Source organism: Haemaphysalis longicornis, unplaced genomic scaffold (assembly GCF_048455015.1).
Source record: "Haemaphysalis longicornis isolate Haplotype H1 unplaced genomic scaffold, Haemaphysalis longicornis Haplotype H1 scaffold_8, whole genome shotgun sequence".
NCBI classification, from domain to species: domain Eukaryota; kingdom Metazoa; phylum Arthropoda; class Arachnida; order Ixodida; family Ixodidae; genus Haemaphysalis; species Haemaphysalis longicornis.
This window is the reverse complement of record NW_027526445.1, coordinates 181,658,913-181,803,091: the sequence shown is the minus strand read 5'-3', so window position 1 is coordinate 181,803,091 and position 144,179 is coordinate 181,658,913. Positions and strand designations below refer to the sequence as shown.

Genomic DNA, 144,179 nt, shown 5'->3' with positions numbered 1-144,179 from the left:
TATCGCGCCAACCTCCTTTAAAAATAGGGACTATTTTCGCTTTTTTCCAGTCATCAGGCAAGGTTTCTGTGTAGTTGAAGAAAGTGGTTATCGCCGACCAAAGGTTTAGTTAAAAAGGCTAAAAAGACGTTTCGGCTTCCATACGGAGGGCTTGTTCACTGCGCGGAAAAGCGCGAAGCTCGAAGCTTTTAAAAAGTGCGTCGAAGTAATCGCCCCAGGCATTTTGCAAATGTAGGCGGGAGATTGCCTGTATTGTGGTTCAGTGTTTTTTGCGTTGTTTGAATCATCAGGGACTCGCGATATCGGCGTGACAGCCATTTCCTTCCTCTGGCGATAACTGACGCTTCGTCCAAACCTGTTTTGTGTGTCGTGGCTTCCACGTGTTCTGCCAGCGCATTCGACGCACTCTTCTTGTTTTTCACGTCATTCTTGTGTTCACGCAATCTTCTTTCGAAGTTGTCGCTCTCGCCAATGTAGCAGTAGTAGCAGTCGGCGCAGATAATTTTGTACACCACCCCAGGAAACTTCTCTTTCTTGATTCCATCCTTGACAGCCACAGCTCGTGCCTCAGCTTGCGCGCGGGGACGTGAGCGACGTGTACATCGTACGAGCGCAGAACCCTAGCCAAAGACTTGCTCACACCCGGCACGTAAGGGATCGCCGCTCGGCTTCGGAAAAGAGGACCAGCGGGTTCTGATGGGCGTGATGACTGTCGTAGCACGGAGTCCACGAAATGCTTGGGGTAGCCGCAATTTCTGAGTTCTCTGCGCACTTGGCGTAGATCAGCTGCCTCATCTCCTGGCCGTGAGGAGAGGCGCTTGGCGCGTTGGGTGAGGGCAGCCACGACAGAGCGCTTAAGACAGGCGGGATGAACAGAATTAAAATGGAGGTAACGTCCAGCGTGGATTTCTTTTTGGTAAACCTTGAACGAAGGCGATCGTGAATACGTTCAACCAACACGTCCAGGAAAGGAAGACGGCCTCCAGCCTCCTCCTCGACAGTGAATTGAATGGATTCCTCCATGCCGTTCATGTGTTCCGTAAAGGCAGTTAGCGAGTCCCTTTTGATGATGCAGAAACAATCGTCGATGTACCGCAGAAAGACCTTGAATCGTGGTTCGAATGAATACAGTGCGCGCGTTTCCAATGCTTCCATGGTAAGGTTGGCGGTTGTCACTGAGATCGATGCGCCCATGGCTGTGCCATGAGCCTGCTTGTAGATCGCCCCCCGGAAAAGAAAGTAAGTGTTCTCGAGGCAGAACTGCAACAGCTTCAGGAGATCTGTTTCTTCGATGGCGGTTGTTTCACCCGAACCATCGTCATGTTGCAGGGCAGTCCGACAAACCTCCACCGCCAAATCCACGGGTATGCTGGTAAACAGTGACTTCACATCAAAGTACACCCTTATCTCGTCGGCGTCCACCGTGACGTCGTGCACCTTTTCAATAAAATCTGAGGAGTTGCGTATGAAGGTAGAACATTTTCCAACGAGTGGTGCAAAAACTTTGTGCAAATAGCCCGACAGGCGGTATAAGGGTGCTTCGCGCTTTTCCGCGCAGTGAACAAGGCCTCCGTATGGAAGACGAAACATCTTTTTAGCCTTTTTAACTAAACCTTTGGTCGGCGATAACCACTTTCTTCAACTATGTATCTTTCACCAGACCAGACGAGTTTTTTGTGAAACCTTAGATTTCAAGGTTCCTGTGCTTAAGGATTGTTTGAATATAAGGTACAGAAATTTACTAGAGATATGAATAGTAACTTTAGGTAATTTTGCATTGATGTCGTCGCAGCCTGCTGATGACGATATTTTAAGAGAGAGGATTAAGTTGGTTATGCCATCCAGGGTTATATGTATTTCAGGCATTGTTTTGGAAGAGAAGTTGGGCAAAGGTTCTATAGGCAAGAATTAGAATCATGGAAGACCGATGTTAAGATTTCATTTAGGGCTGCTGCGGAATCGTTGACGCCTATGGGTTCCTCACTTGCGTCGACAAGGTTTATATGGTTAGTTTGTGGTTTGGTGGTAATGGTGAGCCAAAATTTTTTTGGGTTTGTGCGGAGTATTAAAATCAAGTCAACTTGGAAATACTTATCATTGGCGTCGTTTAATGTTTTGATATATTCAGCCTCACAGAGACGGTGTCGCTCCCATGCTTCTGGACTGCTTTTGCTTATTGCGGTTCTATACAGGCGCTTTTTCGTGTTTAGCAGTGATTTTAAGTGTTTTTGAACCATGGGTTATTTGAGTAGGATTTTACAGTGATTGTAGGTATATATTTCTTTTTAGGCTGAGCAACATGTTTTTATAGACTTCCCAGTTTGGGTTCACTGAACGATCTTCGTACGACTTTGCAAAAATTTTATAGTAGTGAGTAAGTTCTTTATTGATGAATTCAAAAATTCTTCTATTATAGTCGTTGATTAATTTCTTCGTAGATGACCGTCTTTTTAGTGGCATAGAGAGGGCTACAGGAAGAAGGTTGTGGTCGCTAAGTCCGGGCAGTACTATTACACTTGGTATATCATCAAGCAGTTGGTGAGCAAAAGATCAAGTATGTTGTCAGCTCTAGTAGGCGGCGTTGTTGATTGGTGAAGGTTATAGTCTAGCACCAAGTCTAGAAATTGTTTGTGTTCATTCGAGGGCGACTATTAGCTAGAGAGAGAAGGGACCAATTGATGTAAGGGTAGTTAAGGTGGTCACAAAAAGGCGGATTACTCTGGTGGTCGATAACAAATGTCGAACACTGATTTAACCGAGGAATTATGCACACACACCCATATTAGCTCAGGGTTGTCATCGTGGCTGACGAGTGAGGATGACAGGCTACTTTTAACTGCTACGAGAACGCCACCTCCTCTCTTGTTATTTCTATCATGGCGGTATAGTGTATAATTCAGGTTCAAAGGCAAAACTTCACAATCTTTAATGTTGTCCTTCAGCCATGTTTCCATGAGAACAATTACGTCGGCGTTAATGTCTGTGATAAAACTGTGTAACTGATCTCGTTTCGGAACTACGATTCTGACGTTGGTGAAAGCAATGTTGAAATTTACAGAAGAGGATGGACGGTTGTTTGAATCACCTTGGTTATTTGTTCTGCATCAGTTGGCACATGCTTCGGCACTGAAATGCAGCTGAGGGGGGCAAATGCAGGGACGTTTTTGCACTCTAAAATAGCATCGGTAGTCACGTCATAAAAATAGGATTTACTTCCTACGCGCAGTTTGTCTACGGAGAGTTTAAAGGCACACTTTTGAGGTCGTATGAACTGTATTAATTTGGAGCGCGCGTATCGAGTAGCGAAAGCGAAATCTTCTCGGATGGCGTAATCAGTTCCCTTCAGTTGGCGGCCGCAAGCAAGGATATTTTCTTTAGTGTGGAAGTGTTTTAACTTTCCAAATATTGGTCTTCTTTTGTTGTTACCAAATTTGCCTAAGCGGTGGGCACGTTCGATAGCGTTATCATGCAACTGCAGCTTCAAGGTGGCAGAAGAAAATGCTACTATTTTTTTTCCAGACTCCTGCCAAGTCTCTTTTTCTGTGTCATCGATACCCAGAAACAGAAGATTGTTCCTGCGCATTCGGTTGTTAGTATCTGTGTTAGCCGCTTGAAGGACCGCAATTTCATGTTTGATTGCATTTGCATCGTGCACAACTGTGTCGGGATTATTTGTCGGTTGCATGATTTCCACTGCAGCAAGCATGTTAGTGATATCTGTGAGCATTTTTTCTTGTGATAACTGTGTGGTTTTTAGATCTTTTATCTCAGTTTGAATACCATGTTGACATTTTTGAAGCTTACGTATGGCAGCCACAATTTCTTTGGTAGGACCGGGGTTTAGTTCAACGTCACCGGACAGAATCAGCAACAAGTGACACAGTAAGGCAAATGCAACGGCACCTGTACACACGCGCATAGCACGGCGCCAGTTTTGGTCGTAGGGGCACGACACCGCAACAAGAAAGGGGTCATCACTTCGGTACTGAGTTGAATAGCGGAGGTAAGTAACCTGCGTCAAAAGATGGAAAGGCATGACTGTTTGTCTCGCGGTGTCGTGCCCCGTCTGGGTCCGGTGCGTGGGCTTCTTAAGTAGGCATGGATGGCCAGGGCCGGTAATTGCTCGGGGAAGCAGCAAGGGGCATGGAGGAAGAAAAAGTTAGGAGACGGCGCTACCGGAGAAACGTGAAGCCTATACATAAAAAGTAAAATCGAAGTCGGCCCAGGCGTCACTGCACCACGTGACCCCACCGTGCTGCCGCCGCGAGCTCTTCAATTTCGTCTGCTCGAAACTCGAGCCTGCTATATGTTGGTTTTTTTCCCACGGCTTTTGTCTTTCGCACATACGCGGCACTCCTGCCCGCACGCGGGCATGAGATCACCGAGCAAACAAATGCAGGAAGGACGGGGAAAAGCTACCGCCAACCAAACACGAAACACGAGAGATGCGCCGGAGTCCGGTGACCGCCGCCGTCGCCGGCCCACCCGACCATGGAGGTCACGTGCTGGGCCGACTTCGGCGGCTTGAGAAAGAGAAACGGCGGAGGGAGCGGCTTCAACGGAGCTGGGCTTGCGAAGGCTAGCTGCGTGACGTCATGCCGTCTCCTAACTTTTTCTTCCTCCATGGCAAGGGGGGACCGGTTGCGGCGGGGAGAAGCTGTTGTTGGGAAGGGCGCGCGCCAGGGTGTGGAAGGTTGCCTCGTTGCAGCCGGTAAGGTCCAGGCGACCGTCTCGGGGAAACGGGAAGAATCCGAGCAGTACGAATTGCGTAAAAAGATGCAAAGGCATGACTGCCTGTCTCGTGGTGTCGTGCCTCGCTAGACAGGCAGTCGATGCACAATAAACATTCAACTGCTTCTGTGAAGGCACATTTCACTTTCGTGTTTTACCGGTTCCTCTGGAAGGGGGATCAACCACATTTTTTACTGAATGGTGACAAGTACCCCCACTTTTATCGGGACAGTTTCCAAACATGCAGTGGTGAATAGGGCGCATATCACTGAACATCTACGTTATGAGTATACGCCTGTGGCGTGCATGGGATTTCTTTACGCGTCTCCGGGCGCATACAGCGAACATTGTCGTCATGTGTACGCACCAGTTCTACGCACTGAATTTTTTTCCGGGTTTCCGGACGAAGAGGGTGCCCACGAAATGCGAAAAGATATAGGGAGCAAACGTAACAATTTATATAAAAATTAATTTTATATAAATTGATTTGATGAGTTGATAAACAATTTTTATATAAATTGATAAACAATTTATAAAAAAATCAATCTCAGGGACCAATGGCGTTCGCGATCATAGGTTTTACCAACTCACGCGTACATGTAAACTACAGAGAGGTAACGAATCATTCGCAGCGCTCTGAGGGCTGGGGAAGTTCAACCTCTGTCTGTTTGGTGGTCAGGTAACAGCGGTGTCGGACCACAAACACCTGTTCTCCTTCCTCTCAATTAACACACCACCGGGAGCGAGGTTGGTTCACGGGGCCCTCGCCTATCGTAGGTACAATAGGGTGGTTCATCGCGGAAAAATAGCGCTCACGATATTGCCAAGGTCGTCTGGATTATGCAAACAATAACTGGGAAACAGACAGCGGTGGTCATGGCAAAGGACGGGGGAGGGGAGATTACCCTCTCCCCTAACGGCAAGTGCAGTGTCGCTTGCGTGTGGTGCAACTGCACACTGGGACAGTGGTAAACTGAAGAGGTGTGCGCTGCTCGTTGGAGTGCACCAGTGTTGGTTGCTTGCAGTTGCACAATGGATCTCACAGTGTTTACGTGCGGTGCATGTGCGTGCATTCACGACTATTGTGCGCGTGCGAGTGTAGAATCATCCCAGCAAGCGGACTTGAGGTGAAAAAGGTACAGACACCTTGGTGCTATTGCGGGCGTACACGTAGTCGGTTTTGTTATCTCCGTACGACTGCTGTTTTCAGCGTAGCAGACGGCAAGAATGTGTAAATTTACATGTAGCATGATGAATTCGAGTGTACGCACTCAGTTTCTTTAGTTCTCGCGACGTGAGAGTTTTTCAGTGTCCACAGACAGCAAATAAGGTGTCGAGGGTGCATATAGCAGTGTGTATTCGCATGTGGACGTTTAGTCTTCTCAACGTAATACGCAACCTGAAAGTAACAAGTGCTGGCCTCGATGGTTTACATTCCACGCATATAAAAATGGTAGCCCATCTCATATCAAATGTACTCGCTTTTATTGTTAATTTGATGTTTAAATCAGGCGTGTTTCCGCAAGAGCTCAAACAGGGTAAAATAATTTCAGTACATATAAAAGGAGATACCTTACTGCTTAACAACTAGCGTGCCATTTGTATATTACCATTTTTGAGCGAAGTCATTGAAAAATTGGTATCATTACGCCGAACTAATTATCTAAATAAATTTAACATTCTATATCCCTGTAAGTTCGGCTTCCGTACGGGGTACTGTAGTGACCTTGCGCTTATTTTACTCACTGACCAACTTAAACAGTCTATAGAGCGCGGTTGTTTTGCTGGCGGCGTTTTTATCAACTTAACAAAAGCATTTGACGCAATCAATAATAACATTCTTTTTTAAAAACTAGAAGCTATTGGGATAACTGGACCACCATTACTGCTACTGCAGAGCTACCTCTGTAGCCGTAAACAAAAGGTATTAGTTTCTAATGTATATTCCATATCAGAAACAACTAACATTGGTGTTCCTCGAGGTTCGATTCTGGAGCCACTCCTGTTCCTCCTAAACATCAATGATTTACCTACTTGCCTTTCTTCTTCTACATGCATACTATATGCAGATGACACCACAATGTTTAACTCCGCCAATAGCCTTACATCTTCAAATGAGAAATTAAATTTGTTATGGCCAGGTTGGTGTTTTTGTTTAATTGATTGATTGATTGTGGGGTTTACCGCGCCGACGCAACGCAGGCGATGAGGCGCGCCGTAGTGGAGGGCTCCGGATTAATTTTGACCACCTGGGGATCTTTAACGTGCGCCGAAATCTCGTACACACGGGCGTTTTTGCTTTTCGCCTCCATCAGAAAAGCGGCCGCCGCGGCCGGGAATCGAACCCGCGACCTCGTGCCCAGCAGCGCAACGCCTTAGCCACTGAGCCACCGCGGCGGGTGTTTTTGTTTACTAAAAATATGTTACAGATAAACGCATCTAAAACAAAATTTGTGGTCTTCACTTCACCCCATAAATCTTTAACTTCCACTCCCCCCATCCAAATTGCTGAGAATAACATCCCTGTAAGTGATTCCTCTCGGTTTCTTGGAGTCGAATTTGACTGTAACCTAAAGTACCATCAACACATTGCACTCATCAGAAAAAAAAATGACCTACGGCATAAGAATAATAATTAAAGCTCGCCCTTATTTCGATCAGGCAACATCAAGGTCATTATATTTTTCCTTCGCTCATTCGTACATTTCTTACTGCATTGTTTCATGGGGTAGCACATACAGCACTCACCTCACGTCAATTCAGACAATCCAAAACCAAGCAATAAGAATGGTCACATCTAGCCCATTTCGCAGTAACGCTAAGTCATTGCTTCATGAGGATAACATATTAACGGTTAAGGAACTTGTGAAATTTAATATCGGTGTATATATGTATAAGGCAATAAACAACCAACTTCCACACTTATCCCCTTCAATATCTTTGCTTACAAATACTAATGTCACGAGGTTTGCCCACAACAATAATTTCATCTTACCCAAAGTTCGTACTAACTACGGCAAGCAGACCATTTATTTTTCTGGAATCACATTTTGGTGTACCTTATCCCTAGATAATAAAACATCACGTACACTGAATGAAATGAAAAACAAGCTAAAAAATATACAATGTTCAATGACTAGCCAGTTTTTGTCCTTCCATCCATTTTGTGTCTTGCTGTTATGCACTTATTTATTGTTTTATGTTTTCATAAAGTGTATTACCTTGATAACTTTTCAATGATATGTCATACGTGTATCCCTGTGTTATTTGCTTGTACCCACTGTTATTGATGTTTTCTTTTTTGCTCTGTCTATCTGCTGCGTTTATCAAACTTTTTTTCACTTTGACATTGCACAGGAGGTCCCCTTACAGTCCTCGACTATGGGACCTCCTTCTGTATATTCTGCCCGTGTTATGTATTTTTTGTAATAATAAACTGATTGATTGATTGATTGATTGATAGTGTGTTCTAGCCACACGAGTGTTTTTCTGCGTGCTGCAGCATGTGCTGGTATTACGTGGGCTTCGAAAAACTCTCTTCGGCGCTATTCTAGTCAGCGCCTAGTCTTGTCCCTTCTCCTGTCCCATTTAGGCGCTGTTGTTTCCTTCAGTACGTACCAACCAGGGTGTCGAACCGGAATTTTTTCGGGTTCGGTTCGGGTTCGGGTTCAAGCCTTTCAGGTTCGGTTCGGGTTCAGTTCCGGCGCACCATTCCGTTCCGTTTCGAACCGGTTCGAACCGGTTCAAACGGGCTCGAACGGGTTCGGAGAAAAAAAAAAAAAGCAAGCGTGTTTTTTTCTGTTAATTTTTTGTGCTCGGTTTTCGTTTCCTTGTCAGGTTTCCTTGTCAAAAACGAAGCCATAATGTAGGTTTTTTTGTGCAAATGTTTTGTTTTGGCCAAAAATAAGCAACCCTGCAACACTTTTTTCAACTTTGTTCGAAATCTTGAATGCTTGCAGAAAGTAGTCAACCAACACATCCAGTACTTAGATCAGGGAGTCGGAAAGTCCCTCAGACAAAAAGTACTGCTCTGTCCCCATCAGATAACTTACAAACTTGCTTGAACTATTTTTCTTTCTTTCCCAGTCTTGGCGTTCTTCTACCGCTGGAATGACGTCATTACAGCGATGTAGCGGCTATTTGCCTGCTTTCTTCAAGTTGCGACATTAAAATGAAACCACAGCAGCGAAGCAGAAACGGAAGGCGTATCTGCTGGGACGAGCAAATCCCGCAGTGTTCCTATGTGCTGGCAATAGCTGTAACTTTTGCAGTGCTTCCAGATGCGAAGATATGAGTGAAAGCGTTGATATAAAATGTCAAAGAGTTCCTTTAACTGTAAAATGTACTAGAAAATATTTTCTATAGTAGGTCCACGATTACAACTATAACTGAAGCGAAATGAAAAATTCGCTCGGACACATAAGACTGCGTATTTGTATGAATTTGAAAGCCCTGCTCTAATGGCCGCAAGTTTATTTTTATTGATTTAGTTTCTTTCATTTTTATAATTTAATTTAATTTATTCTTGGATCATAACACTGCAGTTTTATACCCCGCAGTTGTTTTCTTGAGGAAAAAAATGACGGACGATTACGACACTCGCTAATGCGAAATTTGAGTGCAGCGCGAACTGTTGTAGTCTTCTCGGCGACGGCGCATAGATGCTGTGCCTCAGGAAGTGATCGCGTCATCAGCTAATTCAAGACGGCGCGCGGCATACTCTGTCGTTATCTAGTAAGGGGTCGCCACTGTGAAGCACGTCTCGCATGGTCACGGAATTACGCCCTCCCCCTTACACTTTCGTCATACTTGCAACCTCCGTTTTCCTACCAGCTCCATCTTCGGTGGCGTCTTCGTTCTCTCGGTTACAACGAGTCCAACGCTGAGGGACTACGCGAAACCACCGGAGCGGGTGCTTAAGGGCTGCGCTCTAACGCATGGCTCTACGTAGCCGCTGTGCAGCCATGTGATCCACTCCTTTCGCCGACAATTGACGGGCCGCACATCGTCTCCAAATAATGCGTTCTCGCCACAGTCTTCTGGAAGGCAAACAGGTAGCCTCCTGACCAGTGGGCAGCACACTGGTGCCTCCGACGCCTCCCCCTCAATGCATCTTCGCCAGAATCTTCTGGTAATGGGCAGCCTCCCTGCAGACTGCCTATTGCCCCGTCCTACTAAGCAGACGACCCGTCCGTCCGCAATCGTTTTAACGCGTACCATTCTTTGCCCACAGCAAGGACCGTGTAACCCCCTTCATTTCCACGAAAATACCGATTCCGCGGGAGTTCCACCTGTAATCGCTGTAATAGCGTAAATGGAGATAACTGGTCGCACCAAATTTCTGAAAAACTAAAAAATAAAAAAAAAGTAATCACCGAAACTGGAAAACTGTGTGACACCCTGCATTTCCACAATAATGAGAATTTCGGGAAATTTCCACCTGTAATCGTTATATAGGGTAAATGGAGATAATTAGTCGAACAAAATTTATAAACCTAAAAAATAAAAACAAATGTAAAATAATTGCGGAAACTGGTGAACCGTGTAACACCCTGCATTTCCACAATAAGGCAGATTTCGCGAGTCACAAATGTAATCGTTATAATAGCGCAAATGGAAATAATTGGTCGAACAAAATTTTGAAAAACTATAAAATAAGAAAATATTAAGCAATTAAGGAAAATGGGAAACCGTATAACTGCCTGCATTTCTACAATAATGGAGATTTCGCGAATATTCCATTTGTAATTATAGCAGCGTCAATTGAGATAATTGGTCGGACAGGATTTATAAAAACCAAAAAATTGGCTGTAGAAACTCACACTGAGGACAAGCGGCATAGGAATGTTACGCATTAGTAGATAATTGTTTGAATTTCTGCAGAAATGTTTTAGTACCCTGGAGTGTCGCCATGGTACAGTATTTTGCGTCTCCGCCGCCTCCCCCCTCCGCCCGGGCGTCTCGTGGCGCGCCGCCCCTCGTCCCGAAATCACGCATCCTCGCAGGAATCGCCTGCCTGGCAGGCAGCCAGGCAGGCAGGTAGTTTACTGGCGAGCGGGAAGTCTTTTGGCGCGCAGGAGAGCCTGAGCGCCCAACATCTTTTTTGGTTCCACCAACTGTCTAGGCACGCACGCGCGCATGCACCCCTGTTTTCGCACAATGAGGCAAATAATTTTGCATTTAAATAAATTGATTGGTTTGCTACGCTTTTCATGTACCCCTTGTTTCAACGGCGCTTTAGCTTTAACACGAAATCATTAGCACTGCTAGAAGTCCAAAACAGTCCCGCGTCGGCGTCAACCTCCAACTGTCAAGCGTGGCTGGTGGCGTTTAAAGCGATTTCCTTCTGCTCATCTTTCATATGCTAACGTACCAGTTGGAAAGAAAGTACGGCTTTAATGACTCATTGGACGCCGTGTACAGGACGGCATTAGATGCGGAACCACCGGAGATAGGAACTTGCTAAATGGCACTTTAGCGACAGGTGAGAGCGGTTGGGCTCTACGAAAGATAATAACTGCGTGAAGTCACAAGCAGCAGTAATTATCCCTCGCAGAGAGAGGGAAAATGAACTTTAAATAAATCGAGGAAAAGTTTGAGAGAGGCGTCCTCATTCAAGGGGTAGAGTCGACAGTCGTTTCCATCAAGAGAAACTGATCTTCCAGGCCGGAGCTGGCCAAGGCTTTCTCCGATTTGTGCGGGAAGGAATACGTTCTGCGGGAGAGCCTATAGTGCTAATTAATTTCCTGGTATGTATACTGGATGCATGCGCACGGGCTCGGCTTCATCAGCGCTGGCTAAGCGGGTCAAATGTCTAGCCACGAGGTTGGTGATCTTGTCTGCCGGCGATGCCAGTATGAGCTGATGCCCATACAATCCTGGCTGGTCTCGTTGGTGGTCTCTGCTTGTTCATTCGAAGTGTTGTAACATGCAATAGACTGTTGGCAAAGTTGCGCCAGGCCTGATAAGAGTCTGTTATTAGACATTTGACGGCCCTTTGGCTAAGCGCACGTGCTATCGCCTCTTCCTCAGCTTGGAAGGGGCTGTGTTCGGGGGTTGAGATGCTACACCTGCGGAAGGCTACAGAACGGTAGCACGAAGAAAGAGAAGGCATCGGAGAATGCTATCGGGCGTCTTTCGCATCAAACCAGTTGATCGTTCCTCTTTTTTTCTTTCAGTTTAGTTGCTTCTTAGTCTTACCTCATATATATACACATTTTGAGAACCTTTTGGTGAATATAAGACATGCATTAGGCCATTAGTTTTTAACTTCATTGCGAGATGTAAATCTTACGCGAGAAATAACATAAGTGCGTAATACGTGCATAAAAAAGGCCTTTTATAGCATTCAGGTTGTCGACACATAACTTTCCGGCTATTTTGTGCGTAACTAAATTTCCTGATTGGGCGAGAGAGAGAACGCTGCAAAATTTGCAAATGCCAAGGACCCCAAATCTATCATGTTTGGTCCAACCCTCTAATCCTCATAACTGACCCGCTAATTCCTCTAATCCATATTAATCAACACCGCAGTCCCACTAATTCGCATTAGTTCATTCACTCATCTCACTAAACTACCCTAGTCTACCCACTAATCCGCGTTAATCGACTTAAATCCATGCATCGAAATGCTATCGCATTTACTTAAAAGTGAAAATGAGAAGGCCCCAATTTTTTTTAGACGTGTTCCACGTCAGCTCTGTCTTTCCACGGCTCTTGTGGCGTAATTTCCTACAATTCCTCGGAAATAACCACGGCATCGAGTGTCCAACGAACCTCTGTTTCGGTTGACACCTCTTTTTCGAAGTCTGGACCCTCGCCCGGCCCGCAGCGGACGAGAACCCCATCACAGGCGGGGCCGCCGTGGCCTAGGCCTAACCATTCGAACGCGGACCTCGGCACTCCTTGCGGCTCTCGGCGCCTTCCCCCTTCGCCCGGAGCAGCAAAATGGAGCGCATCGAGGTGGACGGTGAGTCTATCTCGCCCGAAGACCTAAGTGAAGCGGCTGGGTGGCTTACCAGTCACCGGCGACGGAGCGCCCGCGCTCTAGCCAAGCTAGGCTTCGCCTCGGGCGGCTGCTCCAGCAAGCCCGTCACTGCCTCCCAACCAAGCAGCAACACGTCCCGTCTAAACACGCAAGCCTATCGGTCGCAGCGCCTGTCCCGCCAGCCGCCGCTACCAAGCGAGGGCATTAAAATCGTGCTGCGGCCCCGAGAAGGGCTGGACATCACCAAGATAAGCCAAGCCGGCTTGCGTGACGGAGTGTTGCGCTCGGCCGGAATAAGTTATGACGAGGCAGCGGACGATATACTTCGCACCAACGTCGTAAAAAACGTCATTGTCGCCAGTACTCCAAGCATGGGACGGGCCAAAAAATACACGGCCATACAAGAGCTCCGCTTCGGGGACATCACCTACAAAGTAAGCGCTTACGCGGCGCCACCGGAGGACACTGTCAAGGGTGTCATCCACAACATCCCCGAATATGACAGTGCCGATGACATCACGCGCAGCCTCCTATACAAGAAGAATCCTACGATTCTCCAGGCGAGACGCATGGGCCGTACTAACTCTGTCCTCATCGTCTTCGAAGGACCTAAGGTACCACAATATGTGTACTACAGAGGTGCGGAATACCGTACCGTTGCTTCATTCACAAGAAGAAGCACGAACTGTGCGACAGCTGTGGCCGTCTAGGACATCGCTCGGACGTTTGCCCAGCGCCCGACAACAAAGTGTGCAAGATCTGCGGCACCGAGGCTCCGGCGGGCCAACACGATGGTGAACCCGAGTGTGCACTGTGTGGCCGCGACCATCCTTCGGGAGATAAGAAGTGCCGCCAGCGGTTCCAAACCCCATACCTTCTGAAGAAGCGGAAATGGGAGAAAAGACTACAACAGCGACTGCAGCAAGAGCAAGAACCCTGTCATCGCCGAGGACAGCAGTGCCTCTCCGATGGCATTGCGTCGTCCCTGCTCAAGAACAACGGGACCGCAGCGGATCAACGCGGACGAGACGACTCGTTCCCGGAACTCTCGCAACGTGAGCATCAGAGCCGACGGGATGGGAGCCACGGGGCAGGATCCCATGACGTCTCCTTCAGTAGTCGACACCGCTCCCGATCCACATCGCGGAGGAGGACCCTCAGCAACCCGGGGCCCAACAACCAAGGACGGCAGTCGCGATCCACGTCGCGAAACAGACGTCAAGCAGCCGGCCATTCTCAATTAAACAATGTGAGCTGGGCGGATACGGTCTCCCAATGCAAACAAACTCAGAAAAATAATGCTTCCACAACCAACGCCTTAAAATCCCATCAATCAGATCATTCTTCCGAGACAACCAAAATCAAGCAGATGCTCGAAGAGCTAATAGCTGAAAATGCTATGCTCAAAGCGAAAATCGCCAAATTGGAAGAAACAAAAACCCCTTTCGCAAGCCCCGGTAGCGCATGCCCAGGTACCCAATCGACAGACCCGGTCAGCCCGGCAGCGCAGCTCGTTACTGTCAATTCACAAACCGCGCATACGCGTGCCTCTGTCGTAGAGATGGACACTGCGGACTCCCCTCCCTCAAAACGTAAAGCCCAAGCGATAACCTCTGAGAGCTCTAGTGAGGCCGCAGGCGCGAGCCCGAATAAAAACGTTGACGACGGCATCCGTCAGTTTGGAGAAACCCTCACCGAAACTTTTACTGCAACTCTCAGCGCCAGATTCGGAGCGATGCTGAATAAGTTCGGCGAAAACGTTGATGCCCAGATTGCCAGCCTGAAAGCTCGAATAATAGCGCTAGAGAATGGAATCCCACGAGCCGGACGGAAAGTGGGACCGGGTCCCATCAAGTCCACTAAACCCTATTCCCGCCCCCCGCCGGCGGACATCCCCCAAATTGCAAATGATCATGTCCAATAGCTCGTCCAACAGAAAAAGCAAAGCCAACACCTTGATGGTGTGGCAATGGAATTGTCGAGGATTCAAAAGAAAACGTGCTCCTTTAGAACTATTCATCAAAAGCAAGAATTCGGATGAAATACCTGATGTGGTCTGTCTCCAAGAGACAGGCGTTTTTGCCCGAATGTCAAACTACAAATCTTTCAATGACCTAGAAGCTGATGCCTCTGGTGTAACAGACAAGCAAAAACCCGCAGTTAGCACCCTTGTTAGGCGAAACCTCCCAGCCCTGCGGCGCAAGACCGGGGTGGACGCAGCGTCCATGCCTCACATCCTTGTAGAAATTATCACAGACCAGAAACACTATGCCCAGAGCACGTTTATCCTTAATGTGTATAGCTCCCCAAAAAATAGTCATAAATTTAGTAAACTCGTCCGGAGAGCTGTCGAAATAGCAAGAGGGAACACACTGTTGATTGTCGGTGACTTTAATGCACACCATACGGAATGGGGCTACAAGCGGGACACAATAAAGGGGCGCAGTCTATGGCTTGATGCCCAGAGAGAGGGTCTCAGCTTGCTCAACGATCCGCGGCATCCCACCCGTATTGGAAACAGTGTTAGTGGGGACACTACCCCTGACTTGACCTTTGCCAAAAACACGCGTACGGAAGCAACCTGGCTAAACACCCAGGAAAACCTCGGCAGCGACCACTATCTCGTCACTATCGGGGTAAATTCTGGGGCAGCGAAAGGAAAGTCCGGTAAAAAACTACAGCTCATCGACTGGGATGCTTTCCGCGCGCTTAGAGCCGAAGCACGAGGCCCTCTGGCCGCTGGAGACGGTACTTCTGAAGTCGAAATAACAAATATTCAGAGCTGGGCAGAACAACTTATAGCGGACACAAAACGTGTCACTAAGGTTATACCGGAAGAGGCAGAGCTACAACAGGCCGACGCAAAGTTGCTGCATATGTGGGAAGCTAAACACAGCTTACACACACGACTCCAGAAGCAAAAAATTCCCCCGCATTTCCCCGAGGGGGAGAATGTGAAAGTGCGAATGCACGGTTGTCGGCCCGCTTGCGGCGCTTGCGCTCGGCCCCCGCAGCCCACCGCCTCGCCGCCTTCTCTTCCATCTCTTCCATCGGGTTTGTAGTATCACGTGTACACCACGCAGTTATCAAGCCGCTATAACGCCGCTGAGTCGCCAACGCACGCCGCTGACGACGTAGTTTGAATGCGTTAAAGATATAAGGCGCGTTCTGACACCGATATCAGCGTCGCGTCCGTGGCTTATTCGGCAGAGCGTCGGGCTGCGGCCCGAAAGTCCTCGGATCGAAACCTGGCACCGGATGCTGTTTCTTTATTAAATATAGAGGAGCACTGCGGACGCCGACGCCGCCGGCGGTGGATGGTTTGGGGTCGCTTATAAGCACTTAAAACTTAACCGAACCCTGCGGCGACGACTGGCGGCCCTGAACCGTGATATTGAAACGTACCCGCAGCAACTAACTCGGCAAAATTGGCATAGCACATGCGTTCGCATGGACTGCGACATAGGCCTTCGCAAAACCTGGAACATCTTACGCTGTCTGATTGACCCCGAAAATAGTAAAACTACTCAAAGAAACAACATCAGCATACTTCTCCATAAATATCAGGGAACAAAAACGGAATTGCTCAAAGCCATTCAGGACAGATACATTGGCGACTGCACCCGCGAGAGGCTTCCTCCGTACGTGGGCAACGAAAATGCTCTTCTTGACCGGCCCATAACTAAGTTAGGGGAGCTATCTTGGCATTGCGCACTCGCTCTGCTCCTGGCCCGGAAGGAATTACAGATAAAATGCTCAGAAATCTAGATGACGAGTCCGTTGCAGCCCTCACACGCTATATGAACGTATGCTGGGAGACTGGGCGACTACCACCTCAGTGGAAAACGGCCAAGGTCGTTATGATACCTAAACCGGGCAAAAAAATCCAGATTGAAAACCTTAGACCTATTTCCCTCACTTCCTGCGTAGGTAAACTATTGGAACACGTTGTTCTATATCGAATCACCAACTATATGGAAGACAATAGACCTTTCCCGCACTCTATGATCGGGTTCCGTCCAAAACTCTCTACGCAGGATATCATGCTCCGTCTTAAACATGACGTCATCGACGGGGAAAGCTGCTCCCCTCTAGATACCAGAGCTATAATGGGATTAGATTTAACGAAGGCGTTCGACAACGTTAAACACTCGGCAATTCTTGACAACCTCGGCCGACTGGGCCTTGGGCAACGGGTATACAACTACGTAAGTAACTTCCTATGCGACCGCACAGCTACTCTAGCTGTAGGGGGACTCCAATCATGTGATCAAGCTTGGGAGCAGGGGGACTCCACAGGGTTCAGTCCTTTCCCCGTTTCTTTTCAACGTAGCCATGATGGGGCTTCCCGAAATACTGGAAAAGATCGATGGTCTCCAACACAGCCTCTATGCAGACGATGTCACGCTTTGGGTCAGCGGAGGCAGTGACGGGCAAATTCAGGACATCTTGCAACAAGGCATTGAGGCGGTGGAGCGGTACGTAAGTCCCAGGGGCCTCAGTTGCTCCTCGCAAAAGTCAGAATTGTTGCTCTACAGGCCCACTAGTAGGGGTAGACGTACAGACCCGAACCCCCCGGTTGTGAATATTTTCGCGAATGGAACGCAGCCCGTTCCCACAGTGTCCAGTATACGGGTTCTCGGTCTCCGAATACAGGCCAATGGACACAACTCGGAAACCGTCCTCGCGCTCCAAAAAAGCGTGCATCAGACTACCCGACTCATATCGCGAATCGCTAACCGGCATCACGGTATGAAGGAGCACAACCTTGTTCGATTAGTTGAAGCCTTCGTCCTCAGTAGGATAACCTACGTCACCCCTTTTCTACACCTCAGAAAGGACGAAGAACTCAAAATTGACGCCCTTATTAGACGGACCTACAAGCACGCCCTCGGCATCCCGATCACTGCTCCGACCGAACGTTTCGAGGCGCTGGGGCTTCACAATACCCTTAGCGAACTAATAGAGGCTCAACGGCTGGCTCAACGGGAACGGCTTAGCCACAGCCAGACGGGTCGGCATATTCTCTGCTTCCTGGGCATCAACCACCTGCGTACAGGCACTCACAAGATACCCTTGGCTCCCGAAGTGCGCGATCAAATTCACATCCCACCGTTCCCTAAAAATATGCACCCTGTTCACAATCAGGAACGCAGGCAGGCAAGGGCGAAAGCCCTGCACAAACGATTCGGAAATTCGGAGGACGTGCTGTACGTGGACGCGGCCGACTATCCGGGTCGCAATGCTATGGCAATTGCAATAGTAAATCACCAGGGCAATTCTATCAGCTCCGGGTCGGTCCGCACGAGCGAGCCGGAGGTGGGCGAAGAGGCGGCCATTGCCCTGGCAATGACGGCATCCGCAAAAATCAAATACGTGGTGAGCGACTCAAAGTCTGCTATTATAAATTACGCAAGGGGGCGCATCTCCCCAGAGGCATCTGCAATTCTAAGGATTGGGCTCAACAACATTCAGAGTTCGGGCAAGATATGTCTAATATGGGCACCTGCACACTCTGGCTTGGCTGGGAATGAATGCGCGCACGACGCCGCTCGAGGATTTTCTGACCGAGCTGGTGACGACAACAACGCTCATTCACTTCGCTGTTCGGGTAGGGATCGCCTTGTGTCCTACAGGGACATAACTAATCATTACAGGCTAGAGCGGACCCGCTTCCCCTCGGCTCATCCTACCCTCAGTAAATGGCAATCCGTGGCTTGGAGACTTCTACAGACCAACTCGTATCCCAACCCGGTTGCGTACAGTCACTGTTACCCTGGGCAATATTCTGAAAAGTGCCACCGGTGTAAGGACAGGGCAGACTTAGCCCACATGCTAAGGGCTTGTCCACAGGCGACAACGTTAGGTCGCAACATCGCTACTGTAGAGCAATGGGAGACCGTATTGCTCAGCTCCGACCCAGCTGATCAAGTCTGGGCCATTCAGCTGGCCGAAGACGCTGCTAGAGCCCAAGGGCTCTTGGCCGACGTCTAGGACTACTGGCTGTTATGCAATAAAGTTTTCACTCACTCACTCACTCTATTCTCATGTTCTCCTAGGGCAGTAACCAAAGGACACGAAGGCACTGTACAAGGAAAAGTGATGGTGACGTAGAGAACTGTGAGTGTTTGTGTCTCAGTGCTGTTTTTATATAAGTGCCCACTCAAACTAAAATAAGTGGAAGATACGGATTTATTGTTGATGGTGTCCCTGAAGGCCTTCACAAGCGGACACGGATGCATTCGAATTAACAACATGAAAACGTCACACGATTTTAAACACACTGCAGATAGAAACCATAAAGAATACCCCATGATATGTTGCCAAGGAATATGCTTCTAACTTAAGTTATTGGAAATGCAAAAAGATAATTTGGGGAGATGGGCAATACCTAAAGCAAACTAATAGTGTATACGGACTTTACATTAAATTTAGGGTAATAATAAGATGAGAACCTTATGGGCCTTGGGAACTGCAGACTATGCAAAATATTGCGTGGTGCCGTCTGGCGAATGGTAAAAATGTCTTCGGATGCAAGGTAGGGTACCGGGATGGAAAACTAGAAATCACAGTTTTGAGGCCCCGGAACCGGTTCGGAACGGTTCCTTCAATTCGTTCCGGTTCGGGTTCAGTTCCAAAATGGCGAAAAAATACGGTTCCGGTTCAGTTCCGGTTCCGGGCAAATATTCGGGTTCGGTTCCGGTTTTCGGTTCGGTTCCGGTTCCGGTTCGACACCCTGGTACCAACAAGCCCTAACTAGTATGCATTTTAAATTGACCAACAGTTGCTGCGAAACGAATCACGCCCAGAGCAAGCTACATTCAGCATAAGTACGACGCATATCGCGCAGCGCATTAGACAAAACTGAATAGGATACTCATTCAGCCATTCTTTTAAATTTAAGAAACCAGGATGCCTAGCACAACAAGTCTCCGACTTTTTAGTGCCATTTTAATACATTACGGTGCGTCAAGCAATACTGCATTTTTTCAGCATGGTCCACAGGGAGCATTTTATTCAGTGATGATCTTCCGTGAAACACTAATCTTCAGCTAACCTCCTGCATGCATTTTCATTGTTTCCTGAAACAAAACCGGGCAAAGAATGCTTGTATAATCCATAGAAACAGGCACGGGATTAAAGAACACACACGTGCACCAAGGGCGTGCAGTACCTATTAATAGATATTTCTTGCACGCCACTCTTGGAACTCATCTCGCTGGAAAAGCAAGCTGAAGAAGCACCAGCGTCATTAAAAGTGGCTTTTCCTGTTTCTCAGGGAGCGGAAATAGAGAATCAGACGTCAGAATGCTTGCGATTTCAAAAATTACGTCATGTCCCGTGCAATCCGAAAATTAGGCGTGTGCTTGTTAATAGTGTTAAAGGAGCACTGATACTAAATTTCTCGATTTCATTTTTTATGCTGCAAAGAATACCAAGTGGTCCAGTAATTACAAAAACCAAACCAAAAGCAGTCAGCCGCCAGCGTAGATTTAATTATAACGCATTTATTCCAATCAGTTTCAAATTCGGTCGTCGCGCGCCAAACGGCCGTTCAATTGGCACGACGGAGAATGTGACGTCATGATTACCGTGACGTCAGGGGCATCTGCCGCATCGTCTGCTACGATTTCACCTGGTCCGCACTCATCCGCGCAGTCGACTGATCGTCTGAATAGTCAGACTTGGATGAGTCCCTGCCACCCAACAGACAGACAGACAGTCAGACAGGCAGGCAGACAGACAGACAGACAGACAGACAGACAGACAGACAGACAGACAGACAGACAGACAGACAGACAGACAGACAGAACAACTTTATTTGGTCAGGCGATTAGGCCGGAGACGTCTTCGCCGTCGTCCGTTTTAAATGCAGAGCACTTTAGCTCGCCTTGTCGTCCGAGCTCACTCGCTCGACCCAAGTATATAGAGCAAAGGCGGCGTCTCGGGGTAATGGTGTTGTTCGCGGCGTACCCCAGTCGCCGCGAACATCAGCGTTAAGTAACCGTAATTGACCGGCAGCGCCCGCGTTCTTTTAGTTAAAGACGCCCGTTGCGTTGGTTTTTACGATAGTAAAGGCAAAATGTGGCAGTGCAACGCCGGCACGTGCGGAGAGAAAAGCACAAAGAGAACGGAACTTCCGCTGGCGCAGTTTCAGGCAGGGGGCGCGAGCCTTGCGAAGGCGGGAAATTTGAATTGCATGGGGTGGTAGCAGAAGCGGATAACTGCGGTATACCCTATTATGGCGAATCACTGCTCTGGACTTCCGAAAGCTTTCACATTGAGTAAAACGGCTTTAATTTTTTTATATCACTGTGGCTCGAACCGGTGCAGACCGTGATAGCAACAGCTTGTCGCCAGCCTTCCAACCAACCTGACCGCGGGAAAGAAGTTCCGAGAAAGTAGATGTTAGTGCGGGGAAAACTTTTGCTAGGTGTTGTTATCAGCGCTGAATTTAAAAGCGGCGATCAGATATTTGCTTAGGTTCGGCAACGGAGGTTCGGCGCTCCGACCCAGCATGGCCGGCACCGCGGTGCGGCGAGCGGCTGGAAGATGGCGCCACATGCGCGGTAGAATGAAAACAGGCAACGGCAGATGTTTTGGTCACCGATCGTTCAAACGGCAAATATCGCCAAAATGAAGTTCCACATGCGAAAAAGGGATGATAGTTTGGTGAAAAGCTGTGTAAAGAATGGTCATTCGCAGTTGTACAGATAGCGGCGATCAAATATTCACCACGATGCTAAGCCTAAACTTCCCAACACCCAAGCAGACCCGAGCAACGCCGAGCCCGCTGGCTTGGGCGACAGTTCTTGCGGCCACCGCCACGCACGAACTCAGTCCACGTTTCGCGCTGCATGTCGTCGCATGGAAAATATAGCATCTTGGCGTCGTCGTAGATTTACTCAGACAGGGTTCCACTAAGCATTACTTCGCATTCTGCGTGCTTGCCAAAGCGGAACTTTGGCGAGCTCGGGGACGCAGAGAGGCCGCTCAGATAAGACACCGCGCAGTTTTCGGCACCAGTGCAAGGGAAAACCATGCGCCGGCCACGAACTGAAGAGCAAAGACGTCGAACAAGCAAAGTGCGCAAACTATACAAGCATTGCTCACAAAGGTACACCCACGCCTCCTGCCAAAACAAAGACCACCGACAACAGCAGCGCAGGCTATCGTTTCCGGTTCCCAAAACGACTATATGATGTCACCATGAACCGGCCAGACACGCTGGACAATGTGTTGTCATGCCGATAGCGATTTCGCTAGTGCTGCTGATTTGGAGTAGTTCGCGGCCGGGACAATTAATATCGATTTTCGATGTGATTCTGGCATCGGATTGCTGCAAACATCTGTACAAGCTGTAAGCCATCTGTACAAACTGCTGAAGCCAATTATATCATTTTTAGGCGTCAAAATGTGGTGTCAGTACTCCTTTAAGCCTCAAAGATGACGAGAAATTGAAAGCCAAATATGGTTCTGCAATTTCGCTCAAATTATTTACATGCAGAGTACAAAATAAATAAATTTTAATAACACAGTAAATGTTCGCCTTACTTCCTTAGCCTAGCGGTATGACAATAAGAAACATGCTGGTGAACAGAGACTTTTGTTACATTACAGAACACCAATTTATACATGATTTTAACACAATTAAAAACAATGGCTTTTCAATGACAACCACAACAGTTGCAAATGTCCCGGTAATCACAAAAAACATAATTTGAAACCCCCGCTGTCTGGAACCCCCGCATGCCTTGCTATGACAACCGCAGATGACTAACACGAAGTACATTAAGGTGGCTGGATGCACGCGCTCTCCGCTCGGAGAGCGCGTCCATCTTAGGCACCCTAAACCACATAGGCAAACGCATGCCAACGCACTCATCAGTGCCAGGCCACCCGTAGAAAAAGGGTTGGACTTGAATTGATCGACGGTTGAGTTGGGGTTGGCAAAGGGTTAGACATTTGGCTTCACAGGGATTTCACCAAGGATTGGCTTACGGTCTAGCAGGGTTAAACAAGCTTATTCGCGTGCACCCCTAGTCCCGATAGGGGCGGGGTGGTTTTTTTCTCAATAATGTTCTGGAAATGTCTAATGTTGCTATTACGGATATAGGGTGATCTGGATTGTACATTTTGATTCGTAGCAGCTGTGGAGGTGGTTCAACGGTAGCGGTTCCTGTGTCCAGAGGGAGCATTAAATGGCGTAATTCTTCGTAGTAGCGCTTAAGGGGAGATGCTGTTCCCCATTGAAAGCTATATCTCGCAAGAGAAGCTGGTCACGTTGAAACACAACTGCTTGCTTATTGCATATTCGTGTTCCTTGAGGTTTCGAAAAAAAATTAAAATATTGTTTTTGGTGCCCTGTCACCAGTACAGGCTTCCAAGTTTATGTTTGTATTTTGAGAAACGGCTTTCTCCAGGAATGTCGTTGTTTTTCATACTTGCAAGTTCCGCTGTAAGCCTTTTTAGCCCGCAGCTTACAGACACTTACAGATAAGGAATTTCCCCGCTCCAATTCTGGCGCGCCAGGAGCTTGATGTGGGCGAGTTGGTGGAAGAAAGGAAGAGAAGAAGTAGAAAGAAGGGAGGAAAGTTAACCTGGCTAGAGCATAGTTTCCTATCCTGTACGGGGAAATGGAAAAGGGGGAAAAAACAGAAAGCAGATAATGGAGAAATGTCTGATAAAAAAGGTATGCCCAGCGCTGAAGAACTAAACGTTCAAGTTCAGTGATTATCACTGGAGTCTTTCACTCTATAGTCTGATGAGTAAGAACGTCTCCCCAAGGAAGCGTAGGAGTTCCTTAGTCGTCTTCTGAGCTTATGAAAGGGAAGGCGAGTGACATAGAATCTTCTCCTCCGAAAATGGTAGACGAGAGTCCGGGTTGCTTATTGCTTACGACAACATATTTCTTTGAAACGAGTGACGTGCATGGAACTTGCGTAAGACGTCATATATTTTCAGGAAGCCCGAGATGACGCAGTTTTCTTGAAGGAAAAACAAGTTTATTGGAGCGAACTTGTGCACCCCTAACAGCTCAAAGAATACAGAGGCAGCGAAGCAGCAGTCAACAAAATGACGTGCGCAGGCGAGTGTCGAACCTTCGAATACCGCGGCGTCTGCTGTGCGGACATTTATCTGTCGGCCCTAGTGTTTCTCGAAACGTCGAATTGCATCCAGAACACTGTAGATGAAAGCAGATTATTCTAGGCTGGTGACGTTATTTCGAAACACTCTCCCTATCAAAGGACATAACACGTGGGGCATGTAGAATGAAACACGCGGTTCACTTGGCCATGGATAACACAGATAACACAGCCTGCCGCAGCCGGTCAGCAAAATAAAACAAATAAATAAACCAAATGCAGGGTTCGCGGCATTACCCCCAACCCCTTTAAGAGTGCATCGATCTGATGCTAAAACAAACGGCAGTCCGAACAAACAAAAAAGTCCGTCATCTTGCGTAGTAAGGTTTCAGGTGAACCACGTGAACGACTTCGGGCCGCGGGCGTAGTCGTGATTCCCCAGAATCGCCGTCCGGGATCACCTCGTACGTATGTTGGCCAACACGTTGTAGAATCCGGTAGGGTCCGAAATACCGTCGCAAAAGCTTCTCACTGAGTCCGCGTCGTCGGATGGGAGTCCAAAACCCACACACGATCCCCTGGGCGGTACTCGGCGTCTCGGTGTCGGAGGTTGTAGCGTCTGGCATCCACCAGCTACTGGTCCGTTGTGCAAACCCGAGCGAGCTGGCGGGCCACCTCCGCACGCTGAAGGTATCCTTGGAGGTCGGCGTTGAGGTGGTCGTCTTTTATTCACGGAAGCATTGTATCAAGCATCGTAGTCGGCCGTCTTCCGTGGACAAGCTAAAACGGCGTCATCTGCGTTGTTCCCTGGATAGCTGTGTTGCGCCCAAATCTGGCATACGGAATGACTTCGTCTCAACTCTTATGTTCACCGCCGACGTACATAGACAGCATATCCGGGATCGTCTTGTTCAGACGTTCCGCTAGCCCACTGGTTTGAGGGGGAGGCCGGGGATTATCTTTGTTTATCTGTGTAGCTGTAGGGTGTCTCCTTCCTTGCAGAGGCTCCCCAGTAAAGGCGGTTCCGTGGTCCGTAATTAGGACTTCATGGGCTGACAAGCTCGCAGCGCAAGTTTGTTTAAGAAAAACTTCGCCACTTCTTCTGCAGTCCCCCTCGGAAGAGCGGTGGTTTCTGCGTAGTGTGTCGTGTAGCCGGTCGCTAAGAAACTCCAGTTGTTCTCGAATTGTAACGTAGGGAACGGGTCGAGGAGGTCCATTCGAATCTGCTGGAAGGGCCTCGATGGGAAGGCGATCGGCCGAAGAAGTCCGCCGCGTCTCATCGGCGGCGTTTTTTGTCGATGGCAGTCACGGCAGCTCCAGACGTAGTTGGTGACGTCGGAGGTAAGGCGTGACCAGTGCTACTTCGTCTTTATTTTATCGCACAGCTGTGCCGAGATGCAGGGAAGACGGGTCGCCAACGAATCTTCCAAAATTTTGTCACGAAGGTGTGGGGGATGACATAAAGATAAGTCTTTCTCGCTCCGGGGCTGAAATAATTCTTCGCGAGGACGGAGTTTTCCAGGCTAAATTCTGGTAAGTTCGGTTTGAACGCCCTAGGCACGGCAACGTTTCATCCTTCGAGGAAGTCGATCATTACGCGTACGTTGGGGTCGGCACGCTGCTGGGTGGCTAGTTCGCTCTCTGTCACGACTCCGAAGAACGCGTTGTCTTCATCAGAGTCTTGTGGTGGTGGGTCGAGGGGGGGGGGGGGGGCGCGGGACAGGCAGTCGGCGTCGGAGTGCTTCCTGCCGAATTTATAGACGACTGTGACGTCGAACTCTTGAAGTCACAAGCTCCACCTCCCAAGACGGCCAGAGGAGTTCTTCAAATTAGCGAGCCAGCGCAGGTGATGGTCTGTCACAACCTTGAACGGTCTACCTTACACGTATGGGCAAAATTTTGAAATTGCCCAGATAACAGCGAGACACTCTTTCTCGGAGGCAGAATAGTTTTTCTCCTCCTTTGAAAGACCACGGCTGGCATAGGCGATTACCTTTTCGCAACCGCTTTGCTTTTAGAGTAGGACGGCACTCCCGCCTATATCACTGGAATCCATGCGCGTTTCCGGTTTGGCGTTCGCGTCGGAATAAGCGACCACGGGCGGATTTTGCAGGCATTATTACAGATCGCAAAATGCTTCTTCTTTGCCGTTTTCCCATCTGAAGGGGGACTATCTTTCGTCAAACGCGTGAGTGGCTTTAAAATGCGTGGGAAGTTTGGTACGAAGCGCCGGTAGTATGCACACAGTCTGAGAAATCTTCGCATTTCCTTCTTGTCTTTGGGTCTTGGGAAGTTGGCTTTGGCTGAAGATTTCGCCGGGTCAGGCAGGACTCCCGTGGCGTCGATGACATGGCCCAATAACTTGAGTTTGTCATTATCATGGTTAACCCCGACGTGCGAATATCATAGACTACAAACTCCAACCTAGCAAGGGGTTCTTTGAAAGTTCTGTCGAAAACCACAACGTTGTAGAATTATACGAGACAGGTCTGCCACTTCAGGCCGGCTAGCACGGTGTCCATGACTCTTTGAAACGTGCTGATGCCGTGCACAGCCCGAACGGCATCACCTTGAACTCGTAAAGGCTGTCTGGGGTAATGAATGTAGTCTTCTCTAGGTCTCTCTCTTCCTTTTCTATTTGCCAGTAGCCGATCTTTAGATCCATCGATGAGAAGTACTTCGCTAGGCAGAGGTGGTCGAGGGCATCGTCGATTCGTGGCAAGGGGTACACGTCGAATTTAATGATTTTGTTCAGTCGCCGGTAGTAAACGCAAAACCTTGTTGTGCCTTCTTTTTTCTTCACCAGTACGACCTTCGCATTCCAGGGGCTTTTCGATGGCTGTATAATGTCGTCGCTGAGTGTCTTCCACTGCCGCGAACAATGCATTGGATTTATTGATGTTCGTGCTTTTACCGCCCTGCTGCGCCGAGCTGTGTTATCTGTGTCCCGATTGAGCGCATGTTCAGTTCTTTATTTCTTATGTTGTGCGGATTATCTCATTTGATAGGGGGAATATTTCGCGCTAACGCCACTAGCCTCAACTGGTGTTCTTTTATCTACAGTGTTCTCGATGTAAATCGACGGTTCGAGAAACACCTGCGCTCAAAGTTAGTCCGAAGAGCAGACGGCGCGGCATTCGATTCACCAATACTCGCCTGAGCACGTCACTTGGCTGACTACTGCTTCGCCGCTGTGTATTCTTTGATTTGTTAGGGGAGCACTAGTTCGCTCCAAACAACTTGTTTCGCCTTCAAGACAACTGCTTCGCGTTTGGCTACGTGACATCTGGTGAAGGTGCTGGGTACATGCACTCTAAGCCCTCTGCAAGCCGACAAGCAAGCCCAGCTCGTGTTAGCCGCCGGCAGTATGTTCTTTAGCCAGAGTTTGGAGTGCTTCCGTATAACACGCACGAAGAAAGAAGACGTCGTGAAAACCAACATGATCAACGCAGGCACCATGGTTAGCGCTTCCAATCGTGCCCTGTCAATCCAGGCAGACCCCATCATTCCATGGTTCGCGGCAATGTAAATCTAGAAAAAGGAAAACCTCACAAAGCATACAGTGTTACGATCGTTGTTCGGCGTTGTGAAGACCGTCTTAAATATTATCATGTTCAATCACCCAATACTTCTGTCATCCGGTTTTTTGCCGGTTTCCTCTCCACCCTCATCCACGGGGATTGAGCCGGCCTGGTACGCAATGGCGCGGTGGCGACTGACGCTGCTACTGGACACAAGCCGCTTTCAGTGGCATCACCGTAACGCAACCGCCCGCCGGTGAGGCTAGCCAAAATTTCAGAGAACGTTGCACGGGGTGACAAATGCGTTGCACGGCAAGCTAAGGGGCCCTGTCTCCTTCGGGTGCAATCTTCTCGCAACGGGGGATGTTTTGCGGCGCGTCAGGAACGCCGCGGTTCAACGAGCACCCGACGGCGGATTACCGACGGGGCCCAAGCGCCCTCCTGTCGCTTCAACTTCGTGTTTTCTTTGCTTCGACCTTAGGAAGATTGCACCACCGAAGTCAACGTGACGCTGACCTGTGCGAGAGGAAAAGGGTTTTCTCTCTGTGAGTGTGTGCATATCAATTTCAGTGCACGGATTTTCGTGATTGATGCGTTCTTGAAACAGCGGCATAAAGTGTGAAAGGGGGCGGACCCAACCTGGTCACTTAACCTCGCGCGCGCAGGAGCGCAGGACCCAGTTCACTCAGTCAAACGGCATGTATTTCTGTACACAAAGTTTTTTCTTCGTCCCACTCGGCCCCAATGTTTCCTCCAACTCTGGACCAACGGACGCCATCATCAGCCCCGCTACCAGATCCGCAACAACAGAAATAGTACAAGTAAACGGTCGGATAAAGAGCAAGAACAATAACAAAGAAGGTTTACTCACGTCGCGGCTGTGGGACTTCGTTCATCAGAGAACACTTACATGATGTTGCTGCCACAAATATATGCAACAGATTTCTGATATAGCTTTGGGGTCTACTTTGAGAAGGAGAGAAATATGTTTCGGAAGGGGAGAGTATGCCTACAGTCTGGCTGTGCCTGTGTCACAACAACAACCAGAACAAAAGAAGAAGAAACAAATGGGAAGGGGTTGCATTAACCAGGGAGTTCCCAAGACTTCCTGATGACATGGGAACGCAAATGATGCGGGTTAGAAGTTCGGGCCCCGCGGAAGCGCGGACAATTGCGGTTCCAAAACGAAGGTACAAATGCAGGTAGACGTGCTGGTACATAATAAGGTATTGAGTGAGTGGGAAACCGCTTCGGACGGATTTATACACGCGTAAAGGAAGGTTGTATTTTGCGTGTGCCTCCGCGGATGGAAAGAATAGATACGCGGACAAAAGAGCGTTGCACAACGAGCTAGCAACCGAACAGGATGTCGGGAAGCAGTGCATGTCGCCTGCACCAGCATGCACCAGGGAAGTGCGCGTACATCTCCCGACAATACGCTTTCAAAAGAAAAAAGGAATGTACACAAACAGGTAATCCCCGGAATGGGAGTCAGGTGTGGAGGGATATAAACAGGCAACAAAGGAAGATCGCAATTCGTGTGCGCTCTCCTTTGCGGACTGAACAAACACAGATACGGTGCACGCATCATAGAAGATTAAATACTGCATACTGGGGGGGTAGAGGCGGGTGGAACGCGGCATCCTTCCCAAAGAGAAACCGAATTCTCGAGCAGGATTAGGCTAATAAACCTGCTGTGCTTGGTGACAACGCCCGAAGGAGCTACTGGGCAACGAAAGAGTGAAACGGTTTTCTGGTAGAATAGAGTGTGTGCGAATTCTGATGGGAAACTCAAGATTAGGATTAATAAATACCGTAATAAAATATTCAGGTTGCCAATTTTAATTGAGTGGTAAGCCTGTTAGTTTTCCGCAAATTTTATTGATACCACGCATCGCCGACCTAAACTTATAAGTGAGATAAGATGCCCGAACCTCGCGGTCGTGGTGGGTTTTGAAAGCGAATCCCGGAATAGTTGCTTTAAGATGTTGGAATGCACGACCGGTACCGTTTACAGATTTGACAAAGGGAAATAAGAACAACCACCACAGCGGTGATTATTGAACCTTATTTGAAAGGGTGTTTCAGTTCGGCCGACATATTGTTGCCTACAAGTAGTGCAGTCTAGAAGGTATACGACATTAGCGGAGTCCCATTTAAAAGCACCTTTTATATTTACGTAATAGTCTGAAGCCGCGCTGGGGATTGTAGCCCGAAAACATCACAATACCGTAATTCAAAGTGAACGGTTAGAAAGCATATTCCCCGAAACACCACGCGTTGTATACGGGCGTAATAAGAAATTAGGCGACTTTCTCACTAACTCTTCTATAAAACGACCGGAAACTACTGGTTGCATGCCCTTTAATAAACCTCGATGTAAAGTATGCCCACACGTGACCACTACACAGCATGCCACCAGCATGGCTTCAGACTACTACGTAAATATAAAGGGTAGCTTTAACTGTGACTCCGCTAATGTCGTATACCTTCTAGAGTTCACGGTTTGTAGGCAACAATATATCGGCCAAACTGAAATGCCCTTCGGTATACGGTTCAATAATAAAGATTCAAAGATTCAAACATTTTTATTTCCTCAGAAGTACGAGGAGGCAGGCTGGGACTAAAGGCTACAAAGCCTGACAGAGGCCCCAGACCCCTTTGGTACAGTACATTGATGAGGCAAAATCAAACAAGCTAGAAATTCTAATGTGAGTTACAAATGTACAAGCAAAATATAGAGCACAAGACATTACAGAACAAAATGGGAAAGGTACAGTAACGTACGTTAGAGTACAAAGAAGTAAATGAAAACAAAATACAAGTGGACAATCAGAGTACAACTATGATTGAGTTTTAAAGATGGACACAATTACAAAGCCTGCGCATTTAACACGTCTAGACGACATCCACAGTTCTTGTCATTGAAGCAGATATTCTGATTTAACAGGTATTCTTTCGCCTGTGTTTTAAATATGTTTCTACTGCATTTGAAATCAATGTGGTCTCCAGTTTTGTTGAGCATGTCGGTGCGTTAAAACAGAGAAGACTGCCTGCTGTAGTTTGTTCGCAATTTCGGTGTATGTATTTTGGCACACCTAAGAGGGTATATACTGCTATTGTCGTTATGTTTACCATGGAGATTTACTTTGTGTATAGCTTGTAAAAGCTTCATATTATAAATTTGGCCAGCCCTAAGCATACTATACTGAACAAATAGTGGACCCGTTCTCAAGTCGGTATAGTGCCCGTGCAAATTGGCGAATAGACGGCGAACTCTATTCTGTAAGACGATCAGCCGTTTGTAATTTGTTTTGTTTGTTGTTCCCCACGCTAATATCCCGTAGAAAAGCCTAGAATAGACAAGAGTGTTATAAAGCTGTGTTTTCAACCAAAGCGGTATTAAGCCTCTCAATCTGTAGAGAACGCCAATATTTTTTGAAATTTCTTTGCCTAAGTGTTCTATATGAGGATGCCAAGATAATTCTTTATGAATCCATATTCCAAAAAAATTCTTTTCTTTGACTTGGTTGATCATATTGCCCCGATATTCAATATGTATGCCTTGATCTATCTTCTTATTATTTGGTATAAAAATGATATAGGTAGTCTTCGATGCGTTTAGCTGTAAGTTATTTTCGTGCATCCACTTTGACAACATTTTAAATATCTATTTACTTCATACTGGAGTTCTCTTATACTGCTACCGGAGAAAAATACGTTTGGGTCATCTGCATACATGGCTATCTTGGGTGTAAAAGGTATGTTTAGAATATCATTCACATATATTAAGAATAACAGCGGTCGGAATTTTGACCCTTCCGGAATACCCTGTTCTATTTCCAAGAACTCCGATGAAATACCGTTAATTCAACAAATTGCTCCCTATTACTTATTAGCTCCTTAATAGGTCAGCCGCTATTCCGCGTATTCCTAATTTTTTTAGTTTTCTTAGCAATATTTCATGATTGATAGAGTCAAATGCTTTTTGTGGTCCACGAATAACCCTTGTGTAAATTTCTTTCCCTCTAAATTTTCTATTATACTGTCCTTAATATTAGGCAGAGCTTCCCGCGTTGGCTTGTTTTTTTGAAAGCTGTACTGATACGGTGAAATGACCTTGTGTATGTGGAAAAATTTTGTTAGTCAATTATGTATTACATCATCAAATATTTTTGAAAAGACATTCAACACAGAGATTGGCCTTGAATTTCCCATTAGAATTCGCAGAAACTCTCCAAATACAGCAAATTTGGAAGGAGGCCGCGTTACCCGCACCACTAAGAAACATTTAACCGTTTGTGATCTATTGACCCTAACTATTTCCTCGTCCGTTGCTAGCTCACTCTGCAGTGCTCTTTTGCGCACTGTATCTATTCTTTGCATCCGCGGGGGCCACACCCAAAACACAATCTTCGGTCATGCCTTTATGGATCCACCCGAACCAGTCTCCCAACCCACTGAATATCTTATTGTATACTTTTCCCTTCTTTTTTAAACTGCGATTGTCTAGTCTTCCGCACTTGCAGCCCAGGCCACGTGCGTTGGCCCGTCGTGGTGCAATCTTGAGAGCTGCGCTGTTCATACAACCCCTTTCTCTCTCTCGCCCTCTCCCCTTTCTCTCTTTTTGTTGTTGTTGTAAAATAGGCATAGCCAGACTGCATGGATACTCTCCGTTTCAGAAACATCCTCCGCTCCTTCTCACAGTTTTCTGTAAATCTGTGTAAGAAATGTGTTCCAAATGTTTGTGACAGCAAAATCATACAACTGTACTCGGATGAAGGCAAGTCGGGTAGCCGCTACGTGAGCAAACCTTGTTTGTTATCGTTATTGCTGTGTATCTGATCCTTTACTTTTACCATTTCTACGAGCTTTGTGAGTGTTTTATATATATATAAATATATATATATATATATATATATATATATATATATATATATATATATATATATATATATATATATATATATATATATATATATATATATATATATATATATATATATGAGGGGATCGTAATGAAATACAGAAAGAAATGCTGGCACTCTACAACGCCAAAGAAGGCATAGGCTAATGGTTAGAATATTTTTTTACTGTTAGTGACGTAACATTATTTTTTTTTGTTAATTACGTGAGAAAGAAAGAAAGAAAAACACGCGGCTAGAGTGGGGACTGAACCCCCGCCTTTCGATTAGATCTCCAATGCCTTACCAATTCGGCTATCTGGGTGACTGTGCTCTCCTTCACTTTCTGGGGTATTTATATTTACTACAACTGTATCTGACGTTTGCGGGTGGTATCCAGCGCCCCTCAGACTACACGGGGAGAAGGAGACCTTCTTTTCAGCCCCCGGGGCGTGACGTGAACGTCTACAGCCTGTCAAAGGCGGGTAACTGGCGGGAAACCCTTTTATGCTACCTTTGAATCAAGGCTGCCAGAACACGGCCCTCGCTAAGCTTTCGCACGATAATAGGGTTTGCAAATGAGGGGCTCGTTAGGAAATACAGAAAGAAATGCTGGCAGTCTACAACACCAAAGAAGGCATAGGGGAATGGTTAGAATACTTTTTACTGTTAGCGACGTCACACTATTTTTTGTTTATTACGTGAGAAACAAAGGAAAGAAGAACACGCGCCTAGAGTGGGGACCGAACCCACGACTTTCGATTAGATCTCGAATGCCTTACCAATTCGGCTATTTGGGCGACTGTGTTATCCTTCACTTTCTGGGGTATTTATATTTACTACAACTGTATCTGATGTTTGAGGGTGGTAGCCAGCGCCACTCAGACTACACGGGGAGAAGGGGACCTTCTTTTCAACCCCCGGGGCGTGACGTGAGCGTCTACAGCCTGTCATAAGTGGGTAACTGGCGGGAAACCCTCTTATGCTACCTTGGCATCAAGGCTGCCACAACCAAGGCATTCGCTAAGCTTTCGCAGGATAATAGGGTTTGGAAATGAGGGGCTCGTTAGGAAATACAGAAAGAAATGCTGGCAGTATACAACGCCAAAGAAGGCATAGGGGAGTGGTTGGAATATTTTTTTACTATTAGTGACGTTTAATTATTTTTTGTTAATTACGCGAGAAAGAAAGAAAGAAAAAATTGCCCCACCTCCCCGAAGGGAATCGTGAGGAGTGCGAATGCATTTCTTGCGCCGAGAGTACACGGCGTAGTAATTCTGCCATCGCCTTGAGAGGCGCAGTACCGGCGAGGGGGAGCTGTCAGGCGAGGGGAGAGGTGCGCGCCGAGGGTGAGTGCAAACCTAACGGGCGGAGAGGCGCGCCAGCTGCAGAGCATGTGACGTCACGGCGCGAGGAGAGGGGGAGCAGACGCAAAGGCGCCAGCGCGTGGTCACGTGGGAGTGTGACGTCACGGCGCGGAGAGCGGTGCGGGGAGCGGCGCGCGCCCGCGCAAACCGCGGTGAGGCGGCGGAGCGCGCGCAGTCACGTGGGGTGTGACGTCGCTGCGCCGTTGCTACGGACGCTCCTCTCCGCTCCTCGCGCCGTTGCTAGGGGAGGGAAGGAGGAGCAATGCGGACGGCGGAAGGTTCGGGGTCGCTTATAAAGTGCATTCGCACTTAAAAACACGCGCCCAGAGTGGGGACCGAACCCACGCCTTTCGATTTGATCTCGAATGCCTTACCAATTCGGCTATTTGGGCGACTGTGTTCTCCTTCACTCTAAAGAAAGAAAAACACGCGCCCAGAGTGGGAACCGAACCCACGCCTTTCGATAAGATCTCGAATGCCTTACCAATTCGGCTATCTGGGCGACTGTGTTCTCCTTCACTCTAAAGAAAGAAAAACACGCGCCCAGAGTGGGGACCGAACCCACGCCTTTCGATTAGATCTCGAATGCCTTACCAATTCGGCTATCTGGGCGACTTTGTTCACCTTCACTCTAAAGAAAGAAAAACACGCGCCCAGAGTGGGGACCGAACCCTCGCCTTTCGATTATATCTCGAATGCCTTACCAATTCGGCTATCTGGGCCACTGTGTTCTCCTTCACTTTAAAGAAAGAAAAACACGTGCCCAGAGTGGCGACCGAACCCACGCCTTTCAATTAGATCTCGAATGCCTTACGAATTCGGCTGTCTGGGCAACTGTATTCTCCTTCACTTTAAAGAAAAAAAAAACACGAGCCCAGAGTGGGGACCGAACCCACGCCTTTCGATTTGATCTCAAATGCCTTACCAATTCGGCTATTTGGGCGACTGTGTTCTCCTTCACTCTAAAGAAAGAAAAACACGCGCCCAGAGTGGGAACCGAACCCACGCCTTTCGATTAGATCTCGAATGCCTTACCAATTCGGCTATCTGGGCGACTGTGTTCTGCTTCACTCTAAAGAAAGAAAAACACGCGCCCAGAGTGGGGACCGAACCCACGCCTTTTGATTAGATCTCGAATGCCTTACCAATTCGGCTATCTGGGCGACTGTGTTCTCCTTCACTCTAAAGAAAGAAAAACACGCGCCCAGAGTGGGGACCGAACCCTCGCCTTTCGATTATATCTCGAATGCCTTACCAATTCGGCTATCTGGGCCACTGTGTTCTCCTTCACTTTAAAGAAAGAAAAACACGTGCCCAGAGTGGCGACCGAACCCACGCCTTTCAATTAGATCTGGAATGCCTTACGAATTCGGCTGTCTGGGCAACTGTGTTCTCCTTCACTTTAAAGAAAAAAAAACACGCACCTAGAGTGGGGACCGAACCCACGCCTTTCGATTAGATCTCGAATGCCTTACGAATTCGGTCTGAGCGGCGCTGATTCTGAGTGGCGCTGGCTACCACCCTCAAACGTCAGATACAGTTGTAAATAAAAATACCCCAGCTTTCTCACGTAATTAACCAAAAAATAATTTAACGTCACGAACAGTAAACAAATATTCTAACCATTCCCCTATGCCTTCTTTGGCATTGTAGACTGCCAGCATTTCTTTCTGTATTTCCTAACGAGCCCCTCATTTCCAAACCCTATTATCGTGCGAAAGCTTAGCGAGGGCCTCGGTTCTGGCAGCCTTGATGCCAAGGTAGCACAAGAGGGTTTCCCGCGAGTTACCCGCTTATGACAGGCTGTAGACGTTCACGTCATGCCCGGGGGGTTGAAAAGAATGTCCCCTTCTCCCCGCGTAGTCTGTGTGGCGCTGGCTACCACACTCAAACGTCAGATACAGTTGTAGTAAATATAAATACCCTAGAAAGTGAAGGAGAACACAGTCGCCCAGATAACCGAAATGGTAAGGCATTCGAGATCTAATCGAAAGGAGCGGGTTGAGTCCCCACTCTGCTGCGCGTTTTTCTTTCTTTCTTTCTCACGTAATTAACAAAAAAATAATGTAACGTCACTAATTGTAAAAAAGTATTCTAACCATTCCCATTCCCTATCCATGTTTGGCGTTGTAGACTGCCAGCATTTCTATATATATATATATATATATATATATATATATAGTAAGGACATGAGGGGCTCGTTGAGGAAATACAGAAAGATAGGTCAGCAGTCTACGACGCCAAAGGGGGCATAGGGGTGTGGTTAGGCTCTTTTCTTTTTTACTACGGTTAATGAAGTGAACATTTTTTTTAAATATACAGAAGAAAGAAAGAAAAAAAATTCCCCCGCATTTCCCCGATGAGGAGAATGTGAAAGTGCGAATGCACGGTTGTCGGCCCGCTTGCGGCGCTTGCGCTCGGCCCCCGCAGCCCACCGCCTCGCCGCCTTCTCTTCCATCTCTTCCATCGGGTTTGTAGTATCACGTGTACACCACGCAGTTATCAAGCCGCTATAACGCCGCTGAGTCGCCAACGCACGCCGCTGAGGACGTAGTTTGAATGCGTTAAAGATATAAGGCGCGTCACTAACAGTGATATCAGCGTCGCGTCCGTGGCTTGGTCGGTAGAGCGTCGCGCTGCGGCCGCAAAGTCCTCGGATCGAAACCTGGCGCCGGATGCTGTTTCTTTTTTAAATATAGAGGAGCACTGCGGACGCCGCCGCCGCCGGTGGTGGATGGTTTGGGGTCGCTTATAAAGTGCATTCGCACTTAACACACGCGCCCAGAGTGGGGACCGAACCCACGCCTTTCGATTACATGTCGAATGCCTTACCAATTCGGCTATCTGGGCGATTGTGTTCTCCTTCACTTCCTACCACCCTCAAGTGTCAGATACACTCCTAGTAAATATAAATAGCCCAGAAAGTGAAGGAGAACACAGTCGCCCAGATAGCCGAATTGGTAAGGCATTCGACATGTAATCGAAAGGCGTGGGTTCGGTCCCCACTCTGGGCGCGTGTTTTTCTTTCTTTCTTCTGTATATTTTAAAAAAAATGTTCACTTCATTAACCGTAGTAAAAAAGAAAAGAGCCTAACCACACCCCTATGCCCCCTTTGGCGTCGTAGGCTGGTGACCTATCTTTCTGTATTTCCTCAACGAGCCCCTCATGTCCTTACTATATTATTCTGCGAAAGCCTAGCCAGGGTCTCGGTTCTGGCAGCCTTGATGCCTAGGTAGCATAAGAGGGCTTCCCGCCAGTTACCCGCTCATGACAGGCTGTAGACGTTGGAGTCACGCCCCGGGGGTTGAAAAGAAGGTCCTCTTCTCCCCGTTTAGTCGGAGTGGCGCTGGCTACCACCCTCAAGTGTCAGATACACTCCTAGTAAATATAAATAGCCCAGAAAGTGGAGGAGAACACAGTCGCCCAGATAGCCGAATTGGTAAGGCATTCGACATGTAATCGAAAGGCGTGGGTTCGGTCCCCACTCAGGGCGCGTGTTTTTCTTTCTTTCTTCTGTATATTAAAAAAAATGTTCACTTCATGAACCGTAGTAAAAAAGAAAAGAGCCTAACCACACCCCTATGCCCCCTTTGGCGTCGTAGACTGCTGACCTATCTTTCTGTATATATATATATATATATATATATATATATATATATATATATATATATATTGTGAGAGAGTCGATCGAGGACTCATGAAGGAGAGCCAGGGACCCAGGAAAACCCCGTCAGGAAGCGGTGATGATGATGCCAGAAGCCGAGATGATGAAGATGAAGTGATGACGATAGGGTATCCTATCGGAGCACGGCGATTGTCCCAGCACAGTAGATTGCCCCAGGACTGTATATTCTGCTGGCGCTCACACTTATCTCCCCCCTGTTGGAAAGCGGTCACCCGGCCGCTGTCGAGGTTGTGTCGGACCGCTGGATACAGGGCTTGAGCCGCGAGACGTCGACGATTTCTGTTCCACGGCAGCGATGATCGGTAACGGCACTGTTTGGAGCCACGTGATAATTTACAGGAGACGTTTGCTCGAGCACTGTGTAGGGTCCGATGTACCGAGAAAGCGACTTTTCTGAGAGGCCAGGTGGACGCACAGGAGTCCATAACAAGACCGCGTCCCCTGGGTGAAATGTGACGGCGCGATGACATTTGTCGTACCGAGACCAGCGGGCGTTTTGGCTGGGTTCTGTGTTCATTCGGGCAAGACGGCGGCAGTAAGCGACACGGGAAGCGAATTATTCAGGAACATTGACCGTGCAGTCAACGGGTGCCGATACGAAAGTTGAGTCCAGAAGGGAGGGAGGTGGCCGGCCATAGACAAGAAAATAGGGCGAGAAACCTGTGGTGCACTGAACTGCGGAAGTATATGCGTATGTCACGAACGGAAGAATTGAGTCCCAATTGCTGTGATCCGGTCGGATGTGCAAAGGGAGCATGTCGGATAGTGTTCGATGAAAACGTTCAGTCCAACCATCCGTTTGAGGATGATCACTGGACGCAGTTTTTTGAACGGTGTCGGCGGCATGAAGAACTTCCGCAAGAGTAGCCGACAGAAATGTTTTTCCGCGGTCGCTCAGAAGAACTCGGGGAGGTCCGTTGCGCAAAAATATGGAGCGCAAAAAGAACTCCGCGACTTCTACAGCGCAACCAGTGCGAAGACGGGCGGTTTCGGCATAGCGGGCTAGATGATCAACGGCGGTTACAACCCAACGATGACCAGCTGTGGAAATGGGCAAAGGACCGTACAGGTCTATGCCGATGACTTCGAATGGTGCTGACGGACAAGGTAGCGGTTGTAGCATTCCAACATGAGGTGACGTTGGCCGTTTACGGTGCTGGCATTGCACGCAGGAGGCTACGTATTTGGCGACACTGGTGGAAAGCCCAGGCTAAAAGAAACGACTTTTCACGCGGTGGTAGGTCTGGTGGAAACCTAAATGTCCGGCAGTAGCGTCGTCTTGAAAAACCCTCAGAATATGCTGCTGTAGAGATCGCGGAACGACGGCAACCCACTTGTCACAGGTAGTGTCGTAATTATAACGGTATAAAACACCGTCAAAAAGTCGACATTTTTGCAGTTGGTGCTGCAAGCGGTTGTTAAGTGGCTTCGTCGCACTAGTAAGTTGATCAATTAGATTTCTGCAGTACCGGTCTGCACGTTGAAGGGACGGTAGATCTTCGATGCGGTCGAATCTGATATCGCCCAAAGGTGCCATTGGTAAGAGGACTTGAGCTGCATTAGACGGTGAATCATCTTCTGGAGACACAGGGCAGCGGGAAAGGGCGTCCGCATCCATTTGCTGTTTGCCATACTTGTATGTCACAGTAAAGTCGTATTTCTGTAACTTCAAAATCCAGAGACCAAGCCGTCCATTTAGGTTTTTGAGCGACGAAAGCCAACAGAGTGCATGATGGTCAGTGACCACAGTGAAATGCCGTCCGTACAAGTATGTACGAAATTTCGTTACGGCCCAGACAACTGCAAGACATTCTTGCTCAGTAATTGAGTAGTTTCGTGCGGCAGGTCTTAATGCGCGACTTGCGCACCCCACAACGTTCTCCACACAGGAGGCGTTGCGTTGTAACAACACAGCACCAAGGCCATGTCCATTGGTGTCTGTGTGTAGTACAGTGGCGGCCGTTTCGTCAAAATAATGCAGCACTGGCGCAGATGTTAGGGCCTGCTCGAGCTTTTGAAAGGCGGCTTCGCAATCTTCAGACCACACAAATGGGCAGCGGATGCAAGAAGTCTGTGGAGGGGTTAAGCAAGGACTGCAAAGTTACGAATGAAACGCCGGAAATAGGAAGCTAAACCGAGGCAGCTGCGGAGTTCTTTTTGGCAGGCTGGGCGGGGAAAATTGCCTACAGAATTAATTTTGTCCGGGTCAGGGCGAATTCCGTCTTTGCTCACAACATGCCCGAGCACCTTGATGGACTTGCTCGCGAATCCTCATTTTTTGGTGTTTAGTTGAAGTCCGGCATTGGTAAGAGAGGTGAGGACTTCATCCAAGCGCTTCAGATGGTCGTCAAAAGTCCAGGAAAAAACGATGATATCGTCGAGATAGCAGAGGCAGGCACTCCATTTAAGGCCACGAAGGACTGTATCAATCATTCTGTCGAATGTGGCTGGAGCATTACACAGCCCGGATGGCATCACGTTAAATTTGTAAAGACCATCGGGTGTGGCAAAAGCTGTCTTTTCTTTGCCTCGTGCATTGCAACCTGCCAGTACCCAGAGCGGAGGTCCAGGCTCGAGAAGTATTCGACACCTTGTAAAGGGTCTAGGGCATCATCAATACGAGGCATTGGATAGACGTCATTGCGTGGTATTTTGTTCAGTGCCCTATAGTCCACGCAAAATCGTACAGAACCGTCTTTTTTCTGTACCAAAACGACAGGAGAAGACCAGGGACTTGATAAAGGGTGAACAATATTTCTCTTCAGCATGTCATCGACATTCTCCTGTATTATTTTTCGCTCAAACATAGACACACGGTATGGACGGCGACGAACAATACAAGATCCATCTGTGTCGATGCGGTGTACTGCGGCAGATGTCTTCCCTGGGACGGAACAGTACGCGTCAAAAGAACCCTGGTGTTAGGTCAGCAGAAGCAGCAATGCTTGCCTCTCCTCTGGCGGAAGGTGGGAACTTATGGCGGTGTCAAAAGCCGATGCTGGAGCGGGCGATGGGGAAACGTGTTCATCTGTCGAAATGGTTGACAGCGGAAGAACACAGGCTTCTTCATCACCGAAAACCGAAGCCATGGTGGCACCTTGCGGCAATAAAATTGCTTCGGTAGATGTATTCACCGCGGCAACAAATCCGACCCACATAAAAGAACCTCCGTCGCATGCCCCCGCGCGAGGGACACGAGTAAATGCAGAGCAATGGGGGTGGTCACGTGGCGTAGGTTGTGGTAGTTGGCGGTGGTAGTTGTAGTTGTTGTTGTCGTAGGGGTTGGGTAGTTAGGTTGCGAGACGAGAGAGAGAGAGAGAGACGAGAGACGTAAGTACGTAACGTCTTATTTATTGCCATCGTTAGCACCCCACCCTCTCTGCGGGGCAATCGGTTGGATCTTTATTATCATTCTTTTCTTTCTTGTCTTTAAAGGAGTACTGACACCAAATTTTTACGCCTAAAAAATGATATCATTGGCTTCAGTAGTTTGTAGAGATGCCTCTCAGAAATTTTTGCAGCGATCCGAGGCCGGAATCACATCTAAAATCGATTTTGATTGCCCAGGCCGCCAGCTTTCACAAATCGGCAGCACTAGCGAAATCGCTTTCGGCGTGACCATATATCGGCCTGCGTGTCTGGCCGGTTCAGGGTGACGTCATATAGTCGTTTTCGGAACCGGAAACGATATCCCTGCGCTGCTGGTGTCGGTGGTATTCGTTTGGGCAGGAGACGTGGGCGTAGCTGTGTGAGCAATGCTTGATAACGTTGCGTGTTCTACGTCTTTGCTCTTCAGTTCGTGGCCGGCGCACGGTATTCCCTTGCACTGGTGCCGAAAACTGCGCGATGTCGACGGGCACCGCGGCGACGCGGCGGTGCGCGCGTCGCCCAGCTCGCCCTGGTTGTGGTATGGCAAGCTCGCGGTATGCGAAGTACTGCTCGTGGAAGCCTGTCCGAGCAAATCGACGACGACGCCAAGATGCATTATTTTCAACGCGACGACATGCAGCGCTAAACCTGGACTGAGTTCGTGCGCCACGGCGGCCGCTAGAACTGTCGCCCAAGCCAGCGGGCTCGGGGTTGCACGGGTCACCTTGGGTGTTGGGAACTTTATGCTTGGTATCGTTGGTATCGTGGCGACTATTATGATCGCTGGTATCTGTACAACTGCGAATGACAATCCGTTACACATCTTTTCACCACACTATCATCCTCTTTTTCGCATATGGAGCTTTATTTTGGCAATAATCTCCGTTTCGGCGATCGGTGACCAAGACATCCGCCGTGGCCTGTTTTGATTCTAACGCGCAGGTGGCGCCATCTTCCGGCCGCTCGCCGCACCGCTGTGCCGGCAGTGCTGGGTCGGAGCGCCGAACCTCCGCTGCCGGTCAGCGTAGGCTTACCATCGCGGCAAATATCTGAACGCCGCTTTTAAATTCAGCGCTGATAACAACCCCCAGCGCAATTTTTCAACAGACTAACATCTACTTTCTCGCACGTGGAACTTCTTTTTCGCGATCAGGTTGATTAGAAGAGTGGCGACAAGCTGTTGCTGTCATGGTCTGCGCCGGTTCGAGCCGCAGTGATATTAAAAAACGGACGACGGCGAAGACATCGCCGGCCTAATCTCCTGGCCAAATAAAGTTGTTCTGTCTGTCGTGTGGCACCGACTCATCCGAGTCTGACGATTCAGACGACATGTCGACTGCGCGGGCGAGTGCGGACCATGTGCAATCGTAGCAGACGATGCGGCGAACGCATGGAGGAAAAAAAAAACGTCCCTGACGTCATGGATGAGACCGTGACGTAAGGCTGGCCCGCTTGCAGGCTGGCCTTCGAACGGCCATTTTCCCGCGCGGCGACCAAATTTGAAATTGGTTGCAATAAACGTGGTATAATTAATTCCGTGTTGGCGGCTGACGGCTTCCGGTTCGAGTTTCGTAATTACTGGGCCAATAGGTATTCTTTACAGCATAAAAACTGAAAGCGAGAAATTTCGTGTCAGTACTCCTTTAAGCAGAACAGAGCGCAGGAGTAGAATGGGGTGAGCCGCGCCGATACCCGCTTTATATTCGTAGCGCGCGCAGTGGAGGGAGAGGAGGTAGCACCTGCTGCTGCAACGCCTCTTTCAGCGCCGGAGCACGCGCATGCGCGCCCGCACCTGTTGTTGAGAGCGTGGAGGAGCGGGGGAGGGGCGCACGTGCTGGCTGGCTGCGGACGCCGATCGCCAACGGACGGGTGACATTGTGAGTTAAAGAAATGCTCTGCATTTAAAACGGACGAGACAGGTAGGTATAACGACTCCTTTGAGAATGAAATTGCCAGCTGGTGCAATCAATACATCGCCATCGGTGACTCTGTCGGACGACACGGAGAAAACTGTTTCTTCGCCGGGAGAGAGCACACAATAAGGGGTTGCGATCAGACGGTCCGTTCCATTTTCCGACAAACTGGCAAGGCAGGGGTCAGTGATGTGAATGGTGAGTTGATTACAGGTGATGATTGCCGATGCTGATGACAGAAAATCTGAACCCAAGATGACTTGATGTGCACATGGGGACAATACCGCGAACTGTATGTGGTAACGAGTCCCATTAATGAAAACACGCCCAGTGCATTGTCCAGATGGTCGAATCCTTCCACCGTTGGCACCACGTAGAGCAGAACCATCATATGGCGCTGTCACCTTGCGTATCCGAGAGCACAAATCTGCGTGAATGAGCGAAATGCTAGCCCCAGTGTCTAGTAAAGCTTCAACCCAAACGTTTTCAATGAAAACAGTTAATGTGTTCAATGGTGACTCAGGGGGACGCGGAGATTTTTCCTGTGATGCAGTTTCCCCCCAGAAAACTGCTGCTTTCAGTTTTCCGGGTGTCGGTCGAAAACTTGTGATGTGGGTCGGAGAGGGGATGAAGACTGGCGTAAAGGCGAAGGCGAACGGCGTGTGGGAGAACATGGAGTTCGGGGCCGGTCATCGGAATCAATTGGGGGCGTAGAGCGAGGCGGAGAAGGTGGGTACACACGCTGGCGAGGGGCGTAGTTGAAGCGGTTATCTCGCTCGTATGGGGCGTAGCCGCGGCGCTCGTCCAGCTGTCGTCGACGGAAAAAGCGAGAAATGTGCCCTCGGATGCCACAGTAGTAGCAGACAGGCCGGTAACTATAGGGCGCGGTGCTCGCCAAGTTGAATGGAAAGGCGACGCGGCCGGAGGTGCAGAAAGGGCGGTCAAGTGGCCGTGCGAGGGCGGGAACACGATATGCTCCATGGGCACAGGTGATCGGGATAAGGTCTCAGAGTAAGTCGGCATGAAATGAGGAGAACTATGACATGGCTGAGGAAGGGTTGTCATGGACACCAGCTCTTCTCTGATCATGTCACGCATACCAGGCGCGCGACCGTAGTTGTTCTAAGCGCAGGGTGTGCCACGCTGATGTAACTCTTCACGGATGATGTCGCGAATCAGAGTACGGAGCTGGGCACAGCCAGAGGGGCAGGCAGGCAAGGTGTCGTGTTGAATCCGGATGGACTGGAGATAGTCGAGCCGCTGGCAGATCGTTCGCACATCGGCAATGGTAGCGAGATTGTGATTCGCCATAGCATTAAAGGCAAAATGGTCCATACCTTTCAGTATGTGGCGTACCTTCTCCGTTTAAGGCATGTCCTTGTCGAAGCGGCGGCATAGCGCGAGGATATCTTCAATATATGAAGCGTAAGTCTCCTCCGGGCGTTGCACACGGGCATCAAGTTTTTTTGGCTTCATTCGAGTGAGCAGAGGACGTTCCAAAGATCTCACGTATGTCCTCCTTGAAGTTCTCCCAAATAGAGAAGCCGTCCTGGTTAAGGAAGCACGTCTTCGCCACTTCATTCAGGGAGCAGCAAACATTCTTCAGTTTGAATGCGTCGTCCCAACGGTTAAACGCGCTCACTCACTCAAACTGGTCAAGCCATTCCTCAACGTCTTCGCCCCGAAGGCCAGCGAAAAAGGGCGGTTCGCGGTGGGGGCTGGTGACAGTGAAGGTGCGCTGGACTGGAACTGCAGCTTTGCTGCCACCATTGCTGCTCTCGCGATCCATGGGGCTAGTTGGTAAGCGCCGACCTTATCGAAGCTCCAGCTGTGCGATCGGGAGAGGTAGACGGCAGGATCGAAGGAAGCCTCCACCACTTGAGAGAGTCGAGGACTCGTGAAGGAGAGCGGTTTATTCCGAGAGCAGAGGACCCAGGAAGTCCCCGTCAGGAAGCGGTGATGATGACGCCAGAAGCCGAGATGATGAAGTTGAAGCGATGACGATAGGGTATCCTATGGGAGCACGGCGGCTGTTCCAGCACAGTGGATTGTCCCAGGACTGTAGATTCTGCTGGGGCTCACTCTATATATATATATATATATATATATAGATATATATATATATATATATATATATATATATATATAAATATACATACATATATATATATATATATATATATATATATATATATATATATATAGGAGAAGAAAACTTTGAACAAGGTAAAAGCACGATTGTTGCCAACGTTTCAGCAAAAAACTCCCAAGCATTTCCCCGAGGGTGAACATGGTTAAGTGCGAATGCACGGGGTGATGCTATGAGGTAGAGTAAAGTTAAAATCCGTTGGCATTCGCTCGTGAGCGCGCGCGAGCCGACCCACGGAGGTCTGGCAGTTTATCGCTGCATATATTCGCCGCGCGCTCGACATGTAGGTGGCGACAGCGTCGCGCTGCTAGTGTGGATGCTCCGCTGAGCGGCCCGTAAGAATGCACACTGTGGGCGCGCTTCGTGCTTTTTTCTTGCAGTATGTGCGCACGAAAGGTGCAAACAAGAGTGGTATGCTGTAGTTCGGTTCCTCAACGTTCAATGTATAGCAGGGAAGCGGCAGTCAGTTTTAATTACTACGCCAAAAAAAGCGACGGCTCATCGGGAATCTCAGAATGGCCGTAATTGTGACAATGAACTGTACGCTGTGGCTCGTAGCAAGCTCGATCTTTCCAGACTATGGCTTTGAGCCTTCAATAAAAGCATAAATAGAAACGAAACAGGAAGCCTCGATCTTTGAAATTCAGTTTACAACGGCAATCTCAATCGCTTTCACTGGTAGCATGACGCATTCTTGCACTTGTGGGATGCCCTGAAATGGTAACACTACTTAACTGCCCCGAAATTCTTTCTAAGAGCTTACGATATTTTTTTGTGTGTTCAAAAGGCAACATAAAATTACTGAATTTTTATCAGCGCAGAGATATAAATGTAACCACTCAAACGGGTTCTTTTAAATGAAATTTTAGCGACTCTGAAGGAAGGTCTGATGAATAACGGTTTCAGATTACTTATTTACGGCTTTCGTCGCAAGTGAACTTACGAATTGAATTGTCAACGCACGCAGTACAATCAACATCTCATGTTTAGCTAGGTTTTCGCAAAGTGACAAGCAGGTTTACAGTGCGCAAACCAAGCTTCTGGGACATCACAGTGAGCACAAATTTTCTTTACGGCTGTTCTGTTGACCATTTGCGTTACTTTTAAAATCTAACAGGTGCCTGCAACAGCGAGATGTGTTTGCATTCTTGCGTATAAGGTCGCTGACGAACCCTAAAGATGGCAATAAATGAACTGGCGCTGTTGCAAAAACATTTCCTTTTTATGTCTCGTAGCGAATCAGCGCAACGGGTTCCCGGTAACTACTTTGTTTTGTAAACTGAATATCGCCTTTGTCTTGGCATTTAATTCTTGAGGATTGGTTAAAAAATGAAATTCTGTACATTTCTTTTTTTTTTCGGGAAGAGGGGGGGGGGTCCTGCCAACGTTGCAAGAGCAGAGAGAAGAGAACGCATGTAACGCGAAAAGCCAAACTATGGTTATCAGTATTACTTTTAATCGAAACTACACTAGGCGTTGTGTTCTGTAGCGGTGAAAAAGCAGTACTTTAACACGTATTTTCAAAATTAATTAACCCCCTTTGGTCTGAGATTGTCCAGGAATTGTGGCTCGCCTTTTTCAAAAATGTATTGAAAGCAAGCGTTGTGGGAAAAAAATTAAAAAAGATCAGCGAGTCAAGGCACACACCCCCCACACATGTGGGCAACAACGTGCATTATATTACGCGTTTTCTCCTCTTTCTTTAAACTTAGGTCCACCTTAAGAAGTTAAGACGTGACCATATTAGGCATTTGGTTATGCCGAGTGAGACACGCTTCTGGACAAGGTGATTCATGTCAGATTTGAAAATGATATATATGAAAATAACACACGAAATGCCAATGACAGACGCAAACTCACAACGCAAACTCACAACTGCGTATAAACAACGACTGTCCAAAAATTGTATTTATTTTAGAAATATACGGGAAGGACACGATCACACAGGCCCTTGCTGGTGTAAAATACGTGTCCGGTAATGTATGGGCGATATCTCAGGGGTAGTGTGCAGTGTAAATGTTTTTGTTTGTTTCTTCTTTCTATAAAGACACAGCGCAGTTTTACAAGGGTGTGGAATTTCCACGCGTATGCACAGGTCTTGTCGCTTCTTACCCGTTTCGCGTACTAAACTTTTATCCTTTAAATTATCACCACGCCACCTTCAAAAAGCACCCTTCGACGTTCCCGAAACGGAAGACGACTGCACTCAACAATAGGAAAAGTGCAATGTGTGGAAGCAATGTTCACACTCAAGCGGTGACCACGGCGAAGATGTTTCGTGGAATTAAACCAGCGCATTAACCCTCAACGGCCGCTGATTATTGCGTTTCTAGAAAAAATGCGCAAGCAGAGGTAACTATGTCATTGCTTACTGCCAAACGAGCACACATATTGGTTGTTTTGTCGTGTGCAGCACGCGTCTTGCGCCGCACGCAACGTGAAAAAGCAGACGACGCGAGAGCGCCATCCACACTAGGAGCGGTTCGTCCCGCCGCCGCCAGGGGCCGACTCTGTTCGCGCTCAGGGCGAATATAGGGGGGTACGCCGCGCAGAGCGCGCCGAGCCAGGTGGCTGAGAGAGGAGGCGAGCGCAAGGGGAGAGGGACAGCGGCGCACGGCAGCTGCAGCCGAGCAAGGGGGAGAGGAGAGAGTGTGACGTCACGGTGGAGAGAGAGGCGCGCGGCAGCTGCTGGGGAGAGGAGGCGCGCTGTGACGTCATACCATGACGTCATGGCGCGAGGAGCGGTGCGGGGAGCGGCGCGCACCCGCGCAGCTACGGCGAGGAGGCGGAGCGAGCGCGGTCACGTGGTGAAGTGACGTCACCGCACCGTTGCTACCGACGCTCCTCTCCGCTCCACGCCGTTGCTAGGGAAAGGAGGACTGCGGACGCCGCCGCCGCCGCCGCCGCCGGCGGTGGAAGGTTTGGGGTCGCTTATAAAGTGCATTCGCACTTAAAAAATTGGTCCCATCTCCCCACGAGGGGGGACTCGTATAAATGCGTCGCGTAGGGGGCGGGTGTATTGCGTTAACGTTAGTGTTTCGGGGTGGTGGTGGGGTGGTAGTGAATGTGTTAACTATTATTGCTTATTACTAATAATTATTATTATTTCTTTCATATATTAATTATTACTTTCGTGATTTTGCGACTCGAGCCCCCCCTCGAGGAGAGATGGGCCCAATTTTTCTTTTTTTTGTGACGCAAGAAGTGAAGGCAAGGAGTAGGTCGTTGTAAGTCGTTATTTATTTATTTATTGCTGTTGTCGTTGTATTGTATTGGACGCTGAGAACGGCGGCTTCGTGGTCGCTGAACTGTACTCTTAAGGGGTTTTTAAGCAGTGGTCGTGCGTTGCAGCAACTGGTGAAGACGAGATCGATGCAACTGCTGCCGTGTATCAGCAGCTTCTTGACGCAGTTTGAATGAGTCAAGGATATAAGGCGCGTTCGTACCTTTTGATTCTGTGTCGCTTTTGTGGCGCAGTGGGAAGAGCACCATGTACCTCGCGTTCCGCCCACAGGGTCGTGGGATCGATACCAGGCGCCGATAACTATTATTTTTTTTATATAGTGTAGGGGGAGGGGTGCGGACCTGTTGTTGAGAGCGATGAGGGTAGCGTGATGCGGGAGAAGAGGAGTGGGGGAGAGGGCGCACCTGCGCGCTGGGCTGTTTTGGACGGACGGGAGACGCTACATGTGAGTTAAAGAAATGCTCTGCATTTAAAAGAGACTTGCTTTCGTCAGGGCAATCTCTCGCCTGGCTGGCACGCTTTATATAGGGGTAGGTCCCCAGGTGAGAGAGGAGAAGGAAAGAAGGAAGTATATGTTGGAATGCTCAATGTGCGACAAACAGTATATAGGCGAAACGAGTCAACCTATGAGCCTACGTCTTAATGGACACCAGGCAGATACTCTTAGCAAATCCTCCATAGCTGTAGCGCAGCATTTCAACCAACGAGGCCACAATTTGATGACATTAAGTTGTATATCCTTCAGTCAAATTTCAGGTCTCTTAGGGACAGGAAATACCGAGAATTATTTCACAAATTGAACTCCATGGAACCTACTGGAATTAGTGCGTCTAGGGGCAACTTGGAATCCTTGCGATATTCACCGGAAATACAGAAATAAGCAATGTCTTGCATTTACCTTATCAAAAGACTATTACCGCTCCCTCTGGTCCTTACCTGGTCACCTAATTCCTTTCTTTTCATTCCTTAGCGTCTAGCTTAATACTCGCCCGCATCCCTCCAACCTTTGCTTTTGGAATTCCATTTTATTTTTTTTCTCTCTCTTTTTTTTTACTCCGCGTGATCTTGTGCCCCGTACGTCACTCTAATTTTATCTTTTCGTTTTTGTGTTCCAGGACAGGCCTGTTCCAGGAATGTTGCAGTGGGTGACACCTGCCATTTCAGTTGCCGGGTCATTGCCTTTTCTTTTGTGTGTGGGTTTGTGTGGTTTCCCTCCCTGTGGTTTCCCTCCCTTTTCTTTTTCCTTAACCTAGTTATTTCCCCCCTTCTGTATCTTTTCTTTTCACCTGAGGCTTGCAGATAGTTTCTGATAAGGACCCCACTCTCACCGCCTGGTCTGCTTCCGGCGGTTCTGAGAACCTTTCCGAATGCTCCGCGGCGGGTCAACAAACACCCTCTCATCCTTTCTCTCCAAAAAGTCCCCAAACACCAACCACCCACTCACTTCCCTGTGACCTACTTCGCGGCTTAAACTATACAACCTTCTTTGCCCCTAAATATCTCTCCCGACATAATCCCAAACCAATTCGCTTTCTCCATTTCACTTCCTTCTTTCCTTCTCCCTTCTCACCAGGGGACCTACCCCTATATAAAGCGTGCCAGCCAGGCGAGAGATTTCCCTGACGAAAGTAAGTCTTTTTGCTGAAACGTTGGCAACAATTGTGCTTTTACCTCGTTCAAAGTTTACTTGTGTTCTCGAGCATCTTCAAAAGTTCCACTGCTCCCTATATATATATATATATATATATATATATATATATATATATATATATATATATATATATATTTATATATATAGTCGTGAAGTCGAGTCCTTAGTAGCTGCAGGAATACGCCCAAAGTAGAAGTACGCTTTTCGGAGACTTTATTTCCAACGCGTAGACTTGAGCCAGGTATTCCTAAGACAGGTTTCGACCTGAGAATTCTCTCGGCTCGAAACGTTGGAAATAAAGTCTCCGAAGAGCATACTTATATATATATATATATATATATATATATATATATATATATATATATATATATATATATATATATATATATATATATATATATTGTCACGGAACTCAGATATAGGCGGACAATGCCCCACACAGTAATGAACCCATTACCCATTAGGACTACGACGATGACGACGACGAGGAAGTTGCTGGCGCGGGCTCTGTAATGGAAGCCATGTAAATACCGTACATAGATCATTCTGCCTTTTAATACATCGCTTCATCTTCAACATGGTTGGAGTACTTCGCTCTGCCGCCACGTAACATTTGCTGGAGCGTGCGGGGTACATCCCCTACTGGCCCCCGCTTGACATGCCACCGGCGTGGACCCAGCCGTCATCGTTTAGGGAGCCGCGCCGGGAAGCCCCAGCCCCACCGTGACCACAGCTCGACCATGACCTCCGTCCCGTACCCCAGCCCGTGAGACGCCGACGAAGACCGGCAGAGAACCGCCGTGACGAGACAAGCCGCAAATGTCGTATCCCCGGCCCTTCCGCCCAACGTGGCTCCTACAACCGCCGACGCTGTCACGCAAGAAGACATCGATGCTGTGGGACCAGCATCCCCAAGAACATCATCGGCATCCGTGGCGGCAAGCGATTATGCCCTGTACATTTCAATCGCATTCCTAATCCGCATCACAAGTTCATCCTACCGCGGCTTCAACCGGGACAGTCTCCCGTCATGTCACGGAACTCACATATAGGCGGACAATGCCCCACAGGGTAATGAACCAATTAGGACTACGACGATGACGACGACAAGGAAGTTGCTGGTGCGTGCTCTGTAATGGAAGCCATGTAATTACTGTACATAGATAATGCTGCCTTTTAATACATCGCTTCATCTTCAACATGGTTCGAGTCATCCGCTCTGCCGCCACGTAACAATATATATATATATATATTCTTATGGTATATACACATATATACCTAGAGAGAAGGACAATCCATCTAGGGCTGTGGGCTATGAGCTATTAGAGAGATGGGCTAGGGAAGAGGAAGTGGAAGACAAAGAAGGGGATCGCGGATCTGACTGGTTTGGAACGGGTGATTAAACCTGTTATTGTGTTCCTGTGAACCGATGTGCACTTGTGAATAGTTGGCCGTAGCATTTTTCGTGGCAGTGGTAGGATAGACATGATGACCCGCAGCCAAGCTCGAACCCATCACCGAGATGCCCTCCCTTCTTTCGCGACTGCATCTAGCATCGAGGAATCCCCTGAGAGACAGCCGCGCGACTACAAACCAAGATGGCTGCGTGTTCTTGGCATAAGGAGTTGGACAGGCGATTGACCCATCCGCATCGCCTCCCGTGGCTGGTTTCTCTGCCAGCAGTCCACTCACCACCCAGTATGTCCACCGTGTCAAACAGGGCCAAACTAGAGGTCAGAATCTAGGTGAGCCTCATGTTCCACCAACGTCAAGCCGCAACGTTGTCACGAATTTGCCGCGATGAATAAAGCACACTCGTGCCATGTAGAAGTGCTCTTTGGCAACCTCGTGGGCCGCCTGGACCGCCATTACTGCGCCATCGATGAAAAGATGAGCTCAGTTACTGAGAAGATGACTGCCATGTTAGCGGATGCCAACGGTCGAATAGCTGAACTGTTCAATCGTATGGCGATCGTGGAATCGTCGTGTCGGCCGGTTGCCCTGCAGCTGACTTCACCCGTTGTATCTTCCACGTTTGTTCTACCGCCGTTGGCCACTCAGCACCAGTGTTTTCAACTTCATCCACCTGGTTTTGATGGTTCTACCTCATGTGAAGCCTTCCGTATTCAGTTTGCGGCGGTTGCTGTGGCCAGTGGTTTGTCTCTGACTGACCAGGCTCGCCCTCTGGTGGCACAGCTACGCCATCCTGCCTGTGATGCATTGGAATACCTGCCCGAGTACAGGAGACCCGACTACCCCCGAATAATTACTCCCATGGAAAACCGCTTTGGCGATTCCCGTTTGTAGCAGGTAAATTTCGCCGAGCTGAAGTGTGTGCGGCAGCATGGTTGACTTTAGAAGACCTTGTGAATCACGTAGAGCGACTAACGCACAAGGCACTCGCGGGTTCTCCCAACGCCACAAAAAAACTTATTGGCAGCGGAGCATTTGTTGACGCCGTGGAGAACCCCAACGTTCAGCGTTTTGTGCTGCACGGACAGCCGCACGGGCGATGACTGTCCGCGCGGTTCTTGCATTGGCTCTCGAAGCTTCAGCTGTGAAATCTCCTGCTGTACATCAAGTTGAGCCCGGTTCTTCGATTACCAACTCTCGGCTACCTTATGCCGGGGTTCGGCAGCGTCCTCCTGTGTGGTGCCCCTGGTCACTATGCGCGTGATTGTGACCGCCGAGTGGATTCTCTGTCTTCCCGACCGGGAAACGCAAGCGCGGGTCGTTGAGGGCCAGAATCCGCGTAACTTATCAAGCCCCTCACCTGTCGCCAGAGGTTACTTCAGGGTGGACGGAATCGGATGTACCAGAAGTGCCCTAGGTCAGCGAAGCAACTACACACGAGGCAAACTCTGTAGTGTTGTCTGTGCCCACTGTGGCTGCGGGAGTGCCGGACAACGCCACAGTCAGGGCGAATGTTCCTCACGACGCTCCTCACGTGTGGGTGGAGGTGATCTTGCTTGGCAAATCCTTAAAGGCTCTAGTGGACACGGGTGCTGCCGTCAACATTTTGGACCGCTCTGTAATCGCTCATTTGCCCCACTTATTCCAGTCCGCACGCGCTACCCGGTTGCTAGCCTTCAACGGAGCTGAGATACAACCAATTGGATACGTGCTTCTGGAAGTGAGTGTCCTCGGAAGACTCCACCGTGTCGAGTTTGTGGTAGCCAAAAGCCCAGTTTTGGCTGTAATCGTCGGATGTGGCTCGTGTCAACAGGCTGGTGTCGAAATAACATTTTTGCCAAAGCCTTGCTGCACGTGGCGTGATAACCTACTGATGAAAATGCTGCTGGTTGGTACCACCTGCTCGCACTTATGCTTGCTTTCGTTGTACGTCCAATAGTGTGTATCCGTGCGAAGTGGAAAGGTCTTCTTGATCGTGTCTTCGTGGGGTTTGCCACACAAGAGGCAGACAGATATTACAACGGAGCGGCAGCAGCTGTTTGCACAGGTTTACCGCCAATGGCCGGGACTAGGGTGGAAGCGGAAGCACACAGCAACATGCCTGAACACGTATTGTTTGAGTCAGTCGTTTCCTCATCCCCATTTGAACGAGTTGCCACCAGACAAGGGCGTGGCGGAGCACGACAAAGACGCAGTGCTGCCAGCGCTACAAGCTGGGACACTTTGCCCGCGAGTGCTTACAAGACGGAGCTGGCAGAGGAAGCAGGGGCAGAGACCTGGGCTCACGCCGCGGGGTCTGCGGTGGGGGTGGCCATGGTGGCCGCATGGACTACAAGCCGCGCATCAGAAAAAAGTGCTACAATTGCAACCGAATGGGCCACTTTGCCAAGGACTGCAAGCAGGCTGAGTACCAGTGTTAAAGGTGCAATGGCATGGCCTAAAATTCGAAGGACTGCCAGCAGGAACCGAACGAGATGTCCTGCTGCAAGATGGGCCACATTGCCCGCGAGTGCAAGGAGCAAGAGGAGACGTGCTACATCTGCCACTAGCTGGGCCACATGTCGCAGGACTGCAGAACAGTAAGCAGAAGAACCGCAAGTACTAGAACTGCGGATACCTGCAGCATATCAGACGCGACTGCCCCGATGCTGGTGGCAAGGACCCTGTCGCCAATGTCTACTACCGCTGCAACGGGCGCGGGCACATCGGGCAAAACTGTCTTGCCGTGTGTGCTTGGCAGTCGCCGCGAACCGTGCTGTTAGCCGTCATCATAGGGGCCACCGTTATACAGATTGCCTCTGCGGCCTTCACAGGCCCCTTTGGGGAAGGGGAAAAGTTTTATGGATTAATTAGACCCATATTATACCTACAGAGAAGGACAATTCATCTAGGGCTGTGGGCTGTGAGCTAGTTAGAGAGATGAGCTAGAGATGAGGAAGTGGATGACGAAAAAGGAGAGCGCGGGACTGACTGGTTTGGCCGGTTGATTAAACCTGTTACTGTGTTCTTGTGAACCGATGCGCCCTTGTGAATAGTTGGCCGTAGAAATATACATATTGTAAAGAAGATAGTGACAGAGGTAATGCAACGAACAATCTCGTGTTTCGTGGTATGCGCCATTGCGAGGATGGTGCAACGGAAAATCTTTCGTCCGTGCACATGCACCAGCGTCAGGACACTATCATGGTACAGTTTTAGTCACGCCCTATCGCGCCCGCTTGACTCGTGCCCGCCCTGTTCCGACCGGCTGAAACGACCACTTGGTTTGGCCCCGCTCACCGTCGCACCCCTATCTTTCGTCCCTTATATATATATATATATATATAGATAGATACGGGACGAGGGACTATATATATATATATATATATATATATATATATATATATATATATATATATATATATATATATATATATATATAGAAAATAAGGGTTTGAAGTCAAGAAAACCCCGGAAAGCAGAGGGGAGGCTGTGGTGGGTCATAGAAACAGATGAACAATTTTTACAGTCAGAAAGAAAGTGGTGAAAAAATGCCCGCCGGGTGGGATCCGAACCCACGACCTCCAGAAGACCGGTTTGGTGCGATAACCACTATGCTACCGGCGGGGCTGTTCCCCCACCACCCTCTTGGGTATTTATGTTAGGTAGTTTTTGTTTCCTGTACTTGGGGGAGGTGGCCGGCGCCACTCGGACTAATCGGGGTGAAGGGGACCTTCTTTTTAACCCCCGTGCCATGACTCGAGCGTCTACGACACGTCGAGAGTGGTCGACCAGCGTTGAACCGTCTTAAGCTACTTTTGGCACCAACACTGCCAGAACAGAGGCCCTCGCTTTGCATGTAGCGTATTAGAAAATGGGAAATGAGGGGCTCAGTGATTTAAGACAGAAAATAAGGGTTGGCAGTCAACAAAACATCGGAGAGCAAAGGGGAGGTGGTGGTGGGTCAGAGAAACAGATGAAAAAATTTTTGAGTCAGAAAGAAAGTGTTGAAAAAATGCCCGCCGGGTGGGATCCGAACCCACGACCTCCAAAATACCGGTTTGGTGCGATAACCATTACGCTACCGGCGGGGTTGTTCCCCCACCACCTTCTCGGGTATTTATGTTATGTATTTTTGTTTCCTGTACTTGAGGGCGGTAGCCGGCGCCACTCGGACTACTCAGGGTGAAGGGGGCCTTCTTTTTAACCCCCGGGCCGTGACTCGAGCGTCTACATGTCGAGACTGGTCGACCAGCGTTGAACCCTCTTAAGCTAACTTTGGCACCAAGACTGCCAGAACAGAGGCCCTCGCTGCGCATGTACCGAATCAGAAAATAGGAAATGAGTGAGGGGCTCAGTGAATTAAGACAGAAAATAAGGGATGGCAGTCAAGAAAACCTCGGAAAGCAAAAGGGAGGCTGTGGTGGGTCACAAAAACAGATGAAGGATTTTTTGAGTCAGAAAGAAAGTGGTGAAAAAATTCCCGCCGGGAGGGATCCGAAAACACGACCTCCAGAATACCGGTGTGGTGTGATAACCACTACGCTACCGGTGGGGCTGTTCCCCCACCACTTTCTTCGGTATTTATGTCAGGTATTTTTTGTTTCCTGTACTTGGGGGTGGTAGCCGGCGCCACTCGTACTACTCGGGGTGAAGGGGGCGTTCTTTTTAACCCGCGGGCCGTGACTCGAGCGTCTACGACATGTCGAGAGTGGTCGACCAGCGTTGAACCCTCTTAAGCTAGCTTTGGCACCAAGACTGTAGAACAGAGGCCCTCGCTATGCATGTAGCAAATCAGAAAATGGGAAATGAGGGGCTCAGTGAATTAAGAGGGAAAAAAAGGGTTGGCAGTCAAGAAAACCTCGGAAAGCAAAGGGGAGGCTGTGGTGGGTCAGAGAAACAGATGAATAATGTTTTGAGTCAGAAATAAAGTGGTAAAAAAACAACAGGAAACGAAAAATACCTAACATAAATACACAAGAAGGTGGTGGGGGAACAGCCCCGCCGGTAGCGTAGTGGTTATGGCACCAGACCGGTATTCTGGAGGTCGTGGGTTCGGACCACACCCGGGGGGGCATTTTGTCACCACTTTCTTTCTGCCTCAAAAAATTCTTCATCTGTTTTTGTGACCCGCCACAGCCTCCCCTTTGCTTTCCGGGGTTTTCTTGACTTCCAACCCTTATTTTCTGTCTTAATTCCCTGAGTCCCTCATTTCCAATTTTCTGATTCGCTACATGCATAGCGAGGGCCTCTGTTCTGGCACTCTTGGTGCCAAAGTTAGCTTAAGAGGGTTCAACGGTGGTCGACCAGGCTGGACATGTCGTAGACGCTCGAGTCACGGCCCGGGGGTTAAAAAGAAGGTCCCCTTCACCCCGAGTCTTCCGAGTGGCGCCGGCTACCACCCTCAAGTACAGGAAACAAACAATACATAATATAAATACCCAAGAAGCTGGTGGGGGAACAGCCCCGCCCGTAGCGTAGTGGTTATCGCACCAGATCGGCATTCTGGAGGTCGTGGGTTCGGATCCCACCCAACGGGCATCTTTTCACTACTTTCTTTCTTAATCAAAAAATTCTTCATCTGTTTCTATGACCCAGCACAGCCTTCCCTTTGCTTTCCGAGGTTTTCTTGACTGCCAAACCTTATTTTGTGCCTTAATTCAACCTCCACTTTGCTTTCCGAGGTTTTCTTGACTGCCACTCCTTATTTTCTGTCTTATTTCACGGAGCCCCTCATTTCCCATTTTCTGATTCGCTACATGCTTAGCGAGGGTCTCTGTTCTGGCAGTCTTGCTGCCAAAGGGAGCTTAAGAGGGTTCAACGCCGGTCGACCACTCTCGACATGTCGTAGACACTCGAGTCACGGCCCGGTGGTTTAAAAGAAGGTCCCCTTCACCCCGAGTAGTCCGAGTGGCGCTGGCTACCACCCCAAGTGCAGGAAACAAAAAAATACCTTAACATAAATACCGAAGAAAGTACTGGGGAAACAGCCCCGCCGGTAGCGTAGTGGTTATCGCACCAGACCGGTATTCTGGAGGTCGTGTGTTCGGATCCCACCCGGCGGGCATTTTTTAACCACTTTCTTTTCGACTCAAAAAATTCATCTCTTTCTATGACCCACCACAACCTCCCCTTTGCTTTCCGAGGTTTTCTTGACTGCCAATCCTTATTTTCTATGTATATATATATATATATATATATATATATATATATGTATACGTCAGAAGATGATGCAATGGTCCCGGTGAAAATACCGTAGAGCGAACAGACGAACGGGTAACAAACAAACTTTATTGACGTTTCGGCATGGTACAGGCCTTCGCCAGAATAAAATCCAAGCGCACTAGCATAAGCTTATAAGGCTTCAAGGGCCAATCACAGCAAAGAGGGTTACACGGGCTGCGTGGTACGTCAGAACAACTCATAAATCTTTAAAAATGATGTGCGATGCAATAGCAAAACTCACTGGTTTTCACAGTGACATGTCATTAATGGCTGTAGCGAACAAAACAAAAACAGAAAAATGGAAGAGAGGGTGCAGTACAACAGAACCAGCATTCAATTACAGTGCAAAGTAGAAAGAGAGCAACCGCGACATTCGGCCAATGCGTCGCTATTAAACAATATAAGATGGGGCCAAAGAAACTGATTATAGAGTAAAAACATGAAAACTATACCAGTGAAACTGCGAGCACGCGCGCATTATCATACACGAATGCCCATGCACAAAGATGTGTAATCAAGATGTGAAAGTTCACACAGACGACTATGAGTGAGCCAAAGTAACCCACAGCAGATTGGCACCCCGGCGTTTGTGTCACAGTGTGGTGCCGGGATTGACGACGTCGGCTCCCTTCTGGATTTTGCGCCCTGTACCGCTACAACCCTCATCCTGCACGTAGGCACAAACGATCTCAGCTCTAGCACAGGACGCTCCGCCTTCGACAAGTACCAAGCCTTATTAGACTACATCACAAAAGAGCTCCCGGAAATCAGACGCATCTACGCCACTGTCGTCTTACTAAGAAGCACCAACCGTCGTAAAGGGAATCGAAAACTAGCCTTCTTCCGAAGGTTTAACAGAGAGGCATACTACTTCAACAACCTTGTTCAGCGCCTTTGCCGGCCTTCAAAACTATTGTACGTTCTAAATCACGAGCTGTAAAAGATGCCATCACCACGAGTGCTTGCAGCCGACGGACTGCACCCCAGCTATGAAGGTGTTGCTGTTATGGCAAGCCACATCAGGCAGCTGTGCCTCAAAGAAACAAATTCGTCTTCTTCGTCCTGGGCTGACAGTGCAAGCGTCCCCGCTACAGGATTGGGGCCCTCAACAAGCGTACTGCCAGAAATAGTGCCTTCGTGCTTAAAACCGGTTGATGAGCTCTCTCAACTCTGTTGTTCCGATTCGCCTCACACTGCACAGTCGCCCCCCATGCCACTGGTCCCTTCAGCAACTATTTCAAGCTAGCAGGAATGCATACCTTCAAACCCGCAAGCTCCACTACTTGATAGCTCGCCTCCGCAACGGGCCGCGTCGAAGGATTCGCCACAAGTCGCCCACGCACCCCCTAAGGAACCACCCAGCCATCCTACGAAACAAACACCAGCCTCCAAGTCGTCTATCAACGGACCCTTCCACCAACTGCATGAAAGCAGGCTGCCAAGCCCGCAAGCTGCCGCAGGCCCTTCTTTCACCAACCACACTACAAGCACCAGCCACGGCTCCTCGTCAGTGCTCTCCAAAACCCAACCTACTAAGCCAACTGAAAATCCGGGGGAACAATCATCTGCCCGTGGTACCAGCAGTCCCACACCAGTGACCGCCCGCGGACCACGTGCTGCCAGTGCTTCCTGCAGCGCCTCTAGCGCTCGCGAGGGCACCAGGTACCACCTCCGGAAGTACGTTGACGTCGCTAAATCTTCCTCTAAAAAGTGACAGCTCAGGCAGGCATCGAGCAGTGCTGTTTCCCGAGATGTTTCCCTCCAATTTCTGTGCTTAGGAAAAATAACTGACAAACGCATTCGCTCTCAGAGTAATGCCGCTTCTCTTAAACATTACGTAAAAAAATCTAAGGTTCCCAAAGGCCTCCAAATTATGTTAAGAGCAGCCACGTCCGGAATGTCTGCGAGGCATATCGATAAATGGGATAATGTTTTAAAGAATGCATCGCTTGAAATTACAAGAATACTCATTGATCACTATGAGTCATGAGAAAAAGCGTTGCGCAACACTGAAAACCAGCTCAAAAAGTCGTCCCACCTTGCCCCGCTTGAAGTACATTTATTGCAGGAATACGAGCAGAAAAGGGTTCACGAGATTGGTTTGGTTAAATCAAAAAAAAGTTTCCGTGATGGTGTTCTACAACCAACCTATGCTCAGCAGCGGACAGATGTTGAAGTCGTCGAGAGGCGCGAATCGTAACTGCATCCAGAAAATTCAGATCTATCTTGCATTGTAAACCTGTCTAGTGCCACTCTTTCTCCTACTGAAGTTAGTCTTCTATCTCGTGGTCTCAGTTTCTGCCCAGCAACCGGTGGTGTCAACGATTTTGCACTCTTTAAAGACTTAGATAACTGTTGCCGCAATATACGACTCAGGGAATATTTCCATGATCATCCCAGCTGTAATGAGACCCATGACCCCTTGCCCTCCAATAAACACTGGACTCCCCCGACTCAGTACGACAAATCCCTAGATATTTATATCTCGGCAGTCACGCGCGACATTCTGGATATATATAAAAAGCAGCTCCCATACCTGAAGAACCTTTCGGCAGAGGAAACCAATGCGCTTAAAAGTCTTGCGACGCGAAGCGACATTGTTATTAAGCAGGCTCATAAGGGAGGCGCAATAGTGGTTATGAATAGAAGTGAATAATTAATGAAGCCCTCCGACAATTGACCGACAGCTCTTTTTATAAGCGTGTTCATAATGATCCCACAGAACAGTTTTAAACTCTAATTATGGAAACCCTTCAAACCTTGGCAGGAAGAAAAAAATAGCAGCTCATGCAGTAAAATCACTTGTCCCTCTTAGTCCTGTCGCCGGTAGGTTTTATTTATTGCCCAATATACATAAGCAGAATAATCCAGGTCGTCCTATCGTATCCGGCATCGGCACAGTAACGGAAAAACTATCTTGTTATGTGGGCTCGCCGATAAACAAAATGCCAACTGGGTTTCCTTCGTTCGTAAAAGACACAAACCATTTCTTGAGTGATATTATTGAACTTCGCGTCGCGCCCGATTCACTACTCGTCACTTTCGACGTCGCTTCTCTGTACACCAACATCCCTCACGACGATGGCGTCCGAGCGGTCGTCGAAACGTATGACGCCATTCAAGAATCTAAACCCATCGACAGTGAAACACTGGCAAAGCTGCTCAAACTAATTCTAGAGCTTAATAACTTCGAATTTGATGATATGCACTATATTCAGATCAACGAAACGTCAATGGGCACGAGGGTCGGACCAAGCTACGCTAACATTTTCATGTGCTCTTTCGAAACCGCATTTCTCGACAAACGTTCTCTTAAACTTTTCTATTACAAATGCTTTATCGATGATATTTTTCTGATTTGGACACACGGCGAACAAGAAGTTCTTTCATTCATTAGAGATTTAAACAACTTCCACCCACAAAGTTCTTTCTCCCCCCAATATTCGGCTCGAACAATAAACTTTCTTGACGTCTCAGTGTCATTGCATGACGAAAAATTAACCCCAAAGCTTTACAGAAAGCCCACAGATCGCCATCAATATTTACACTTTGAAAGCAGCCACGTAAACATAACAAGACCAGCATACCTTACAGTCAGGCGGTTCGCTTCAAAAGAGTATGCTCGCACGAAGCCGACTTTAACCAAAAATGGGCCGTACTCCGTGACTCCCTTACAAAGCAGAAATACCCGGCACAGGTTATTGATGACGCAGTAAAACGCGATAGCAAACGTGATCGGAACGAACTATTGCTCCCAACCAGGCCGCCCCTTGCCCAACCAACTACTAATCTGATTCTAAGTTATTCAGCGTTAGCCCCAAAAGTCACTTCAATTCTTAAAAAAACACCATAATATTCTCATGCAAAGGCAAAAACTTCAACGCATTTTTCCACATCCGCCCCGCGTAGTCTATCGGCGTTACACGAACCTACGAGATTCACTCTCTTCATCTAAAACCACTCGCCCATCTTACATCGGTTGTCGGCCCTGCCAAAAACCGCGATGCCAAATTTGTCCCCATATGATGACCAACACAGCAGTCACTATTACAGATTCAAATTTTAACCTTAATATCAAAGGAAATTTCACTTGTGATACAGAAAATGCTATTTATCTGCTAGAATGCGCGCAATGCCGACTTCAGTACATTGGACAGACCGCCAACTCTTTCAGACTACGTTTCAACAATCATAAGTCACACATTAGGACCGTTCCCTATCTGCCGTTATCCAAACATATAAACGCAGCTGGCCCTTCATTTGATAAAATTAAAGTGACGATTCTTGAATCCGGTTTCCGTTCGGACAATGATAGAGAAGTCAGAGAATCCTTTTTGGCGCTCTCATAGTCGTCTGTGTGAACTTTCACATCTTGATTACACATCTTTGTGCATGGGCATTCGTGTATGATAATGCGCGCGTGCTCGCACTTTCAATGGTGTAGTTTTAATGTTTTTACTCTATAATCAGTTTCTTCGGCCCCATCTTATATTGTTTAACAGTGACGCATTGGTCGAATGTCGCGGTTGCTCTTTTTCTACTTTGCACTGTAATTGAATGCTGGTTCTGTTGTAGTGCACCCTCTCTTCCATTTTTCTGTTTTTGTTTTGTTCGCTACATTCATGAATGACATGTCACTGTGAAAACCAGTTGTGTTTTGCTATTGCATCGCACATCATTATTACAGCTTTATCAGTTGTTCTGACGTACCACGCAGCACGTGTAACCCTCTTTGCTGTGATTGGCCCTTGAAGCCTTATAAGCTTAGGCTAGTGCGCTTGGGTTTTATTCTGACGAAGGCCTGTCCCAGGCCGAAACGTCAATAAAGTTTGTCTGTTACCCGTTCGTCTGTGCGTTCTACGGTATATATATATATATATATATATATATGAATATATTGACCGGCTAGTTGACCGGCCTCTGAGTACTTGTAAATATAAGCCCCACCGGTAAAGTCGAAAGAGGAGCCGCTGCGGCGTACCGTAATTGGTTAACGCACCGCACGCGTTATTCGGAGATGTGGGTTCGACTCCCGCTCCCGAACAAAACGGCGGATCTTTTCTCGACCTATATTTTGGCTTATTTATCGCTGTATCAAAAAACATGACAAACACACGTCATTCGGCACTAATAAATATGTCGAAAACAGCCGAACAATTCGAGTCAAACCCTGCCGTAACCGGCATGCAGTAAGTGAAACGATCCTGGCCAATCCCCCAAGTGGGTATGCGCCCCAAACTGCGCAGGAGGCCGCCTGGTCCTTGCTGCGGCAGGAAACTAAACATCCCCCTCGCGAGGTACACGATCAAATGCAGAGCATCTCCGGGGGCGCACGACGTTAAGTAGTTTGCGTTACGTTAATGTTGTTGCACTGGTTGCTGTTGGTTGTTGTATTGTAATTAAATGAGGAGCCGTAATTACTTGGTCACGTGACATCATTTATTAGCAGGTGGTTATGACATCATTTATTAGCAGGTGGGTATGATTATTGTGGCGCAGTGGGAAGAGCACCATGTACCTCGCGTTCCGCCCACAGGTAGTGAATGCATTGTATGAGCAGCTTCTTGACGTAGTTTGAATGAGTCAAGGGTATAAGGCGCATTCGTAGCCCTCCATTCTGTGTCGGCTTTGTGGCGGAGTGGGTAGAGCACCATGTACCTTGCGTTCCGCGCGCAGGGTCGTGGGATCGAAACCAGGCGCCGGTAAGTGTTATTTTTTTTATATAGTGTAGGGGGAGGGGTGCGGACGACGATGGACAACTAGAACGGGTGACATCGTCAGTTAAAGAAATGCTCTGCATTTAATAGCACTGGCAATGACGACTGCAACCTTGATATGTGTCCTTACCGAGTCCCTCGACCCGTATCTTTCTGTTCTGCTATATATATATATATATATATATATTGTGATGTTATTGGTGGCTAGGACTCGGGATTAACGTCGCACAAACGACACAGGCACTTAAGAAACTTTGAGGCGTACGACGAAGACGGACATTTATCGAGACGAGACGAGCTAACGATATCATAGTACGCTACCGCTACAACTAGGCTGCAACACTAAAGTCAATCCTACAGAAATCAAGCTCTGTATGCGCGTAAAGGAATCAACAGTTCACAGTTACGCTTGAAGGAACACCCGTGATCGATAAAACGTCTCACTTGTTAGGGCGCACTCAATGATAAGGTGTTGGCCAGTCCCAGTTCTCGGAGGCGGTCGGTAGATCGGCACGGGGGGAACACGACGTCACACAGTCGATTCCGGCGGTTCAATGCGCGGTCGACACAGGTAATCCACGGATGGCACTGCAGCCTTGCTGGTTTTCCGGGCGTCCTGACGACGGCCTCGGTGGAGCACGGCTACCGCGTCTTGTGGGTAGACCTCATAACCGTGTTCTTCCGAATCATCCACTGTCACCCAGACACGCTCTCTTTTTCTTCTCCGCCGTCACATTATTGCCTCGGCTATTATGCAAGTTCTCTTCGGGCGACACCTAGCCTGAACATACCCCCACAAAGTGATTGTCCACGTTTAACGGTTTAACTTCGTCGTCGTCGAGGATGTATCCAATGCGCGCACCACCACTGTCCTCTACCTCATCACATGTATATATATATATATATATAGTATATATATATATATATATATATATATATATATATAAATATATAGTAAGGAAATGAGGGGCTCGTTGAGGAAATACAGAAAGATAGGTCAGCAGTCTACGACGCCAAAGGAGGCATAGGGGTGTGGTTAGGCTCTTTTCTTTTTTACTACGGTTAATGAAGTGAACATTTTTTTTAAATATACAGAAGAAAGAAAGAAAAACACGCGCCCAGAGTGGGGACCGAACCCACGCCTTTCGATTACATGTCGAATGCCTTACCAATTCGGCTATCTGGGCGACTGTGTTCTCCTTCACTTTCCGGGCTATTTATATTTACTAGGAGTGTATGTGACACTTGAGGGTGGTAGCCAGCGCCACTCTGACTACACGGGGAGAAGGGGACCTTCTTTTCAACCCGCGGGGCGTGACTTCAACGTCTACGGCCTGTCATGAGCGGGTAACTGGCGGGAAGCCCTCTTATGCTATCTAGGCATCAAGGCTGCCAGAACCGAGACCCTCGCTAGGCTTTCGCAGAATAATATGGTAAGGAATTGAGGGGCTCGTTGAGGAAATACAGAAAGATAGGTCAACAGTCTACGACGCCAAAGGAGGCATAGGGGTGGGGTTAGGCTCTTTTCTTTTTTACTACGGTTAATGAAGTGAATATTTTTTTTAAATATACAGAAGAAAGAAAAACACGCGCCCAGAGTGGGGACCGAACCCACGCCTTTTGATTACATGTCGAATGCCTTACCAATTCGGCTTTCTGGGCGACTGTGTTCTCCTTCACTTTCCGGGCTATTTATATTTACTAGGAGTGTATCTGACACTTGAGGGTGGTAGCCAGCGCCACTCTGACTACACGGGGAGAAGGGGACCTTTTTGTCAACCCTCGGGGCGTGACTTCAACGTCTACGGCCTGTCATGAGCGGGTAACTGGCGGGAAGCCCTCTTATGCTACCTAGGCATCAAGGCTGCCAGAACCGAGACCCTCGCTAGGCTTTCGCAGAATAATAAAGTAAGGAAATGAGGGGCTCGTTGAGGAAATACAGAAAGATAGGTCAGCAGTCTACGACGCCAAAGGAGGCATAGGGGTGTGGTTAGGCTCTTTTCTTTTTTACTACGGTTAATGAAGTGAACATTTTTTTAAATATACAGAAGAAAGAAAGAAAAATACGCGCCCATAGTGGGGACCGAACCCACGCATTTCGATTAAATGTCGAATGCCTTACCAATTCGGCTATCTGGGCGACTGTGTTCTCCTTCACTTTCCGGGCTATTTATATTTACTAGGAGTGTATCTGACACTTGAGGGTGGTAGCCAGCGCCACTCTGACTACACGGGGAGAAGGGGACCTTTTTTTCAACCCCCGGGGCGTGACTTCAACGTCTACGGCCTGTCATGAGCGGGTAACTGGCGGGAAGCCCTCTTATGCTACCTAGGCATCAAGGCTGCCAGAACCGAGACCCTCGCTAGGCTTTCGCAGAATAATATGGTAAGGAAATGAGGGGCTCGTTGAGGAAATACAGAAAGATAGGTCAGCAGTCTACGGCGCCAAAGGAGGCATAGGGGTGTGGTTAGCCTCTTTTCTTTTTTACTACGGTTAATGAAGTGAACATTTTTTTAAATATACAGAAGAAAGAAAGAAAAACACGCGCCCAGAGTGGGGACCGAACCCACGCCTTTCGATTACATGTCGAATGCCTTACCAATTCGGCTATCTGGGCGGCTGTGTTCTCCTTCACTTTCCGGGCTATTTATATTTACTAGGAGTGTATCTGACACTTGAGGGTGGTAGCCAGCGCCACTCTGACTACACGGGGAGAAGGGGACCTTCTTTTCAACCCCCGGGGCGTGACTTCAACGTCTACGGCCTGTCATGAGCGGGAAACTGGCGGGAAGCCCTCTTATGCTACCTAGGCATCAAGGCTGCCAGAACCGAGACCCTCGCTAGGCTTTCGCAGAATAATATAGTAGGGAAATGAGGGGCTCGTTGAGGAAATACAGAAAGATAGGTCAGCAGTCTACGACGCCAAAGGAGGCATAGGGGTGTGGTTAGGCTCTTTTATTTTTTACTACGGGTAATGAAGTGAAGATTTTCTTTAAATATACAGAAGAAAGAAAGAAAAACACGCGCCCAGAGTGGGGACCAAACCCACGCCTTTCGATTACATGTCGAATGCCTTACCAATTCGGCTATCTGGGCGACTGTGTTCTCCTTCACTTTCCGGGCTATTTATTTTTACTAGGAGTGTATCTGACACTTGAGGGTGGTAGCCAGCGGCACTCTTACTACACGGGGAAAAGGGGACCTTCTTTTCAACCCCCGGGGCGTGACTTCAACGTCTATGGCCTGTCATGAGCGGGTAACTGGCGGGAAGCCCTTTTATGCTACCTAGGCATCAAGGCTGCCAGAACCGAGACCCTCGCTAGGCTTTCGCAGAATAATATAGTAAGGAAATGAGGGGCTCGTTGAGGAAATACAGAAAGATAGGTCAGCAGTCTACGACGCCAAAGGAGGCATAGGGGTGTGGTTAGGCTCTTTTCTTTTTTACTACGGTTAATGAAGTGAAGATTTTGTTTAAATATACAGAAGAAAGAAAGAAAAACACGCGCCCAGAGTGGGGACCGAACCCACGCCTTTCGATTACATGTCGAATGCCTTACCAATTCGGCTATCTGGGCGACTGTGTTCTCCTTCACTTTCCGGACTATTTATATTTACTAGGAGTGTATCTGACGTGGGTTCGGTCACCACTCTGGGCGCGTGTTTTTCTTCCTTTCTTCTGTATATTTAAAAAAAATGTTCACTTCATTAACCGTAGTAAAAAAGAAAAGAGCCTAACCACACCTTTATGCCTCCTTTGGCGTCGTAGACTGCTGACCTATCTTTCTGTATTTCCTCAACGAGCCCCTCATTTCCTTACTATATTATTCTGCGAAAGCCTAGCGAGGGTCTCGGTTCTGGCAGCCTTGATGCCTAGGTAGCATAAGAGGGCTTCCCGCCAGTTACCCGCTCATGACAAGCCGTAGACGTTGAAGTCACGCCCCGGGGGTTGAAAAGAAGGTCCCCTTCTCCCCGTGTAGTCAGAGTGGCGCTGGCTACCACCCTCAAGTGTCAGATACACTCCTAGTAAATATAAATAGCCCGGAAAGTGAAGGAGAACACAGTCGCCCAGATAGCCGAATTGGTAAGGCATTCGACATGTAATCGAAAGGCGTGGGTTCGGTCCCCACTCTGGGCGCGTGTTTTTCTTCCTTTCTTCTGTATATTTAAAAAAAATGTTCACTTCATTAACCGTAGTAAAAAAGAAAAGAGCCTAACCACACCCCTATGCCTCCTTTGGCGTCGTAGACTGCTGACCTATCTTTCTGTATTTCCTCAACGAGCCCCTCATTTCCTTACTATATTATTCTGCGAAAGCCTAGCGAGGGTCTCGGTTCTGGCAGCCTTGATGCCTAGGTAGCATAAGAGGGCTTCCCGCCAGTTACCCGCTCATGACAGGCCGTAGACGTTGAAGTCACGCCCCGGGGGTTGAAAAGAAGGTCCCCTTCTCCCCGTGTAGTCAGAGTGGCGCTGGCTACCACCCTCAAGTGTCAGATACACTCCTAGTAAATATAAATAGCCCGGAAAGTGAAGGAGAACACAGTCGCCCAGATAGCCGAATTGGTAAGGCATTCGACATGTAATCGAAAGGCGTGGGTTCGGTCCCCACTCTGGGCGCGTGTTTTTCTTTCTTTCTTCTGTATATTTAAAAAAAATGTTCACTTCATTAACCGTAGTAAAAAAGAAAAGAGCCTAACCACACCCCTATGCCTCCTTTGGCGTCGTAGACTGCTGACCTATCTTTCTGTATTTCCTCAACGAGCCCCTCATTTCCTTGCTATATTATTCTGCGAAAGCCTAGCGAGGGTCTCGGTTCTGGCAGCCTTGATGCCTAGGTAGCATAAGAGGGCTTCCCTCCAGTTACCCGCTCATGACAGGCCGTAGACGTTGAAGTCACGCCCCGGGGGTTGAAAAGAAGGTCCCCTTCTCCCCGTGTAGTCAGAGTGGCGCTGGCTACCACCCTCAAGTGTCAGATACACTCCTAGTAAATATAAATAGCCCGGAAAGTGAAGGAGAACACAGTCGCCCTGATAGCCGAATTGGTAAGGCATTCGACATGTAATCGAAAGGCGTGGGTTCGGTCCCCACTCTGGGCGCGTGTTTTTCTTTCTTTCTTCTGTATATTTAAAAAAAATGTTCACTTCATTAACCGTAGTAAAAAAGAAAAGAGCCTAACCACACCCCTATGCCTCCTTTGGCGTCGTAGACTGCTGACCTATCTTTCTGTATTCCTCAACGAGCCCCTCATTTCCTTGCTATATTATTCTGCGAAAGCCTAGCGAGGGTCTCGGTTCTGGCAGCCTTGATGCCTAGGTAGCATAAGAGGGCTTCCCTCCAGTTACCCGCTCATGACAGGCCGTAGACGTTGAAGTCACGCCCCGGGGGTTGAAAAGTAGGTCCCCTTCTCCCCGTGTAGTCAGAGTGGCGCTGGCTACCACCCTCAAGTGTCAAATACACTCCTAGTAAAATAAATAGCCCGGAAAGTGAAGGAGAACACAGTCGCCCAGATAGCCGAATTGGTAAGGCATTCGACATGTAATCGAAAGGCGTGGGTTCGGTCCCCACTCTGGGCGCGTGTTTTTCTTCCTTTCTTCTGTATATTTAAAAAAAATGTTCACTTCATTAACCGTAGTAAAAAAGAAAAGAGCCTAACCACACCCCTATGCCTCCTTTGGCGTCGTAGACTGCTGACCTATCTTTCTGTATTTCCTCAACGAGCCCCTCATTTCCTTACTATATTATTCTGCGAAAGCCTAGCGAGGGTCTCGGTTCTGGCAGCCTTGATGCCTAGGTAGCATAAGAGGGCTTCCCGCCAGTTACCCGCTCATGACAGGCCGTAGACGTTGAAGTCACGCCCCGGGGGTTGAAAAGAAGGTCCCCTTCTCCCCGTGTAGTCAGAGTGGCGCTGGCTACCACCCTCAAGTGTCAGATACACTCCTAGTAAATATAAATAGCCCGGAAAGTGAAGGAGAACACAGTCGCCCAGATAGCCGAATTGGTAAGGCATTCGACATGTAATCGAAAGGCGTGGGTTCGGTCCCCACTCTGGGCGCGTGTTTTTCTTTCTTTCTTCTGTATATTTAAAAAAAATGTTCACTTCATTAACCGTAGTAAAAAAGAAAACAGCCTAACCACACCCCTATGCCTCCTTTGGCGTCGTAGACTGCTGACCTATCTTTCTGTATTTCCTCAACGAGCCCCTCATTTCCTTTCTATATTATTCTGCGAAAGCCTAGCGAGGGTCTCGGTTCTGGCAGCCTTGATGCCTAGGTAGCATAAGAGGGCTTCCCTCCAGTTACCCGCTCATGACAGGCCGTAGACGTTGAAGTCACGCCCCGGGGGTTGAAAAGAAGGTCCCCTTCTCCCCGTGTAGTCAGAGTGGCGCTGGGTACCACCCTCAAGTGTCAGATACACTCCTAGTAAATATAAATAGCCCGGAAAGTGAAGGAGAACACAGTCGCCCTGATAGCCGAATTGGTAAGGCATTCGACATGTAATCGAAAGGCGTGGGTTCGGTCCCCACTCTGGGCGCGTGTTTTTCTTTCTTTCTTCTGTATATTTAAAAAAAATGTTCACTTCATTAACCGTAGTAAAAAAGAAAAGAGCCTAACCACACCCCTATGCCTCCTTTGGCGTCGTAGACTGCTGACCTATCTTTCTGTATTCCTCAACGAGCCCCTCATTTCCTTGCTATATTATTCTGCGAAAGCCTAGCGAGGGTCTCGGTTCTGGCAGCCTTGATGCCTAGGTAGCATAAGAGGGCTTCCCTCCAGTTACCCGCTCATGACAGGCCGTAGACGTTGAAGTCACGCCCCGGGGGTTGAAAAGTAGGTCCCCTTCTCCCCGTGTAGTCAGAGTGGCGCTGGCTACCACCCTCAAGTGTCAAATACACTCCTAGTAAAATAAATAGCCCGGAAAGTGAAGGAGAACACAGTCGCCCAGATAGCCGAATTGGTAAGGCATTCGACATGTAATCGAAAGGCGTGGGTTCGGTCCCCACTCTGGGCGCGTGTTTTTCTTTCTTTCTTCTGTATATTAAAAAAAATGTTCACTTCATTAACCGTAGTAAAAAAGAAAAGCGCCTAACCACACTTTGGCGTCGTAGACTGCTGACCTATCTTTCTGTATATATATATATATATATATATATATATATATATATATATATGTATATATATATATATATATATATATATATATATATATATGAAGATATGAAGAATATTTTTAGTCAGAAAGAAAGTGGTGAAAAAATGCCCGCCGGGTGGGGTTCGAACCCAAGGCCTTCAGAATACCGGTTTGGTGCAATCGCACCAGACCGGTACATAGAACCCCACCCGGCGGGCATTTTTTCACCACTTTCTTTCTGACTAAAAATATTCTTCATATCTTTCTATAACCTAACGCATTCCCCCCGTGGCTTTCCAAGGATTTTTTGACTGCCAACCCTCATTCTGTATATATATATATATATATATATATATATATATATATATATATATATATATATGAAAGGGGGTTTCAAGGTAGCGAATCGCAGTAACCGAAACGAGTAGCCCAGGCTATGTCGCACAGACCGTCTTCTGCTTCTTTCGTCTCACGGGCACTGCTGGCGACGATTCGTGAGCCAGACTAGCCCGATTCGTGAACCAGCCATACGGGCGGGTTTGCCAGTGGTTGCACCAATTTCTCATTACAATTACCCCCCCGGAGAAGAGAGGGCCATCCTGGCTGTTGCTTCATGGCACCCAAGAAACGATCGGTTCGTGGTAAGGCTTCAAACGCTGCACGTGCACAGTTTCACGACTACGCCTTCGGAGGTCCGTGGAAGGGGTCATAGGCTCTACAACGTAATTGACAGGGGAAACTCGTTCAATGACGCGGTAAGGTCTATGATATTTCGACAGGAGCTCTGGATAGTACCGGTGTAGTAGAGGGCACCCAAAGCCACACCAGGGAGCCAGGTATATAGGTGGGGTCGGCAGCAACGCCATCATGACGAGATTTTTGTCTCCACTGTTCTTCGGCAGTGAAACGCCGTGCCAGTTTTCGGCAGTCTTCCGCGCGCTTCATGGCATCGCAAAGGAGCGTACACCCTGAAGGATCAGACCGGTAGGGCAGGATGGTGTCCAGAGTGCATGAGGGCTCACGTCCGTAGAGCAGAAAATAGGGATAGAAACCCGTTGTAGCTTGGGTGGCGGTATTAAATGCGTAGGTGACATACGGTAGTACGAGGTCTCAGTTCTGGTGATCGGCGGAGACGTACTTGGCGAGCGTGTCCCCTAGTGTGCGATTGAAGCGTTCTGTCAGGCCGTTTGTTTGTGGGTGGTAGGCAGTAGTTGTGCGATGCACGACGCGGCATGCCTTGAGCAGTGCTTCAACAACCTGGGACAAGAACGCGCGTCCGCGATCACTAAGGAGCTCGCGAGGCGCTCCATGTCGCAAAATGAAGTGACTGAGAATAAAAGAAGCGACGTCTCCTGCCGCAGCCGTTGGCAATGCAGCAGTCTCGGCATTTCGTCGATACCGACAATAATCCACCGGTTGCCAGCGGGCGTACATGGCAGAGATCCATAGAGGTCAATGCCAACATGGTCGAAGGGTTTCGCTGGACACGGTAACGGTTGTAAGGGACCGACTGAAGTAGCGGGAGGAGGCTTGCGGCGCTGGCACGTGGCACATGACTGGACGTACTTCCTAACGAAGTTGTACATACCACGCCAGTAATAACGCAAACGGACCCGATGGTACCTCTTTAAGACACCCGCGTGACCGCAGGTTGGGTGGGCGTGATGAGAAGCACAAATGTCGGCCCGACGATGGCGCGGCATAATAAGCAGCCATTTACGTCCTTCATCGAGGTAGTTACGGCGGTAAAGAAGGCCGTCACGCAGTGCGAAGTGGGGAGCTTGTCTGCGAAGTGCACGGTATCCTTCGTGAGGGAACGGTCCAGAGAGGACGGAAATAATGGAAGAGGTCCATGGATCCGTGCGTTGCTCAGTGCATAAATCTTCCAAGGAGAGAGCAGAAAGAACGCTGTCCTCAGTCAAAACACAGGCAACCTCAGGAGGAAGCGGCGATCGGGACAGAGCGCCAGCGTCTTGATGTTTACGGCCCGACCGATAAATGACGCGTATGTCGAACTCTTGAAGCCGCAGAGCCCATCGCCCAAGGCGCCCACACTGGGCTTTTAAAGAGGACAGCCAGCAGAGCGCATGGTGGTCCGTGACGACGTCGAAAGCTCGGCCGTACAAATAGGGTCAAAACTTTCTCAGCGCCCATACAATGGCCAGACACTTATTTTTCGTTCCGGAGTAGTTGCATTCCGCCTTTGTCAACGTGCGACTCGCATATGCGACAACGTACTCGCTAAACCCAGGTTTCCGTTGTGCCAGCACTGGGCCGAGGCCAACTGCACTGGCGTCAGTGTGGATCTCCGTGGGAGCGCCCGGATCGCAGTGCCGAAGGATAGGCGGTGAAGTGAGGAGGCGCCGCAAGGTCGTAAATGCGTCATCGCACGCTGGTGACCAGGCCGATAGATCACCGGCGCCGTCAGCGATAAGCCGTGAAGCGGGGATATGACGGACGCGAAGTTCCGTACAAAGCGGCGGAAGTACGAGAAGAGGCGGATGAAACTCCGTAAAGCCTTCATAGTTGTCGACTTCGGGAACTCGGCCACAGCACGCAACTTGCTCTTGTCCGCAAGTATTCCATCCTAAGACACGACGTGACCCAAAATGGTGATCTGACACGCTGCAAAGTGGCACTTTTTAAGGATGAGTTGTAGCTGGGCGTTGGCGATAGAGGTCAGTACTTGCTGGAGACGTGCAAGGTGCGTTCCAAAGTCAGGGGAAAACACAATGATATCGTCCAGATAGCACAGGCACGTCTTCCACTTCAAACATCGTAGCAAACCGTCCATCATTCGCTCGAATGTGGCAGGGGCATTACAGAGCCCGAACGGCATGACATTGAATTCAAAGAGGCCATCCGGGGTGACAAATGCCGTTTTCGAGCGATCAGCAACCGCTACAGGCACCTGACAGTATCCCGAGCGTAAGTCCAGGGACGAAAAGAATTCAGCTCCTAGTAAGCAATCGAGGGCATCATCAATGCATGGTAGAGGATAGACATCTTTGCGCGTAAAGGTGTTTAGGCGCCGATAGTAGACAGAAAATCTAATCGCGCCGTCCTTCTATTTTTACGAGAACAACGGGGGAGGCCCATGGGCTGTTCGATGGGCGAATGATGTTCCGTTGGAGCATGTCACGCACTTGCTCATCGATCACTTGACGCTCGCTAGGAGACACCCTATACGGTCGCTGCCGCAGCGGCGCATGTGATCCAATGCCGATGGATTGGGCGACGACAGAGGTACGGCCAAGCGAGGGTTGTGTGCAGTCGAACGACGAACGGAAACGGCACCGGAGTTTCAGAAGTTGACATTTCTGCGCAGGCTCGAGAGCGTCGTCGATTGATGCATAAAACACGTCGTTGGAAAGTTGTGTCGTCGTCGAAGGGGTGAGAGCGGCGATGTCTTGATCAGGCGTATTGTCTGGGACGTCAACGACCCGACAGGAGTCCACGGGCTTGACAATGCCGAGACATTCTCCCCGTACCAAGGAGCACGGGCTTGCGGACGGGTTGGTAACAGCCATGCCAGTTTCGCCAGAATGAATTTTCAGCACAGCGAAATGCAGCGGTATGCATCTGCGGCGGAGGAAGACCTCGGATGGCGTGAAAATGGCAGTTGCATCTCCAAAAGAAGTACAACAGAGCGGCACTACAACGGCGGACTGGGGAGGAGTGGTCGTGTCTGCGGCTGCGACCAGTTTAGCGGCTGATGACGCAGAATTATCGTCAGTGGCGTCTCCTGGTACAACAGAAAATTCAACTTCTGCACGCGCACAGTCAATAAGAGCGTTGTGCTGAGACAAAAAGTCCCATCCCAGAATGACGTCATGAGAGCAGTTGGGAAGCACAATGAATTCGATGACGTACATTACGCCCTGGATGGAAACGCGAGCCGCACACGCAGCCAAGGCATGAACGGGTTCAGAGTCAGCGGTTCCTAAGGATAGTCCAGATAGAGGCGTCATAACTTTACGAATTTTACGGAAGAGGTCGGCTCGAATCACGGAAACTGCTGCTCCAGTATCGACCAGCGTAGCAGTCGCGACACCTTCGACTGACACGTCAAACATTTGCGGGAGACAGTGGAGGGCTTGACTTTTTGACGGCGACGCAGTTCTTGCCTCCGGAACTGCGGCTGTCAGTTTTCCTCTGCGGCAGGAGTGGAACGACGGCGCATCGGCGACAGCGAGCGGCGGCGCGGGGACTGAGAACGACGGTCGGTGAAAGGCTGGCGGTCGGAAGCCGGGGGCGCGTAGGACGAGTCCGAAGCGGTTTGGGGCACCGTCGGGGGGGGGGGGGGGGGCAACCGTATGTGGGTCCGTAATATGGATATCGGTATTCCCGTGGAGGACCGTTGGCAGGCAGTACGCGGCGACGACTGTAACGTGCGACATGTCCTGGGTAGTGACACGAAAAGCAAATCGGCCGGTTGTCCGGAGTACGCCAGGGATTCGTGGATTGAGTCGGAACCCGAGCCTGAGAAAGAGGTCTTGGCGGAGCCGGGAGTCGGAACGGCGTTCTCACCTGCGCAAGCCGTCCCGCGACTTCGGCGAAAGTAATCGGAGCAGCCACGGGAGTTTGCTGGCTAAAAGAAGGCAGCACTTCCGCCACCTGTTCTTGAACTACATGCCGAAAAGTAGACAGAGGCACAGGGCCCGGCTCCGGAGTAGTATTTGAAGCGGCATGGCAAAGTTGTCGAGCAACCTCTTCGCGGATAATTTATTTTATACGGACCAGCACAGATGGATCGTCGAAGTCAACGGCTAAACTCGCAAGCGGCTCATTTTGGGCGAGTGGACGCCGAGTCACGGCCCTTTGCTTGCGCAGCTCGTTATAACTTTGGCAGAGACTGATGACGTCGCCAACAGTCCGCGGATCCTTGGAAAGCAGCATCTGAAATGCGTCATCGTCGGTACCTCTAAGGATATGTTTTACCTTCTCAGTTTCCAACATTCTGGGGTCCACGCGCTTGCAAAGGTCGACTACATCTTCAGTGTAGCTCGTGAAGTCTTCTCCGGGTTTCTGAGCCCGTACCCGTCAACGCTGTTCTGCTTGAAGCTTGCGCACTTCGGGTCGCCCGAAAGCTTTCATAAACCTTTCCTTGAACTCGGCCCAGGTAGTCATCTCTTGACGATTGGTATTGAACCAAAGTTCGGTGAGATGCGTAAAAGAGAAGCCCAGGTTGTTTAATTTTATGGCGTCGTCCCACTTGTTGTGCGTGCTTATCCGCTCAAAGGTAGAAAGCCAGTCTACCACGTCACGATCGTCTATCCCGCTGAACGAAGCGGGATCCCGCGGGCGTATGGTTCCAGGGCAGTCAATCGGTGGCACCTGGCCCGCCGGAGTAGGCTGATGGACTGGTTCGTGAGACATTGTGGTGGGCAGCCGCCGGTTGCGAAGCTCCAGGTTTTACGATGGACCCGCACAATAGGGGTTTCTTGGTAGCGAAGCGCAGTCACCAAAACTAGTAGCCCAGGCTATGTCGGACAGACCGTCTTCTGCTTCTTCCGTCTCGTGGGTGCTGCTGGCGATGATTCGTGAACCAGCCATACGGGCGGGTTGGCCAGTGGTTACACCAATTGCTCATTACAATATATATGTGTGTGTGTGTGTGTGTATAGTGAGGGCTCGTTAATTGAAGGCGAAGGGTAATGAAGGCGAGGGCCTTCATGACCGATAATTTGAACTACGCGCCTCCGCGCCAGCAGCTAGGGGCCTGGAGCACGGCCTGAGTAGTGGACCCCATACCTACACACGAGGCTGCGTCTCCTGCGCAAAGGAGAGAAAAACAGAGAGAAGTAAAATCTGGTAAAGGCAATCTGCAACTACACATGGAGGACGTTTTGGAAGAAGGTTATTTGCGGGCCACGGAGATAGACGCGAGTTCAGGGCGTGGGGCGTGCTGACAGATGCCATCAATTCTGGTGTCAGGGACCAAGAAGGGGCGGCGGACGAAGTACCATCGCTCGGAAGTACTTACCGGATAGAATACTACCCCTCTCTTCTTCAGTTTTAGAGTACTCTAAAAGGAGGCCTTCCGCTACCATCGCGCCCTAAAGAAAACGTTCAAGCTTTCGCTTTCAAGCGAAAATGCAGATTAAACCTGGAGCCGTTTTCAAGCATTCAATTGTTGACATGGTGTACTGCTCCACAATCGCATTTTATTGCTTTTGTGCTTCACTTTTGTTAGTTCGAACTTTTACTAATTCAAACTGAGTTGGCGTCCCCTTTTAAATTGATTGTACGAGCTTTTACTCTAAAACACTTCTCCTCTTAGTTACAAAAATCTGGTTGAAACTCACGCTTGCAGCAACGCCAACATGCGTCACGAGAAAAAAACCAATTGCCGAGGCCGGACTCCTTGCATACGTCATATTCGTTACACAGCCTTGTGTGAGTGTTATAAACCCATGCTTTGACTGTACGTCTGCAGCCTCTATTCTTAGGGGTTTTGAGACATTGGCCAGGTGGTGAATTGGCACCTGTAAGTATGCAAACAAAGAAGATTCAAAACATAGGAACTCAGTTTAAAGGTTTGGTAGTACTAGAAATTGTTAGTGTCTTGAAGTTACCAGCACGATATCATGTGAAAACCTGGAGATTGTGGGGAAGATGCCAAGATGAACCATTTAGTGAAAGGGCAAGCAGTCGTAACGTGGCACAACGCAGGTGTCTATACTAAATGTCTTCCTGTAAGGGTACGTAGGCTGCATAAAATAGTTTTTCAGAATCTGTTGTGTGCTAAATTAGTACATGAAGCGTAACGTCCAGTTATACTAATAAACAAATCTAGTGTGAACAAACTTGCCGTAGCTTGCACTAGTGATGCAAGGCTGGCGAAACAGCAGAGTTGGGGACCGACGTAGCATCTTCTTACACTTAGAGCGGATCCCAGGAGAGAGGGAACAGACAGAGCAAGTCTTAGCACCTTCCTCATTCTGTAAGCAGGAACCCAAGGCCGTCACACCCTGTCGCGAATGGTCGCTAAGATGTCGTCACAGGCGACCGCGCCAAGCGCGCTTACGTCGCCTCCCTGTCGCCTCAACGACCCCGCCCCAGAATTCCCAAGCTAACCCGACCAAAACGCCACATCGGAAACACAACAGCTTCCGGCTCTACGGGGGAAACCATGTAGCGAGTGGCGCGCCACGGGTCGGCCACACCGAAGACAACAAACACAAACACGGGAGCTGCGGCTCTTACATGCCCACTTTTTCTCCACACCGCACTCTCCTTGTGCAGACCCACCCAAACCAATTGGCCTCCCTCACTGCCCCTCAGGTGGCGCGCTGGACACCCTCTTCGCCTCCCTCTGTAAGTGTCCGCGCGACCCCTTCCCCCCTTGAACTTTCAATGTGCAAACTACACGAAGACGTAGAAAGAAGTAGAGAAAATGCGCAAACTTGCAACTAACTTTGTAAAAAAGAAACGCGTTTTACATACACTAAAATAATGATGTCACCTTACACCATCTACCACACAACACTGCTTGGGAAAGTGTTCAGACTCTCCAATAATTACATAGAATCACCTTGTCTTACAAAGTACATTTCCTTCTCGGTGAGCTTGAGGGAGGGCACACTCACACAATTATCACCGGCGCGTGTGATCTGATGTGCCTCAATAATAGCGCGAGTCCATTGACTCCTGTGTTTGGAGATAATGCTGCTCTTATGAAACAAAGGCGTACAACCATGGTCGCGACAGTGGGCGGCCAAATGTGCAGTTGAGCCGTTACGTACGTTGTTAGCGTGCTCACGCAATCGTTCGTTGAGGGAACGCTCATTCTGCCCAATATACTTCTTGCCGCAATTTAATGGGATGACATAGACTCCGCTGTCACAGCAATCAACGAAATGGTCTTGTGTTTCATATCACATTCACGTTTTACAGTGGTACGATAAGTCTTCTTACATATACTGACAAGTCTCTGTGGCTCTAAAAGATAACGTTGACGTCCGCATTTCCCCAATTTTTTTAAGACGGTGGGAAACACCGTGCTTGTGCGGAATGACTGCATATTTCTTTTTGCTCTTTACTTCCGGCTGCCGTACACCAAATCCCGGCTTACATTGTTTGTGCAGATCATGCGCAACTGTTGTCAACAGTTTCTTAGGGAACCCCCCTGCTTGTTGAAGTCGGGTTACTTGTACTCCCAGGCTGTCGTCCATTTTGCGTGGACAAAATTTTTTGAGGGTATTTATAAAACATACCTTGGCGACACCTCTCTTTACAACCTTGAAGTGCCCTGAGAAGAAAGAAATTAATAACTTGCATGCCCGATGCTCATGTTTCCAAAAGGTACGGCTAACAGAGAAGTGTAGTTTAAAGTCCCTGCCTCCCCTTTCACCTCCTCCTCTCACTGGGAGCAGGCTCTGGGTAGCACTAACCTGACAACACAAGAAACCGTCATGGACAGAGCCCCGGACGGCACGGGGGCTCTTTGGGCCTCCGCCACCGCCCTACCCTGAACCCAATATAAAATAAGGTGGCACTACTATTACTACTACTACCTTACTTGGCGCACGCTCACGGGCTCTCTGTATTTTCTTCAGAAAATTCGCTGCGCTTAGGCCAGGCCACGGGGATCGCGTTGTGGTAGTTTCTTAAAACAGAGCCCTTCTAATCTCGTCCCGCAGCTTCGCCGTCGCGGGAAGTAGGGGTTGAGGAGTGTTTGAGGGCAGGGTTGAAGAAGGTGATGAGGTGGTATAGAAGGTGGTGGGAGAGTTTGAGAGAGACCTGCTGAAGCGGGTGGGCTGGAGGGGTTTGGAGATTGAGGTGGTTGGTACGAGAGTGGTTCAGTAGGGGTTTGGGGCGAGACGAGTAGTAGGTCGTCTTCACTACGTGGTGTTAAGCCTTCATGCTCAGCAATTCGTTGAGAGAGGCCCAAGACTTTCCTTTTTTTCTTTTGGAAAGCATCGAACAGGCGTTTACTTGTCTGTTCCCTGCTGTGGACACCAGCCCACACAGGCGTAGGCGCTGATGAAGAGGTGCGCGTACGTGCTCGCGAACCAATTTTTCCGGATTGCCTATTTCACTACACCTACACGCGATGCCCCTGCAGGCAAACCAACCTCCTTTTTTGTACTTCTTTTATTTTCTTCTTTCTTCTCTCCCTTCCACCTTTCTTCCTATTGCAACTTGTTCCCTCCTCCTGTACCCCCGCAGAGTAGCATGCCTGCGTTAACATGCCGGCAGACCTCTCTGCTTTCCTCTAATAAAGAGCTTTCTCTCTCTCTTTCTAGTCATTCTCAGGTGACATACAAACCGAACTAATATCAAATACAAATTACCGACTCCCAGTAGGTTGGAACAAGAGGTTTCTAATTCTACAATTTAAATAATGCAAAAAATACGCAAGGTCGCTCTTACGTCGTGGACACTTTTTATCTTTCTTGTCATCGTTAACGGCACAATCACTTGAGAGGCTGTACTGTATATGTTTTATTGGCGCAAGGGCGTCTGAGGCCAAAGAGCGCCAAGACAATGTTTGTTTTGTCACATTTGTTGGTAAAATAAAATGACCATGATTGTGATGTACTTGATAAAAATTGTGTATATATGGGTGTAATGGGCCCTAAGTCTAAAAAGCCAGCGAAGATGAATAAGATGAGAGGCAATAATGACAATTTTTAGGTGTGTGCAGGGGGTATCAACATAACAGAGATGGCAGTGACGTCCCGAGCACATGTTATAAAAACGCTCAGAACTACCCCCCTACTTGCATTGGGTGGCCATGATGTCACACATGGTATGGGATGAATGCTGAAAATTCATTGTCAGCGAGGTAGGCTAAAGGCGTTCGCTTCTGATTAGGGGTTGATCAGATAAAAACGGGGATGGGTGTAAGAGTATCGTGTAGGCGTATGGTTCGGAGAAGTGTTGTTTCGTTGCATCATGGTATGCCCAGCATTCAATCAATGCGTGGGGAAATGTAAGTCTTCGGCCGCACTTCTCACACGCTGGTGGTGGAGTGCCGTTTAAAAGGGATGAGTGCGTAGCTTATGTATGACCTATTCTCACTTTGAATATGATATTTCTGTGAACCTGTTCTGTTTCTCTGTGTTGTATTTCCCTATGTGTGGTTTCATAACGGGCAGTTTGTTTTCGATTTGTCTGTCCCACTGTACCTGCCAGCGCTTCCGAAGCATACTCTGAACTAGTGGCTTCATGTCTAGGTAGCGAACATGTGGGATATCTACAACACTGCGGAGAGCAGCCACAGCGTCACTATGGTCAGCAATTTCATTGCCTTAAATTACGCTGTGCCCAGGTACCCTGGAAATGCCCAGGTACCCTGGAAACTACTACAGTCAATTTTAGAGGGTAGGCAGATATTATGAATTTTATAAGACGGCTTAATATGAAGTTTTTCGTTGGTTTTCCTAAATGACGAGCTAGTACTACACTCAGGGCGTCTGTGAAAATAATGGAACTGTGTATTCTAGTTTCTGTATTGTGTTCCACAGTAGTTAAGATGCCTGTGTGCCTCTGGCGTAACAATATTCATATTTTTGTTTATTGTCTTTGGGATTGCAAAGTTTGGGCCATGTGCAGCGCATGACACAGCATGGGCGGACTTACAGGCATATGTGTAAAACGTTATGTAAGGATATTTGATTGTGTTGTAGGTGTAGGAAAGGCTGTAAGATGAGTTTTCTTGGTGCAGTTTTCTTGTTAATGGCCGAAAAAGATACATCGCAGGAAACCGAGGACATTTCCCAAGGAGAAACAAGGCCTGTGATCGAGGTTTTGAAAGTCTCGCTAAAAGAAATCTTAATCTCCTCAGGTTGCACTATCACTCTCAGCGGAAAAAGCATACAAATAGAATCGACTGAGAAACGAGTGAATGGCAGCGGTGTCGTTGATAATAAACGATGAAGGGTGATTTTTTACAGATGTTGTCTTCACGGATGTTGTCAGTGTATAAGTTCTGGTCTTCCAAGCACCACCGGTCACATTCCACATGTAGGCTTTGTGCAGGACTAGTGCGGAAGGCTCCTGAAGAAGGGCGAAGCCCCAGGTGCAAAACAGGGTCAAGTGTTTTTAAAGCGGTTCTCGAATATTACCCATATTATGCTTCCATAGTCCAACCGCGACTTAACTAAACTGTTTTAGAGACGCCGCAGCGACATCTTATCGACGCCGTAGGAGTGGTGCGATACCACGTTTAGCATATTCATTGCCTCTATACATTTTATGTGTAGTTGCTTTATATGAGGAATAAGTGAGAGCTTATCGACTTGCACAATGTCTAAGAACTTGTGCTACTTCTTCACAGGCACAGCTATCTCACTGAGCTTGACGGTGGGGTCAGGGTGAATACCACACCTGTTAGAAAATAAGACAGATGTGATATTTTGAGACTTAGGTTAAAACCATTTTCCTCTGCCCATTTTACGATCCTGTTTGTGGCAAGTTGTATCTGCCGTTCACAGATAGTCAGGATACAGGACCGGTAACTAATGTGAACATCATCCACACAAACGGAGTAACAAATGGTACAGGGCAGAGCTTTTCCAATTGTGTTCATCTTAGCTATAAAAAGTGTGCAACTAAGTGTTCCACCCAGAGGGACACCGTTCCTTGCATATACAGTGTGGATACTACAGCCCCGACCCCCACTCTGAATGTTCGTTCACACAGATAGCTTTCGAGGGTGTTAAGCATGTTTCCACAAATACTAAAAGATTTCAGCTCCCGCAGGATACCGTAGCGCCAGGCAGCGTCATATGCTTTTTCGGGATAAAAAATATGGACATCTAACAGTGTTTGTTAACAAAGGCATTTTTCACAAAGAATTCAAAAGCGACAAGTGGGTTCATTGTCGATCTGCCTGACCGAAAGCCTGCCTGACAGCTGTTGAGAATCCCACTGTATTCTAGGAAGTATAGTAACCTTCTGTTAACCATTTTTTTGATCAGCTTGCACAAGCAGGTGGCCAGGGAAATCGGACAATAACTATAAACGCAGGAGGGATCCTTTCCTCGTTCCCATGCCTTAGGAAAGTGCCCAGCATGCCATGTTCTGTTAAAAAAAAGAGGAGAGTATTGATTGTGTCTGTGTGAAAGTGTTTGATCATGCTGTACGCAATGTTATGAAAACGCGTGGTAGTGCGGGATTTGTTGGTGCATACTTGGCGACAATAACAACGTGTGACGGGACGCAAGAAAGATTGACAAGACAAGGCGCTGACTTGCAACAACAAGGTTTATTTCATCGCAACGAAATATATACCCTCGGAGAAGGAAAATGCAGGGAGAAGGAACAGATAAACATAAAGAGATGTGAAGAACTCATATTCACATACATGGCACGCGCGAAGAAAGTTGTCATCGGTCAAGATAGTCATGCTCCTTTTGTAGCAAACATATAAATGGCTTGCTGACGGATGAATCCTTTCGCGTGTGGATGACGTGCGCCTCGACAATCTCCCTGGCACACTGATTTTTGTATATTCGAAGCACACGTGCCTGGTCGCATTTCGGTGTGCACTTGCACTTGACGTAATGTACAGCGAGATTGCTGCCAGTTCCTTTCTTGTAAGTGCCCGCATGTTCCCGCATCCGGTCGTTCAAACAATGTCCTGTTTGACCCGTGTAGGACCTCCCGCACGACAGCGGAATGTCGTAAACGACGCCTGACTTGCACTACACGAATGGTTTGTCATGCTTTTTTGAGCAAGATCTCGCTGTAGTTCTTTCCCCGTTCACTATGCTGCAAAGCGCACCTAATTTGTTTGGAGCGCTAAACACCGCGGTGACTCCGGCTCGAGCAGCAACTTTTTTCAGTCGGTTATAGACACCGTGGACGTACGGAATGACTGCTACCTTCCTGTTTTCCTTCTCTTCTTGCTCTTCCACAGGTTTTCGGCGGTGGGTTCCCTTCAGCAGTGATTCATACAATTTGAAAAGCAAATGTGTGGGGAAACCTGCTATTGTCAGCCTTCGAGCCTGAGCGGAAAAGTGGTCGCCCATTTGATAAAGGCATGACCGACGGAGAGCGTTCCTGAGAGTTCAGATTGCAATGCCTCTCTTCACGATTTTCGAATGGTTTGAAGTGAATGGCAACAAAGTCTTCTTGGATCGGCGAGAATACTTCCAGCATGCGTGGTCTTGCTTCAACTTCAACTCTAGGTCCTTAAAGCTGAGGCGCTCGTCACATGGCTCTTCGGTCGTCAGCGTGAAGTCACCAAGACTTGATTGAAACGCACTCAGAATGCGTTGAACCCTGCTGACTGTTTGTAGCTGTGGAGCACTACCAGAGAATCAAAAAGTCGTCCACGTAGCGAAATACTCGTAACACGCTAGTTCCAGAAAGTTCCACTTCGAGTTCTATGTTGTAGGGGGTGAGCAACAGATCGCTCAGCACCGAAGCGAGGCAAGCGCCAATGCAGACCCCATGTTATGAACGTAGTGGTCTCCTTGGAATACCATCACCGACGACTTTTTGCAGCAGCGGAACCCATGAAATGTAAGCGCACTTTCAATCGACGTCAAACACCTTTATTGTTTCTTGCCTCACGTAGCTCTCGTTAATGTCGTTGAAGAGGGTATCGAAAAGTATGGGAGTGTTCGGTTCCAGAACGAAATGGGGATTTCGTATCAAAATTTCTACAGCTTCTACAGTTCTACCTGCAGTCGTCGGTGATGCTCTTCCAAGGATTCCACTACGTTCACAGCAAGGGGGTCTGCATGGGCGCTTGCCTCGCTCCGGTGCTGAGAGATCTGTTGCGCGCCCGCTACGACAGAACTCGAAGTGGAACTTTCTGGAACCAGCGTTGTACGAGCATTTCGCTACGGGGACTACATTTTTATTCACTTGGAGTGCTCCACAGCTGCAAACAGTCAGCAGCAAGTTCAACGCATTCTGAGTGCGTTTCAATCAAGTATTGGTGACTTCACGCTGACGACCGAAGAGCCATGTAACGAGCGCCTCCGGTTTCTGGGCCTAGAGTTGAAGTTGAAGCCCGAGCACGTACGCTGGAAGTGCTCCCCCTGATCCAAGAAGAGTTTGTTGCCATTCACTTGAAACCATTCGACAATCATGAAGAGGGGCATTGCAATCTCAGCTCTCAGGAATGCTCTCCATCGATCATGCCTGCATCAAATGGGCGACAATTTTTCCGCCCAGGCTCAAAGGGTGACAAGAGCAGGATTCCTCACACACTTGCTTTTCAAATTGTGTGAATCACTGCTGAAGGGAACCCGCCGCCGCAAACCTGTGGAAGAGCACGAAGGGAAGGAAAAAAAGAAAGGTAGCAGTCATTCCGTACGTTCACGGTGTCTCTCACTGACCGAAAAAAGTTGCTGCTCGAGCTGGTGTCTCCGTGGTGTTTAGAGCTCCAAACAAATTAGGTGCGCTTTGCAGCATAGTGAACGGGGAAAGAACTACAGCGAGATCTTGCCCAAAAAAGCATGACAAGCCATTCGTGGAGTGCGAGTCAGGCGTCGTTTACGACATTCCACTGCCGTGCGGCAGGTCCTACACGGGTAAAACAGGACGTTGTTTGAATGACCGGCTGCGGGAACATGCGGGCTCTTACAAGAAAGGAACTGGCAGCAATCTTGTCGTACATTACGTCAAGTGCAAGTGCTCACCGAAATTCGACCAGACACGTGTGCTGCGAAAATACAAAGATGAGTGCAACAGAGAGATCTTCGAGGCGCAAGTCAACCACACGTGAAAGGATTTATCCGTCAGTAAGGCATCTATTGTTTTGCTACAAAAGGAGCTTGATTAGCTTGACCGATGACCACATTCTTTGCGCGTGCCTATGTGTGTGAATATGAGTTCTTACAATCTCTATACCTTTATCTGCTCCCCTCTTTGCGTTTACCTTCCCCGGGGATATATATTTCGTTGCGATGAAATAAACCTCATTGTTGCTAGTCAGCGCCTTGTCTTGTCAATCTTTCGTGCGTCCCGTTAAAGCGCTGTTATTGTTGTCACGTAATGTTATCTGCACCTGGCGCCATAGACCTGCAACCAACCAATGCAGTCATGAGCTCGTGAAGAGAGAATGGAGAGTTCTAGGAGTCATTTGATTGCGTTTGGTCGCGTATGGACCTCCGCTCAGCTAACTTTTTGTACTGTATAATTGTGCTTGTGTAACGTGAAGAGGTTGAGACTTGTTCAAAGTGTTGTGCCAACGCGTTTGCTTGGTCCTATAGGGTGCCACCAGTGGTGTTAACAAGGGGTAATTATATGTCCTCTGTCCAATAGGTTTTCTTATCTTGTTCAAACCTTTCGTGTATCAGTGAAAGAATTCATTGAAGTTAAGAAGGACCTCCAGCTATTGTTCTTGGCCTTGTGGTGAATGCGCCTTTCCATGGCTTTGGTGCGCTTGAACGCTTGAACGCTTGAACGTTGTCGGCTGTTGGGTACTTGTGAAGAATACCTCACGCCTTGTTCTTAGCCTGGCGCGCTTTTCGACACTCTTTATTCCACCAGGGGCCCCTTAGGTTAGTTACTTGTGTTACCAGAAGACTGATGAATGAAGTTCTCTGCAGCATCACGGATATGTGCTGTAAAAAAGCTACAAGTTTCATCAATACCCAAGTGTTCGATGGAAGCGTGTGCGAGCTGTGATTTCTGATTTGATTCATTGATTGGAGGCTTTAACGCGCCGACGCAACGGAGGCGATGAGGCACGCCATAGTTGAGGGCTCCGGATTAATTGTGACCACCTAGGGATCTTTAACGTGCGCCGAAATCTCGTCCACACGGGCGTTTTTGCTTTTCGCCTCAATCAGACAACCAGCCGCCGCGGCCGGGAATCGAACCGGCAACCTCGCGCTCAGCAGCGCAACGCCATAGCCACTGAGCCACCGGGGCGGGTAGTTGAGATTTCTGCTTAAATTTCTCCCAGTCTGCATGATTTGTTTAAACCTTTCAGTTGAGATTGGAGCATAGGTGTCTCTGTTTAGGCACTTCGGGAATATTGAAAAATGGTCACTTCCAAACTGGTTTTTCCCCACCCGCCCGAGAACGAGTGGAAAAAGAACAGCAGAACCGATTCCAAAGTCTATGTATGAGTATGTGTTGTGTGTGGTGTCATATTTTGTAACCTGTTTTTTGTTAAGCAAAGACGCACCAGATGAGACAAGAAGAAAATGTTCAGTTAAGTGGCCACGGGGTGCAGTTCTCCCAGAACCCCAAAGTTTGTTGAGTGCATTTAGGTCTCCAACTAAGATAAAGGGTTCAGGGAGCTTGTCCACCAAGACTGGAATTCTGAGGTGGACAAAAATGATCCGGAGGATGTATCAGGAACATACCGTTATCAGCCGACCAAAATGATAACTGGGGTAGCAACTGCCGCAAGGCTGGTGAGTAGTCTAATGAATTGGGATGCTATGGGTTTTTGGGTCACAATGGCAACCGCGCTAGATGAATGAGCAAAGGCACCTCTGTCTTTCCTGAAGACAGTGTATTGTTTCAGTAAGTCACTTTACTTGGGATTCAGGTGTGTTTATTTGAGGCAAACAATACTGGTATCACGCGTCACCTCGGTAAAAGAATGGATTCCGGACACAAAGGGATCAAGTTGGGACAACATTTTAAGCAGGTAGCGAAGGTAAGAAAAATAAACAATAAAAGTGTTGGAAATATACTAATTACCAAAAAAACTCCAAACGGCTTTCAGTTCTTAAACTACAATAGTGTTCTCACGCTATATCTACTGGTCCCAATAGGTTCATAAAGGCCATTTTCCTACCGCACTTTTTGTTGTTGCGTTGCACCGAATCGTTGCGGCAGTTGGGTGTCAATCGTCGTTGAGGTGGCTCCCTGAGTGCCGTGGCGTGAAGGTGGTGTAGGGGCCAGTGGGACGAAGCTGCTGGTGCGTGTGTGCAGGGCCGGATTAAGGGGGGTGGCTACGGGAGTTGCAGCCCCGGGTCCCCAGTTTTCAGGGGCCCCGGTCGATCATATCAAAACAATATCTTGAGTGTGCTCGCTGCCCGCATTGAAAGTTGAAGGTGGGAGCTTCAAACTCACCTTCACACCAAACATGACTAACTAGTGATAGGTGGGGAGGAGTGGGGGCTCCTCACATTTGGGTTGACAACCTTCGAGTCCATGTCGAGTCAATTTAGTTATTCGTACTCCTCCCCCTTGTTTTCCCGAGGTTTATGAGAAGACGTCATGAACCAAATGCTGTGGGTACACAGCTTGATCCGGCCTAAGAAGCCACATAAAAATGGTCCCGAGCTCGGCTCCAATCTTTTTCGGCACAGGTCGTTTCAGTAGTCTTTTCGGTACACGGAAATCAAAGTACATGGACGTCTCGCACGCGCCTGTTTCATCACAAAAGGGGGTCAGACATGCGAATGTCTGAATGTTTGAAGAGCATTCTGAAGAAATAATGTCTGAAGAGCATTGTCAATTGTTTGAACCTGAGGGACATTATATGTAAATATTGACAACTTAAGCACTGCCCTACGGACTCATACACAGTTTCTGCCTCAAATTTCAATGTATAGCGCTAGACAAGGAAGTTCAGTGCGATGACGACCCGTTCAATAAAGCTAGTGGATTAGTTGAACTGCATAAGCGTGATTGATATCAACTTGATATTTCTCGCTGAATGGTCAGCGTATACAGTCTAACCTTGATATAACGAAGTTCGCGATGAAACAAACTTTTTATGTTTCAGTTTACTGTTGCTATTAAGGTGCATGTGTTTTTACCCTCCATTTAACGAAGTAGTTTTATGGCACAGTTTTGATGCAACGAAGTTTCTGCGAGCACAGAAATCAAAGTTTGACAAATCCCACTACATCGCGCCACATCACGCCGACATTCTTCAGCAAACATCAGGCAAAAATAACTGACCTCATGACCGCACGTTAAGTGGGGTTGCCGTGTGCAATGCTTGCAAAGTAGATGTTGATCGTTGATCATTTGTAAACAACGCTCGAAATAATTCACGCCCAACTCCTCGCGACCGGTTCCGTGCAAGTGCGGACACACGATTTGTCAGGGATAATTCAGAAGCTTCATGCGAAATGGACATGAAAACAACGTTACCCATTTTTGTTGGTTTTGGCTTCGAGACAAAAGAGAAGCCATGTGGCTAGCCAAGCCAAGTAGGCGAGGAACGTCGCTAGCTGCAATAGCGCCGCCCACGGCGGCCCGCGAATGCACCGCCAGATTTCCCTCTAGTATATATTAGTATGAAACTCTATGCTGGAAAGCACTACTTCGTTAGATCGAGGTTCGATTGTAACAAGTTATTTAAATCTTCAATGGTTGTGTAGGCCACTTGCGGGGTCGTTCGGCTTGAGCCCGCGCCTCTGTGCTGTAGCCTCTGCAGGCTGTCTGAGCAACAAGCGTTGCGGAAGCTACATGTCCGCGCGACTCCATTCCTAGCGAAATTCTCTAGGCGCCACTCCGCGTAGACGCACAGGCCGCCGGGCTAGTCCAACGCTGGCAGCTCCCTTCGAGCGGGGAAATCTGCAAGCCTAGGCGGTGTGAAGACCTTGGGCGTGAACGCCAAACAGAGCAACAACAACGTCTGTTTCCTTTCGGGATGACGAATGCTGTGTCAACCTAGAAACGTATCCTGCGTGCGGCCCCTTCCATGCCGTCTTGAAAACTCACCTCCGCCACGACTCAGGGATGGTAAGCTTTTTGTCCCCGTGGGCCGTTTTTGCTTTGGAATGAGCCGGCCGACGGCGCGGACCAAGGGTGGCCCGCAGATCTGGTCAAGCTTGGGCGCGGCGGCAGGATGAGAGGAACCCCCGAAGGAGCAGGGGAAATAGTGGACGCGGCTGACGTGTTGAGGACTCGAAAACTAGAAGTCCACCCATACTCGCCTCCTCGTAGACCCCGAATCTAGACGAGAAGCTTTAGCGCGTTCCCACTGCCAGTTACAACCGAACAACTACCCGAACAATCGACAATGAACTACTGACTGCTGGAACTGATGCGCGGCACCGACTGGAGCAGAAGTGCAGGGGTGAGATGAAACATTCTATCCCTATTAAACTGTTGTCTGATGTCATCTCTCGTGCTCACCTGTCGCTCTCAAACCCAAAGGGGACCGGTTAATGTCGGCTTGCCGACTAGCAAGACCATCGCAGCTGCACAACAGGAGTTCATCGCCACTGAAAGTTCGGCGGCCATGCGAAAACCCACGCACGAAGTGGACCGCTCCCCAGGCAAAAAGCGACATTTTCTGCTTATCGTCATTGTGCTAATCATGCTGCGATAGGAAGATTGCGTTGCGCCCCCCCCCCTCTTACCCCCAACATCCTCTCAAGGCGGCACGTGTTATAACCGCCCCGTGCTTTCTCGTCTGCGCGGGTAACCTACAGGATTTTGGCCCGTAAGACATGGCGGCTAACTGTTCGGCAGATGTCTGTGAGTGACAGGTGCCTGCGCGGGCTTTGAGCCCTCCCATATATGCAGCTGGAGAACTTTACAATAACACTAAAACCTTACAGGCTTCATGAAATATGCTTCTTGTAAGAAAATACCCTTCTGTACCATGTCGTGTGCAGGGCGACACGGCGCTTCGTTATTTGTCAATCTGTGATGGACCGGCAATCAAACCATACTAACTTTTGCGCCTATAAAATCCGTTAGATATTACTAGACATCAAGCCAAGAAATTAGTTTCCAGAAAGCGTAAAATTATGTATAATTTATCACTGGTCAGACAGCATAACATGGGCTTCGAAATTTTCCGCATAATAAAGCGGAATCACTATCATTATAATCATCATAATCATCATTAGGGCCCAATGAGGCACTAGCCCCGGGCCCCAAAGTTTTCTAATCCGACACTGGGTGTGCCCGTGAGAGCGGTGGTGAGGCCAGCGGAGCGGAGCCGCTCTTGTCCAGGCGCACTCGCGTCGGCTTCTTTAGGAGGCCAACGGGGCAGTGCCGCTGGTACCTTGCGGGTTCCCAGACCTCGCGTCCCGCCTGTTTCGGTCGCCTCGAGCCACGATCTCCCTTCTTCTTCTTCTTATTCTTCTTCTCAATATGTAATGGCCCGTAACCACTGAGGGGTATTGGCCAGGCTTGAGGTTTGTGTAATAATTTAAAAAGTGTTCTTTAGAATTGGAATATAATGATAAAGAAAACTACAATCCTTAGGGGCGGGGCCACATAAATGACTGGACCAATCCGGTAGCATATGCGTCTTCCGGTAGCCGTGATGACTTCGGGAATGTGAAAGTAAATTTCTTTCCTTACTTTTCCAAGGCAGCTAGCACCGATTGAAAGAAGAACTGAACTTCTTAGCTAAATTCTACGGCGCTCGAAAGGGAGAGTAAGGAAATGTTTTCTCTGCTGTGTGTAACGTTGGCATTCAAGCAAATACTGTTCTAATCATTCGGGTTGATTACAAAGCAAGCATGCGTCGGTTGATGCCAATCCTGACCTGCTCAAATATAGGTTTAATTTTGGAATGCGGCAGCTCATGGCTGTGATGGCCACTTCACACTGGCGGAAAACACAAAACAATAAATTCCATTTCAATTTTAGGTGAGCATACTCTGGTCTATCGAGGATACCGTTGGACCACCCCCTGAGTAAGAAATATCTACGAAAACGTGCTACAATTATAGCTTCGAGATTTGGACAAACAGTTAGTATCGGGCCACTTATGGCTAAACCCACTAATGAGTCCACCCTCTCGTTGAGCAGAATACCTGTATGTCCAGGTACCCACACAACATGTACAAAGACGATGTGCTTGGGAAAAAAGTGGTGAAACGTTTTTAAATGAATAAAATTTCAGATTTGACAAAACATGTGCAAAGGGATAGGGAGTCAGTTATGAAAATTGCAAGCGTTACAGAGCTAGGAATTCTTTTTATAGCCAGAGGCATGGCTAGTAGTTCTGCCTCAAGTATGGGAGTGTAATCAGCCAATCTAAACGAAAAACTCCAATCTAGATCAAACGAACAAATTCCAACCGCTGATTTGGATTCATATCTCTCCGTCCACCTGCTCCTCGTCCTTCTTCTTGTTCCTCTTATTTTTCCCAACAGCTTTCAGACATTTCTCGCTAATTGATCTTTTCTTCTTCGTCGTCTCACTCGTCTTCGCACCCTGACTCCTGATAACTGGATTGATGTTTAAAAAAGAGTTCATATACATCATGTTCAGGGCCTGTGATACTTTCCCATGGCCGAAAGCGCTGTGGCGCTCTTTTTGCTGCACAGGTTGAGATGCCGAAATGTCCATATCCTCGTCTGACAATTCAGGCGTCACCGAAATGGTGTCCTTCCTACATCTACCCCGTGGATTGGTTCCTGATGTGGCCGAAGGCTTCTTGGTTGAACCTGCGGTACGGTAAGGAAAGGAGTACGTGTGGGGCCCGCTGTTTTTATACTCTCGATGGCCTCAGGTGTCGTGCAAGCCAATGAAGCTGGACAGGAAGAGGCCGGAGCAGTCCCAACCGCGCCTGTTATTACGTCCTCCATGGGCTCCGCAGAGGCTACGGTGGGGAGCTCCGCTGTGGATAGCAGCCTAGCAGGAAGAGGAACCAGCAAGGCCTGTGTTATAGAGGCAGGAGCTGGTGGACGGTAGGAGGGGGTTAACGACAGCGACACATCAGCTAAGCTGCATTCTGTCGCTGTACTAACCAAACGCCACCCCAACCCCCTGCGGGCGGCGTCTGCATAGGATGCAGCCGAAAACATCTTGTGCTTTTGACGTGCTTCAGGGAAACTAATGTTTTAGGTTACTTTGATTTCAATCATCTATTTTGCCTTCTTGAAAGATGGGATAGATCGTGAGTATGTAGCGTGTGAGCCACTGCAGTTCGGACACGTCATGATTGTGTTTTTGCAGTTATCAGAAAAGAGATCATTTTCGTCGCATTTGGCACAAGTGAGCTTGTAACGGCAAGCTAGAAGTGTTGACATTTAAAACATCGCCTTGGGTTCGGAATGTAGGCGCGTACACGGCAGCTAAGAAAAGCTGCCTTCACTGTCTCGGGTAGGGTAGAGCTAGCAATTGTTAGAATGATGTGTCGGGTCTTGATTTCTGCTCCATACTTCCTCATAATAATTCTGCAGACGCAGCAACACCTTGGTCATGCAATTCTTGAAGGACATCATCGGCTGTCTCATGGAGGAGTTCTTTGTCACAGATAACACCTTGGACAATGTATAGTGTGCGGTGTGGTGTAACATTTACGGTCAAGTTGGCATTTTTTTCTTGCTTCAGGAATTCTCAGTGATGTTTTTGCATAACTTCAACAAGGAGGTCTCCAGATGGCATCTTCTTGGCAGGGCAGGCTTTCCTAACAATATTTTCAATGCGCTTGGCAATGAAGAACGCTGACAAGTCAGTGAGAGGTTTTTTTGTCGGTCGAGTGTACAACTAGATATGTGCTGAAAGCTGCCTGAGATGGTTGGGTGCGTAGTGCTTCGGGGCGACCCCTTTTAGGAGGTTGTTAAAGGGACACTGAAGTGATTAGTAAACAATCCGGGATTACGAGCGCAAATTGTAGTCCGGAGTCCCTAGGCACTGTTTCGACCGCTCTGAGCGCGTTTACGCGAATTTATTTAGTAGAAAAATCAATTAAAAAATGCTGTCCTCCTCTCTGCACTCTCGCCCATTTTCTTTGGCGTTTTCGTGTGACGTCAGCAGGAGAGGAGCTGGCAATTGGGTGCGCTACTGCACGGCTCGCCGTCCTTCTGGTCCTTCCGCGGCAGAGTCATTCGGCCAAACGTTTAGTTCGCCGGCCGCCGACGGGTCATGGCTATTCGCTCGATCAGTTAAAACTAAGTCACAACATTTTTGTGAATGGAAGAATGTGCCTTTCTTTACTTCGTCAGTTTGTACTCTGTATCGAGCTCCAAGTCAAGGTCGCTTCCCACAAGCGCTGCACAAGCGCACATGAGACGCTTCGCTGACTGGTACGCCAGTAGGAAAATATAAGGCCTCTTGAAGGGGTAGAAGAGTCAGCGAAGTCAATATATGTACTAAGGAAATAAAATCAACTGATATTTTTACCGTACAGCGTAAACCAGGGTGCGGGAAGCACTTTTTTGCGCTGGGCGAACAAGCACAGCGGTCAGCAGCACGACTACGGATCTGCGAACGCTATTCCGTTTAAGAAATGCAATTGCTAGACGTGAGCTATTGTGGAAACTCGGGGGACGCTTACTGCACGAGCGCAATACAACAAATAGTCACCTAAGCTGCTTGAAATACTAAAACTAAATAAAAGTGTAAACTGGTTATACATTATATACCCTATATTTCCATTGGCCGCATCGCTCTCGCCCGTGGCCGTGTGGTTTGGAGCGCTAGGTATAACACCGCAAGTTTTTTGCCTGTCACAAGTTCGAATCCCCGCGGGTACAAGCTTTTTTTTTTGTTTTTTTATAAGGTCTTTTTCATTTTTTGCCGATGTTTTCTATACTGAGTTCACCTTTTTTGAGCCGCAACGTTCACTGTTCCACAAACGCAGAACTCGCGCAGCCTGGCACTGGCGCGCTAGCGAGTTCTCGTTGGCGTGCTGTTGCCACAAGCACTGACTTCTTGCGGGCTGTGGGCACAGGCCAGAATCAACAGACCCTTGGCCTGGTGCGAACACGCGTTTTACGATACAGGCATGAGTGAGGCAAGCTCCTAATAAGGGGAAAAGCGCATGCATTTGTGCGTCTGCGGGGACGCGGAGGGCGTTCATGCACTGCGTAGGGCTCGGCTAGTGAATGCTACTATTTCAAGCCGTCCTGGGAGGCTTATCTTATGCATTTTACAGCCGACAACATGGCAGAATCGCGGTACTACGATTACTGGGATATTGAGAATGCCCATCCAACGACGCCATCGGATGTAAAACATGTTGTTTTACAGAACCGAAACCGAAACCGAAACTTGTTTGATTGCTAGCCTTGGGCATCGTCCAATCACGGTGCCCCCTCCTCCCAACGTCACAGCTTAGTTGGTGCGGCCGCCGCAAACCGCGCATGGTAGTTTTTCTTCTTTCGCGCTTTGTAAAGTAATTACCGATTCGTCAACCGGATACATGATGAAAAGTGTGCTAATTTGAGCCAGTCTACGCAGTGCAAGCAAAAACGGGAGCGTGACAAATTCACTTCAGTGTCTTTTAAGGGTGTTTTGCAGGAATGGAGAAAGTAGCCTTGTAACATAGAATTAATTCAGTGGCAAAGCGAGTCGCCAACCACCGAGCCCAACAAGGGAACGTGGCTTTGCAACACGTTAACCGTACCAAGCCACTATAACCCTATAGATGGAAACTATGCTGATGTCCTTGCACAGGATTACCCCTTTCCGTCTGGAGAAGAATGGAGAAATGTGGAAGAGAAAAGATGACAGTACAGTGTTAAGAAACAAAATAGGAAAGCGCAAGAGTGAAGAAGGAGACAGGAAAAGGTGACTGACTGATTCCCCCCAGGGCGGGTCAGCCCTTGGCACCGTCTACAAGAAACGGAGGCCGAAGTGGAGTGTTACCTCCGCCAGGGGGCTGTGTAGGTCCAAAAGAACCTCGGCTTTCGCTCTGCCACCAGGATGCCCTTTTCCCCGGACACTGCAAAGCCACGCACAGCATATGGTGTGGGTGGGTCGAAACCACATGGGCTTGGGATCCGCGTTGTCGCCACTATCGTCACTTTGAATAGACAAGGTGGCCCTGTGGGAGACGAAACAGGCGGGAACAAAACAGATACCCTGTTTTAACAGTTTTAACACTGAGGCGAAAAAGGAGAAAAATAAGAGAGAGAAAGAAACAAACCGAAACAAGGCGCAAATTAGAGCAAGTAGATGATACGATGGGGTGTTCAGCGAATTTCAACGGCAACGGCAACAGGTTCAATGAAGGTCAGGAACGACCAGGCAACTGTAGCCAGATTTGCGGACTCCCGGCATCAACAAATATTCAGAGGTGTACTTCCGACTGCTGGCCTTGCAAGAGAGGGGGCTCCGGTGTTCCGTTAGAGCAGCCGAGCTGTCTCCCCACGCATTCATTCCTCCTGTCGCCGCCCTCTTTTAGTTCCATCGATCGCCATGGTCAAAAAGTATTTGGGCAGGCTTTGCAGGCAAGGGGTTGTCAGAAAACTGTCGTAGCACTAGATCCTTTTCAAAAAGGCGGCAACACGAAAAACTCACCGGTAGCAGCACTTGTTGTTACTCGACGACGCGATGATAAAGGAAGCTTTATACCGGCTGCACCTTTTGACTCATCGCTCCACCAGTCTGGAGCCCCATAAAAAGTATTGGTTATTTTGTATACGTTACTAAAGCTTTTGCAGCATCATAAAACACGATGCCCGGACATTGCTGTGTACCTCTTTGCAAGCGGTACTGATACGTGAATGATGCCAGGCAAAATGCCCGCACGATGAGCGTCTTTAGCATCTCCTCTTTTATTCTTCAGATCAATGCTTTATTATTTCAACGTTACCTCGAAAGCTCCGTTTCACGTCCCGATCACGATTCCTTCAGTTATAGAGCCGTCGATTAGTCAGCATTGTTGTTTCGGTGCTGGCGAATCTGAACTTGCATGCGTTCTGCGCTCTGCCCGCGCTGACGGGCATTTCGAGGTCTGTAAACCACACACGCGCTGGCCTTTGTATATGGGCGAAGCTCCTCTGGAGTTCGGGCTGTCTGCGTATTTTGTCGTTGTTTTCTACACTCACGGTACTAAAACACGGGGACACTCGTTTTCTAGCACATCCCCCTAAAACGTAGCGCCTCGTTAGAGGTGCTATGTTCTAGCTTAGAAAAGTATATAATAGATAAAACCGGTTTCTAGATAGTTATATAATGAATAAAACTGGTTCAAAATAAACTACCATAATTAAAAGGCTTGTGGAACCAATTATTTAAAGATTTGATAAGTATATAATGGATAAAACCGGTTCTAGAAAACTATGTAATGGATAAAACCGGTTCAAAATAAGCTACCATAATTTAAAGGTTTGTGGTCATGCACAAGCAGAAGGTTTTTTTAGACGGGTTATAACTGGTGTTACATTAAAAAACCCAGCAGGTGTCGACGCTAGGCCTGACAGGGTCGGGTGGTAGGTCAAAGCACGAAAAGGCATAGATACCTGGGGCGGGGACTTCGTTGATCACCGACTGATTTCTACGCCGATTAATCTATGCATGTCACCGGTCCACCGTATGGTAAGATGTAGAATTAAGCCAGATTTGAGGAGGGACCGCAACAAGCTAGTACGAAAGAGGCCGATAAATGAGCTAACAGTAAGACGTAAAGAAGAAGAATTCAGGATCGCGCTGCAGAACCGATATTCCGCCCTTAACGAGGAAGCCGAGCTTACGACACAGGAAGCCAGCGACAACCTTACACGCATTATCACGGAGTGTGCAGTAGAAGTCGGGGGCACTATGGCTAGACAGGATACTGGTAAACTCTCACAGGAGACGAAATATCTAATCAGGAAACGGCAAACCATGAGAATCTCTACCGCAGCTGACAGAATAGAACTAGCCGAGCTCTCGAAGTTAATCAATAAGTGTAAGACAGCTGACATACGGAAGTATAATATGGAGAGGATCGAATACGCTGTAAAGAACGGAGGCAGCGTGAAAGCAGTGAAGAGACGTCTTGGCGTGGGGAAAAATCAGATGTATGCACTTAAGGATAAGCAAGGCAATGTCATCACAAATAGGGGTAAAATAGTCACAGTGGCCGAGGAGTTCTATGGGGATCTGTACAATAGCCGGGACATACAGGATAATGCCGAACGAGACAGCAGTTCAGAGGAGATAGACATCCCACCAGTAACGACCGAAGAAGTAAGGAAGGCTTTGAAAGAAATGAAAGGGGGCAAAGCACCTGGTGAGGATCAGATAACAGCAGACCTCTTGAAGGATGGCGGAGAAATTGTACTTGAAATACTGGCAAACCTGTATACGCAATGCCTAATGACCGCAATGGTACCGGAATCTTGGAAGAACGCGAACATCATCCTAATCCATAAGAAAGGCGACCTGAAGGACTTGAAAAATTACAGGCCGATCAGCTTACTGTCAGTTGTCTACAAGGTATTTACCAAGGTAATCGCTAACCGAATCTCTGCAACCTTAGATTTCAGTCAACCTAAAGAACAAGCAGGGTTCCGTAAAGGTTATTCAACAATGGACCATATTCACACGATCAATCAGGTGATACAGAAGTGCGCTGAGTATATGAACCCCTGTATATAGCCTTCATAGATTATGAGAAAGTATTTGACTCGGTCGAAGCCCTAGCAGTCATTCAGGCATTACGGAACCAGGGGGTAGATGAGCATTATGTAAGAATACTAGAGAATATCTACAATGGGTCTACAGCTACCATCATCCTCCATAGGGAGAGCAGTAAAATACCAATAAGGAAGGGTGTCAGACAAGGAGACACAATCTGTCCGATGTTATTCACAGCATACTTACAAGAAGTATTCAGAACGTTGGATTGGGAACAGCTGGGAGTAAGGGTTAATGGAGAATAGCTCAGTAACCTCAGATTTGCTGATGACGTTGCCTTGCTAAGTAACTCGGGGGACGAATTGCAAAGCATGCTTTCCGCACTGGGTGTACAGAGTAGAACCGTGGGCCTGAAAATTAATATGCAGAAAACTAAAGTAATGATCAATAACCTCGGGACAGCACAGCAGTTTGAGATAGGTGGCGAGGCAGTGGAAGTGGTAAGCGAATATATCTAGTTAGGCGTTGTCACCCGAGATCCCAATCATGAGGCAGAGATAATTAGAAGGATCAGAATGGGGTGGGGTGCATATGGCAGACATTCTCAGATAATGAATAGCAGCCTACCATTGTCGCTGAAGAAGAAAGTGTATGACAGCTGCATCTTACCGGTACTCACCTACGGGGCAGAAACTTGGAGGCTTACTAAGAGGGTTCCACTTAAATTGAGAACGACTCAGCGGGCAATGGAGCGGAAAATGATAGGTGTAACATTAAGGGACAAGAAGAGAGCGGAGTGGGTCAGGGAGCGAACTGGTGTTAAAGACATATTAGTAGAATATAAGAAGAAGAAATGGACGTGGGCAGGGCATGTAATGCGAAGGCAAGATAACCGCTGGTCATTAAGGGTAACAGAGTGGATCCCTAGAGAAGGCAAGCGTTGCAGGGGGTGGCAGGAAGTTAGATGGGCAGATGAGATCAAGAAGTTTGCTGGGATAAATTGGTCACAGTTGGCACAGGACCGAGGTAATTGGAGAATAATGGGAGAGGATGTTGCCCTGCAGTGGTCGCAGATAGGCTGGTGATGATGATGATGATGATGATATCACCGGTCAACACGCACTGTAGGGTCTGAGCGCTGACAGTAGTCATCGTTCTGCTCTGTTGCTCTACTTGAGAAGATAGCACCCACGTAGTGGGGCCTCAGTGAACGGTTCCCTTGGTTGGCGTCATGGCGTATTGGGAGGGTGTTCAGCCACCGCCCAAGGTCCATGTCCTCTACTTCGCGGCCACAAAGGACGTCACCATTGATTGCCTGTTGAATGCCTTAGAGGGAATCGTTATGAACTGGACACCCTGGTGCATCAAGGTGGTTTCAGGTTCTTCGCGGTGGCGGCTATGATTGCTGCTGCGCGCAAACTCGCCGAGAAAGGAGCCGCCGTCGTTAACGGTGTTTCGTGCCCTGTGGCCTGCATGGGCCCACAGGTCGTCTTCGTGACGGTGTATCGCCTGAACCCCGTTGTGAGTAACGTGGAGCTTGAGGCAGCACTGAGGCCGTATGGGAAGGTCCTCAATGTCAACGAGCAGGTGTGGAGGAGTCTTCAGCATATCAAGACTGGCATGCGACTCGTGAAGATGGAGATTGTGAAGACCGCCCCTAACGTCATGATGATTCGTGAGTTCAAGGCCTAATTTGAATACAAAGGTGTGCGGAGGGTATCCGCCCGCTGCGGCCAGAGCGATCACCAAATTAGCGCCTGCAAGACTCCTGGTGTGGCCGCTGCTCGGAGTACGGCCACGACGACATCGAATGTAATGCCCAGTGTCGCCGCTGCAAGGGCAACCGTGCAACCGCCGACTGCCTGCGGCCCCGCTCCCATGCGGACACTGCCAGCAATTTCTCTGACACTCCTCGCGCGCCTCCGGTCAGCATGCTCTTAAAGTACAAGCGACTTTCCCGTGCTACCGCGGGCCTGCTTCGGCCAGCCTGCCGTGGTGTCAAGCGAAGGTGCTGCTCTGGGCGTCACCGCGACGATCTATGAATCGCCAAGCGGCAGCCAAGACATGGAACTCGAGAGCTGCCTGTCGCCTACGGAGGAAGAGATTGCACCTGCGGCAGAAGGCACGTCATCGTCATCAACCTCACTCTTCACGAGTCTCAGCTCTTCCGAGAGCAGTGACCTTGCGGAACATCCTCAGCTCGAACCAGGGCGTCCATTGAAAAAAACATTGCTCTCCCGGATCCCTCGAGAGGCTCGCGTAGTCGCTGGAAGGAACAACGCAAAACCGGCACGAGCGGCAAGGCAGCGGTTGGCCGTTCTAGTCTCGCCTCTAAGTCGCCTGTGCCTGGTCACAATACGGCCAGTACCAGTGCTGTTCCTACACCCCAGGTTAAAGACTCCCGTCTCGCCAATCCTGTCAGCCAGGTCGCCGACCTGCTGGGTTCCCAATCTTTCCTTGAGTGGCTCGAAGCTCGAAGCAAATTCAGTGTTCTTTGGTGGAAACAGGTGATGCGGGAGACGCTGACGAGCCTCGCATTGCTGGCCCCTCCATCGTTGTGACCGATCCTCGCCTCGCCAACCCGATGATTATGATGATGATGGTGTGGTTTAATGGTGCAAGGGCTACTAGGCCAAAGAGCGCCAAGGGAAGTGCTGGTGTTTCGGTTAGGGGTGCTTGGGTAAAAGTGGCGTATAGGGCCAATGATTAGTAGTAAAAGGTGGATATAAAACAGCCCGGGAAGTGTACGTACATGGGGTCTTCAAAACAGGGTGCCTTGGGCACAGTTTTGCCAGGAAAAAAAAGGGTGAGGCCCCCGAGTATCACATAACAAACTTTCAGCACAACGCATTAGGGTTGTGCTGAACCGCAGCAGGCTTCGGTTACACACAGTATATTTCCTTTAAATATCGATATCCGCAAGGTAGTTAACACTCTTTTGACACTGACAATTGCTTCCTCTGATAGAAAGTGTGCTGGGTGTTGTGGTATGGGTTTCGTTATAGGTCTGCGATGTGTCAACATCTTTCTGCTTCTAGTAGTCTACATACAATTAGCCCATGGAGTACAGAAGGAGCCCCTCCACATCTAACACAATTCGGACGTGCTGTATCATTTAAAAGATGTCCGTGTGTGCCATATGTGTGCCAAGTCCTCAGACGACGAAGTGCGACCTCAACGGATCTGTGCAGCTTTCGTTGTGTACGCATACTTCTTGTTGGTTAAACTCCACAGAGCTTGTTTTCTGTTTTCGCATCTCAGTGTTTCTACCAGGTCTTACGAAGTTTTATTTGAGGTGTGGTTTCAGGTCCAATTATGGCACAGCTATAATGTCTACATCATCCTGAACAACTGCCGCAGCTGCTTCTCCGTCAGCAGCCTCATGTCCAGCTATTCCGCATTGTCTAGGTACCCAACAGATTCTTATTTCTAGGCCAATAGCGTAGGCTGACATAATGAAGTTTAAGAGGAAGTTTAACACTGCAATTTTGCGAGGCTTCGCAGAATACAAAGCCGTCACTAAACTCAAGGAATGTCTATACATGACTGAACAGTGCATTTGGTGTTGTATGGTGGGTTATACAGCCATAAATATTTCATGGGCCTCACCTGCAAACGTGGTGGTATTAGAATTGAGTGATATATATAGATGCAGATTAATGGGGTCCACAAACAGGGCAAGATACAGCCGAGTTTGTTTGCAGATGCGTCTGTGTAAAATTCTGTGCATTGATATTTGTGCTGAAGGCTCAAGAAGTGTGGGTGTATTAAGGTACAAGGAGCTTTGTTCTTGTCTACGTTTACAAATGATATGTCCCATGCAACTGGCAACCGTTTCCACGGTGCAATGAGGTGAGTAAAGGTGGTTTTGTAAGTGGCTTTAAACGAAATTTCCATGCTAGAGGCTAAAGTGTTTACGGACATTATATATGGCTGCGCAAGAGGCGGTTGTTTCTGGAGGAAAATCTGCTGTGGATGTATAATGTATTAAGATGTCTCATGGATGCTTTACGAGTGAAGTTGTTTAGACTGCATATAACAAGGTTGTGTAGGCACGCTGATGTTCCAGTGACCACATATCAGATTCTACATACAGGCTTTCTATAGGGCTTGTACGAAAAACACCCGTCGCCAATCGAAGCTCAGGTGGTCACTGGGTCAAGGAGTTTTAGAGAACGGCCTTTGAGCCTGATTGATAATAAATACTGCCACAGTCAAGCCTAGATCTGACAAGACTATCGAAAATTTTCAGTAAGCAAGCTCTGTCAGTCCCGTAAGACTGGCGTGAGGGGCGGTCTAAATGTTAAGGGCCTTCATGCATTTTATTGTTAGTCTTTCGCTGTTGGGTATGAAGCTTAGCTTTTCATCCAGCAGAATGCCCCAAAGATTCTGCTCCTTTTTCACTGGAATTTGTTTTTCGTCCAGAGTGACAAATGCATCTGGCCGCAAGCCTCGTAATTTTGAAAAGAGGACGCAGAATGTTTTGTCTCCATTGAGTTTAAAACCATCTTGATCCGCCCACCTAGCGAGAGACAATTCACTCCCAGTTGCACCTGTCTCTCGCAAATGGACCTATCGCAAGTAGACCTATTGCATAGACAGAATAAAAAAAGTGTGCGTGGTAAAACATTCTTTAAACTATTCATTTTAGCAAGAAAAAGGGGTCAACTAAGAACACCGCCCTATGGCAGACCACTTTCTTTGATGAACACTCGTCACAAAACAGTGCCGCCAAGCTGCACTCGAAATGTCTTGTGAGTAAGGTAATCTTCCAGTATATATAACATATTGCCGCAAATGCCATACGCAGCGAGGTCAAGCAAAACGTCCTAACGCCATGTGGTATCATATGCTTTTTCGGGATAAAAAAGATAGAAACACAGTGCTTTTTATGTGCAAATGCATCTCTTATGTAAGCATCCAATGCTAGGAGACTGTCATCTGTGGACCTTCCCGACGGCAAACCAGACTGACGGCTATCTAAAATTCCGTAGTATTCTAAAAAATAAATTAAGCGTCTGTTTAACATTTTTTTAAAAGCTTACACAGGCAGCTTGTTAATGAAATTGCCCTGTAGCTGCCTGCAAAAGAAGTGTCCTTTCCTTGTTTCAGCATTGGCACGATAATAGCCTCTTTCCAGGATTTAGGAAGACGTCAAGCTTGCAATATTTTGTTGAATAAAAAGAGAATTGTCTTCAGTATGTCTTCATGGACATATTTGACCGTTTTACATGTAATTCTGTCGGCCCCTGGGACACTTTTACCCCACGTAGAAAGTGCAACAGATAGCTCATGCTTAGTGAACGGAAAGTTGTTGCCCTCCTGTTCTGCTTTCCTCTTTAGTAGTGGCTGTCGTTCAATGCTGTTTTCGTGTTCGAAAAATTATGTGGTGTAGTGTGCGGAACTGGAGACGCCTTCAAAGTGCTCACCAACAGCATTGACTTGATCGTTAAGCGTGTCTCCAGTGGTACTCACAAGTGGAAGGGTGTTTGTGTTACGTCCTTGTATTGTACAAATTTTTTTCTGAACTTTGTGTGTGTCATTGTATGAGTTAATGATGTGAGAAATGTCTTCCAACTATCAGTTGTGGCCGCACGTCTAATCTTCCTAACCTTCCCTTTTGCACGCTTGCAAGCAATCATATTGCAGCGAACCATGTATGGGTTTGTTTATTTATTGTTTGTTTTACTGCTCGGCGCGCCCGGCTGTTATCTGTGTTCCAAGCGAAGCGCGTGTTCCATTCTTTATTTTTACGCCGCACGGGCTATCTCATTCACACAGGAGGCTGTTTCGCCCTAACGTCAGTAGGCTAGAATAATCTTCTTTCATCTACAATGTACTGGATGTAAATCGACGTTTCGAGAACCACACGCACCAAAAGATAGAGCGCCTGCAGTGCAGAAGCTGCGGTATTCGACTCATGGACGCTCGGATACCCACGTCACTTTGGTGGCTGCTGCTTCGCCACCTGTGGATACTTTGAGTTGTTAGAGGAGGACAAGTTCACTCCAATAAAATTGTTTCCTTGAAGACAACCACGTCATCTTTGGCTTCGTGACTTCAGGTGGAGGTGTTGGGTACTCACCCTTTATGCTCCCTACAGCCCCTAGAAGCCGCAAGCCAGTCGAACCAGAGCCAGCTGCTGACTGCAAGGTTTACTGCCAAAGTTCCGCCTTCTGCAAGAAGGGGACAAGAGAACCAACGCTTCAACCAACACCATGGTGCGAGAAGCAACGTAGTCAATCGTCCTGCAGCAGCCCCGTGAACCGCCATCGTTCCTGGGAGCCTCGCTGAAGACCCCGAAGAATAGTTTGAGTGCCTGCAGCGCGTCCGCATTTTCAACACGAGGTGGGACAATGAAGAAACGTTCCGGCATTTTTTCTTTTACTTAAAAGTGGCCGCTCGAACTTGGTTCGAGAACCATGATCTCTGGCCGACTGGACTCAATTCAAAAGCGAGTTCCCTAGGGCCGTCACTATAGTGGTGAGAAAAGATCGAGCAACGCTTTTGCTTGAAACTCGAATGCAGCACCCCAGTAAAGCAGTCATGATCTTCGTTGAAGAAAGGAAGCGACTATTTCCTCGTGTGGACTCGGAAATGACGGAAGAAAAGAAACTGAGATTTCTTATGTGAGGCGTGAAGCAAGAACTCTTTTCTTGCGTTGTCCGCAACATCCCAACCCCCTAAAAGGGTTGCCGAGTTCGCGTCTGAAGCTGCCGCGATGGAGAAGGCGCTAGAAATTCGAACGAGGAAGTACAACCACCCTGTCAACGAGTTGTTCTCGGAGACCGTCAGTGCCTCAGCTGTAAGCTTCGCTATATTGCGGGAGACCATATTGCGCGAGACTATATTGCGCGAGTGGTCAGAGAAGAATTTCAGAAGCTTTTTCCAACAACGCTGCAATCTAAAGTTGCTTCCCTGACTGAAGTCATCCGAGAAAAGGCTCAGCAGGCGCTGGGGACGTTTACGCCATGCAAAGGACCCCGCGAGCCACAAGCGATGACCTCCTCCACAGGTATTCGTCAACTCCGCCCTTCTCCAACCAGTCGTCAAGAGTCCCGCGACACCACCGTCCACTGCCACCCGCCCGACCCCTCTGACCAAAACCAGACGCCAAAGAAGACCGACGTGTGGCGAACGGCCGATAATCGCCCACTGTGCTACAACTGCGGAGAGGCCGACCACATCTACCTTCGCTGTCCCTACAAGAGGCTCGGTTTGCGAGGGTTCTCCGTCGACGCCCCACGCCCCCGACCCGGCCAGCACGCTACTGAGATCGAAGAATACCTCCTTAACACCAATCGAGGACCAGCCCACTTCAAGCGTTCACTGTCGCCCTACCCGTAGTAGTCACCGAACCGCCAAAGCACTGCTGACTGCTCACGTGGAACGTCGCCCAGCCCACGCGGGGGAAACTAAAAGCAGCTACTTCTGGAGGTTAAGCTGCAGGACCGTGGAAAAATGAAAACCCTCCAATGACGCAGCGACTCTGACTACCATGATTCACGACATGCCCTCAGCCCGACGACCCGATCTAACCCTGACGTGACTCCTGAACACTGCCACAGCAAAACGGCGCGACGCGTACACTACATGACCGAACCTGCCGCTGAGAATACGACGAAGACGACGACGCATGTGCCCGACCGTCAACACGTACAAGCCGAAATACAACGCCCCGACGCACCCAAAACTCGAAAAAAGTGGCGTCCGACGTTCAGATGTCCATCGACGGCTTTGGTGTAGTCGCCCCCATAGACAAGGGAGCCGACTACTCCATAAGGAGCGTACCATTTGCGTATAACATGAAGAACCTGAAGACCTTCCGCAAATAGGCACAACAGGGGACCACCTCGGGACGCCAAGTGGAACGTCCACATCGCGCGCCACCATAAACGGCGCAACCTACCCTGCGGCGTTCGGTATTTTGCCTAACAGCTCCTGCGACATTACTCTCGGAATGGACTTTATGACGGACAATGGTGCAATAATTTATCTACAGGCCAAGTTTATAACATTTTCCTCCGATCACTGCATGACGCCGAAACCGAAACCAGGACCCCGTGCTGCTGTTAGGATCGCCGATGATTATGTCACCCTCCCACCCCGCGCAACCTTGATGATCACCGTCTACTGTGAAGAGGCGGTTCCTGACGTCGACGCTATCGTAGAGAGTGACCAAAGGTTGCTTCTCGACCACGGTGTCTCTGTCGCAAGAGGCATTGCAGGCCTTAAGCAGCGCCAATCCCACGTTTTGGTCACTAATTTCACCGAGGAGTACCAGCACCTAAGGAAGGGGGCTGGAATTGCGTTCCTCGAAGAAACGGACGAAACAAGTCAAGTGGTCGCGGTCGCGAAGTTTTAACGCGCACGCGCAGATACATTCTCATGCTACCGAAACCTTTCGACGTGACCCCGGAGCTGCCGCAAGAAAATCGTGACAAATAATTAGACTTGCTGCGTCGCTACAGTGAGTGTTTTTTGTCGAACTCAAAACTACGTGAGACACGTCTTGAGAAGCACCGAATAATAAAGATAAAGCTAGACCTACCCAACAGTCGCCGAACCGCGTCTCTTTACACAAATAAGGGATGCATCTATACTCAGCTGGACGACATTCTTCGCGACAACATTATACAGCCATGGCAAAGCCCCTGGGATGCTCTGGTCATAATCGTGAAGAAAAAAGATGGCACATTAAGGGCCACATCGTGACTGAGCAAAATCATTAAATTCGACGTGTACCTCTTGCCCCGAATCGAAGACGCCCTCTACCACCTCTGCCACGCGAAGTACTTCTCATCGAGGGATCTGAACACAGGCTACAGGCAAATTGAAGTCGACGAGAGGGATCGAGAGAAGACTCCGTTCATAACCCCGGACGGCCTATATGACTTCAAGGTGATTCCGGTTTTCCGGCAACGTTTCAAAGAGTCATGGACACTGTGCTAGCTGGCCTGAAGTAGCACGCCTGCCTCGTCTTTGTGGTGTTTGTCCGGATTTTTGACGAACACCTTGCAAGGTTGGAGTCTGTACTACAGGCTTCCGTACGTAGGGGTTAACGCTGAAACCTGAAAAATGCCGGTTCGCGAGGGAGGAACTGAAGTTTTTGGGCCACGTCATCAACGGCTCAAGTGGCCTGCCTGACCCGGCAAAAACGTCAGCAATAGCGAACTTCCAAACACCCAAAGACGAGAATGGTGCGCGACGAGTTCTCTGACTGTGCGCATACTACAGGCGGTTCGTCGCAAACTTTGCACGTAATGCAGAGCCCCTCACGCGCTTGACGAAAGATAGCCCCCCCCCCCCGTTCAGCTGCGAAAACACCCAGGGAAAAGCATTCTGCGAGCGGCAGCAACGCCTGCAAAACCGGCCCGTGCTCACTCATTTCGACGAAAACGCCGATACAGAAATGCGCACGCAAGCCAGTGATATAGGCTTGAGTGCCCTCCTCGTCCAAAAGCAAAGTGGTTGCGAGAAAGTAATTGCCTATGCCAGCCTTTGTCAGTCGAAGGAGAAAAACAAGTCATCCTCTGAGAAATTGTTCCTCGCTATTATATGGGCGATTTTAAAATTTCGCCCTTACGTGCATGGTAGAACATTCAAGGTTGTGACAGACCACCATGCGCTGTGCTGGCTCGACAATTTGAAGGACTCCTCGCGTCGTCTTGGGCGGTGGAGCGTGCACCTGCAAGAGTTCGCCGTTACAGCAGTCTATAAATCCGTCTAGAAGCACTCCGACGCCGACTGCCTGCCCCGTGCCCCCTTCGACCCACCACCACAAGACTCCGATGAAGACAGCGCGGTCTTCGGAGTCGTGACTCGGAGCGACCTGGCCGCCCATTAGCGTGGCGACGCCAACTTACGCGTCATGGTCGACTACCTCGAAGGACGAAACATTGCAGTGCCTAGGGCGTTCAAACGGAACCTAACAGCATTCACCCTGAAAAACTCCGCCATCCTGAAGAAGAATTTCCGCCCAGGACCCACCACGGGAACGAAATATCTTCTTGTCATCGCGGCAGATTTCGTGACGTAATTTTGTAAGCCTGCCACGACGACCCGTCTTCCAACATCTCGGCACAGCTCGCACGATTGGAAAACAATGACCGCCAATTCACCCTGTCAATGTGATTGGAAACCAAAGCTGTAAACGGCACCCACGATTACCCATGCGGCGTCACTTCAATTCACGCACGTACGTGGCTCTACAAATAGGGAAATCAGATAGAAGTGAAATGCACCTAACAACACCCTCTATTACTTCAAAGAGATATTCTTGGTAAGCTGAAATCATTGCATGATGCATGAACGGTGGTTAGTTGAGTTGTATTGGTGTAGCACATGAGTGGAAATGGTTTTTTTATAAAATAAATCTAAAACCTGGATTAGAGCATCTCACTTCTCCGTCTCTGCCATCCCCGAAGGAGGCGACCAGATTGGCGGCAAAGACGAAGGAGGAGCAGGAGGAGGAGGAAATACTTCTATTCAGATTTCTGAACGGCCCACAGTACGCCCCAGCGAAGTGGTTCCTTCTTCACTGTAGCCCATAATGAGTCAGCGCTGCCTCTGCTCTGCCCACCAGCTGAAGCTGGGTGAGCAGAGAGGGGCTGGACAGCAGCGTCTCCAACTGGTCTGGTTGGGTAGTTGGGCTAGCGTCGTACACCTCGATTATGTGGCCGAGTGTTCCTACTTCTGAGCAAAATTCACATTTAGCGTCGTAGCGATTCGGGTGCATTATGTGAAGACGCGTCGGGTGTGGGAAGGAGCCGGAGTGTATGAGTCGTAGGGTAGTTTGTTGTTCTATGGGAAGGTCAGGGTAAGGCGAAGCTGGGGTCTGTCTCAGAAGGCGACAATGCTGGATTATGTACCTGAACGGGACAAGCGGTTGACTGTCCTCGTGCAGCTCCATAGCACGGGGGGCGGTAAAAGTGCCGGCTTGGTGGGCGTATTCGTTGCCCTCCATGGAAGCGTCAGCGGGTGTCCAGGTGAGCTGAATAGAATAATTTGGGTAGTGGTTAGGGGTTTTTAGCACACGCAGTACAGGTCGGGACACAAACGCGACTGGTAATTCCAGTAGGCTTGTTAGGAATCGGTGACTACCTTACGAACCCCTGGTTGAGTGAGGGCCAACGCGATGGCTGCCTCTTCTGCTTTAGTCATGTCTTCGGTCTTGAGTGAGGCACAAGCAAGGAGGCTGGTTATGGAGGTAGCCACGATGATGGCATACTGCTGCCCGCGATATTGGGAGGCGTCTGTGAAGATAACTGCATCATCCCCACCGAGGATGGTGTTGAGCGCGAGAGCCCATGCTTGTGGGCGACTCTCGTCGTGTGAGGAGTCCATATTTCTATATGCAAAGGGAGCATCTTTAGTTCTTGTCGCCAAAAGTCAGGAGTACATCAAGCGGAGTGACGTTCTGTGCTGCCCAGCCAATCTGGTGAAGGATGGGGCGACCCGCTTCAGTTCTGCTCATTTGGAGCTTCTCGATAGAAATATGGCCCTCTATCAGCTCTTCCAGCATGTATAAAGCCGCGTGCTAAGCAGCCTGTCTTTGGACGCACTCAGGGGAAAACCAATGGCCTGCTCAACTGGCTTTCTAATAACTATATAAAGCATCTTTATCTCCTCCTTGCCGAGAACAAGACAGGGGGTTGAGGTAAGCGATTACCGAGAGAACAAAAGCTTGAAATAATCGAAAGGTATCGGATCCCTTGAGGCCTCGCGTCTTGGTGGCAACTGGCCTGATCATGTGTATAATTCGATTCATGCTGTGTTTGAGGCGCTGCAACGATACGTCAGTCTTGGTGTTGGCCTGGAGATGGAGGCCCACGATATTGATGCTGGGGCTTGGAGTGATGGCTTGGCCATCAAGGAGTATTTAAATGTGTTTTTTAGGTGTCGTTTGGCGTGAGGGCGGATGACAAGGAGCTGAGATTTCTTACGTGAACACTGAAAGCCACAGGCTTTAGCACATTGGCGTACTAGAAGTGAGATGCCATGGTTTGGTGCGAGCTTCCTTTAATCGCTATTACGTCGCCTTCAGCGAGAATGCAGGGGTTAAACCCGTAGATGTGCTTGGTGAGAGCCCCACTTGTCTTCCCCCCCTCCGCGTGGGCTCGTAGCTAAATCGGTAAGACAACGGGCTCTGGATTTGTTACTCTGTTAGTACTAGGTTGGATTCCTAGCCGTTCCAGTAAATTCTTTTATATGTTCGCGGGAGCATTCTGTTGACACCTACGGTGACGAAAGAACCCTTGGGGAAAATAGGTAAAATGCTTTGCTTTAAAAATCAAGGCGAGGTACTACTGGCCCCGCCTTACATCCGACGTCACCGACCACGTCCGGAGCTATCATGACTGCCAGCGACGAAAAACGCCGCCGACGAGACCCGGGCGGACTTCTGCAGCCGTTCTCCGTCCAATCGAGGCCCTTGCAGCAGATTGGAATGGACATTCTGGAGCCATTTCCTACGTTACGATCCGAGAACAAATGGATTGTCGTAGCGACAGACTACATGACATGCTACGCAGAGACCGCCGCTCTCCTGAGGGGACTGGTCAAGAAGTCGCGAAGTTCTTCATAAACGAAGTTTTGCTGCGACACGGCGGCCTTGAAGTCCTAATCACGGACTGCGGAACGGTTTTTAATGAGGACTTTATGCAAGGAAACTTACGCTACAGCAAGATGAAAAACCAAAGAACGATGGTGTACCCCTTTCCCCCCCTCAAACTAACGGGCCAAGGGAACGTCTGAACAAGACGATCAGTGATGCTGTCTATGTACGTTGAAGGTGAACATAAGGCTTGGGAAGAAGTCCTTCCGTATTTCACATTTGCGTGCAACACAGCTAATCAGGAAACTACGCAGACGACACCGTTTAACCATTCCACAGAAGAGGGCCGACTGCGATGCTTGCTGCTATACTTCCGCAAATAGAAGACGACCACCTGTACGCCGACATCCAAGGATACCTTCACCGCCAGCTCGCTCGAGTTTGTATACCGACAGAGCAGCTGGTGGATGCAGGCCGCTATAACCTCCGACGCCGAGACGCTGAGTACCAGCCAGAGGATCGTGTGTGGATTTGGACTCCCATCCAGCGACGCGGACTCAGTCAGAAGCTTTGGCGACGGTATTTCGGACCCTACAACATTCTACGACTTGTTTGCCGACTTACCTACGAAGTGAACCCCGATGGTTTTTCCGGCCCATCACGATGACGCAGGCGACCCGAAGTCGTCCACGTGGTTCGCCTCAAACCGTACTGCTCAAGATGACGGACTTTTTTGTTGTTGTTTTCTTCTTGCTATTTGTTCGGACTATCGTTTTATTTTAGCACCCGGTCGATGCACTCTTAGAGAAGGGGGGGTAATGCCGAGAACCATGTATGGGTTTGTTTATTGTTTGTTTTACTGTCCGGCCGCGCCGGGCTCTGTTATCTGTGTCGCAAGCGAAGCGCGCGTTCCATTCTTTATTAGATGCGGAGCGTCTTATGCTCGGGGGTATGTCCCGCGGAGTCGGCGGTGGTCCGGCGTCCGCACACCACCGTTTCTTAGCCAATCCCCCACGTGGGTACGTGCTATAAAAGAGGAACAACAACATCAACAACCACTCCGGTTGTGCTTGCGCTTGACTCTGTGATTCTTCAGATGAAGTAGGATGGAAGCAACAGCCCCGTTAGTGAGTGTGCTGACGCAATTAAGTGAGAGCATCAGCGCAAACACTAACAGCAATTACACCCAACTACAATCCACGGAACGTGTATCGATCTCGTCTTTACCAACTGCCACGGGGACGACTACATACAACCGCTGCTACGAGATCCACTGATTGTGCACTTCAGCGACCATAAGGCCGTCACACTCAATGTAAGAAGACGTGCAAACCTAAATAAAGACCTTTAGATACCACTTCAATCTCGTCTCACTCGCGTATATACACATACCATAAGGAAAATTACACCCATCTCCCCGAAGGGAACCATGAGTAGGAGAGTAGGATATATGAGCATTACGGGGTTAACTACATTTCCACCAAATGTGCTAACAAACATAATGAAAACTCAAACGAAACCCCCATGACGCTCCGCAGCCTATTCATGGTTCCCTTCGGGGAGATGGGTGTAAATTTTTTCACTCACCCACTCCCAGTCGCTAAGAAAAACAGTATTCTGTGTAAGAAAGTTTGTTTGTTTCGTGTATAGGTGAGTTTCTTCAAGACACATTATATCTGGATTGCATTCTGATAGGAGTTCATAAGTGTTATCTAGATTTTTTATCAGACCCCCATAATTCCATTGTATTATGCTTTCAGTCATGCTGTTCATTTGAGAAATGAGTACTTGTTTATAGGCGTTTTGTTTCGTTATTTGTTTCATGTTAGCCCTGTAATCCTAGGCGGTTTTTTTGGTGCTCAAATGACAGGCGCCGTTTCCTGGGCACCTCAGGTGGTAGAGCAGGCAGCATAACATCCATTGCTTCCAACGTTGCCCCTCGAGCAGACCATGAGTCGGGCTCTTTGGGGCGCACACCAAGAGGGTTGGTGCCTCGGCCCGCCGCACGCGCTAGTGACGTGGATCCTGGTGATAGCCTAGGGCTCGTGGGGTGCTTCGGACGGCAAAAGAGTTCCCAAAGCCTGCTGTACTTCTTCCCGGATCACGTCAGTCAGGGAAGCGACTTCAGGTTCTGGCGTCGTCGTCGGGAAAAGATTCTGGAGATCCTGCCGCACCACTGCGCGAATGGTCTCCCGTAGTGAGCCGGAATTAATAGCGCCGGCACCAATCGTCTCCGAAACCAGCGCACTGATTGGGCGGTGCTACTGCCTCGTTCGAATTTCGAGCGTCTTCTCCATCGCGGCGGCCTCAGACGCGTATTTCGACACGGTCTTGGGGGGATTGCGAACAAGGCACGCGAACAGCTTTTGCTTCAGGCCTCGCATCAGAAACCTCAGCTTCTTTTCTTCGGTCATTTCGGGGTCTTCACGGCGAAAAAGTCGCTTCATCTCCTCAACGAAGATCACGACACCTTCGTTGGGGTGCTGCGTTCGAGTTTCAAGCAAAAGCGCAGCTCGCTCTTTTCTCACCACGGTAGTGAAGGTGTTAAGGAACTCCCTTTTGAATTGAGTCCAGTCGGTCAAAGAGCTCTCATGGTTCTCGAAGCAAGCTCGAGCAGCATCTTCGAAGTAAAAGAGAACATGACGGAAAGTTTCTTCGTCGTCCCACCTGTTGAAGATGCGGACGCGCTCCAGCTTCTCCAACCATTCTTTGGGGTCTTCAGCGGGGGCTCCCCGGAGCGATGGCGGTTCCAGGGGCTGCTGCAGGACGATTGGCGACGTTGTTTCTTGCACCATGGTGTTGGTTGCAGCGTTCCTTCTGTTGGGCCCTTCTGGCAGAAGACCGAACTCGGGTAGCAGTCCTTGCAGTCAGCGGCTTTCTCTGGTTGGACTGGCTTGGCGGCTTCCAGATGTCGTAGAGGGCATAAAGGCTTAGTACCCACAACCTTCACCAGAAGTCACGTTGCCAAAGACGACACAGTTGGCTTCAAGAAAAACAAGTTTATTAGAGCAAACTTGTGCTCCTAACAACTAAAATAATACACGGGCGGCGAAGCAGCAGTAAGCGCACAAGCGAGCGTTGGAAATCGAATGCCGTGGGCGTCTACTGTGCAGGCTTTTATTTTTCGGCACAAGTGTTTCTGGAACCGTCGATTCACATCCAAAACATTGTAGATCACAGAAGATTATTCTGGGTTAGGGCGAAACAGTCTGCTTATCTGAATGTGATAGCCCGTGCGGCGTAAAAGTAAAGAATGGAAGACGCGCTTCGCTTGGAACGCTGGTACCACGGCCGGGTGTTGCCCGGCAGTAAAAACAAACCATAAATAAACAAACCCATACCTGGTTTGCGACAATAGTACATTGCCGCTATAACCCTACGCTCGTAATCTAGGGTGATGTCTCCACACAGGGTGCCGTAGCCTAGAGAGAAAAACGAAAATAGAGGAAGCGAAAAGATGACAAGACATCGTTAGGAAAGAACACAGGAAAAGAGCATAGGAACATAGGAATGGAGCAGAGGACAGGAAATGGTGACTGGCTGATTCCCACCAGGTCGGGTCAGACTGGGGGAACCATCTACGGGAAGCGGGGGCCAAATTGGCGTCTTGCCTTTGCCAAACGGCCATGAAAGTCGAACACAACCCTGGCTTTAGCTCAGCCACCAGGATAACCTTTTCCCCGGACACGGCGAAGCCACGCACAGCCGAGGGCGGGGGTGGGTTCAGCCCACATGGGCTCGGGGTCGGCGGAATTGCCACTACCGTCACCTTGAAACGCATGGTGCCCCTGCGGTCTGCCTCACCAACCCGATGAACCAGTTGCATGACTTGCTTCTTTCTGGACCCTTACCGGATCGCCTCGAAGCGGGCGTTGACGTCGTCGTCGGCGGACACCGATGATGCCGACCAGAAACTGCGCGTCGAAGTCGCTGTGCCGTCCGACGATAGTAAGCTTTGAGAGTGGGAGTGTTAGCGTGGTTTGTGCACGTATAACCTTTACGCTCGTGGGAGGATTAACGTTGTTTGGGCACTTATAACCTTTATGCTGGTGCGTTTTCTTACTTTGAATGTCCAGGGCTCTTGGGACTTGGACAAACAGAGGGAGGGGATGCACGATGCTCTGGCACAACACGTTGACCTTCTATTTTTGGAGAAGGGCAATTTTCGTACTCCGCGCGATGTTCTTTTATTTCGCGAGTGCTTTTGTGTGCAAGCTTTTTTCACCCTGTTGGACAGGATGGCTTCGGGCGTAGGCCTTGTATTTCTGCACGAGAGCTTACGCTGCAAGGCTGATTGTACCTATGGGATCGGGGGGCGTGTGCTTGCAGTTGATGTTTTCTTGCTTGCTCGTAGCATCCGAGCTGTTGTAGTGTACGCACCCGCGAAGCCCTCAAACTCTTCCTCTTTTTTTGCATCCCTCAAAGCATTCATGCTCGAATCTCACCCAACAATATAGGTGGGTGATTTTGTTTGTGTTACCGACCCTCAGCGTGGTGTACGGGCACGTGGGCAAGGTCGACCCTATTGCGGTGCCCGGGAGTTAAAGGACCTGATTGGTCAATACCATCTCTTCGATTCTTTGGTGCAGCTCCACGGCGACAGGTTTGTCGTTACTTCGGAGAGAGAAAGAGAGGGAGAGAGAGAGAGTTACACTTTATTTAAATCGGGCCCTGTTAGGCGGGGCGGGTGGCCAGCAGCCGCAGCTGCTCAGCGAGGTTGGCTGTCCTGTCCGTCAGGACTTGTTGCGTCGTCAGGTCATAGCAGCCCAGCGCCGCCTCCCATAGTACTTCTGAAAGGGGTCAAGCTGGCAGTCGGCTAGATACATTTTACTTTCCACCCGAGCTGAGCTGCTACGTGGAATGCTGTGCCGTCCCTCTCCTTCTCAACTGGAGCTCCTCGCGTGTCTGATCACCGGCCCGTGTTAGCGATGCTTAAAGGAGCACTGACACTAAAATTTTATGTTACACTTTTATTGCTTTTGTCGGTGCTATGGTCTGGCGAACCTGAAACAGCAGTTCAAATGCTTCAGCGCGCGATAGCTAATCATATCGAACGGCCTGAAAATCGTTTGTTTCAGAATTCCGCGCTTTCATCCCAAACGGCGCTTATGACAAAATCCTGGCCGGACCTCACCGCTTTGTGCGGACGTCAGCGGCGCCTGCTTGAGAGGGTGTTGCGCCCGCTCGCTGCTCGTGGGGCCGCGCGCGTGAAGTGACGTCACAAGTTTTTGACAAGCGCTGTCGAGTCACTTCTTTTGGCTTCACGCGGTGATGTCATGCTAATGTTCACGCTCAGTGGCGCTCCATGCGCTGCTCTGTCGGCGCGATAAATGAGATCCAATTGAACTATGTTCTCCACGTCGGAGGCCGCTCATATTTCAGCCAGGGTATTCTGTTGAGTGAGGAGAGCGAACTGTGCAATAATAATAACGCCGAAAATTGGTGTCCGTACTCCTTTAACCTTGGCAACTGTGCGCTCCGCCACCAAATGTGGCGAATGGACGAGCGTCTGCTAACTGACCGGGACAGTTCAGCAGCACTTAATGCTTCGTTGCTCTGTGCGAGTTCGGTTCTCCGCCTTGGGCTGAGTTGAAGGACCACTGGCGCGTGCTTGTAGTAAAGGAGGGAAATACGCGCAAGGCGCGCATCCCGGCGGCGCTTAACGACACGTTGTTGAGGCTTCCGATCGTACAGAGAGGGGCACCTGAAACTTCGTGATTCGGGACTATGTCAACCTGCTAAAGGCACGCTACGAGTGCTTCTTACGGCAATCATCACAAGCGCCCAGCCGAGCCCAGACCTTGGGCAGGCCCGTCTAGGACCCCTCTGTACTCAGGCACTATAAAGCTTGCTCGCTTGACGAGCGTGGGTTAGCTACTGTTCCAGAGATTATACTCGCTGACGGGTCGGTTAGCACGTTAGCACGAGGGCTGAAGATATAGCCGAGGTCTTTGTGGGACATTTCGCCACCATTTTCTCGACAGACAACGCGTCATGGGATGCAGAAAATTTTGAGGACAAGCTTAGCGCGTTTTGTGGGGGGCTGCCGTGTGTGCCGCAGCGCGTGGGCCTGACGGAATTTCTGCTGCCTCTTACAAGAGATTTTTCTCAGCCATTCAGGGTGCGCTCCTCGACATGGCGAACGGCTTTCTTCTCCACAAAGTAAGGCCAGAATCCTTCCGTGAGGGTCACGTTACTTTGCCTGCGAAGCCAGGCGGGGATCCTACACAACCTCAGGCGTATCGACCAATCACACTCCTCAACACTGAGTATAAGACCGTAGCATCCATTTTGGCCAGATGCACCAGTGCTGTTTTGCCTGATAATATCTGCCAAGCGCGAACTAGCAGCGTGCCAGGTCGCACGATTTTCTTATCTCTGGCGTTGACGCCCGATTTATTCAGCTATGCGACGAAGATTGGCACCTCTGGATGCTCAATCTTCATAGATCGAGCAAAGCCTTCGACAGAGTGAAACATCAATACCAGGGCAGCGTTTTGCATCTATACGGTTTTCCTTCAGACTTGGTAACAATGCTCGAGCTGCTGTACTCGAACGTGAGCGTTAAACTCCTTGTCAACGGGCTATTAAGTAGTCCGTTTTCTGTCACATTCGCTCTTTGTCATTTGCCTCGACCCGCTTCTTCGCCGTATTGATACAAACACCGCCATCCGCGGCTTCCTGTTGCCACGCATAGGCCAAGTCAAGGTGCCTACGTTGAAGCTGAAGCTCAAGTTGAAGTTGAAGTTTATTCATCATTATTTCAAACATACACCACTTATCCAGTGGTTGCGGACGAGTTGTAGGCGGACGATGAGTCCCTGTTCATTCGGGACAAGGACAGATATCAAGCGTTTATGCAGCTCCTCAACTAGTACAGTGAGCTGTCTGGAGCTCGTCTGAACTGGGGCAAAAGTATGGCGGTGTGCTCCGGCACATTCGCGTCTGGCCTGGCGGGCGACGTAGAATTGGTTACGGGAGTTAAATTGTTGGTGTGGTTTTCCATTCCTCGGGTGAAGTGGCGCGCAGTACGGGGGAGCACCTCCTTGAGAAAACGGAGCAGCGTCTTGCGGTTGCATCAAAGTTCAGACTTGCGATCGCGGAGAGAAGCTACATAATTACGTCGTCCGTTTCGGCGGCGCTTTTTTATGTAGCACGCGTAGCGAAACCGCCGCGCCATTTAACCCGCCAGCTCACGATGAAGTTTGGGCAGTTCTTTTCGGCGGGCAAGACAGAAACAGTGTCGCGTGCGCTGTTGAGACTGCCCAAGTCAATGGGTGGTTCTGGTCTGCCTTGCTTGAAAATCATGTGTAGCTTGCTGGACGCACGTGCAGCGTACGACATTGTAGACTCAGCTCAATACCAAGGGAGGACGCTGCTGCAATACTTTCTGGGAACTTCACGCACAATGTTTTATGACGAACGCATTGCCGGTCCCCCCCACGGGGCACCTTGAGGAATCTTGGTGACGGCATTCGCGATATCGCGGACACTGATCCCCCCAACATAAGCTGTAACCTACCGTGGTGATGTGTTTAAAGGTAAAGGGTAAGAAACCGCAAACGGTGGCCGTCGGAGCCGAGGTAAAGCTCCGGCGGACGGGCTCCCTGTCTGTTTACCAGGCAGGGAGCTCCGCGACCTCTTCAGCTATCAGGATAAGGCTGACAAAGAAAGTACCCCTATCCCCTGCTTTTTTCCTATGCTTTATGGTTCTTTCTAAATTCTCCAAACCCAGTGATCGCCCAATAAAAGTGGCCGCACCGAAGCTTTGTTTCCACCATTCTCGAACATGACAGTCCCTAAACCTGAAAACTTCCTGGCCTTCTTGGTAATCCAATCACTTGAACAAGCCAAACCCATTGCGACACAGTCTGTTTTCTCGATTTCGAAGTTGTTAGAAAGTATTATAGGGGAGTCTTATAAGGCTAAGAAGGAAAGAACCGCCGAGATCTCGGTCGAACTACAATGTCAACTGCTAGGCCACATAACTCCCGAACCAGATCCGAATTGTCGATCTTGACATCAAGGTCACGCCCCTCCGCAGCCTCAACAGCTCACAGGGCGTGATCTTGGAGCAAACGAGACAGAGGCCGATCTTCTTAAAGGCATGAAAAGTCAAGGTGTGACGGCTGTCAGGCGCATAGCCATCAGATACGATAAGGTAGTACCCAGTAGACAAATCATCCTTGCATTTGACCGCTCCGTCTTTCCAGAGCCCATCAATACTGGTTTTATCCGGTGCTCCGTGCGAGCGTACATCCCGAAGCCGCGGCGCTGTTTCAAGTTCGGGCATGGTACTAACTCGCTGGCATGGTACTAACTCGTGGCATGGTACCAACGGTTTGGGCATGGTACTAACTCGTGTCGGGGCAAAATAACCTGTGCCAAGTGCGTCCAACATGACCACCCCACTGATAATTTTAGCTCACAACAACTCCTCTGCAATAACTGCCAGGGCCCACACGCGGCCTACTGAAGAAAATTTGAAAAGTTCCAGCTTAAAAAGAAAATTATAAACATCAAGGTCACAGAAAACATCACTTTCCCGGAGGCGCGAAAGAAGTTCGCCTTTTTCCCTCTGCGGGGGTACGCGGATGCGGCTCGCCGGGGGCCGGAGCGGCGTCTGGTTTCGGCGGGAACCCAGAACCGCGAGTGGGACCTGGTCCCGCCCCCTCCCCCATCGGGTTGCCTCCGGCAGCCCGTCCCGCCCCCACACCGTCTCGCTGAGCCAGCAGCGGTTTTTGTGGCAACCACGTCGGTTGGGCATGCTGCTACATCCCCTGCTTTCTCTCCACCGGCAGAAAGCGCACTCGAGGGAACGGAGGAGGAGAAAAGAAAAAAAATAGAGATAAGACATGCTGCAATCAAAGTTGGAATATATATGAAGGCAGGACGGAATTTTTGCGCTCGGGGAGGAGACAAATGAGGACAAACTTTGGTTGTCCCATCTGTCGCTGGCTCCGTGTAGCCCTCTGTGCGCTGTCCGGCGCCCATACAGGAAGGACAGGGATGGCTGTACACACTCTTCGAGCGGTGTGGCCATATTCGCCCAGAAACCCTTATCATGCCACCCTATCACCTTGAACACTGTCCTTGAGGCTGTAGCAATTCGCAGAATAATATTTAATAGGTTAATGACGGTATGCGCCATTTACAATCCTCCCAGTTTTGAACGTTCGAGCTCCGACTTCGAGGCGGTGGTCGGCCAGCTGCACAGACCATACACTCTCACAGGCGACCTTAATGCGCACAATTCTCTATGGGGCTCTTCTCGCACGGAATCGAGAAATTCCTTACATCTTCAGGAGCATGCCTCCTCAGCAAAAGAAGCCCACTTGCGTTAATATAGGACACAATACATACTCATATATTGACTTGGCTATTGGTTCCACAATTGTCTTTCTTTGCCTTGAGTTGGGCTTGGGCAAAGACACATACGGTAGTGACCCCTTCCCCATCCCATTAACGTATATAGGTAGAGGTCCAAGCAATCCATCTTCCTAGAATGGGTTCAATGATGGATCAGCAAACTGGAATACATTTGCAGATACAATAAACTACACTACTCATCCATACGACACCTACATGTTGAACAGGTAACCCAACTCATCACGGCTTACATCCTCGACGCCGCCGAAAAGTCAATTCCTAACGCCTCAGGTGCCCTGCGCAACCAGAGGAGGCCGTGGTGGAATGAGGACTGTAGGCGGTCACGAGAGGCCTAGAACAAGGCGGGGGTTGTCTCTCGTCGATACCCCAAGTTGGATGACTTTCTTTCGTTGAAAAGGGCAAAGGCGATAGGAAAACGTGTGCGCCCTGAGGCAAAGCGAGACAGTTGGCGTTCCTTCTTGACATCTATAAACTCATACAACGATGCACACAGGGTCTGGACACGTATACGAAAACTCAAAGGACATCAGACACACAGCCTTCCTCTGGTTAGTATAACAGGGGACACACTTGAAGGCCAGGCAAACACACTCCCGCAACACTTCCAACAAGTGTCCAGTTCAGCACACTATACGAGCGCTTTCATGAAACACAAACAATCGGACGAAAAGAAGTCTTTACTCTCATGAGAGTGCTTGTGTAGTGTGCTGAGCTGGACACGTGTTGGAAGTGTTGTGCGAGTGTGTTAGCCTGGTATTCAAGTGTGCCCCCTGTTGTACTAACCAGGGGAAGGCTGTGTGTCTGATGTCCTTAGAGTTTTCGTATACGTGTCCAGACCGTGTGCGCATCGATATATGAGTTTATGGACGCGTCAACTTCCTCGTATAACTCCGAGTTTTCACTTTATGAGCTGAAGGCTGCTCTGAGCACTTTTAACCCTCAGACCCAGGCCCAGACAACAACGTTTCTTCCTCGTCCCGTTCGTCCCGTTTGTTCCTCACTCGTCCGTCGTCGTTTTTTGCGCTGCAACCATTTAACTATGTACCAACAAGCCCGACTGGTTCCCAGACAACATACATATACAATAATACAGCACCTACACTCAGACACTCAGCACGGATTTCAAAAACGTTACTCATGCGAAACCCAGATTCTATATTTCACTAATGACATAGCATCAGCTCTAGATCGTGGCTCAGTTGTACGCTGCATTTTTCTTCACATTCAAAAAGCTTTCGACACAGTACCACACCAATTACTTCTAAAAATTACCACGTTAAACATGGATCCAAACATACCTAAATGAATTGAATGCTTTTTGACTAAGCGCACTCAGTTTATAACAGTAATTGACTTTGATCACCTCTTTCTGAAGTAACATCTGGCGTCCTACAAGGTTTCGTTCTTAGCCCTATAATAATGGCCTCCTCAACAGTATCAACTCCTCTATGAGGCTATTTGCCGATGATTGCGTCCTTTACCTCGAAAAAACGAACTAATCAGATAACACACTCCTACACGCTGACATCGCGACTGTCTCAACCTGGTGCAATAAATGGCTTATGACTCTCAACTCTAACAGGTTAAAATGCATGAGAATAAGAACCTCGGCGTTTACATTACCAATAACCTATCTTGGCACAGACACGTCGCCTGCATCTGTAATAATGCTAATCGAATGCTGGGCTGCTTGCTGCGGAACTTTTGTCGTGCTCCGCTGTCCCTCAAAATTCTACTATACCAATCACTAATTCGCCCAAAACTTGAGTACGCTTCCGCAATATGGGATCCCCTGCAGCACACACTAATCACTACGCCTGAATCTGTTAAGAACAGTTCAACTCCTTTTAATTGTTCTTATTGCTCCCGTACTGCGAGCGCATCCGAAATGAAATCTATACTTGAACTACCCGATTTAACTGTTCGGAGGAAATTAGCGCGAGTTCACCTTTATCATAAGATTTTCTTTCACGGCTCATCAATGAGGTGAGGCCTTATTTCATGAAAGAACTTAAACACATGAAAGAACTTAAACATAAATGCCTCAAAACACTAAGCATTCTCAAGGTCCTCCCCCACCAATGCTATGGTGCCGAAAAAGAACTGCTTCTCGGGGTCTTTACCTCCTTAGTCGGGTCTCAGTGAGACTACGGCAGTGTCGTGTATGGGTCGGCATCAAAAACTACACAAAGATTTATGATCAAGTACTCCACCTGGGCCTTCACCTCGCGTCTGGTGCGTTCCGCAGTAGCCCGGCCTAGAGTCTATACGTTGAATGCAACAAATGGTGCTTTGATGACCAACGAACGTACATAGATATGCCCTACGCTTTCAAAATTTCATCGCTGGATAACCATACTTTTAAACCTGTTTTTAATGATACATACACATCACCACTGTTTGTAAATCACCCGTCCGTTCTTTTGCCGTTCTCACTAAGAGTGAAACAGGAAGCTTCGGATTTCAACATCTCCTTTTGAGAGGTTTACAGATCTTTTACTGATCTTTTACCACCCTCGCAGCTTCAATGTTTATGCGGTGACTTGTCCTTCATTAACACTGATAAAACCAGGGCACCACAAATTGCAATTTCGCAGCACTTCCTGTCCCTGCAGTATAAGTATCAATATGCAGAGTTTTATAGGAACGTATCAAAAACGGCAAACATAGCGTCTGGGGCTCCTCATGGGCCCAACTTTGATGCATACAGAACCATGAGCACATAGACCATAATTTACTCCCATGAAGCATGTCGCACCTTACTCATTGCACAACACATTCCTGAACACACAATTTCAAAGTTCATTATATATACAGATTTCCTGAGCGTTCTGCGCGCATTGGTATCACACAAGCCATGCAAAAACTGAATTGTAAGAATGGTTTCCCGCACTATCATGTCTATATATGCACAAAAACAGTGGCGTAGACTTCTTATTTTTCCAGGGGGGGCAGACCTGGAGTGCGCCTCGAAGCGGCGAAGAGAGGGGGGAGGAAACGGTGGGGGGTCCCTATGAGATGACGCGTCATCACCCCGCTACAAAGAGGCTACCACTAATCATCATCATCATCATCATCATCATAAGGGGCACCTGCAGCAGTGAGGGCCTTTTACATAGTGTCGGCTAACTACGAGGTGTCCCCAAATAAGACGTCCCGCAAATCTATGAACCGTGAACTTCAGCGGTTTTACGTGTTTTACTGGTCACATTTATTCAAAAATATTGCATGCCTGAACATCAGCACAAAAAAAACGAGTCGATTTGTTTTTCTTTTACTGGGCAGTTCGTGAGAAAAAGAAACGGACACGAGAAAGGGACACGACAGGGGCGCTACGCGCTTCTATGTTCCTTTCCGTTAAGAGCCCCCGAAACGGGTCTGACTTTGACCACTCATTTTTGTATCCGTGTGTGTGTTGTGCCAGAGCGCCCGACACAAATTCGCTGCACCTGGCGACGTGCCGATGGCGGGGTTGATTCGCGCTTAGGTCAAACCACCCGCGTCAGACGTGCTGTGACTTGGCCGGAAAGGCGCCGCAGAGTCTGCTCTCCCTTTCCCGTCGCGACGGCTGGACCAAATCATCCCTGGGACAAACTAATCCCCGCAGACACGCAGCAAGTAGCGCCTGGAGACGCCGCCGCAGAATCGCCTTCCCTTTCCCGGTCGTGGCGGCTCGGCTGACGCAATCGCTTCGCCTCCATTTTCCATATTCCTAATGCGGCCAGTGATAGCTCCGACTGGAGGCATTGGAACTGCACGCGGCTGTAACGGAACCCTGGGGGTATAAAACCAGCCCGGAAGCAGCGGTGGTACGGCGGCATCTCATCGAAGGCCCTAAGTTGAGGAGTGCTATCGCGCTTGTCTTAGCCATGTAACGCTCTTGCTACCTTTGTATATATTGTATATAAATGCTGCTTCAAATAACCGTCAGCTCGGCTACTTCGTCGCTATGGTCTGCGCAGCATCGATAGCGGACTGGGCAGGGCAACGTCGCAACAGTAGTGACTGAGCTGGGATGGCCAAGTCCCAACAGTGTATGTGTATGTGTTTGGAGGCTTGGAGCGGGTATCGCTCGCAGTCGACGGCCGCAGTGCACCCAGTTGCTGCCGGTGGTTGGCAGCCGCTACAGCACTGTCCAACTGCTCTGGCGTGCTTTGTGACCTCGAAAACAAAGTTTGCAGACAGGCTTTTCGGAGGCGTGATAGCTTGCCCTGACGTCAGTGTATTCCCGTGTTGGTGCGTTGGTTGCACAGTGGAAATCTGCAGCTCTTGGTTCGAGAAGCGCTGATGAAGCTGAGAGCTATCGATAAAAAAGTGCGGTGGCGTCGTTATTTGCAAGCAACATGTTTTACGAGACGTTCCAAGACGCGAGCTATAGGTAAAAACCCAACGTCTGGCGTTGGCATTCATCATATAAGACGGCCCTTTCACGAGGCCATCCACACTGCGAGCTTAAACTGGGCACAAGTTGCTAGCGAGGAGTGGTCGCCCCGCCAGTAAACAGTAGATGAAGGTAGGGGAAGAACAACCACCCCGACATAGCATTTCCTCGAATAAACAATATAAGATTCTGTTTATTACCCCCTATTTATTTTTATTAATTAATTCATCTTTATGTTAAGAATTGTAGGTAAAATTGCATAGGCGAAGAGAAAATATCATTCCGGTTGAATATGAGGTGGTGTAATTATGGGATTTGCTATATTAAAATTTGCTGTCACCGTCGTCGTCAGCTTCATCATTATACGGTGGCATAAACGAGAAGCAGCGCATCGGGTTGCCATTCGAAAGCAAAACGCTCCTCCAGCAACAAGATGCCAGCGCTGTTCGACAAAATATGGGAGGCGAAACAAGGCGTCACACGCGTTCGACTGGGCATTATGATGTCCGATTAACAACCCACGACCTGCACGGTGGGTCCATATGCTCACTTGTAAATGGACAGCACGAGCACATAGTCCTACCAAACCTGAGCAAAAAGTTTCAAAACGGGAGCCTAATAAAACCATGTGGTTGACACAAACCATGCAGTCAATTGGACGCGAATGACGTAAACTAACTGTGACTGTTTAAATGAGCGGTTCCGCTCACGAAACGACTCCAGAGCATGACATGCATCTATGGAAACTGCTGAAGACCGGAAAAGAGCGACTTCGGTGCGCGTAGTGCATGCATTGTGAGCAGCCCCCCCCCTCCCCCCCCCCCCCGCTTCCCCAAAACAATTTGAATGAAGCAAGCGTAACGAAGCAGCTACGCGTTCCCAGGCAGCGCATTTGTGAACAAAAATAACTGCTCCAATCAACAGGTTCCGTAGAAACAGAGCAACTGTGGCCGCGCTTCCCACCGGGACCTCACCCCCTCGTTTTTCCCTTTTCACCGCGGCCCCTTAGCGAGCGACCGCCGAAAAACGCTAACAGCGCCAAACAAGGACAGGCAACGGAGGGAGGTGCAGTTTTCGTTGCCTGATTTTAACATCCTTGAGAGTTAAGCAGCACAGCGCCACCGCTAAATGTCTGAAACCCGTACACGTGCGTCCAGACTTGAGTTTGTGATAGAACTTGTTTGCACTGCTGTACTCACGAGTGCATGTACTCACGAGTGCAAGCACTCGAAAATACAGTATTCATGTGTACTGTAATCATGAGTACTGTGTACTCATGAGTACCATACTCACCAGTACTCATACACGTGAGTACTCATGCTCATGACTATATTACTCATGAGAACTAATACTCATGAGTAGTGTACACATGAGTAGTGGACTTACCCCTGTACTCAATCGTCATCATACTCACTTTTTAATCTGGGTGTGTACTCACTCATCATCGTACTCACTCGCGAGTTTGAGTACAAATGAGTACAAATGAATGTACTCACAAGTGAATGCGCCGACCTATGCTCCCGACAAAATGTCGCTTTGCTGGCGTGCTGCTGAAACCAAGCTATGGTGGCTAGAAGGGCCACCTTTCTAGCAACCATAGCCAAGCGCAGCTCTACATTGTTGTCAACAATCCGCACACTGAGCACGTCTAACTCAGCGTGAAGAAAAGCGACACGGCCCTGCGTTTCCCCCTGCCCATCGGGAGGACGGAACTGTCTTTCAAGATCCCAACCTCTATTGTAAACAATAGTTGGCTGACAGGACGGCCAACAGTCTGATGTCGACGGGCGCAGAGCCGAGCCAAGCCCTTAAAAAAATCCTCAGCCGGGGCTGGAGGGGGCTCTGCCCCCCCGTAAAGCCGTCCGGGGGGGGGCACGAGCCCCATTGCCCCCCCGTAGTTGGCGCTTCTGCACAAAAACTTGTTCTGGTGTTGTGCTGGGTTCCAGGCCACGTTGGGATTGCTGGCAATGAGGTTGCTGATCAGAGGGCCGCTGTTGCCGCACGCAGGAATACAGTAGACACAGTAAAAGTAGTAGAACACACTAGACACAGCAAAAAACTACTATACAGTGACCGCAAGCTTAGAATTCGACGCCTTCATAGAAAATGGCAAGCACAAAGACAGATCACAAACTACACGTAATAAAGCCACAGTTGGGACGGTACACAATTGCTCACACAACAGACACACGGAAATCGCGTTGGCTAGGGTACAGAGAAGGGCACACCCATGCAATGAACTCGTATCTGCTCCCGGGATCTTCAAGACCCCAGTGCAGCCGGTGCAGAGAGGCCTTATCCGTAGTTCACATACTCATTCAATGCAAGGCACTTGACATCACATGACGCAAACACTTCCAACGACTATACAGATAACACATCCCATTTCACACATTAATTTTTAGAAATCGAGCCCATGTGTTTCATCAAGTGTGTTTTTAAGTTTCCCACTGATGCCAAGTTATTACATCTCATTTCATATCATGCATCATGACAACCTAACCCTTTAAATCAGTCATCTTCATTAACATGCTTTTACATAGTTTATTTTTACTGAAATGGTTTACTTTTACAATCATGTCACTCAAATAGACCAGCTATCATTTGGCACTGTTTGCCCTTAGTCGGCCTTGTGCAATAAAAATCTAATTATCATCATCGGAATGGGCGGTGCCTCTACCGAGCAGTCACGGCCATTGTATGCCTCTGTTGTCAAAGCGCTGATAAACGTCCAGCCCAGCTTGCCAAGCCTAAATTTTAGGGAAAGTACCGAAAGCGAATTGTGCAGAAAATTGGTAATAACCCAGTTTGGCAATCAACAGATAGCACGATCACGCAGCATCTGTTGGCATCAGCTGACTTTGGCGGCACTTCCATCTGATTTTCGGGATTTGGAGTGGTTGCGTGGCTGGGAAGTACTTCCGACGAGTGGCCGTCTGGCGAGATTTGGCTTCCTGCGTTCCTCACGCTGGCCACACTTCGGTCACACGTGCACTGAAACATTACAACATGCCTTGTTTAAGTGCCGTGTGAGTGGCGAAGTGAGTGGCCTGTCGCCGCACAGCTCGAGGGGCGTTTGACGAAGCAGGGTTTGTTAGAAAGTCCAAAAGGGAAGTGAGCCAGGGATCTTTGCGCTGCTCGCGAGGTATGTCGCCAAGGGACAGGGAGGACAGAATTCTTTGTATGACAAAAAGGCACTGTCGGTGGTCACAGGAGAGCGTAAGAGCGCATCGGCGTCGGTGTGTTTGCGGCCAGATCGGTAGTGCACTCGAATATCGTATTTTTGTATACGAAGGGCCCACCTTCCAAGGCGACCAGACAGATCCTTGAAAGAAGGTAGCCAGCAAAGGGAGTGGTGGTCGGTTATTATGTCCAAGGGCCTGCGATACAAGTAGGGACAAAAGGTATGGCCCACACAATAGCCAGGCACTCTTTCTCCATGAGAGAGTAGTCTTACTTCGCTCTTGTGAGTGTCCAGCTCGCATAAGCAGCGACTTATTCTTCGAAGCCAGGTTTTAGTTGGCCTGGGCTAGCACAGCGCCCAGGCCAACACCGCTGGCGTCAGTGTGAAGCTCTGTAGGGGCCGATGGGTCAAAGTGGCGAAGGATCGGTGGACACGTAAGCACAGAACGGAACTTTTTGAAAGCCTCGTCTCACTCTGAACACCAATGAGAAATGTCGTTGGACCCGTTCAGAAGCTTCTTTAAAGGCGCCGTCATCGGCGGAAAGTTCCGCAGGAATCGTCGGAAGTAAGACCAGAGGCCGATAAAGCTTCGGAGCTGCCTTGTGGTGGTGGGGTGAGGAAACTGGGCGACAGCACGAAGTTTGTCAGAATCGAGAATTACGCCATTTTAGGAAACAACATGACCTATAATTGTAAGTTGGCGGGCAGCAAAGCGGCTATTCTTATGGTTAAGCTGAAGTCCTGCGTCAGTGAGGCATTTCAAGACTTGTCGAAGGCGGGTAATATGCGTGTGAAAATCGGAAGAAAAGACGACAGTATCGTCAAGGTAGCAGAGGCAGGTTTTCCACTTGAGGCCGCGCAAAATATTGTCCATCATGCGTTCAAACGTTGCAGGCGCGTTGCAAAGACCAAAAGGCATGGCGTTACACTCCTACAAGCCATTTGGTGTTAAAAGGCCGTTTTCGCACGATGAGCATCCTCCATGAGGAAGTGCCAGTTGCCAGACCCTTAATCAAGGGAACAAAAGAATTCTGCTCCTTGCAAAGTGCCGAGAGCGTCATCAATTCTGGGGAGAGGGTAGACATCCTTGCATGTTACCTTGTTGAGTCGGTGATAATCAACACAGAAGCGAATGGATCCGTCTGTCTTTGTAACGAGAACAACCGGTGGCGCCCATGGGCTGTTGGAAGGTTGTATGACGCTACGTTCCAGCATGTCCTCCATATGACTATCAATAACGCTACGTTAATTGGCTGACACACGATATGGTCATTGTCGTAATGGGGAGTGAGTTCGTGTATCAATGCGGTGAGTAACCGTAGATGAGCAGCCCAAGGAGGATGTCTGGCAGTCGAAAGACGAATGGAACTTTTGAAGCATGGCGAGAAGTCGGTTTCGTTCAGGTGCAGGAACTCTTGTCGACTGGGCGAAAGAAAACTGAGGGATCCGGGGCTAGAGGGGAGGGGTCGAGGACAGCAAGTGCAACGTCCAGCGAGTTATTGGGAACATCGGTGACGAGGAGGGCGTCAATCTCTTCTACACGACCCAGGCACTCACCACGAAACAGTGTAGCTGGAGAGGAATAGGGGTTGCAAATAAACATGTAGCTGAACCCACACTCCATTTCTAAAACTGCGAATAGAAGCAGGAAGCATTTTGGACGATAAAAGAGCTCTGAAGAGCTGAGCAGCGGTGTGGCGTCGGGAACTCAGTCGGAAAGAACGGGTACAAGTACAGCAGAGCTAGGAGGAGCGTCGGTGCCTTCGGCGACAACGAGGCCAAAAGAGGCAGGGGGCTCGTCCGATGAGGCGTCTTGAAGTGAAAATAACTCCAGCTGAGCACGTGCGCAATCGATGACGGCGTGGTGGGTCGACAGAAAATCTCAACCGAGAATGACATCGTGCGAGCACGAAGTGAGTACGATAAACTCAATAAGGAAGGTGATGTGTTGAATGGTGATCCGGGCAGTGCACGCACCAACAGGCCTTATGTGTTGCGCGCTGGCGGTGCGGAGTTTGTGGTCGGACACCGGCATCGTCACTTTGCGTAATTTGCGGCAGACCTTTTCGCTGCTTACTGAAACGGCAGCTCCGGTATTGACAAGGGCAGTTACAGCGAGGCCTTCAATAGTAACAATAATGGCGTAATGAGGTGAAAATCTAGGACAAGGTTTTCGACATGGGCGCAGCTCTTGCCTCAGGAACTGCCGCAACAAGTTTTCCTCCTGTGTTGGCTCAACGCGAGGACGCATGGGCGAGATAGATCGGCGACGCGGCGATGACGACCTACGGCAGTTGAATGGCAGTCTGGCAGCATTAGGCAAGTTTGACCGCGTTGGGGTGGACTGCTGACGAACTGGCAGCTAGTACATGACGTAGGACGACGACTGAAACGACTGATCGTATGAAACGGCTTGGCGGCGAGAGTAACGGGCGACGTGGCCGGCGACACGACATACATAGCATATGGGACGGTTATCATGCGTTCGCCACACGTTTGGCGCACGAGGTGCTGGTGAAGGCGGCGACATTGATGGAAGCTGTGGTGATCGTGGGGCACAAATCGGTGCCGGCTGGTTACCTCGTAGCAATGCTTTTGCGTAGGTTAGAGGCGGCGATATACGTGCAGCCAAAGGCCCCAATCGGAGGGCCAACAGAAGAGCTTCGGCCACTTGTTCCCGTATCGCTTGCTGAAGCGCCGAAGACAATGGGGGCGCTGATACCGTGGGGGGCGCACACGATAGAAAAGATAGTGGACGCACGATTTCTTGGCGAATAAAATCTTGAATGCATCAGATGCACTACAATACATACATAAATATTATATATATATATATAAATATAAATATATATATATATATATATATATATATATATATATATATATATATTGTAGTGCCAAGCCACAGTGCCAGCGGCAGCAGCGTGACGCAGGCCCACGAGCGCGCTCACCCGCCGGAGGGCTCGTGCGCCCCTGGCATCAGTAGATAGAGCCCCACGGCGTTCGGAATAAACCGGCCTTGCTACGTGGTCTGGTCGTCTCTCTCTTTCAACGCCTCCGTGGCATGCGCTCTACAGTTGGTGACCCGGACGTGATATCCCTCCCAGCGAAGTTGTAGAGCCATGTCCAGCAACGACCAGAACCAGCGAGCACCGCCAGCAGCCGGCAACGCGATCGCCGCCCTGGCTATCCACTTGCCGCCGTATTGGGAACACAACCCGGCCATCTGGTTCCTCCAGGCCGAGTCACAGTTCGCGCTGTCTGGCATCACCTCCCAAGAACGCAAGTTTCACTACGTCGTGAGAGCTCTACCAGCGACTGCTGCGGAAGAGGTTGCGGACATTCTTGCTTCCTTCATACGCAACCCTCCTGCAACGGCCTACGACCAGCTCAAAGCCGCGCTCCTCGAACGTACAGCAGCATCTGAGCGCACGTGCCTACAGCAGCTACTTTACACCGAAGAGCTTGGCGACCGCAGACCGAGCAAACTCCTGCGGCGCATGACCCAACTCCTCGGCTCACGTGCCCAAGCCATGGACGGCGCATTGCTGCGCGAGCTCTTTCTGCAGCGCCTGCCTGCGAACGTACAAATGGTCCTCGCAACAGCGTCATCCATGGATCTCCCTTCGCTCGCGTCCCTGGCCGACAAGGTAATAGAAGTAGCGAGCACAGCTTCACCTATTGCTGATGTGACCGCGACGATAGCATCTCCCGCCCCTCGCACGACGCCAGCTCCTGCCGACGAAGGTGCGTCTGCGTCGCCTGCCAGGGTCGATCACCTGTGCGAACGACTGGAGCAACTTGTCGCGGCGACGAGGCGAAACAGCTCAACACATTCTCCCCGCCCGTTACGTCGACGCGACCGCTCGTCTTCCCGACGTCGTGATGTCGCTCGTGGACGCAGCCCTACATCAGTCCCCGGTGTATGGGTCTACCACCGGCCGTTTCGGCGCAGACGCTCGCCACTGCCTCTTGCCATGCTCTTGGACGGGAAACGGCCCGGCAGACCACTAGCGGCGACGAGCGGTTCTGGCCCCATTGAAGAATGTCGCTTGTTTCACATCGTCGATCGCACCACCGAACAAAAGTTTCTCGTCGACACGGGAGCGCAAGTCAGCGTCTTGCCAGCTTCACGCCACGACCGCACCTCCAACGCAGTCTTCTTTCTCCAGGCAGTGAACGGCACGCGCATTCCTGTTTTCGCGCAGCGATCCCTGACTTTGAACCTGGGTCTTCGCAGAACTTTTCGGTGGATTTTCGCGGTCGCGGACGTTCGCTCTGCCATCCTTGGTGCGGACTTTCTTATCAACCATGGCCTCCTAGTCGACGTCAAGCGACGGCGACTTCTCGACGCCACAACCCTCCTATCAGTTCAAGGCGTCTAGCGACAGCAGCTACTGACGTAGCGCCTTCCTGCGCTACAGTTGCTGAAGAACCGTTTGCCGCCCTGCTAAAGGAGTTCCCCACCGTCACTTCACCACCCGACTGGACTCAGCCTGTCACTCACGACGTCCGTCATCATATCACCACTACCGGATCACCCGTTTTCTTTCGTCCGGGACGTCTCGCTCCCGACAGACTCAAGGTCGCCCGTGCAGAGTTCGAGCACATGCTGGAACTTGGCATCGTCCGACCTTCTTCCAGCCGCTAGCATCACCCTTGCACATGGTACCCAAGAAGAACGGTGACTGGCGACCTTGTGGCGACTACCGATTCTTGAACCTCTCCACCATCCCAGATCGGTACCCCCTTCCCAACATGCAAGATTTCACCGCCAGTCTGCACGGTGCCACCATATTTTCAAACATCGACCTTGTACGGGCGTACCACCAGATCCCCGTCGCTGAGGAGGACATATACAAGACGGCCATCACAACACCTTTCGGCCTTTTCGAGTTCCTCCGAATGCCGTTCGGCCTCAGGAACGCTGCCCAAACGTTTCAGCGTTTCATCGATACAGTGACGCGCGGACTGCCCTTCGTTTATGCTTACGTGGACGATCTGCTGGTAGCAAGTACGTCCCTAGAGGAGCATCTTCACCATCTCCGCATTCTCCTCGAACGCTTAGCTGCCCATGGCGTTGTCATCAACGCAGCGAAGAGCGAGTTCGGTGCTCCCGCCCTCGACTTTCTGGGACATCGACTGGATGCGACAGGAATTCAGCCCCTCTCCAACAAGGTCCAGGCCATTCTTGACTTCCCAACTCCAACGTCGGTCACCAAGCTTCGCCAGTTCCTGGGTCTGGTAAACTTCTACCGTCGCTTTATCAGGAGCTGCGCCACTCTGCTTGAGCCTCTCGACCGCCTGCTTTCCGGGAAGCGCTCCACCACTGAATTGGACTGGACCGCAAGTGCTGAGGCAGCCTTTCATGCCATCAAACGTGCGCTGGCAAACGCCGCTCTCCTCGCTCACCCAAATCCAGGCCGTCCACTCGCGCTGATGACGGACGCCTCGAGTTCTGCTGTAGGAGCTGTCCTCCAACAGCACTTAAATGGCTCGTGGTAGCCCTTGGCCTTCTTCTCAAAACGCCTAACCCCATCGCAGACCCGGTACAGTGTCTGCGGGCGTGAACTTTTGGCAATGTATCTGGCTGTGCGTCACTTCCAACATCTTCTTGAGGGTCGTCAGTTCACCATCTTCACTGACCACAAACCCTTGACGTACGCCATCAGGCGGCCCGACACCCATTACACGCCACGAGAAGTGCGGCAGCTTGCCTACCTGTCCGAGTACACGACGGATATCAAGCATGTCAGTGGCGTTGACAACACAGCTGCGGATGTTCTAAGCGGCGTGGACGCCATTGCCTCCACTTCGCCGCTTTTAATTGCACCCGCCCTCCGCCGGCTGGCTGCTGACCAAGCAGACGACAAGGAGCTGCTGCGTGTTCGCGCATCCCCAACTGCGCTCCAGCTCGAAGACGTGACACTCGACGGACAGCAGCTCGTTTGCGACTTGTCGACCAGAAAGCCACGACCATTCGTACCCAGAACCTGCAGTCGCGAGCTCTTTGACGCCCTGCACAACATGGCCCATCCTGGGATTCGTGCCACGCAGAAACTCATCGCGGCTCGTTTTGTCTGGCCTCGAATGAACGCTGATGTTCGCGACTGGGTCGGCGCGTGTGCACCATGCCAACGCGCAAAGGTTCACCGGTACCCAGTTCCGCCAGCAAAGACGTTCCTACAACCTGATGAGCGCTTCGCCATTGTGCACATTGACCTCGTCGGTCCCTTGCCCCCTTGCCAAGGCTACCGCTACCTACTGACTTGTGTGGACCGATTCACACGCTGGCCTGAAGCCACACCGCTACCGGACATCTCCGTGCCCACAGTAGCATCAGCATTCGTGTCGACGTGGGTAGCGCGCTTCGGATGCCCATCATCCATCGTCACCGACCACGGACGGCAGTTCGAGTCGGCTTTGTTCGCCGAGCTCCTTCACCTCCTCGGCACGACTCGTTTGCGCACGGCAGCGTACCGGCGACAAACAAATGGACTCGTCGAGCGCTTTCACCGCCAACTTAAGGCCGCGCTCACTGCACACGACTGCCCAACACAGTGGGTCCAGCGCCTGCCCCTCACACTTCTGGGAATACGCACCGCCTTCAAAACTGACCTGATATGTTCTTCGGCTGAACTCGTTTTTGGAACCCAACTTCGACTACCAGCCGACCTGTTCGAGGTACCGTCCCAAGCATCTTCCGCCGCGGACTACGTGAAATCTCTCAGATTGATCCTCGCGGACCTTCGACCGCAGCCTACACGGGAACGAAAACCCAGAGGACCTTATATGCTTCCGGACCTTGAACAGGCAACACATGTGTTTGTGCGGTACGGACCCGTGCGCCGCCCTTTGCAACCACATTATGTTGGCCCTTTCCCAGTGGTAGAACGACACTCGTCAACATATGTCATCGACATCAATGGCTCTCACGACAACATAGCCCTAGAGCGCCTGAAGCCGGCATACGTCACTGCCGCCGACATCAACCCTACGAGTCTTCCCACTGTGGCTGCACACCACCATGACCATCATGTACGTTGGGTTCATCAGAGCGTCGAACCAGCTCCTCTCTTGGGGGGAGCCCTGTAGTGGCAAGCCACAGTGCCAGCGGCAGCAGCGTGACGCAGGCCCACGAGCGCGCTCACCCGCCGGAGGGCTCGTGCGCCACTGGCATCAGTAAATAGAGACCCCACGGCGTTCTCGGAAAGCAAAGGGGAGGTTGTGGTGGGTCATAGAAAGAGACGAATTTTTTTATTCGAAAATAAAGTGGTGAAAAAATGCCCGCCGGGTGGGATCCGAACCCACGACCTCCAGAATACCGGTCTGGTGCGATAACCAGTACGCTAGCGGCGGGGCTGTTTCCCCAGCACTTTCTCGGGTATTTATGTTAAGGTATTTTTGTTTCCTCCACTTGGGGGTGATAGCCAGCGGCACTCGGACTACTCGGGGTGAAGGGGACCTTCTTTTTAACCCCCGGGCCATGACTCGAGCGTCTACGACATGTCGAGAGTTGTCGACCAGCGTTCAACCCTCTTAAGCTCGCTTAGCCAAAGCGACGTGGCAACACACATGACACGACCAACTTCTAGACCTCCGGTCTGGTTCGAAGGGTGTTGTTTACCAGTCGGCGAAGACGGTGAAGGGTCTCATCACAGCCGTAATGCCCCAGCTCGCTTGTACCGACGTGGAACACCAGTGTTCTCACAGTTCTTAGAATACTTGGAAGCTCACTTTCTATCTCGATTGTGGTCGCTCCTCGGATGGTGATGAAGGCAGGGGCCGCTATGTCATACGGATTGAAGTGCTGGTGGAGGTAACGAGTCTGTGAATTTCCGATCACTGCAGAGGTAGGCGGATGTTTGGGGAACCTCCGCGTGAGTTGCTGCTCCGAGGGTGCGCTGGGGGCCGGTCTTGAAACAACTGGCATGCTGGCGATGGGGCCGAAGGCGTGGTGAACACAAAGTAATAATCCTCGGTAACAGCAACAGCGGAGGGTTTATTTCGACGTTTCGACTTCGAGACAAGTCTTCTTCGGGAATGATGGCTTCGGCCGCTTCGGAAGAGAGCATATATGTCGAGATTGGAAAGCGGGTTTACGAATGGCCAATGATACCACACACAAACGTACGTGAATAACACAAACACGAAGCGAGAATCTTCCTTATTAGAAGAATGAACAAAAAATTAACAAAAAATGAACAACGAAGAGAGAGACGCCAAGATAGTTGCAGAAAAAAAGGAATAAAGGGAGACGAAAGAGCACTGAACAGGAATTTGAGTGGTGGCGGAAAGACGAAAAGCTCAACAGCGTCCGAAAGCGGGGATGTAGAATAAAGGAGAGAAGGCAATATATCTTCCGCCGCTAGCCGTCACTACGCAAACGCCCCGACACTCGGAGGGATCGCGTTTCCGTTGATTAAAATATCAAATGAAAGCTAACAATTTGTTGTATCTATCCATTTCAAGTCATGAGCCGGGGGCTCGTTCAACTCCTTTTTTCGGTGTGCTGTTTCTTTGTTTATTTCCTGCCTTGTGTGTCATTTCTCAAGACACTCGCGCAACCTGCGCCCTTCTTGGGTGGCTCCCGCACACCTCTGTCGGCGTCGGTGCCCATCAAGGGGTCGTCATTGTCGGCCTTGTGCCCGGGACGCGGGCCGGGGATACGCCATTTGTGGCTATTATCTGGTCTCCTCGGGAAGCGGCGGCATTTTCCTTTGAGGACGCGGCCCCCTCGCTAATCCGCCCGCCTGGGTTCTTGAACTTCAACGTCGCCTTCTGCCATTTTGCGTTCCCCAGTGTCTGGATGACTAATTGTCGATTTTACGCTTCCGCCTTTTGCGGCAGGTTGTTTCCGCTTCTTTGGAGTGAGATGCCCAGTACCCCTTCCTTATTTGTTTACTTTTCTTAATATTGCTGTGCGTGGGTGGGCGGTGGTTGAAGGAAACACGCTTCCTAAGTTCATCACTTTAACTTTTCACCGCGTTGTATATTGAGATGGATTACCTGTGCGCCCAATCATGCATTACGTTTCTTTCCACTTGTTTCTTACTGTACTTCCTTCTTGTAAACTTTTGAAATCATGTGTCCCCGTGCTCACAGCGCGCCCTACGAGCCTACATATACCCTGTATTCGACCTTTGTACTTCACTTGAAAAGTCTGGACCCAAGCGGTAACGTCGTAATAAATATTGTTATGTTTTTCGTGGTGACTCTAATTTAATATACTATTCAGGTGCCAAGCCCTGCACTGGTATATATATATATATATAATAAGAAAATTTGCAACTAGGTAGAAACCACGGTTGTAGCCAACGTTTCACCAAATAGACTTGCCTTCGTCAACCTGTTCCGGGAATGTTGTTGTTGGCGACATGTGCAACTTCAGTTTCGCGGTTATTGCTTTTTCTAGTGCGTGTGTGTGTGTGTGTGTCGTTTTTCCTTTTTTTCCGTTTTCCTTGACCTAGTTATTTCCCCCTTCCCTACCTTTTCTGTTGACTTTCTTTCCAAATTCTTTATCTGTTTCATTAACGTACCATATCCTCCCCTTGGCTTTCCGAGGTTTTCTTGACTCCAAAACTTTATTTCTGTCTTATTTTCAACCAGCCCCTCATTTCCTATTCTGATTAGCTACATGCATAGCGAGGGCCTCTGTTTTTGAAGTCTTGGAGCCATAGGAAGCTTAAGAGGGTTCAACGCTGGTCGACCACTCTCGACATGTCGTAGACACTCGAGTCACGGCCCGGGGGTTAAAAAGAAAGTCCCCTTCACCCCGAGAAGTCGGAGTGGCGCTGGATACCACTCCCAAGCACAGGAAAAATTACATTGTTATAAGTACCCCAGAAAGTGGAGTGTGAAAATAGCCCCGCCGGTAGCGTAGTGGTTATCGCACCAGACCGGTATTCTGGAGGTGGTGGGTTCGGATCCCACATGGCGGGCATTTTTTCTCCACTTTCGTTCTTTCCAAATTCTATATCTCTTTCAATGACCTACCATATCCTTCCCTTTGCTTTCAGAGGTTTTCTTGACTGCCAAACTTTATTTCTGTCTTATTTTCAACGAGCCCCTCATTTCCTATTCTGATTCGATATATATATATATATATATATATATATATATATATATATATATATATATATATATATATATATATATATATATATATATATATATATATATATATATATATATATATATATATTATATATATATATATATATATATATATAAGGTTAGTAGAGACAGAGACAAACGAGAAAGACGTAGAAAATAAAAATAGTTTACTGACGTTTCAGGGAGAGGACGTTTCAGAAAGGGAGTCCTCTCCCTGAAACGTCAGTAAACTTATTTTTATTTTCTACGTCTTTCTCGTTTGTCTCTGTCTCTACTAACCTTATCTTTTTCGCGCTCTGTATGAGTTTTTATCTTTTCAGTCTATATATATATATATATATTAATTTATTTATTTATACATATATTTATATATATATATATGTTCGTACCACGTGACTGTGAGTTCTTGTTATCCTTTCTAAATTTTTATTTTTTTCTCTTTTCCCTCCGTCCTTCACTTCTCTCATTTTTTTGCTGGCCACCAACCATGATCAGATTGTACAAACTCTCCCTTCCCTTGCCCTGGCCTTTGCTACATTTTCTGTATATATATAACCCTGAAACCAACTTTTTCTGTACTCTGAAGAAAGGAAGTCCTCTTCCCTAAACGTGTGTAAACTCATTTTTATTATTTATACGGCATTTTCGTATGTATCTGTCTCTACTAACCGTGTTTTGCCGCACTCTGTGTGAGTTTTTGTCTTTCCCGACTATATAGATATATATATATGTTTATATAGTGTGATTAACTCAGGGTTCGGTGGTGGGAACCACGAGACGTGTACGCAAGATCAATGACGACAGAGGCCACAACACGAAGGTGAAGCGTAGATGCAATGTATTGCAGAGAGCGGGAAAGCTGGGATGCGCAGAACGGGACGGAAAAAAAGAACAAAATATAGAAATAAAAGAATGAAACACAAAGGGTGAGGAAAGCGTAACGAAGTCCTTCCTGTCGCAGTTTCTTGGCGATTCGGGGGAAAGTTCACAAGCATAAGGAAAAACCAGAAAAGTCTCACTCGTGCAGTCCGTTGTGACTCGATCGCGAGTGGCTCGATGGTCCCACGCTGACCGGAACGGAAGGCGAAGCCACCAGGCGCAGCGAAAACGTCAGGAGAGGGATCCCGGCGCTGTTTCCCGGTGCAGTAACGGATCCGGCTGGTGACAAGGAGGTACCTGGCGATGTCCCGGCGCGGTCGCACGGGTGCCGTCGATGGGTGTATTCGCAGCTGATGCCGGCGCACCCCGAACGCTCGTCCGCCCAAGAGCCCGGTCGCGTTCCTCCTCCTCTTTTTCTTCTCTGGAGGCGCATACCCATTCGCGAGCGATTGGCCTCGTCTCCTTCCGCTGTTTCTTTCTTTTTTTTCTGCGCCGGTTTCCTGCCTGGAGCTCATCACACTACCCCCGGCTTTAGAAAGTGTTTTGGGGTGACGCCACACACACTTTCAGAAGGCTCCGGTGGGCGAAAGGTTGTGCAGGAAAAGAAAATAAAGCACTGTTCGCGAAGTCAAGAGATTTCGCGACATAGGTAACAATTTGCATCGTCTGGAGTACAGGACACCTCACTGCAGAGACGCCAAAACAAGGTTAAAAACTTTGACTTCAGAACGTAGATGCTTCTGTTCGGCGTGGCCTGTATGTGCACTATGGGCTTGTTGTTTTGCTTGAAAACAGACTTTTAGTTACGCACAGGCCAACAGTAGGCACCTTTCTAGAAAGAGCAATGGCCACCTCGCTTTTCGAATTTGCCCTCTTGCATCGCTGACAGGTCCTAAGAAATATTCGGAGGTCGGCGTAAACGTTTGGCCAGTAAAACTCCCGGAGGATTCTTTTAGATGTTTTAGAAAATCCATGATGACCTGGAATTCCTTCATGAGCCTTCCTCTTGACCGCCTGTCTGAAAGGATGCGGAATAACAAGTTGCTGAATGAAGCGGCCAGATGGTAAACGTACCGACAATACAGCAGCCCCTTTTGCCAAACAAGCTTGCAGGGGTTCTCTTTATCGGCAGAGGACTCTGCTGACGCCATCTTCATGCAGTTGTCTACCGTCTTGTCCAACTGCTGCTGTTGGCGCATCTCTTTTGTTGTAACACCGGCGAAACTGATGGGACTTGCTGGCCGATTATGCTGTACCTTGTGATGGACGTGGCTGGTGTTCTCGCCGGCCGAAGGAAGATGTGCTTCACCACCGAGCACCGCTGGAGTCGCTGGATGTCTTGGTTGCTGTGGCTGCCACGCGGGGTTAGGACTTTTTGGGTCCCTAACGCCTGGTACGTTTCCAAGTGTGAGGTCGTACAAGGGATTAGCCATGCATTTGACCAGGACATTTCCAGTGAAGTATGCTGTATACACGTGGATGGAAGCCTCTTCAAGTCTCCTTGTGGTATTGTCCACAAAACGGACGGTTGATGCCCGGCCTGTAAGGCAACTATCAGGGACGAGGTCTCGTCGCACGATGATGGCGTTGCTGCCGGTGTCTCTCAAAACGGAAACTTGTTGACCGTAGATGTCACCGGTTACAACTGGCATGCGCCTTGCAGCACTTTTCTTTTGGAGCTGGCGTTGCTTTTTACGCTGGGAACGTGATAATGCCCATGTGCCTTTATTCCCGCGGTGCTGTTGTGGTTTGTCGTGACACTTCTCAATAGCGCATGCCGACACCTGCTCTTTATCAGGAGGCTTAGAGCGACAGCTGTCTGCGTGATGCCCTTGTTTTTCGCAGCTTCCGCAGTGGATGTTCAGGCTTACTACTTTGCAGTTTTGCGCCCTGTGCCCCGTTTTTCCACATAAAAAGCAGGTGGGAGCTCTCTTGGAAGGAAGGTCTGCTTGCGACGTTTTTCTTTCATCCCTGGTCTTTCCCAAGTTTGTGAGAGCGTGTGCTTCAAGGAAGCGATCGCAAGCTTCAGCCATTTCTTTCGTCGACTTGCAGTCCCTTTCCTTAATGAAAATGGCCAGCTGGGACGAGCAACATTTGGAAAATTCCTCCGCGATCATCCTGTCGCGTAACGCTGCGAATGTCTTGGGAACCCCAGACGTTTCGAGCCATCGGTCAAAATAACCGGAGAGTCGCGTAGCGAACTGAGTTCCCGTTTCACCGTCCTCAGCTTTAGCCTGGCGGAATTTGTCATTATACCCTTGAGGGGTAAAACGAAACCGCTGAAGGAGCGCCAGTTTAACTTTTTGGTAATCCCGTGAATCTTCTGGCGTCATCCTCCCGACGACGGAGAGCGCGTCTCCGGTGAGGCATGTGCTCAAGCCGACGGCCCATTTATCCTCCGGCCATTTTTGAGCTGCAGCGACCCTCTCGAACCTTAGGAGGTAAGCATCCAGGTCATCTCTGCTCTCATCAAACGGAGGGATAAAGTTGTGCGGGCTCGTCGCCATGGCAGGCACGGGGTTTGGTTGGGCTGCCACGGAGACCTCAGCTTGTGGGTTGTTTTGTGCGCCTTCCTGTAGCCTTAAACTGAGCCTCAGGCTCTCTTGCTTAGCGCGTTCCAGCTCTGCTGCGTCCTTCAGAGCTTCCTGTTCTGCCGCCCTCTCATCGCGCAACCGGTCTTGCTCCGATTTGACCCATTCCCGCAGCTCTGCATCGCGGAGTCCCAGCTCCTTTCCGCTGGCCACTAACTTTTCCACCTCCATGTCGGTTCTCTGTCCTCACGCCTCTTGCACAAGCCTCGTGACCTCTTCGAGATGTTATTGAAGAGGTCCTGTCGCGGACGCCAATTGTGATGAACTCAGGGTTCGGTGGTGGGAACCACGAGACGTATACGCAAGATCAATGATGACAGAGGCCACAACACGAAGGTGAAGCGTAGATGCAATGTATTGCAGAGAGCGGGAAAGCTGGATGCGCAGAACGGGACAGAAAAAAAGAACAAAGTATAGAAATAAAAGAATGGAACACAAAGGGTGAGGAAAGCGTAACGAAGTCCTTCCTGTCGCAGTTTCTTGGCGATTCGGGGGAAAGCGCACAAGCATAACGAAAAACCAGAACAGTCTCACTCGTGCAGTCCGTTGTGACTCGGCCGCGAGTTGCTCGATGGTCCCACGCTGACCGGAACGGAAGGCGAAGCCACCAGGCGCAGCGAAAACGTCAGGAGAGGGATCCTGGCGCTGTTTCTCGGTGCAGTAACGGATCCGGCTGGTGACAAGGAGGTACCTGGCGATGTCCCGGCGCGGTCGCACGGGCGCCGTCGATGGGTGTATTCGCAGCTGATGCCGGCGCACCCCGAACGCTGGTCCGCCCAAGAGCCCGGTCGCGTTCCTCCTCCTCTTTTTCTTCTCTGGAGGCGCATACCCATTAGCGAGCGATTGGCCTCGTCTCCTTCCGCTGTTTCTTTCTTTTTTTTTCTGCGCCGGTTTCCTGCCTGGAGCTCATCACATATAGGGAGTAGTAGAACTTTGAAGATGGTAGAGAACACAAGAGAAGAAAAACTTCGAACAAGGTAAAAGCACGATTGTGGCCTACGTTTCAGCAAAGAGAACTTGCTTTCCTCAAAAACTTTGAACAAGGTAGAAGCACGATCGTGGCCTACGTTTCAGCAAAGAGAACTTGCTTTCCTCAGGGTCCTGAGGAAAGCAAGTTCTCTTTGCTGAAACGTAGGCCACAATCGTGCTTTTACCTTGTTCGAAGTTTTTCTTTTCTTATATATCTATATCTATATATATATATATATATATATATATATACCAAGCTACGAAGCTCCCTGACCAGCGCCGCACGAACAGCATGCCACGCCCAACCTCCGCATCTTCAGCGATCGCCGAGCCCACGAAAACCAACAGCAGCGCGTCCGCCGGACCTTCCGGGGTCCAAAATCCAGCCCTCCGTGCCACATGCCCTTACATCCTTTGAAAGAATCAGCATAGCAGCAACTGACTACAACACAAAAAAACAGGTAACGCGGCCTCCTTCCCCGTTTCAAGACAGTTTTTTAAGCTAAGAAAAATCAACGAAAAGCGCATACGTTCCGAATTTCATGTTTCCGCTCTTGCGCAGTACTTGACTGCCGCGGTCGCTCCCAGGGGTCTTAGGATTCCAATAAAACCTGCTACTACCGAACTCTCCCCGTCCAACATGAATAAGTAGAAACACGTACTCGATAAAGCATCTTTACAATTAACTGAAATAATCCTCCATCACTACGAAACTACGGCCCATTCTCTCCAAAAGAAAGACGAACTACTTAGTCAGGAACTAAGCAAAAGAGAGTTGAACCTTTTAAGCAACTACGAATCCAAGACGGCCTCCGCCATATCTCGAACAAAAGCCCGAAAATTTAACCGAGATAAGATTTCTAATACTGGCCACACTCGTAAGAATCTAACAAGCCCCGGCACTAGTAACTGCCCCCACTCTGACAATACGACCGATATTGTCACTACGACTGTAATAAATGCTTCGACTACTGCACCCCAAACAGTTCAGTTAAACCCCTGTACTAATAATTTTCCCTCGCCTGCCGTCAAAAAAGAAAACCTTACCGGGAATGTAATGAACCTTTCAAGTATAACCTTCTCCCCAGTTCAGATGAACGTCTTGTCAAGGGGCCTAAACCTTTGCCCGGCTACTCGTGGTTTTGATGAATTTAACTTTTTAAGGACTTAGATACCTTCGCCAGAAACATGAGGCTACGAGAATACTTCTACGATCACCCCTCGACGGAAGAAGCCTGCAGAACCCTACCTATCTATAAGCACTGGACCCCTCCCACACAGCGTGAGAGTTGCCTCGACATGTACATCAAAGCTGTCCAACGCGATGTGCGAAAAGCATACCAAACACAAATTTCTTTCCACCACAACATGACTACCAACGAAAAGAAAGGCCTAGAGGAACTCGCAAGCGGTCCCGCCATAATTATTAAACCTGCCGACAAGGAAGGCGCAATCGTAATCATTGACAAAACCGACTATGTTAACGAGGCCAATAAGCACCTATCAGTATCGACGTTCTATAAAGCACTACCCAATAATCCCACTCAAGACTATAAGCAAATTGTCAAAGATAAACTTGCTGAGCATGTTAAAAATAAAACAATAAATGAAACCACGGCTCGTTCCCTGATCCCCTTAAGCCCAGTAGCCGGTAAGTTCTATCTTCTCCCAAAGATTCACAAGGTGAACAACCCAGGGCGCCCCATTGTTTCTGGCATTGGCACTGTTACCGGAAACCTCTCGCGCTATGTGGATAATGTCATTTGCGACATTCCGCCCAGCTTTCCCTCCTTCATTAAGGATACCAATGACATTCTCTCAGAGATCTCAAAAATTGAAATTCCTGGTAACTGCCTTCTAGTCACCCTCGATGTTGCGTCACTGTATACCAACATCCCCCATGGAGATGGCATCGCCGCTGTATCCCTTGCGTATGAGCAGTCATCGTGCGACAAACCTATCGATTCTTCTGCTCTCCAAACCTTCCTTATACTTATTGTTGAACTTAATAATTTTGAGTTCGACGGAGTTCATTACGTGCAAGTCAGCGGAACGTCAATGGGAACTCGAAGCAGACCTAACTGCGCGAATATCTTTATGGCTCACCTCGAATAAAACTTTCGTGACACCCAAAATTTAAAGCCAATGTACTATAAAAGGTATATTGAAGACATATTCATGATCTGGCAACATGGTGAGGCGGAGCTCCTCACCTTCATTGAGGCATAACCTAGCCCATCCTAGTATTTCCCTTGCTCATTCCTATTCGGAACACAGTGTAAACTTTCTGGACGTCACAGTTACTACCTTCCAATGTCGGCTTCAAACTAAACTGTATAGAAAACCGACAGACACGTGGCAGTATTTGCCCTTTCGAAGTAGCCATGTCAGACACTGCAAGACAGCAATACCTTACAGCCAAGCCCACCGATTTAGGAGAATTTGCTCAAACCAAGCCGACTTTGACTCAAACTGTCGAGAACTCAAGACCACCCTCCTGAATAAAAAATACCCGGAAAAAGTTATCGACGACGCTATTGTGCGAGCCAACCAATTAGACCGTAACGTAATCTGCAAGAAAAAAGCCCCGAACGGGAACCCGCCCAATAACTTAGTTTTAACCCACTCATCCTCCGCTCCAATAGTGTCAACCGTACTAAAAAAACATCACAATATCCTAATGCAAATTGACCGCTTAAATAGCATATTCCCCTAACCACCACGCGTTGTCTACCAGCGTAATAAGAATTTAGGTGACTTTCTCACTAACTCTCGACCGACCGGCAACTACTGGCTGCATGCCCTGCAATAACCCCCGATGTAAAGTATGCCCACACATGACCACTACACAGTGCGCCACCAGCACGGCTTCAGACTACTACGTAAATATAAAAGGTAAC

The 144,179-nt window shown here is 49.1% G+C and overlaps 11 non-coding genes and 1 pseudogene across 11 annotated transcripts; 7 read left to right on the top strand and 5 right to left on the bottom strand.

Moving 5' to 3' along the window:
- Positions 1 to 36,375: 36,375 nt before the first annotated feature.
- Trnat-ugu (transfer RNA threonine (anticodon UGU)) lies at positions 36,376 to 36,447 on the bottom strand. The gene has a single exon. It is a non-coding gene; the product is annotated as a tRNA-Thr (tRNA).
- Positions 36,448 to 36,539: 92 nt separating this feature from the next.
- On the top strand, positions 36,540 to 36,611 carry Trnat-ugu (transfer RNA threonine (anticodon UGU)). The gene has a single exon. It is a non-coding gene; the product is annotated as a tRNA-Thr (tRNA).
- A 14,798-nt stretch (positions 36,612 to 51,409) lies between these two features.
- Positions 51,410 to 98,905, top strand: LOC144148601 (uncharacterized; annotated as a pseudogene).
- Positions 64,059 to 64,130, bottom strand: Trnat-ugu (transfer RNA threonine (anticodon UGU)). Its single transcript has one exon. It is a non-coding gene; the product is annotated as a tRNA-Thr (tRNA).
- Trnak-uuu (transfer RNA lysine (anticodon UUU)) lies at positions 65,012 to 65,083 on the bottom strand. Its single transcript has one exon. It is a non-coding gene; the product is annotated as a tRNA-Lys (tRNA).
- Trnat-ugu (transfer RNA threonine (anticodon UGU)) lies at positions 65,490 to 65,561 on the bottom strand. The gene has a single exon. It is a non-coding gene; the product is annotated as a tRNA-Thr (tRNA).
- Positions 66,448 to 66,519, bottom strand: Trnat-ugu (transfer RNA threonine (anticodon UGU)). The gene has a single exon. It is a non-coding gene; the product is annotated as a tRNA-Thr (tRNA).
- Trnat-ugu (transfer RNA threonine (anticodon UGU)) lies at positions 67,008 to 67,079 on the top strand. The gene has a single exon. It is a non-coding gene; the product is annotated as a tRNA-Thr (tRNA).
- Trnat-ugu (transfer RNA threonine (anticodon UGU)) lies at positions 67,487 to 67,558 on the top strand. Its single transcript has one exon. It is a non-coding gene; the product is annotated as a tRNA-Thr (tRNA).
- On the top strand, positions 68,443 to 68,514 carry Trnat-ugu (transfer RNA threonine (anticodon UGU)). Its single transcript has one exon. It is a non-coding gene; the product is annotated as a tRNA-Thr (tRNA).
- On the top strand, positions 68,922 to 68,993 carry Trnat-ugu (transfer RNA threonine (anticodon UGU)). Its single transcript has one exon. It is a non-coding gene; the product is annotated as a tRNA-Thr (tRNA).
- On the top strand, positions 69,878 to 69,949 carry Trnat-ugu (transfer RNA threonine (anticodon UGU)). Its single transcript has one exon. It is a non-coding gene; the product is annotated as a tRNA-Thr (tRNA).
- Positions 98,906 to 144,179: the final 45,274 nt, after the last annotated feature.